Below are 142,500 nucleotides of genomic sequence, written 5' to 3'. Positions count from 1 at the left end.
TAACCCTTCATCTTTACTGTAACAACCACCTGTGGACACAGACTAACCCTTCATCTTTACTGTAACAACCACCTGTGGACACAGACTAAGCCTTCATCTTTACTGTAACAACCACCTGTGGACACAGACTAACCCTTCATCTTTACTGTAACAACCACCTGTGGACACAGACTAACCCTTCATCTTTACTGTAACAACCACCTGTGGACACAGACTAAGCCTTCATCTTTACTGTAACAACCACCTGTGGACACAGACTAACCCTTCATCTTTACTGTAACAACCACCTGTGGACACAGACTAACCCTTCATCTTTACTGTAACAACCACCTGTGGACACAGACTAAGCCTTCATCTTTACTGTAACAACCACCTGTGGACACAGACTAACCCTTCATCTTTACTGTAACAACCACTCTTTCAAGGAAACTCAACTGCATCTCTTCACTACAAGCTTTTATTTTCAAACTCTGATTGTAAAGCACAGTTAAATATTCACACCCCGGTTTGATTTGGAGTTATGATGTGTTTCTATTAGCAGGCGATAGCACAAAAACAACTTATCTGCCAGTAGTAGTAGTGGTAGTAGTAGTAGTAGAAGTAATAATAACAAGTATTATTATTATGACACAGTTAGATTTAGAGTTATGATGCGTTTCCTTTAGCTGGCGATAGCACAAAAACAACGTATCTGCCAGTAGTAGTAGTAATAGTAACAGTACTAGTAGTAGTAGTGATAGTAGTAGTAGTAGTAGTGGTACTAGTACTAGTGGTAGTATTAGTACTAGTAGTAGTAACAGTACTAGTAGTAGTAACAGTAGTAGTAGTAGTAGTAGTAGTAGTAGTAATAGTAGTGGTAGTAGTAGAAGTAGTATTATTATTAGTAGTATTAGTAGTAGTAGTACTATTAGTAGTAGTAGTATTAGTAATAGTGGTAGTCGTAGTATTATTAGCAGTAGTAATAATAATAATAACAATCATTACTATGACATAACGAAATGACAACATTCTGATTTTATTTACATTTATCCATTGTGTTGTTTTTCAAATAAAAACATTGTTGAACACATTTCAAATTATAATTGGTATTATTATGGTATTTCATTTATTATTATTCTTGAAATGATTAAGAGTATTAGTTTTTTACATTGTGTCAAAGTCTTAAAAGTCATAAAAATATCATCATTAGGACAAAATATTTCATGTTTAATAACCTTTTTTTAATTCTGTGTTTTATATTCTTTTACCCTGTCCTACCATATTTATCACATTCATGTTTTACACGTACAAACAAACTGTACAATATATTTAGAAATGTGGTAAACCCTGCAATGACAAATATATATTTTCCTACTTGTTATTATTAGGACTACAAAAACACACACAATTATGCATGAAGGAAAATTATTTCATATTATTATCATTATTAAATGTAATGTCATTATTTTGTACAAAAAATCCTTATCACAAAAAATAAATAATAAATAAAAACATTTAAATAGATGTAATACTGTAATATAAATTATAAATGTAATTAAAAAAAAAACTGAAATTGTTTTTCTTTTGTTCTGCTCATTTTAGCTATAAAATATCCAAATTCTCTTTACCTCTGGACTGATATGAAAGCCTCTAATAATGGAAGCAATACAACATCAAATGATGAAAACGTGGACACACCCGACTAAAGTTGAGGATCTTGGAGACGGACTCGGAGATAAACAACATTTTTGCCCGGTCACAACTCACAACTAACAGGAAACCGTCTGCAACCTGGAAGATGAATGAAGACGTAATCACATTGGAGGATGAGGTTCTTTCAAGAAGGTGAGGACCCTACCCTGAGCAAAAGGTGCCTGAGGTCCTCATGAGCCAGGATGGAAGGCTTCCGGCCAGCGTCTGCAAAGGTGCTGCCTGACCCGGCTGGAAACACCATTTTTAGAGAAACCCCCGAAGTGAGAAGACCGAAGTAAAAAGTCTACCTTTAAGCGCTTTCAGGTGTTGCACAGCTTTGCGCAGCACGGTCAGTTTGTCCAGTTTTGGTGCCATGGGCTGACACGTGGGGATCATGGCGGACAACTCCTTGATGAGGTTGTTCATCTTATCTCGACGCCGCTTCTCAATCTGCCGGTGAGGCTGCCTGCAAGTGCATTTAGTTATGATCTACATTCATACCTAACCTCTTGGACTGCGCTCAACTCAACAGAAAGTACAACGTATGAAATCAGAACATCAGATATCCTTGTTAAAGGGGAACGGTCCTTTTGGGGGGGAATTTGGCCTTCCATCCATCCATTTTCTACGGCTTATTCCCTTCGGGGTCGCGGGGGGCGCTGGAGCCTATCTCAGCTACAATCGACCGGAAGGCGGGGTACACCCTGGACAAGTCGCCACCTCATCGCAGGGAAATTGGCCTATAATTCACAATTTTTAAAGATACAAAAACATGTTTTTTTGATGCATTCTAACTCCTAAATAAAAGTCTGCTTAGAATAGAGGCAATGGGAGCCATGACATTATTGGGTCTATTTCCACCATAAAACCAGTGCCAACAATCCTCCATTTGCTGACCTGAATATTAAAACTATTTGCCATATTCTTATTTATACACGCTAACGCTAAGGACCTACATTTAGCAACACATTGGTCAAAGAGAGTTAACTTTTCTATGCTCCTGTATTGACATCATCAGCTGCTGAGCTGCTTTCTCGCCTTGGAGCTTGTGAAAGTTTATTGTAGATTCACCTGGATAGTAGAATGATGTGGACATAAATTAAGAAGTTGGCACACTTGGACAGCCATCTTAGAAAAAGACCAGAAAACATGCATCCCCTTTTTTCTTCACAAGGATTGGGATTATTTCTTCATCTAAACGGGAATATATCACCATCATTACAGCCTTCATCGCATTGAGAGCAGACATTGTACAGTAAGTTATGTTTTATTATGTTTGTTGGCTCGCATGAAGTCTGCATTGAGATTTAATCAGTGATGTTGTTGAAGGGAAAAGTAAACCTTGTGATCCATCCATCCATTTTCTACCGCTTATTCCCTTTGGGGTCGCGGGGGGCGCTGGAGCCTATCTCAGCTACAATCGGGTGATGCTACATGAAATTCATGTGTCCCCGTATGATTACTGATGCCTTCCTGTGACCTTCAGAGCCATGTCTCTAGTTGCAACCACCTCCAGAGCTATGTCTCTAATTGCAACCACCTCCAGAGCTATGTCTCTAGTTGCAACCACCTCCTGAACTATGTCTCTAGTTGCAACCACCTCCAGAGCTATGTCTCTAGTTGCAACCACCTCCAGAGCTATGTCTCTAGTTGCAACCACCTCCAGAACTATGTCTCTAGTTGCAACCACCTCCAGGGCTATGTCTCTAGTTGCAACCACCTCCAGAGCTATGTCTCTAGTTGCAACCACCTCCAGAGCCATGTCTCTAGTTGCAACCACCTCCAGAGCCATGTCTCTAGTTGCAAACACCTCCAGAGCTATGTCTCTAGTTGCAACCATCTCCAGAGCCATGTCTCTAGTTGCAAACACCTCCAGAGCTATGTCTCTAGTTGCAACCATCTCCAGAGCCATGTCTCTAGTTGCAACCACCTCCAGAGCTATGTCTCTAGTTGCAACCACCTCCAGAGCTATGTCTCTAGTTGCAACCATCTCCAGAGCCATGTCACAAGTTCCAACCATATCTAGAGCTATGTCTCTAGTTGCAACCACCTCCAGAGCTATGTCTCAAGTTGCAACCACCTCCACAGCTATGTCTCTAGTTGCAACCACCTCCGGAGCCATGTCTCTATTTACAACCACCTCCAGAGCTATGTCTCTAGTTGCAACCACCTCCAGAGCTATGTTTCTAGTTGCAACCACCTCCAGAGCTATGTCTCTAGTTGCAACCACCTCCAGAGCTATGTTTCTAGTTGCAACCACCTCCAGAGCTATGTCTCAAGTTGCAACCACCTTTCAGAGCTATGTCTCTAGTTGCAACCACCTCCAGAGCTATGTCTCAAGTTGCAACCACCGTTCAGAGCTATGTCTCTAGTTGCAACCACATCTAGAGCCATGTCTCTAGTTGCAACCATCTCCAGAGCTATGTCTCTAGTTTGAACCACCTCCAGAGCTATGTCTCAAGTTGCAACCACCTCCAGAGTTATGTCTCTAGTTGCAACCACCTCCTGAGCCATGTCTCTATTTACAACCACCTCCAGAGCCATGCCTCTAGTTGCAACCACCTCCAGAGCTATGTCTCTAGTTACAACCACCTCCAGAGCCATGTCTCTAGTTGCAACCACCTCTAGAGCCATGTCTCTAGTTGCAACCACCTCCAGAACTATGTCTCTAGTTGCAACCACCTCCAGAGCTATGTCTCTAGTTGCAACCACCTCCAGAGCTATGTCTCTAGTTGCAACCACCTCCAGAGCCATGTCTCTAGTTGCAACCACCTCCAGAGCCATGTCTCTAGTTGCAAACACCTCCAGAGCTATGTCTCTAGTTGCAACCATCTCCAGAGCCATGTCTCTAGTTGCAAACACCTCCAGAGCTATGTCTCTAGTTGCAACCATCTCCAGAGCCATGTCTCTAGTTGCAAACACCTCCAGAGCTATGTCTCTAGTTGCAACCACCTCCAGAGCAATGTCTCTAGTTGCAACCACCTCCAGAGCTATGTCTCTAGTTGCAACCATCTCCAGAGCCATGTCACAAGTTCCAACCATATCTAGAGCTATGTCTCTAGTTGCAACCACCTCCAGAGCTATGTCTCAAGTTGCAACCACCTCCAGAGCTATGTCTCTAGTTGCAACCACCTCCGGAGCCATGTCTCTATTTACAACCACCTCCAGAGCCATGCCTCTAGTTGCAACCACCTCCAGAGCCATGTCTCTAGTTGCAACCACCTCCAGAGCTATGTCTCTAGTTGCAACCACCTCCAGAGCTATGTTTCTAGTTGCAACCACCTCCAGAGCTATGTCTCTAGTTGCAACCACCTCCAGAGCTATGTTTCTAGTTGCAACCACCTCCAGAGCTATGTCTCAAGTTGCAACCACCTTTCAGAGCTATGTCTCTAGTTGCAACCACCTCCAGAGCTATGTCTCAAGTTGCAACCACATCTAGAGCCATGTCTCTAGTTGCAACCATCTCCAGAGCTATGTCTCTAGTTTGAACCACCTCCAGAGCTATGTCTCAAGTTGCAACCACCTCCAGAGTTATGTCTCTAGTTGCAACCACCTCCTGAGCCATGTCTCTATTTACAACCACCTCCAGAGCCATGCCTCTAGTTGCAACCACCTCCAGAGCTATGTCTCTAGTTACAACCACCTCCAGAGCCATGTCTCTAGTTGCAACCACCTCTAGAGCCATGTCTCTAGTTGCAACCACCTCCAGAGCCATGTCTGTAGTTGCAACCACCTCCAGAGCTATGTCTCTAGTTGCAACCACCTCCAGAGCCATGTCTCTAGTTGCAACCACCTCCAGAGCTATGTCTCTAGTTGCAACCACCTCCAGAGCTATGTCTCTAGTTGCAACCACATCTAGAGCCATGTCTCTAGTTGCAACCACCTCCAGAGCTATGTCTCTAGTTGCAACCACCTCCAGAGCTATGTCTCTAGTTGCAACCACATCTAGAGCCATGTCTCTAGTTGCAACCACCTCCAGAGCCATGTCTCTAGTTGCAAACACCTCCAGAGCTATGTCTCTAGTTGCAACCACCTCCAGAGCCATGTCTCCAGTTGCAACCACCTCCAGAGCTATGTCTCTAGTTGCAACCACCTCCAGAGCTATGTCTCCAGTTGCAACCACCTCCAGAGCTATGTCTCTAGTTGCAACCACCTCCAGAGCCATGTCTGTAGTTGCAACCACCTCCAAAGCTATGTCTCTTGTTGCAACAACATCTAGAGCAATGTCTCTAGATGCAACCACCTCCAGAGCTATGTCTCTAGTTGCAACCACCTCCAGAGCTATGTCTCTAGTTGCAACCACCTCCAGAGCTATGTCTCAAGTTGCAACCACCTTTCACAGCTATGTCTCTAGTTGCAACCACCTCCAGAGCTATGTCTCAAGTTGCAACCACCTTTCACAGCTATGTCTCTAGTTGCAACCACCTCCAGAGCTATGTCTCTAGTTGCAACCACCTCCAGAGCCATGTCTCTAGTTGCAACCACCTCCAGAGCCATGTCTCTAGTTGCAACCACCTCCTGAGCCATGTCTCTAGTTACAACCACCTCCAGAGCCATGTCTCTAGTTGCAACCACCTCCAGAGCCACGTCTCTAGTTGCAACCACCTCCAGAGCTATGTCTCAAGTTTCAACCACCTCCAGAGCTATGTCTCTAGTTGCAACCACCTGCAGAGCCATGTCTCTAGTTACAAACACCTCCAGAGCCATGTCTCTAGTTGCAACCACATCTACAGCAATGTCTCTAGTTGCAACTACCTCCAGAGCTACTGTATGTCTCTAGTTGCAACCACCTCCAGAGCTATGTCTCTAGTTCCAACCATATCTAGAGCTATGTCTCTAGTTGCAACCACCTCCAGAGCTATGTCTCTAAATGCAACCACCTCCAGAGCTATGTCTCTTGTTGCAATGACATCTAGAGCTACGTATGTCTCTAGTTGCAACCACATCTAGAGCTATATCTCTAGTTGTAACCACCTCCAAAGCTGTATTTAGTTGAAACCACATCTAGAGCCACGTCTCTAGTTGTAACCACCTCCAAAGCTGTATTTAGTTGAAACCACCTCCAGAGCCACGTCTTTAGTTGCAACTGCCTCCAGAGCTGTCTATAGTTGCAACGACATCTAGAGCTATGTCTCTAGTTGCAACCAAATCTAGAACCATGTCTCTAGTTGCAACCACCTCCAGCACTATGTCTCTAGTTGCAACCACCTACAGATCTATGTGTCTAGTTGCAACTACCTGCATAACTGTGTCTCTAGTTGAAACCAACTCCAGATATATGTTTCTAGTTCAACCACCACCTCCAGAGCTATGTCTCTAGTTGCAACCACCTACAGATCTATGTGTCTAGTTGCAACTACCTGCATAACTGTGTCTCTAGTTGAAACCAACTCCAGATATATGTTTCTAGTTCAACCACCACCTCCAGAGCTATGTCTCTAGTTGCAGACACCCCTTCAGCTGTCTGTCTTTAGCAACAACCATCTCTAGATCTATGTGTCTAGTTGCAGCCATCCCTAGAGCTATGACTTTAGCTGCAAACACCTCCAAATCTATATGTCTAGTTGCAGCCACCTCCATAACTATGTCTGTAGTTGAAACCAACTCCAAATCTATGTCTCTAGTTGCAAATACCTCTCAAACTTTGTCTCTGCAACCCCTTCTAGTTCCTGTCTCGGCTCCAGAGCAGTCCAATGTCCACCAGCAGCAGCAACGCATTACTTATGGCCACCCAAATCCAATCCTTACTTGGCCAAGCACACAGGACGGTCTCAACGTCTCTGTTGGGCGTCCCAGCCTTCCCCCGAGGGATTCCCACAACGCTGCTGATCTTGCCTGCCTGTTCGTACCCTGATGGGTCTTTGCCACCCCGGCCATTCTTCTGATTTATTCTTTTGTTGCTGGTTGGATGAGCCACAGTGTCTATTGGACATGAGGACTCCCTCTATCCACTGTGTGTAGCTTTGGAAAGTTTAGATGATTTCTTGGTTTTGGACCTGGGGATGTCTGGAATCCGTTACCTGATCCTTGTGTCTTTTCTAATCATCTTTCTCCTTCATTATAACTAGTTTGATTTCAACTGTATCTCATCTAGGGTTCATATTTGAACTGATACAGTACTAATTCTTGGTACCTGGGAATGCCGGTAGTCTACAGTACCCAATTTGTGATACTTTTGTGTGTGTTAACAAATAATAATTGTTTTTGATGATGAAATATTTTTTTCCTACAACGTTTAAAAACGAGCTGATTATGATAACTGTTGTCTTGTTGTTATATTGTGTGTTTTTGTTGTTCCCCAGAAAGTGTTAATACTGTAAGTGTTGTACTTATTATTATAATTATGCACCAGCTGTTTTGTTGTATCTTAGTTATAGTTTTTTTTAACCAATTTGGAGGAGTTGAAATTGCCATGAGAAATTGCTAATGCTAATGAAAAGCATGTCAACAGCAAAGCCAATGTATATTGGCATCAAGGTAGCACATTTTTTGGAAAAGTGGAGCGTTACTTTACTTATGTTGGAGCGTTTCTTTGAGTCCATTTTTCTGTTGGCATTGAAAATTGAAACATTACCTACAGGTCGTTTGGCTATGTGCGCTCTCAGTGCTGCTGGAGTGTTTGCCTACTGGGCATGACATCATATGCAACCCTAGTACCATAACATGGCATGTGAATCAGTTCCCGGAAGGAATCACAGGATTCGGTTGTTGCCAAAAATAGTACCAGATTTGGTACCCATTCCTGATTTAATCTAGAACTTTTCACAATCAGAACACACATTTGATATTGTATGTTTTACTTGTGTGACTTACAGCAGGGATTCTCAAACTGTGCTACGTGTACCAGTAGTGGTACGCAGGCTCCCTCTAGTGGTATGCCCAAGAAGGACTTCAATATTCAAAGACAATGTTACTGTTCAAACTGTGTGTAATGTTACGGCCGGCAAAAATAGCTAATATACTTGTTAAATAAAACTTGTTTTTAATGAATACTTAGGCTTAGTACGCTACTGTACTATAATGTTGTCATTATGGTGGTACTTAATGAATACTTAGGTCTACTACACTACTGTATTTAATGTTGTCATCATGGTGGTACTTAATGAATACTTAGGTCTACTACACTACTGTATTTAATGTTGTCATCATGGTGGTACTTAATGAATACTTAGGTCTACTACACTACTGTATTTAATGTTGTCATCATGGTGGTACTTAATGAATACTTAGGTCTACTACACTACTGTATTTAATGTTGTCATCATGGTGGTACTTAATGAATACTTAGGTCTACTACACTACTGTATTTAATGTTGTCATCATGGTGGTAGTTTGAACCACCGACTAACCATATGTGCTGTGTCAGCATTTCTATGATTTGCTGTGGTACATGACTCAACAAGTGCCATCTTACACACACACACACACACACACACACACACACACACACACACACACACACACACACACACACACACACACACACACACACACACACACACACACACACACACACACACACACACACACACGTTCAAATACCTGAAGCATTGCATTTTGGCCTGTTGGTCCTGTCCTTCAGACCTGCAAATGTAAAGAAGTGTATGTTTACAAATGTAAAGTGTATGTTTACAAATGTTTACAAATGTAAAGTGTATGTTTACAAATGTAAAGTGTATGTTTACAAATGTAAAGAAGTGTATGTTTACAAATGTAAAGTGTATGTTTACAAATGTAAAGTGTATGTTTACAAATGTAAAGTGTATGTTTACAAATGTAAAGTGTATGTTTACAGATGTAAAGTGTATGTTTACAAATGTAAAGAAGTGTATGTTTACAAATGTAAAGTGTATGTTTACAAATGTAAAGTGTATGTTTACAAATGTAAAGTGTATGTTTACAGATGTAAAGTGTATGTTTACAAATGTAAAGAAGTGTATGTTTACAAATGTAAAGTGTATGTTTACAAATGTAAAGTGTATGTTTACAAATGTAAAGTGTATGTTTACAAATGTAAAGTGTATGTTTACAAATGTAAAGTGTATGTTTACAAATGTAAAGAAGTGTATGTTTACAAATGTAAAGTAGTGTATGTTTACAAATGTAAAGTGTATGTTTACAAATGTAAAGTGTATGTTTACAAATGTAAAGAAGTGTATGTTTACAAATGTAAAGTGTATGTTTACAAATGTAAAGTGTATGTTTACAGATGTAAAGTGTATGTTTACAGATGTAAAGTGTATGTTTACAGATGTAAAGTGTATGTTTACAAATGTAAAGTGTATGTTTACAAATGTAAAGTGTATGTTTACAGATGTAAAGTGTATGTTTACAAATGTAAAGTGTATGTTTACAAATGTAAAGTGTATGTTTACAGATGTAAAGAAGTGTATGTTTACAAATGTAAAGAAGTGTATGTTTACAAATGTAAAGTGTATGTTTACAAATGTAAAGTGTATGTTTACAAATGTAAAGTGTATGTTTACAAATGTAAAGAAGTGTATGTTTACAAATGTAAAGTGTATGTTTACAAATGTAAAGTGTATGTTTACAGATGTAAAGTGTATGTTTACAAATGTAAAGAAGTGTATGTTTACAAATGTAAAGTGTATGTTTACAAATGTAAAGTGTATGTTTACAAATGTAAAGTGTATGTTTACAGATGTAAAGTGTATGTTTACAAATGTAAAGTGTATGTTTACAAATGTAAAGTGTATGTTTACAGATGTAAAGAAGTGTATGTTTACAAATGTAAAGAAGTGTATGTTTACAAATGTAAACTGTATGTTTACAGATGTAAAGTGTATGTTTACAAATGTAAAGTGTATGTTTACAAATGTAAAGTGTATGTTTACAAATGTAAAGAAGTGTATGTTTACAAATGTAAAGAAGTGTATGTTTACAAATGTAAAGTGTATGTTTACAAATGTAAAGAAGTGTATGTTTACAAATGTAAAGTGTATGTTTACAAATGTAAAGAAGTGTATGTTTACAAATGTAAAGTGTATGTTTACAAATGTAAAGTGTATGTTTACAGATGTAAAGTGTATGTTTACAGATGTAAAGTGTATGTTTACAAATGTAAAGAAGTGTATGTTTACAAATGTAAAGTGTATGTTTACAAATGTAAAGTGTATGTTTACAGATGTAAAGTGTATGTTTACAAATGTAAAGTGTATGTTTACAAATGTAAAGTGTATGTTTACAGATGTAAAGTGTATGTTTACAAATGTAAAGTGTATGTTTACAAATGTAAAGTGTATGTTTACAAATGTAAAGAAGTGAATGTTTACAAATGTAAAGTGTATGTTTACAAATGTAAAGAAGTGTATGTTTACAAATGTAAAGTGTATGTTTACAGATGTAAAGTGTATGTTTACAGATGTAAAGTGTATGTTTACAGATGTAAAGTGTATGTTTACAAATGTAAAGTGTATGTTTACAAATGTAAAGTGTATGTTTACAGATGTAAAGTGTATGTTTACAGATGTAAAGTCAATCAATCAATCAATGTTTATTTATATAGCCCTAAATCACAAGTGTCTCAAAGGGCTGTACAAGCCACAACGACATCCTCGGTACAGAGCCCACATACGGGCAAGGAAAAACTCACCCCAGTGGGACGTCGGTGAATGACTATGAGAAACCTTGGAGAGGACCGCATATGTGGGTAACCCCCCCCCTCTAGGGGAGACCGAAAGCAACGGATGTCGAGTGGGTCTGACATAACATTGTGAAAGTCCAGTCCACAGTGGATCCAACACATCAGCGGGAGTCCAGTCCACAGCGGGGCCAACAGGAAACCATCCCGAGCGGAGACGGGTCAGCAGCGCAGAGATGTCCCCAACCGATGCACAGGCTAGTGGTCCACCCGGGGTCCCGGCTCTGGACAGCCAGCACTTCATCCATGGCCACCGGACCTATGCGACTCCCCCTCGCAAGGGACAGGGGAGAAGAGGAGAGAAGAAAAGAAACGGCAGATCAACTGGTCTAAAAAAGGGGGGGTCTATTTAAAGGCTAGATTATACAAATGAGTTTTAAGATGGGACTTAAATGCTTCTACTGAGGTAGCATCTCTAACTGTTACCGGGAGGGCATTCCAGAGTACTGGAGCCCGAATAGAAAACGCTCTATAGCCCGCAGACTTTTTTTTGGCTCTGGGAATCACTAATAAGCCGGAGTTCTTTGAACGCAGATTTCTTGTCGGGACATATGGTACAATACAATCGGCGAGATAGGCTGGAGCTAAACCGTGTAATATTTTATACGTAAGTAGTAAAACCTTAAAGTCGCATCTTAAGTGCACAGGAAGCCAGTGCAAGTGAGCCAGTATAGGCGTAATATGATCAAACTTTCTTGTTTTTGTCAAAAGCCTTGCAGCCGCATTTTGTACCAACTGTAATCTTTTAATGCTAGACATAGGGAGGCCCGAAAATAATACGTTACAGTAATCGAGACGAGACGTAACGAACGCATGAATAATGATCTCAGCGTCGCTAGTGGACAAGATGGAACGAATTTTAGCGATATTACGGAGATGAAAGAAGGCTGTTTTAGTAACACTCTTAATGTGTGACTCAAACGAGAGAGTTGGGTCGAAGATAATACCCAGATTCTTTACCGAGTCTCCTTGTTTAATTGTTTGGTTGTCAAATGTTAAGGTGGTATTATTAAATAGATGTTGGTGTCTAGCAGGACCGATAATCAGCATTTCCGTTTTCTTAGCGTTGAGTTGCAAAAAGTTAGCGGACATCCATTGTTTAATTTCATTAAGACACGCCTCCAGCTGACTACAGTCCGGCGTGTTGGTCAGCTTTAGGGGCATGTAGAGTTGAGTGTCATCAGCATAACAGTGAAAGCTAACACCGTATTTGCGTATGATGTCACCTAGCGGCAGCATGTAAATACTAAAGAGTGCAGGGCCAAGAACCGAACCCTGGGGAACTCCGCACGTTACCTTGACATAGTCCGAGGTCACATTGTTATGGGAGACGCACTGCATCCTGTCAGTAAGATAAGAGTTAAACCAAGACAAGGCTAAGTCTGACATACCAATACGTGTTTTGATACGCTCTAATAAAATATTATGATCGACGGTATCGAAAGCGGCGCTAAGATCAAGAAGCAGCAACATAGATGACGCATCAGAATCCATCGTTAGCAATAGATCATTAGTCATTTTTGCGAGGGCTGTCTCCGTAGAGTGATTTGCCCTGAAACCGGATTGAAAAGGTTCACAGAGATTGTTAGTCACTAAGTGTTCATTTAGCTGCTGTGCAACAGTTTTTTCGAGAATTTTGGAAATAAACGGAAGGTGGGAGACCGGTCGGTAGTTTACCATGAGGTCAGGATCGAGGTTAGGTCTTTTGAGCAGAGGATGAATAACCGCTTTTTTGAATGCTAGGGGAACAGTGCCAGAGGAAAGTGATAAGTTTATAATATTTAACACTGATGGACCTAATAATACAAACAGTTCCTTGATAAGTTTCCCAGGAAGTGGGTCAAGTAAACATGTTGTTTGTTTTATCCCACTTACACGCTGTAATAATTCCTCTAATGTTATTTCATCAAAAATAGAGAGACTATTTTGGAGGGCAGTGTCCGTCGTATATACAGTCGTATTTGTGTTAATAGAACCCAGTTGTAGCTGGGATGCGTTGTCTTTAATCTCCTTTCTAATGAGTTCAATTTTCTTATTAAAGAAATTCATAAAATCATCTGCCGAGTGGGTGGAGCTACTGGGAGGAGTCCCTTGTTGGGTTAGCGATGCTACTGTACTAAACAGAAATTTAGGATCGTTTTTGTTGAGGCGGATGAGATTTGAGTAGTATTTAGCTTTAGCTAAGGTAAGCATGCGTTTATAAGTTATTAAACTATCACTCCATGCTTGATGGAAAACCTCAAGTTTAGTCGCGCGCCATTTGCGTTCCAGTTTTCTACATGATAATTTATGAGCTCTAATTTCTTCTGTAAACCATGGGGTGCGCCTTTTAGGGGCCCTTTTTTGCTTTAGCGGTGCTATACTATCAATAATTTCGCGCAAGGCATCGTCAAAGTTGTTAGTGAGTTTATCAATAGAGCCGACATAATTTGGGAATGGTGCTATTACCGAAGGCAGTAGGTCAGCAAGAGTCATCGTTGTGGCAGCATTAATGTTGCGGCCGCTATAGCAGTTATTATTATTATTAGCTTGTTGACAAAGAGTCAAAACTTCAAATTTTATAAGGTAATGATCGGACATTACTTTAGTATATGGAAGTATCATAACTTTGGAGGTGGTGACACCCCTGACAAGCACTAGATCTATTGTATTACCGTTGCGATGCGTGGGTTCATGTATTATTTGTGTAAGACCACAGCTATCAATTATGGTTTGGAGCGCCACGCACTGAGGGTCCGATGGGGTATTCATATGGATATTAAAGTCCCCCATTATGATTATATTGTCGGCGTGCGTCACTAGATCAGCAACGAACTCTGAGAATTCACTGATAAAGTCCGAATAGGGCCCAGGGGGGCGGTAGATAACAGCCAGGTCGAGAGGTAGCGGTGTGACGGACCTCATAGTAAGCACCTCAAACGATTTATATTTATTATTTAGGTTAGGGGTAAGGTTGAAATTTTCATTGTATATTAGTGCGACACCCCCTCCCCTTTTAAGAGGGCGGGCAACATGCGCATTCGTATAGTTAGGAGGAGATGCCTCATTGAGCGCAAAAAATTCGTCCGGTTTGAGCCAGGTTTCGCTAAGACCAATGACGTTAAGATTGTTGTCTCTAATGACCTCATTAACCAATAACGCCTTGGGAGACAATGATCTTATGTTTAAAAAGCCCATATTATAGGTATTGGGCTGTTTTGACGAGTTTTTGTTAAGATTATCCGTAGTGGCAATATTAACAATGTTGCGTTTATTATGCGTAGTGCACTTTAAATAGTTACGACCATATCTAGGAATTGATATGACGGGAATTTTCCGATTGTTTGCTTGGTGCTGCAATAGACTGGACATATCATAATTTGCCACCTCAGTAGAATGCATGTCCACCTCTGACACAGACACAACAGAAAAAACATTATGTGAATTGTGTATTATTCTAAGAGAATTGCTATGCGTACATGGATTATCCAGCCTGGCGCTGGCTAGTTCTAGCTTAACTGACTCCTCACCCGGACTAACAGACATTGTAATTGCCTGTGACCGGGCTTGCTCTAGTGTAGTCAGTCAAGTGAGACTTAAATAGTAGTCTATGTTTCTAGACAGGATGATGGCGCCTTCCTGGTTAGGGTGAAGGCCGTCTCTCATCAGCAAGCCTGGTTTGCCCCAGAAAGAGGGCCAGTTATCAATAAACGTTAGTCCCTGCGTCCTACAGTAGCTAGCCAACCACTTGTTAAGCGAGACTAATCTGCTATATCTCTCATCATTGCCTCTCGCAGGCAGGGGGCCAGAGACAATTACTCGATGCCTGGACATCTTTCTGGCGAGATCACAAGTCCTGGCTATGTTTCTCTTTGTAATCTCTGACTGTCTCATTCTAGTGTCATTGGAGCCAACGTGTACAACTATATTCGCATAATTAGTGGTGCGATTAGCCTGTCGTACGTGTTTACTAGGCCTGTTGCGAGTTAGCTCCCTAAGATTAGCTTCAATGTCAGGTGCTCTGGCCCCGGGGATACACTTTATTGTGGCTGGTTTGCTAAGCTTTATGTTTCGGGTGATGGAGTCCCCTATAACTAAGGTGTGGTGCCCGGTAGACTGGGGTGTAGGACTAGCTAAAGAGCTAAATCTATTATGCGTCTCAACCGGTACACCGTAGCTTGTAGGCCGCTTAGGACTGCTACAAGCTGGGCTAGTTAGCTCGCTACAGCTAACGCTAGCAGATGTGTCCGCAACATCTAAAGTTACGACATTACTCTGCTCTAACTGGCGGACACGGCCCTCTAGCAGAGCCAACCTCTCCGTGAGTATGGTGCAAGACGCACAGGAAGCCATTACTCACAGTGTTTTCTGTCACCGAGTGAAGTTCCTGCTGTCCTCAGGGAAGTGGTCGCGGTCTGTAGGAGTAGCTTCTTACTGACCGGCGCTGCCTTTCTCCGCGCTAGCTTAGCAGCTGGCTAGCTGAGGAAAGGGTGGTGGGCATGAAAAAGTGTATGTTTACAAATGTAAAGTGTATGTTTACAAATGTAAAGTGTATGTTTACAGATGTAAAGAAGTGTATGTTTACAAATGTAAAGTGTATGTTTACAAATGTAAAGAAGTGTATGTTTACAAATGTAAAGTGTATGTTTACAAATGTAAAGAAGTGTATGTTTACAAATGTAAAGTGTATGTTTACAGATGTAAAGTGTATGTTTACAGATGTAAAGTGTATGTTTACAAATGTAAAGTGTATGTTTACAGATGTAAAGTGTATGTTTACAGATGTAAAGTGTATGTTTACAGACTAAAAATATTCCAAAGCTGACCTGGAGAGAGTGCCATCCATATCCGAGTGGAGAGCGTGGCTGCAGGGTCACACACATCTGATGTCAAGTAGGTAGAGTTCATGCAGCAACTAAAAGGGCGGAGCTTACTGTAGGCCGGCGTCTGATCTCTGGTCCAAATCACCTTTGCGCTTCCTTGGCAGCTCGGCGGCCGCTTGGTCGGGTCCTTCCTCCTCCGCCGTGCCACCTGACAAAAACAAAATGGCCAACCTTGTGTCAGTGTGGCCAAATAACACAGCCTGAATAAATACCAAGTAGGAGGAAGTGGATCCATTTCAAAACAATGAGATGAAAGTGGAGGGGAGGATTGTCAAAATAAAAGCACTAATCCAGCCACTAAATGCAACAGCAAATAAAAGACAGTTTAGTAGAAAAGTGCTAATGTACAAAAGGTTATTGAGGAAAAGTAATAATAATGACAACATTGATGAGCAGCTGGATGGGAAATTCTACTTTGTGGGTCACTTTAGGAAGCAGTATAAGCATAGGGTGTTCACGGAGTTATTATCTCTCTTACAATCGGTTATTATACTCCATTTTGTTTTGAATGATCCACATCAATAATATTGTATGGTTAATGTGTTGCACCTATAATGCAAATAAATAAGGTAAATATTACATTTGAAATAAAACACAATATTTGAAGTAAACAAAATAATCAAAATAGAAAATGTTTTGTGCATAAGATGAACATGTTTGGAATGATCAGTGTTCTTTGGAACATGATTGACTCCTTCTGGAAGGAGTTATAGTCCACTTCTTTTATTTCATATATAATCATGTTTTTTTTATTTGCAAATATATTTGATTGGATTTTACAGTTGAAATGCCATTTGACAATCATACTTTGCTCACTCAGACCCTTCATGCAAGCACACTTGAGGAGAGAAGTGCACTTGGACTTTAACAAGTCAAGCTTTAAAGCAGTGCTTCTCAAATGGGGGTACGTGCACCCCTGGGGGTACTTGAAGGTATGCCAAGTGGTACGTGCACCCCTGGGGGTACTTGAAGGTATGCCAAGTGGTACATGCACCCCTGGGGGTACTCGAAGGTATGCCAAGTGGTACGTGCACCCCTGGGGGTACTTGAAGGTATGCCAAGTGGTACGTGCACCCCTGGGGGTACTTGAAGGTATGCCAAGGGGTACATGCACCCCTGGGGGTACTTGAAGGTATGCCAAGGGGTACATGCACCCCTGGGGGTACTTGAAGGTATGCCAAGTGGTACGTGCACCCCTGGGGGTACTTGAAGGTATGCCAAGGGGTACATGCACCCCTGGGGGTACTTGAAGGTATGCCAAGGGGTACATGCACCCCTGGGGGTACTTGAAGGTATGCCAAGTGGTACATGCACCCCTGGGGGTACTCGAAGGTATGCCAAGTGGTACATGCACCCCTGGGGGTACTTGAAGGTATGCCAAGGGGTACATGCACCCCTGGGGGTACTTGAAGGTATGCCAAGGGGTACATGCACCCCTGGGGGTACTTGAAGGTATGCCAAGTGGTACGTGCACCCCTGGGGGTACTTGAAGGTATGCCAAGGGGTACATGCACCCCTGGGGGTACTTGAAGGTATGCCAAGTGGTACGTGCACCCCTGGGGGTACTTGAAGGTATGCCAAGGGGTACGTGCACCCCTGGGGGTACTTGAAGGTATGCCAATGGGTACGTGACATTTTTTTAAAATATTCTAAAAATAGCAACAATTCAAAAATCCTTTATATATTTATTGAATAATACTTCAACAAAATAAATGTTTAGAATTAAAAGCCTACTGAAATGAATTGTTTTATTTAAACGGGGATAGCAGACCCCCCCCCCCCCCCCCTCCCCCGCGCTGATGTGCGCTCCTGCTCTGAGAGACGAGAACGAGCCCGTAGTACGGAAGTGTGAATGGCGGCAACTTGTCTGACTCCCCTATGACATTGTTACCTGCTTACATTGTTACCTGCTTACATTGTTACCTGCTTACATTGTTACCTGCTTACATGGTTACCTGCTTAGATTGTTGCCTGCTTACATGGTTACCTGCTTACATTGTTACCTGCTTACATTGTTACCTGCTTACATGGTTACCTGCTTACATTGTTACCTGCTTACATGGTTACCTGCTTACATGGTTACCTGCTTACATTGTTACCTGCTTACATGGTTACCTGCTTACATTGTTACCTGCTTACATTGTTACCTGCTTACATGGTTACCTGCTTACATTGTTACCTGCTTACATGGTTACCTGCTTACATGGTTACCTGCTTACATGGTTACCTGCTTACATTGTTACCTGCTTACATGGTTACCTGCTTACATTGTTACCTGCTTACATGGTTACCTGCTTACATGGTTACCTGCTTACATGGTTACCTGCTTACATTGTTACCTGCTTACATTGTTACCTGCTTACATTGTTACCTGCTTAGATTGTTGCCTGCTTAGATTGTTGCCTGCTTACATGGTTACCTGCTTACATGGTTACCTGCTTACATTGTTACCTGCTTACATGGTTACCTGCTTACATTGTTACCTGCTTACATGGTTACCTGCTTACATGGTTACCTGCTTACATGGTTACCTGCTTACATTGTTACCTGCTTAGTTGCGGAACTCCATCTATAACTTTTAGCAGCTTAAGTCGACAAGGTGTCCAGCACATCGGCTGCTAAAAGTAACACATTTATTGGGTTAGCCGCTTGTAAAAGTACCAAAATAAAAGTTGCACTTGTAAAAATACCAAAATAAAAGTTACACTCGTGACAAAAGAAGCCACTTTTCCGCATTCAAGTGAAACAAGTTAACACTTCCTGTTTTACTCGGCGTGAAAGTGTCAGAAATGATGAAAAAGTGGTTGCTAATGCTAATTGGGCTAAGGCGTGTAGCTTACCTGCGCGGCGCTCTGATGTCCCTAAAGAGCCGCCGTCCCACATGACGTCTGATGTCCCTAAAGAGCCGCCGTCCGACATGACGTCTGATGTCCCTAATGAGCCGCCGTCCCACATGACGTCTGAATGAGCGGGATGCCGGCGCATGTGGAGGAGTGAGGGACTAAAGGAGAGGAGAGGAGACAAGTGGAGGACTAAAGGAGAGGAGACAAGTGGAGGACTAAAGGAGAGGAGAGGAGACAAGTGGAGGACTAAAGGAGAGGAGACAAGTGGAGGACTAAAGGAGAGGAGACAAGTGGAGGACTAAAGGAGAGGAGACAAGTGGAGGACTAAAGGAGAGGAGACAAGTGGAGGACTAAAGGAGAGGAGACAAGTGGAGGACTAAAGGAGAGGAGACAAGTGGAGGACTAAAGGAGAGGAGACAAGTGGAGGACTAAAGGAGAGGAGACAAGTGGAGGACTAAAGGAGAGGAGAGGAGACAAGTGGAGGACTAAAGGAGAGGAGACAAGTGGAGGACTAAAGGAGAGGAGACAAGTGGAGGACTAAAGGAGAGGAGACAAGTGGAGGACTAAAGGAGAGGAGACAAGTGGAGGACTAAAGGAGAGGAGACAAGTGGAGGACTAAAGGAGAGGAGACAAGTGGAGGACTAAAGGAGAGGAGACAAGTGGAGGACTAAAGGAGAGGAGACAAGTGGAGGACTAAAGGAGAGGAGACAAGTGGAGGACTAAAGGAGAGGAGACAAGTGGAGGACTAAAGGAGAGGAGACAAGTGGAGGACTAAAGGAGAGGAGAGGAGACAAGTGGAGGACTAAAGGAGAGGAGACAAGTGGAGGACTAAAGGAGAGGAGACAAGTGGAGGACTAAAGGAGAGGAGACAAGTGGAGGACTAAAGGAGAGGAGACAAGTGGAGGACTAAAGAGAGGAGACAAGTGGAGGACTAAAGGAGAGGAGACAAGTGGAGGACTAAAGGAGAGGAGACAAGTGGAGGACTAAAGGAGAGGAGACAAGTGGAGGACTAAAGGAGAGGAGACAAGTGGAGGACTAAAGGAGAGGAGACAAGTGGAGGACTAAAGGAGAGGAGACAAGTGGAGGACTAAAGGAGAGGAGACAAGTGGAGGACTAAAGGAGAGGAAGAGAGCCGCCAAGTTGTCTAATTGACTTCATTTCCCCCCGGATATAGTTTTTTTTAGAGAGGAGGCGGAGGGCCAGAAACGTGAGCGTCCTTTAGGAAACATGTCGTCTCCTTTAGGAAACATGTCGTCTCCTCCTCCCGCTTTTAGTCTTTCATTCATGCCCGCCTGATGACGTCACTCCGCTGATTTATTCCCTGCGTGGAATTCGCCAGCACTTTCACGTGACGTCCCGTTAACGTTATTCCAATTTCCCTTGAACGCCGCATGAGTCCACGTCTTCTGATTTTAAACCACATTGTCACATTCACTAAATAAATACTTATTACTAATACATACATTGTCACATTCACTAAATAAATACTTATTACTAATACATACATTGTCACATTCACTAAATAAATACTTATTACTAATACATACATTGTCACATTCACTAAATAAATACTTATTACTAATACATACATTGTCACATTCACTAAATAAATACTTATTACTAATACATACATTGTCACATTCACTAAATAAATACTTATTACTAATACATACATTGTCACATTCACTAAATAAATACTCATTACTAATACATACATTGTCACATTCACTAAATAAATACTTATTACTAATACATACATTGTCACATTCACTAAATAAATACTCATTACTAATACATACATTGTCACATTCACTAAATAAATACTTATTACTAATACATACATTTCACATTCACTAAATAAATACTCATTACTAATACATACATTGTCACATTCACTAAATAAATACTTATTACTAATACATACATTGTCACATTCACTAAATAAATACTTATTACTAATACATACATTGTCACATTCACTAAATAAATACTCATTACTAATACATACATTGTCACATTCACTAAATAAATACTTATTACTAATACATACATTGTCACATTCACTAAATAAATACTCATTACTAATACATACATTGTCACATTCACTAAATAAATACTTATTACTAATACATACATTGTCACATTCACTAAATAAATACTCATTACTAATACATACAATTGTCACATTCACTAAATAAATACTTATTACTAATACATACATTGTCACATTCACTAAATAAATACTCATTACTAATACATACATTGTCACATTCACTAAATAAATACTTATTACTAATACATACATTGTCACATTCACTAAATAAATACTCATTACTAATACATACATTGTCACATTCACTAAATAAATACTTATTACTAATACATACATTGTCACATTCACTAAATAAATACTTATTACTAATACATACATTGTCACATTCACTAAATAAATACTTATTACTAATACATACATTGTCACATTCACTAAATAAATACTTATTACTAATACATACATTGTCACATTCACTAAATAAATACTTATTACTAATACATACATTGTCACATTCACTAAATAAATACTTATTACTAATACATACATTGTCACATTCACTAAATAAATACTTCATTACTAATACATACATTGTCACATTCACTAAATAAATACTTATTACTAATACATACATTGTCACATTCACTAAATAAATACTCATTACTAATACATACATTGTCACATTCACTAAATAAATACTTATTACTAATACATACATTGTCACATTCACTAAATAAATACTCATTACTAATACATACATTGTCACATTCACTAAATAAATACTTATTACTAATACATACATTGTCACATTCACTAAATAAATACTCATTACTAATACATACATTGTCACATTCACTAAATAAATACTTATTACTAATACATACATTGTCACATTCACTAAATAAATACTCTATTACTAATACATACATTGTCACATTCACTAAATAAATACTCATTACTAATACATACATTGTCACATTCACTAAATAAATACTTATTACTAATACATACATTGTCACATTCACTAAATAAATACTCATTACTAATACATACATTGTCACATTCACTAAATAAATACTTATTACTAATACATACATTGTCACATTCACTAAATAAATACTCATTACTAATACATACATTGTCACATTCACTAAATAAATACTTATTACTAATACATACATTGTCACATTCACTAAATAAATACTTATTACTAATACATACATTGTCACATTCACTAAATAAATACTTATTACTAATACATACATTGTCACATTCACTAAATAAATACTTATTACTAATACATACATTGTCACATTCACTAAATAAATACTTATTACTAATACATACATTGTCACATTCACTAAATAAATACTTATTACTAATACATACATTGTCACATTCACTAAATAAATACTTATTACTAATACATACATTGTCACATTCACTAAATAAATACTTATTACTAATACATACATTGTCACATTCACTAAATAAATACTTATTACTAATACATACATTGTCACATTCACTAAATTAAATACTTATTACTAATACATACATTGTCACATTCACTAAATAAATACTTATTACTAATACATACATTGTCACATTCACGTAAATAAATACTTATTACTAATACATACATTGTTCAAATTCACGTAAATAAATACTTTATTTACTATGACATACATTGTCACAATAAATACTTATTACTAATACATACATTGTCACATTCACTAAATAAATACTCATTACTAATACATACATTGTCACATTCACTAAATAAATACTTATTACTAATACATACATTGTCACATTCACTAAATAAATACTTAATTACTAATACATACATTGTCACATTCACTAAATAAATACTTATTACTAATACATACATTGTCACATTCACTAAATAAATACTCATTACTAATACATACATTGTCACATTCACTAAATAAATACTTATTACTAATACATACATTGTCACATTCACTAAATAAATACTTATTACTAATACATACATTGTCACATTCACTAAATAAATACTCATTACTAATACATACATTGTCACATTCACTAAATAAATACTCATTACTAATACATACATTGTCACATTCACTAAATAAATACTTATTATAATACATACATTGTCACATTCACTAAATAAATACTTATTACTAATACATACATTGTCACATTCACTAAATAAATACTTATTACTAATACATACATTGTCACATTCACTAAATCAATACTTATTACTAATACATACATTGTCACATTCACTAAATAAATACTTATTACTATACATACATTGTCACATTCACTAAATAAATACTTATTACTAATACATACATTGTCACATTCACTAAATAAATACTTATTACTAATACATACATTGTCACATTCACTAAATAAATACTTATTACTAATACATACATTGTCACATTCACTAAATAAATACTTATTACTAATACATACATTGTCACATTCACTAAATAAATACTTATTACTAATACATACATTGTCACATTCACTAAATAAATACTTATTACTAATACATACATTGTCACATTCACTAAATAAATACTTATTACTAATACATACATTGTCACATTCACTAAATAAATACTTATTACTAATACATACATTGTCACATTCACTAAATAAATACTTATTACTAATACATACATTGTCACATTCACTAAATAAATACTTATTACTAATACATACATTGTCACATTCACTAAATAAATACTTATTACTAATACATACATTGTCACATCACTAAATAAATACTTATTACTAATACATACATTGTCACATTCACTAAATAAATACTTATTACTAATACATACATTGTCACATTCACTAAATAAATACCTTATTACTAATACATACATTGTCACATTCACTAAATAAATTACTTATTACTAATACATACATTGTCACATTCACTAAATAAATACTTATTACTATACATACATTGTCACATTCACTAAATAAATACTCATTACTAATACATACATTGTCACATTCACTAAATAAATACTCATTCTAATACATACATTGTCACTAAAAAATACTTATTACTAATACATACATGGTCATCACTAAATAAATACTTATTACTAATACATACATTGTCTTAGGCATTACAACAAATACATGTTTTAATGAAGATAGATGAATACAAATACATGTTTTAATGAAGATAGATGAATACAAATATATGTTTTAATGAAGATATGTTAATGAAGATGGATGAATACAAATATATGTTTTAATGAAGATGGATGAATACAAATATGTTTTAATGAAGATATGTTTTAATGAAGATAGATGAATACAAATATATGTTTTAATGACCTAATAAGGTCGCAGTGTTTACGTGTCTTCGGAGAGTGCAATAGACGATGAGGTGATGTCTCACTCTGTCATGTAAACGCTGGAGTTGAAATCCTAAATAGAGTCAGTGACATTTCCCCTCACGATTGTGTCATGTGAGTTAAAGACAAATGTTGCTTCTTACTGCGACCATGAGCAGAGTGTAGAACACCTTTATAGTGACGGGGTAGAGGGGTGACAGGGTGTAAACACCTTTATGGTGACGGGGTAGAGGGGTGACAGGGTGTAAACATCTTTATAGTGACGGGGTAGAGGGGTGACAGGGTGTAAACATCTTTATAGTGACGGGGGTAGAGGGGTGAGAGTGTAAACACCTTTATAGTGACGGGGTAGAGGGGTGACAGGGTGTAAACATCGTTATAGTGACGGGGGTAGAGGGGTGACAGGGTGTAAACACCTTTATAGTGACGGGGTAGAGGGGTGACAGGGTGTAAACATCTTTATAGTGACGGGGTAGAGGGGTGAGAGTGTAAACACCTTTATGGTGACGGGGTAGAGGGGTGACAGGGTGTAGTAACATCGTTATAGTGACGGGTAGAGGGGTGACAGGGTGTAAACACCTTTATAGTGACGGGGTAGAGGGGGACAGGGTGTAAACATCTTTATAGTGACGGGGTAGAGGGGTGAGAGTGTAAACACCTTTATAGTGACGGGGTAGAGGGGTGACAGGGTGTAAACATCGTTATAGTGACGGGGTAGAGGGGTGACAGGGTGTAAACACCTTTATAGTGACGGGGTAGAGGGGTGACAGGGTGTAAACATCTTTATAGTGACGGGGTAGAGGGGTGAGAGTGTAAACACCTTTATGGTGACGGGGTAGAGGGGTGACAGGGTGTAAACATCGTTATAGTGACGGGGTAGAGGGGTGACAGGGTGTAAACACCTTTATAGTGACGGGGTAGAGGGGTGACAGGGTGTAAACATCTTTATAGTGACGGGGTAGAGGGGTGAGAGTGTAAACACCTTTATGGTGACGGGGTAGAGGGGTGACAGGGTGTAAACATCGTTATAGTGACGGGGTAGAGGGGTGACAGGGTGTAAACACCTTTATAGTGACGGGGTAGAGGGGTGACAGGGTGTAAACATCTTTATAGTGACGGGGTAGAGGGGTGAGAGTGTAAACACCTTTATGGTGACGGGGTAGAGGGGTGACAGGGTGTAAACATCGTTATGGTGACGGGGTAGAGGGGTGACAGGGTGTAAACATCTTTATAGTGACGGGGTAGAGGGGTGACAGGGTGTAAACATCTTTATAGTGACGGGGTAGAGGGGTGAGAGTGTAAACACCTTTATGGTGACGGGGTAGAGGGGTGACAGGGTGTAAACATCTTTATAGTGACGGGGTAGAGGGGTGACAGGGTGTAAACATCGTTATAGTGACGGGGTAGAGGGGTGACAGGGTGTAAACACCTTTATAGTGACGGGGTAGAGGGGTGACAGGGTGTAAACACCTTTATAGTGACGGGGTAGAGGGGTGAGAGTGTAAACACCTTTATGGTGACGGGGTAGAGGGGTGACAGGGTGTAAACATCGTTATAGTGACGGGGTAGAGGGGTGACAGGGTGTAAACATCGTTATAGTGACGGGGTAGAGGGGTGACAGGGTGTAAACATCGTTATAGTGACGGGGTAGAGGGGTGACAGGGTGTAAACATCGTTATAGTGACGGGGTAGAGGGGTGACAGGGTGTAAACATCGTTATAGTGACGGGGTAGAGGGGTGACAGGGTGTAAACATCGTTATAGTGACGGGGTAGAGGGGTGACAGGGTGTAAACATCGTTATAGTGACGGGGTAGAGGGGTGACAGGGTGTAAACATCGTTATAGTGACGGGGTAGAGGGGTGACAGGGTGTAAACATCGTTATAGTGACGGGGTAGAGGGGTGACAGGGTGTAAACATCGTTATAGTGACGGGGTAGAGGGGTGACAGGGTGTAAACATCGTTATAGTGACGGGGTAGAGGGGTGACAGGGTGTAAACATCGTTATAGTGACGGGGTAGAGGGGTGACAGGGTGTAAACACCTTTATAGTGACGGGGTAGAGGGGTGACAGGGTGTAAACATTGTTATAGTGACGGGGTAGAGGGGTGACAGGGTGTAAACATCGTTATAGTGACGGGGTAGAGGGGTGACAGGGTGTAAACATCGTTATAGTGACGGGGTAGAGGGGTGACAGGGTGTAAACATCGTTATAGTGACGGGGTAGAGGGGTGACAGGGTGTAAACACCTTTATAGTGACGGGGTAGAGGGGTGACAGGGTGTAAACACCTTTATAGTGACGGGGTAGAGGGCAGATCAAAGTGAGTCGTCTTCGCTCCATTAGATGATCTCGCGCCGTCACCTACTAGTGTCATTTGAGATCGTTGCACGAGACTTTACATAAACGCGAGAGCTGCACGTGCCAGCCAGGAGCGTGTTGACCTATATTATACAACTGTGAGGTCACGTGACCTATATATTATACAACTGTGAGGTCACGTGACCTATATATTATACAACTGTGAGGTCACGTGACCACTAACCCACTTCAAAGCCCGCTCCAGAAAGTTACCTACATTAAACCATCATATATATATATATATATATATATATATATATATATATATATATATATATATATATATATATATATATATATATATATATATATATATATATATAATGAAGTTTGGGGTAAATAGTTGTGAGTCAGAGCTGCACACCAATATTGTACTAACACTCACATCACACTCCTTTGTGCCATTCTTTGATTCTGACTAGTGACGTCATCCAAACCCCCGTCAGAATCACTTAACCCATTTATTTATGCTGCACAAAACTATGTTATAGTTTTTAGGTTATTAACGTTTTATAGTTTGTATGGTATGAACATGTTATTGTCATAACTATTTTGTCTAACTATTATAGTTTGTATGGTATGAACATGTTATTGTCATAACTATTTTGTCTAACTATTATAGTTTGTATGGTATGAACATGTTATTGTCATAACTATTATAGTTTGTATGGTATGAACATGTTATTGTCATAACTATTTTGTCTAACTATTATAGTTTGTATGGTATGAACATGTTATTGTCATAACTATTTTGTCTAACTATTATAGTTTGTATGGTATGAACATGTTATTGTCATAACTATTTTGTCTAACTATTATAGTTTGTATGGTATGAACATGTTATTGTCATAACTATTTTGTCTAACTATTATAGTTTGTATGGTATGAACATGTTATTGTCATAACTATTTTGTCTAACTATTATAGTTTGTATGGTATGAACATGTTATTGTCATAACTATTTTGTCTAACTATTATAGTTTGTATGGTATGAACATGTTATTGTCATAACTATTTTGTCTAACTATTATAGTTTGTATGGTATGAACATGTTATTGTCATAACTATTTTGTCTAACTATTATAGTTTGTATGGTATGAACATGTTATTGTCATAACTATTTTGTCTAACTATTATAGTTTGTATGGTATGAACATGTTATTGTCATAACTATTTTGTCTAACTATTATAGTTTGTATGGTATGAACATGTTATTGTCATAACTATTTTGTCTAACTATTATAGTTTGTATGGTATGAACATGTTATTGTCATAACTATTTTGTCTAACTATTATAGTTTGTATGGTATGAACATGTTATTGTCATAACTATTTTGTCTAACTATTATAGTTTGTATGGTATGAACATGTTATTGTCATAACTATTTTGTCTAACTATTATAGTTTGTATGGTATGAACATGTTATTGTCATAACTATTTTGTCTAACTATTATAGTTTGTATGGTATGAACATGTTATTGTCATAACTATTTTGTCTAACTATTATAGTTTGTATGGTATGAACATGTTATTGTCATAACGCCCCCAACTCTTCCCCAAACTTGTCACAAACGTTTGTGATGATTATTTTTGTGGTTGTAGTTTTTATTGTTATGTGGCTGGTTATGAATAATAACAGGTTAATAACATAAAAACTATAATAGACAAAAACAAAGAAAGGTGACAAGTTTGGGGAAGGTGGGGGGGGGGGGGGGGGGGGGGGGGGTTAATGACATCATTAGAACATTTATTTTACTGTAACGCCACAAATTACATTTTTACACACCACTTAAAATGATGTAGCGAGCCACAAGAAACAAAGCAGCGGACCATGAAAAATGATGTAGCGAGCCACATGAAATGATGTAGCGAGCCACATAAAATGATGTAGCGAGCCACATAAAATGATGTAGCGAGCCACATAAAATGATGTAGCGAGCCACATGAAATGATGTAGCGAGCCACATGAAATGATGTAGCGAGCCACATGAAATGATGTAGCGAGCCACATAAAAATGATGTAGCGAGCCACATAAAATGATGTAGCGAGCCACAAAATGATGTAGCGAGCCACATAAAATGATGTAGCGAACCACAAAATGATATAGCGAGCCACATAAAATGATGTAGCGAGCCACATAAAAATGATGCGGCGAGCCACATAAAATTGATGCGGCGAGCCACATAAAAATAAAGCGGCGGGCCACCTAAAAAGGTACCACAGGACACATAAGAAGATACCACAGGACACATAAAAAGGTACCACAGGACAGATAAGAAGGTACCACGGGACACATAAGGTACCACAGGACACATAAAAAGGTACCACAGGACAGATAAGAAGGTACCACGAGACACATAAGGTACCACGACACATAAAAAGGTACCACGGGACACATAAGGTACCATGGGAAACATAAAAAGGTACCACGGGACACATAACAAGGTACCACGGGACACATAAGGTAACATGGGAAACATAAAAAAAGTACCACAGGACAGATAAGAAGGTACCATGAGACACATAAAAAGGTACCACGGGACACATAAGGTACCATGGGAAACATAAAAAGGTACCACGGGACACATAAGGTACCATGGGAAACATAAAAAGGTACCACGGGACACATAAGAGGGTACCACGGGACACGTAAAAAGGTACCACGGAACACATAAAAAGGTACCACGGGACACATAAAAAGGTACCACAGGACACATAAAAAGGTACCACAGGACACATAAGGTACCACGGGACACATAAGGTACCATGGGAAACATAAAAAGGTACCACGGGACACATAAGGTACCATGGGACACGTAAAAAGGTACCACGGAACACATAAAAAGGTACCACGGGACACATAAAAAGGTACCACAGGACACATAAAAAGGTACCACAGGACACATAAGAAGGTACCACGGGACACATAAGGTACCATGGGAAACATAAAAAGGTACCACGGGACACATAAGAAGGTACCATGGGACACGTAAAAAGGTACCACGGAACACATAAAAAGGTACCACGGGACACATAAAAAGGTACCACAGGACACATAAGGTACCACAGGACACATAAGGTACCATGGGAAACATAAAAAGGTACCACGGGACACATAAGAAGGTACCGTGGGACACGTAAAAAGGTACCACGGAACACATAAAAAGGTACCACGGGAAACAAAAAGGTGCCACGGGAAACAAAAAGGTACCACGGGCGGGACACGTAAAAAGGTACCACGGGAAACACTGCATCCCACGCTTTGCATTGGACTTGGTGATGTATGGCTTAGATGCAGCTGCTCGGCCATGGAAAGCCATTCCATAAAGCTCTCTGCGTGCTGTACGTGGGCTAATTGGAAGGTGACAAGAAGTTTGGAGCTGTGTAGCAAGTGACTGTTGCAGAAAGTCTTTGCACTATGCTGACCTCTCTGTCACTTTACCTGGCCTACCACTTTGCACTATGCTGACCTCTCTGTCACTTTACCTGGCCTACCACTTTGCACTATGCTGACCTCTCTGTCACTTTACCTGGCCTACCACTTTGCACTATGCTGACCTCTCTGTCACTTTACCTGGCCTACCACTTTGCACTATGCTGACCTCTCTGTCACTTTACCTGGCCTACCACTTTGCACTATGCTGACCTCTCTGGCACTTTACCTGGCCTACCACTTTGCACTATGCTGACCTCTCTGTCACTTTACCTGGCCTACCACTTTGCACTATGCTGACCTCTCTGTCACTTTACCTGGCCTACCACTTTGCACTATGCTGACCTCTCTGTCACTTTACCTGGCCTACCACTTTGCACTATGCTGACCTCTCTGTCACTTTACCTAGCCTACCACTTTGCACTATGCTGACCTCTCTGTCACTTTACCTGGCCTACCACTTTGCACTATGCTGACCTCTCTGTCACTTTACCTGGCCTACCACTTTGCACTATGCTGACCTCTCTGTCACTTTACCTGGCCTACCACTTTGCACTATGCTGACCTCTCTGTCACTTTACCTGGCCTACCACTTTGCACTATGCTGACCTCTCTGTCACTTTACCTGGCCTACCACTTTGCACTATGCTGACCTCTCTGTCACTTTACCTGGCCTACCACTTTGCACTATGCTGACCTCTCTGTCACTTTACCTGGCCTACCACTTGGTGGCTGACTTGCTGTTGTTCCCAAACTCTTCACTTTTCTTAGAATAAAGTTGACTTTGGAATATTTAGGAGCGAGGACATTTCAGGACTGGATTTGTTGCACAGGTGGCATCCTGTGACAGTTCCACGCTGGAAATCACTGAGAGCGGCCCATTCTTTCACACATGTTTGTAGAAACAGTCTCCATGCCTAAGTGCTGGATTTGATACACCTGGGATTAGTGATTAGTGATTGTCATCATTTGGATGGCTGGACAAATACTTTTGGCAACATAGTGTATGTTGCCATTCAAGCATTGTTATCATGGACGCCCCTGCTTATTTCGTGTTACATCAACGTGGCTTCATAGTAAAAGAGTGCGGGTACTAGACTGGCCTGCCTGTAGTCCAGACATTGAAAATGTGTGGCGTCTAAAATATGAGAAGGGAGACTGTTGAACAACTTAAGCTGTACATCAAGCAAGAATGGGAAAGAATTCCACTTCAAAAATGTGTCTCCTCACTTCCCAAACCAAACTGAGTGTTGTTCAAAGGAAAGGCCATGTAACACAGTGGTGAACATGCCCTTTTTTGACATGTGTTGCTGCCATTACATTCTAACTTCATGATTATTTGCAGAAATAAGAAAGTTGAACATGAAATATCTTGTCTTTGCAGTCTATTCAATTGAATGGAAGTTGAAAAGGATTTGTTGTATTCTCTTTTTATTTACCATTTACACAACTTCACTGCTTGTGTACTTTGTACAAGATGTAGTATTTATGTACTTTGTACAAGATGTAGTATTTATGTACTTTGTACAAGATGTAGTATTTGTGTACTTTGTACAAGATGTAGTATGTATGTACTTTGTACAAGATGTAGTATTTATGTACTTTGTACAAGATGTAGTATTTATGTACTTTGTACAAGATGTAGTATGTATGTACTTTGTACAAGATGTAGTATGTATGTACTTTGTACAAGATGTAGTATGTATGTACTTTGTACAAGATGTAGTATTTATGTACTTTGTACAAGATGTAGTATTTATGTACTTTGTACAAGATGTAGTATGTATGTACTTTGTACAAGATGTAGTATTTATGTACTTTGTACAAGATGTAGTATTTGTGTACTTTGTACAAGATGTAGTATTTCCCTGAGTGTAGTGTCATAGTTTCAGCGGTGTATTCCAGATATACATGTGTGTAAACATGTGTATTGTAGTATGTACAAGACCTGTCATGTGAGCTGTCAGAGGTCCACCTGAGGGTCCAGGTGTCAGAGGTCCACCTGAGGGTCCTGCTGTCAGAGGTCCACCTGAGGATCCTGCTGTCAGAGGTCCACCTGAGGATCCTGGTGTCAGAGGTCCACCTGAGGGTCCTGGTGTCAGAGGTCCACCTGAGGATCCTGCTGTCAGAGGTCCACCTGAGGATCCTGGTGTCAGAGGTCCACCTGAGGGTCCTGCTGTCAGAGGTCCACCTGAGGGTCCTGCTGTCAGAGGTCCACCTGAGGGTCCTGCTGTCAGAGGTCCACCTGAGGGTCCTGCTGTCAGAGGTCCACCTGAGGATCCTGGTGTCAGAGGTCCACCTGAGGGTCCTGGTGTCAGAGGTCCACCTGAGGGTCCAGGTGTCAGAGGTCCACCTGAGGATCCAGGTGTCAGAGGTCCACCTGAGGGTCCTGGTGTCAGAGGTCCACCTGAGGGTCCAGGTGTCAGAGGTCCACCTGAGGATCCAGGTGTCAGAGGTCCACCTGAGGGTCCTGGTGTCAGAGGTCCACCTGAGGGTCCAGGTGTCAGAGGTCCACCTGAGGGTCCTGCTGTCAGAGGTCCACCTGAGGGTCCTGCTGTCAGAGGTCCACCTGAGGGTCCTGCTGTCAGAGGTCCACCTGAGGATCCAGGTGTCAGAGGTCCACCTGAGGGTCCAGGTGTCAGAGGTCCACCTGAGGATCCTGGTGTCAGAGGTCCACCTGAGGGTCCTGCTGTCAGAGGTCCACCTGAGGATCCTGGTGTCAGAGGTCCACCTGAGGGTCCTGGTGTCAGAGGTCCACCTGAGGGTCCAGGTGTCAGAGGTCCACCTGAGGATCCAGGTGTCAGAGGTCCACCTGAGGGTCCTGGTGTCAGAGGTCCACCTGAGGGTCCTGCTGTCAGAGGTCCACCTGAGGGTCCTGCTGTCAGAGGTCCACCTGAGGGTCCAGGTGTCAGAGGTCCACCTGAGGGTCCTGCTGTCAGAGGTCCACCTGAGGGTCCTGCTGTCAGAGGTCCACCTGAGGATCCAGGTGTCAGAGGTCCACCTGAGGGTCCAGGTGTCAGAGGTCCACCTGAGGATCCTGGTGTCAGAGGTCCACCTGAGGGTCCTGCTGTCAGAGGTCCACCTGAGGATCCTGGTGTCAGAGGTCCACCTGAGGGTCCTGGTGTCAGAGGTCCACCTGAGGGTCCAGGTGTCAGAGGTCCACCTGAGGATCCAGGTGTCAGAGGTCCACCTGAGGGTCCTGGTGTCAGAGGTCCACCTGAGGGTCCTGCTGTCAGAGGTCCACCTGAGGGTCCTGCTGTCAGAGGTCCACCTGAGGGTCCAGGTGTCAGAGGTCCACCTGAGGATCCAGGTGTCAGAGGTCCACCTGAGGGTCCTGCTGTCAGAGGTCCTGTAGTGGATTGTCCGAAGCTTAAGCAGGCAACAAAAGTAGTTTAGTACAACAAATTTATTTACCCATGATCAGAAGTGCAGGTTGAATTGAGTTGGTCGTGCAGACAAACCACAAGTTACTCCGGAGCCAACAAGACACACACAAGCCAAAATCACTCCCGAGTTTTGGTCTTCTGCCATTCATTTATATGTCTGTTGTGCGTCATCGTTCCTTATCAAATGCGTCAATGTCTTGTTTTGCTTTTCCTATCTGTTCCATAACAACTCCAATTCTGTAGACAGGTTGGCACGACTCAATATTCACTTTTGTCCCACAACTGGTCCATTCAATGGCACAAAATACAAGAGTATTGAAAATGAGCGGACATTCTTAAAAGACAAGAAATATAGGTCAAAAGGTCAGAAATTCTACTACATACCCGCCTTCCAGGGTCTTAAGACCCTGGACCAAAACAATTTCTGATATAGACCACTAACTTAAATCTCTACCGCAGATAGAGGCAAAAACCTCAATGTTTTTATACGAGGCAAAAATTCCGTCTATGACCCTCCTTCAGAGCGATCGCTGTTACCAGCCTGCAGTAAAACCATCTCACAGAACACAATTAGTGGCCTACCCTTTGATTTAGTAAAGGAAAAACAAATACTTTGATCATGAACATCATTGAACATAAATAGATGAATGTATATAGACTTATGACTGTAAGACATTTTCAAAAATATTTTTCCCGGCATTTGCAATGAATGTAGTTACCAATATTGTTAATTATCAATTGATTTTGAACACACAACTGAATTTCGTATGAGTCCATGTTCGATTAGTGCTCGTATAGATGGCTCGGTGGTGCCTCAGGCTGGTGGCCTGCCGACACCTCGTTGGGCTTTTGGCTGCCTTGGTGAAGAAAGAGATCCACTCAAACAGTCTGTCTCTCTTTGGGGTGTGGTTCAGTCCATTGGGCAGACTGTTCAGTGGCATGTGCGTGCTGGCCGAAATTGGGGAAAACTCAGGTAGAGTTGGAGCTGTGGGGGCTTTGGGGAAGGCTGGGGCAAAGTATGGGGCGTTGGGGCTTTGGTCCAGGCCCTCGGCTTGCTTCAGGCCTCCTCGCTGCTTCGGCACTCCCAACACTTCTTTCCACAGCTGCTGGAGTCCCGGTGGACACATTGGCTGGCAACCTTAGTTGTTCTCGTCATCGCTGGCAAGGTGCCGTCTCTCCTCTCGGTTCCTTCCAGTCAGGTATCGGGTGTTGGTCCTGGATCGGCTTTGACCGTGCCCCTCTTAGCGAGTGCAAGGGAATCTGGAGTGGCTGCTTTCATCCTCAAATCTGCACAGAGGAACTGGCACACAAATTCTACATTTTGCAAACTTACCATTTTGGTCTCATGGTCTTTCCACCTTCCTAGGAAGCTGCTGGTCCTGAGAAGTGCTGATCTTGTGACTGAAGATGATAACCTGTTTTCTTAAAGTAGTTGTTTGACCTAATCTTTTTGGGGAAACCATGTCGGGATATTAGATCATTCACAAAACATTTAATTACTGAATTGGCACCCTCCTTTGAGGTTGGGGTTGCTTTCGCCAACCACTGCAAAATGTCAATCTAAATCATTACGTTCCTTTATCCTTGTACCGGATTGATCATATCGATTAAATAAAACCTCAACACGCTCAAACTTGACCCAATCCAAACTCACCTCCCCCCTCTGTCCCTCTCACAGGGACAGTGTTAGTCGTAGTAATAGTAATAGTAGTAGTAGTATTAGTAGTTTCAGAAACATCCAAGAAAAAGAAAAGGCAGCTGATAGTCAAGTGCAGCAAGAACAGAGGCGGAGGACAGGTCATGTTTGAGGTCACTGTTCGCTTTTGCAATAGTACTTTGATATTTTACAACACCTAGTGAATTATTGTGGCCTCAATAATTCACTAAATAGTTGTATTTAATTTAGTCTATCTATGATGGGACAATGCACAGAAACATTAAGTTCAGAAACAGATATGTTCTGTACTAGATTATATCTAAATAGCTACTTTCCATCTGTAGTCCCTGGCTACCTAAATTAAGGGGATCCACAAATCAAGCAATAAAATTATGACACTAATTAATCATAATAAATATATACATTCATAATAATCAATAATTAATCAAAAATAATCATACTGTAGCATGTAATCAGATTAAGAGAAATCCTAAAATGCCCCTTCATGGACACATACTTACCATACAATACAACCACACCTTATTGACATCATCACACAAAGACCATACATGCTCTTGTTCACATCTGTCATCATTCATAACAACAACCAAGATTTTAACAGCCATACCTCACAATTTACAACAAAAATGCTCTCATGGATAAATATAATACTCATTAAATTGATGTGTCAACATAATGCCCCTCTTAGTGACCGTGTGAGCAGCCTTGATTACTCCAAAGCCACTTTTTAATTTCAAATTTTCTATTCCTTTTGTTATAACGTGGAGAAGGCTAATTGGTCTGTACATGTTCTGGTCTTCTTTATTTCCTGCTTTATGGATTTAATTATAGTAGCAGTTTCTCGACGTGGTAGGGAAAGTGTTTTCCGTTATTGATTTATTTATCAATCGTTGTTATACGAGCAATAATACAATCCTTATATGTTTTTAGGAAGATAGTGTCCAACCCATATATATATCTCTAGATCGTGAGTCTGATAATGCAGTGAAGATTTTGTTTAACTTTGTTTCATTTGTTACTTCTAAAATGAGTCCATCCTGAATAAATGACAATTATTTGCACTGATTTTGAGGGATTTTTATTCAGGGTTTGTACAGACTGGATGAAATGTTCATCAAAATTACCACTTATGTCCAGACTGTCTGCGACAGTAGCGCCATTGATATTTAATGTTATAGTGTTGTTTCTTGTTTGCTCTCTTTCCGTAAGTTTGTATCTGGTTTTCCATAACTTTCTAATGTTCCCTTTTGCAACTTTGATTAATTCTAAATGAAAGTCAGCCTTAGACTTCCGCATAAACATTGTAACTTTGTTCCTCCAAACTTTTAAAATCATACGATCTGTATTTAGACCTGTTATAATTGCTCTTATGAGAGCTGAGTCCTGATGTCTTTATTAGAATCCAAATTGTTTTATTAATCCAATGGTATTTTTATTTTAGCACTCTTCTTTCTGGTTTTGTATTTGTGTATTTACAGATGTTCTCTTTGATTGTTGTCATCCAATTGTAATTCTAGTAGGGCTGCTTATCATTTGTATCATGTAGAAGCCGTTTATAATATCCTTAAGTTTCTTTCTACGTGTTTTATTTAACCAGTCCAGATTAACGTCCTCCATGACGTTACTTCTGTCATACTATGCTGTTTGAGGATGTCTGAAAATGAATCAAGAAAAATGTCTTTAGCTGTGGTCGGTCGGTATACTACAATTACCTTGAAATACATTTCTGAATTTTAATTTCAACATACTCAAATTGATCTACTTTTAATGTTTTCCCTTTCATAAATCATAATTCCTCCCCCCTTTGTCACTCGATCTGTCTTTTCTGTAATCTTGTACCCCGGGACATTAATTTGAACGAAAGGTGTTGTGGGTTTTAACCATGTCTCTGATAGACAAGGTAATCCGGATTAGAGTCTGACAGTAACTGCAGTATTTGTTCAGTATGTTTCCTGTGGTAGAAAGTTTAATAATGCGGACACGTTTGTCCTGTTCGTGACGCCAATTTGTGTAGTGGATTGTCCGAAGCTTAAGCAGGCAACAAAAGTAGTTTAGTACAACAAATTTATTTACCCATGATCAGAAGTGCAGGTTGAATTGAGTTGGTCGTGCAGACAAACCACAAGTTACTCCGGAGCCAACAAGACACACACAAGCCAAAATCACCCCCGAGTTCCGGTCTTCTGCCATTCATTTATATGTCTGTTGTGCGTCATCGTTCCTTATCAAATGCGTCAATGTCTTGTTTTGCTTTTCCTATCTGTTCCATAACAACTCCAATTCTGTAGACAGGTTGGCACGACTCAATATTCACTTTTGTCCCACAACTGGTCCATTCAATGGCACAAAATACAAGAGTATTGAAAATGAGCGGACATTCTTAAAAGACAAGAAATATAGGTCAAAAGGTCAGAAATTCTACTACAGTCCACCTGAGGATCCTGCTGTCAGAGGTCCACCTGAGGGTCCTGCTGTCAGAGGTCCACCTGAGGGTCCTGGTGTCAGAGGTCCACCTGAGGATCCTGCTGTCAGAGGTCCACCTGAGGATCCTGGTGTCAGAGGTCCACCTGAGGGTCCTGGTGTCAGAGGTCCACCTGAGGGTCCTGCTGTCAGAGGTCCACCTGAGGGTCCTGGTGTCAGAGGTCCACCTGAGGATCCTGCTGTCAGAGGTCCACCTGAGGATCCTGCTGTCAGAGGTCCACCTGAGGGTCCTGCTGTCAGAGGTCCACCTGAGGGTCCTGGTGTCAGAGGTCCACCTGAGGATCCTGCTGTCAGAGGTCCACCTGAGGATCCTGGTGTCAGAGGTCCACCTGAGGGTCCTGGTGTCAGAGGTCCACCTGAGGGTCCTGCTGTCAGAGGTCCACCTGAGGATCCTGCTGTCAGAGGTCCACCTGAGGATCCTGCTGTCAGAGGTCCACCTGAGGATCCTGCTGTCAGAGGTCCACCTGAGGGTCCTGGTGTCAGAGGTCCACCTGAGGGTCCTGGTGTCAGAGGTCCACCTGAGGATCCTGCTGTCAGAGGTCCACCTGAGGATCCTGCTGTCAGAGGTCCACCTGAGGGTCCTGGTGTCAGAGGTCCACCTGAGGATCCTGCTGTCAGAGGTCCACCTGAGGGTCCTGCTGTCAGAGGTCCACCTGAGGGTCCTGGTGTCAGAGGTCCACCTGAGGATCCTGCTGTCAGAGGTCCACCTGAGGGTCCTGCTGTCAGAGGTCCACCTGAGGGTCCTGGTGTCAGAGGTCCACCTGAGGATCCTGCTGTCAGAGGTCCACCTGAGGATCCTGGTGTCAGAGGTCCACCTGAGGGTCCTGGTGTCAGAGGTCCACCTGAGGGTCCTGCTGTCAGAGGTCCACCTGAGGGTCCTGGTGTCAGAGGTCCACCTGAGGATCCTGCTGTCAGAGGTCCACCTGAGGATCCTGCTGTCAGAGGTCCACCTGAGGGTCCTGCTGTCAGAGGTCCACCTGAGGGTCCTGGTGTCAGAGGTCCACCTGAGGATCCTGCTGTCAGAGGTCCACCTGAGGATCCTGGTGTCAGAGGTCCACCTGAGGGTCCTGGTGTCAGAGGTCCACCTGAGGGTCCTGCTGTCAGAGGTCCACCTGAGGATCCTGCTGTCAGAGGTCCACCTGAGGATCCTGCTGTCAGAGGTCCACCTGAGGATCCTGCTGTCAGAGGTCCACCTGAGGGTCCTGGTGTCAGAGGTCCACCTGAGGGTCCTGGTGTCAGAGGTCCACCTGAGGATCCTGCTGTCAGAGGTCCACCTGAGGATCCTGCTGTCAGAGGTCCACCTGAGGGTCCTGGTGTCAGAGGTCCACCTGAGGATCCTGCTGTCAGAGGTCCACCTGAGGGTCCTGCTGTCAGAGGTCCACCTGAGGGTCCTGGTGTCAGAGGTCCACCTGAGGATCCTGCTGTCAGAGGTCCACCTGAGGGTCCTGGTGTCAGAGGTCCACCTGAGGGTCCTGGTGTCAGAGGTCCACCTGAGGGTCCTGCTGTCAGAGGTCCACCTGAGGGTCCTGGTGTCAGAGGTCCACCTGAGGGTCCTGGTGTCAGAGGTCCACCTGAGGATCCTGCTGTCAGAGGTCCACCTGAGGGTCCTGGTGTCAGAGGTCCACCTGAGGGTCCTGGTGTCAGAGGTCCACCTGAGGATCCTGCTGTCAGAGGTCCACCTGAGGGTCCTGCTGTCAGAGGTCCACCTGAGGGATCTGGTGTCAGAGGTCCACCTGAGGGTCCTGGTGTCAGAGGTCCACCTGAGGGTCCTGGTGTCAGAGGTCCACCTGAGGATCCAGGTGTCAGAGGTCCACCTGAGGATCCTGGTGTCAGAGGTCCACCTGAGGGTCCTGGTGTCAGAGGTCCACCTGAGGATCCTGGTGTCAGAGGTCCACCTGAGGGTCCTGGTGTCAGAGGTCCACCTGAGGATCCTGGTGTCAGAGGTCCACCTGAGGGTCCTGCTGTCAGAGGTCCACCTGAGGGTCCTGCTGTCAGAGGTCCACCTGAGGGTCCTGCTGTCAGAGGTCCACCTGAGGGTCCTGCTGTCAGAGGTCCACCTGAGGGTCCTGGTGTCAGAGGTCCACCTGAGGGTCCTGGTGTCAGAGGTCCACCTGAGGATCCTGCTGTCAGAGGTCCACCTGAGGGTCCTGGTGTCAGAGGTCCACCTGAGGGTCCTGGTGTCAGAGGTCCACCTGAGGGTCCTGGTGTCAGAGGTCCACCTGAGGGTCCTGGTGTCAGAGGTCCACCTGAGGATCCTGGTGTCAGAGGTCCACCTGAGGGTCCTGGTGTCAGAGGTCCACCTGAGGGTCCTGCTGTCAGAGGTCCACCTGAGGGTCCTGGTGTCAGAGGTCCACCTGAGGGTCCTGCTGTCAGAGGTCCACCTGAGGGTCCTGGTGTCAGAGGTCCACCTGAGGGTCCTGCTGTCAGAGGTCCACCTGAGGGTCCTGGTGTCAGAGGTCCACCTGAGGGTCCTGGTGTCAGAGGTCCACCTGAGGGTCCTGCTGTCAGAGGTCCACCTGAGGGTCCTGGTGTCAGAGGTCCACCTGAGGGTCCTGCTGTCAGAGGTCCACCTGAGGGTCCTGGTGTCAGAGGTCCACCTGAGGGTCCTGGTGTCAGAGGTCCACCTGAGGGTCCTGGTGTCAGAGGTCCACCTGAGGATCCTGGTGTCAGAGGTCCACCTGAGGGTCCTGGTGCACCAGACCTCCCAGTTCTTGGAGCTGCTGCTGCTGAGCTACATCCAGCTGGTCCATGCGCTGACGCAACAGAAGCATCTCCTCTTCCTCCTGCACACACACCACTCCTCGTTTTAGCAACCATGCTGCTCTTCCACCTGCTACTCACCACTATGTCTATGTCCCTCACCACACTCACCACTATGTCTATGTCACTCACCACTATGTCTATGTCACTCACCACTATGTCTATGTCACTCACCACACTCACCACTATGTCTATGTCCCTCACCACACTCACCACTATGTCTATGTCACTCACCACTCACCACAATGTCTATGTCACTCACCACTATGTCTATGTCCCTCACCACACTCACCACTATGTCTATGTCCCTCACCACACTCACCACTATGTCCATGTCCCTCACCACACTTACCACTATGTCTATGTCACTCACCACTATGTCTATGTCCCTCACCACACTCACCACTATGTCTATGTCCCTCACCACACTCACCACTATGTCTATGTCACTCACCACTCACCACAATGTCTATGTCACTCACCACTATGTCTATGTCACTCACCACTATGTCTATGTCCCTCACCACACTCACCACTATGTCTATGTCACTCACCACACTCACCACTATGTCTATGTCACTCACCACACTCACCACTATGTCTATGTCACTCACCACACTCACCACTATGTCTATGTCACTCACCACACTCACCACTGTCTATGTCCCTCACCACACTCACCACTATGTCTATGTCACTCACCACTATGTCTATGTCCCTCACCACACTCACCACTATGTCTATGTCCCTCACCACACTCACCACTATGTCTATGTCACTCACCACTCACCACAATGTCTATGTCACTCACCACTATGTCTATGTCACTCACCACACTCACCACTATGTCTATGTCCCTCACCACACTCACCACTATGTCTATGTCACTCACCACTCACCACAATGTCTATGTCACTCACCACTATGTCTATGTCACTCACCACAATGTCTATGTCACTCACCACTATGTCTATGTCCCTCACCACACTCACCACTATGTCTATGTCCCTCACCACACTCACCACTATGTCCATGTCCCTCACCACACTTACCACTATGTCTATGTCACTCACCACACTCACCACTATGTCTATGTCACTCACCACTCACCACTATGTCTATGTCACTCACCACTCACCACAATGTCTATGTCACTCACCACTATGTCTATGTCCCTCACCACACTCACCACTATGTCCATGTCCCTCACCACACTTACCACTATGTCCATGTCACTCACCACACTTACCACTATGTCTATGTCACTCACCACACTTACCACTATGTCTATGTCCCTCACCACACTCACCACTATGTCTATGTCCCTCACCACACTCACCACTATGTCTATGTCCCTCACCACACTCACCACTATGTCTATGTCCCTCACCACATTTAGCAACCATGCTGCTCTTCCACCTGCTACTCACCACTATGTCTATGTCCCTCACCACATTTAGCAACCATGCTGCTCTTCCACCTGCTACTCACCACTATGTCTATGTCCCTCACCACATTTAGCAACCATGCTGCTCTTCCACCTGCTACTCACCACTATGTCTATGTCCCTCACCACACTCACCACTATGTCTATGTCCCTCACCACACTCACCACTATGTCTATGTCCCTCACCACACTCACCACTATGTCTATGTCCCTCACCACACTCACCACTATGTCTATGTCCCTCACCACATTTAGCAACCACGCTGCTCTTCCACCTGCTACTCACCACTATGTCTACAGGTATGTCCCTCACCACAAAGGGCTTTTGCGTGGAGGTCAGAAGGGCGGGGCCAAAGGTGAAGGAACTGTGGTCGCCCAGCAGGAGGCGCCGGAACTCGTCGTGTCTTCTCTGAAGTTCCCGTAACCTCCTGCGCATCTGAGCATGCTCCTCCCACTGAAGAGGACGTCTGCAGGAACAACTATTAATACTATCTGTACACTTATCAATACTACATGTACTATCTGTACACTTATCAATACTACATGTACTACCTGTACACTTATCAATACTACATGTACTATCTGTACACTTATCAATACTACATGTACTATCTGTACACTTATCAATACTACATGTACTATCTGTACACTTATCAATACTACATGTACTACCTGTACACTTATCAATACTACATGTACTATCTGTACACTTATCAATACTACATTTACTATCTGTACACTTATCAATACTACATGTACTATCTGTACACTTATCAATACTACATGTACTATCTGTACACTTATCAATACTACATTTACTATCTGTACACTTATCAATACTACATGTACTACCTGTACACTTATCAATACTACATGTACTATCTGTACACTTATCAATACTACATTTACTATCTGTACACTTATCAATACTACATGTACTATCTGTACACTTATCAATACTACATGTACTATCTGTACACTTATCAATACTAAATGTACTATCTGTACACTTATCAATACTAAATGTACTATCTGTGCACTTATCAATACTACATGTACTACCTGTACACTTATCAATACTACATGTACTACCTGTACACTTATCAATACTACATGTACTATCTGTACACTTATCAATACTACATGTACTACCTGTACACTTATCAATACTACATGTACTACCTGTACACTTATCAATACTACATGTACTACCTGTACACTTATCAATACTACATGTACTATCTGTACACTTATCAATACTACATGTACTATCTGTACACTTATCAATACTACATGTATTATCTGTACACTTATCAATACTACATGTACTACCTGTACACTTATCAATACTACATGTACTATCTGTACACTTATCAATACTACATGTACTATCTGTACACTTATCAATACTACATGTACTACCTGTACACTTATCAATACTACATGTACTACCTGTACACTTATCAATACTACATGTACTATCTGTACACTTATCAATACTACATTTACTATCTGTACACTTATCAATACTACATGTACTATCTGTACACTTATCAATACTACATGTACTATCTGTACACTTATCAATACTAAATGTACTATCTGTACACTTATCAATACTAAATGTACTATCTGTGCACTTATCAATACTACATGTACTACCTGTACACTTATCAATACTACATGTACTACCTGTACACTTATCAATACTACATGTACTATCTGTACACTTATCAATACTACATGTACTACCTGTACACTTATCAATACTACATGTACTACCTGTACACTTATCAATACTACATGTACTACCTGTACACTTATCAATACTACATGTACTATCTGTACACTTATCAATACTACATGTACTATCTGTACACTTATCAATACTACATGTATTATCTGTACACTTATCAATACTACATGTACTACCTGTACACTTATCAATACTACATGTACTATCTGTACACTTATCAATACTACATGTACTATCTGTACACTTATCAATACTACATGTACTACCTGTACACTTATCAATACTACATGTACTATCTGTACACTTATCAATACTACATGTACTATCTGTACACTTATCAATACTACATGTACTATCTGTACACTTATCAATACTAAATGTACTATCTGTACACTTATCAATACTACATGTACTATCTGTACACTTATCAATACTACATGTACTATCTGTACACTTATCAATACTACATGTACTATCTGTGTACTTATCAATACTACTTGTACTATCTGTACACTTATCAATACTACATGTACTATCTGTGCACTTATCAATACTACATGTACTATCTGTGCACTTATCAATACTACATGTACTATCTGTGCACTTATCAATACTACATGTACTACCTGTACACTTATCAATACTACATGTACTATCTGTACACTTATCAATAGTACATGTACTATCTGTACACTTATCAATACTACATGTACTACCTGTACACTTATCAATACTACATGTACTATATGTACAATTATCAATACTACACACAGGAAGTAGTACTATCTGTACACTTATCAATACTATGTGTACTACACACAGGAAGTAGTACTATTTGTGCACTTATCAATATGTGTACTACACACAGGAAGTAGTACTATATGTGCACTTATTAATACTACGTGTACTAGACACAGGAAGTAGTACTATTTGTGCACTCATCAATACTATGTGTACTACACACAGGAAGTAGTATTATCTGTGCACTTATTAATACTATGTGTACTACACACAGGAAGTAGGACTATCTATGCACTTATCAAGACTACGTGTACTACACAGAGGAAGTAGTACTATGTGTACAATGAAGTAATACATACTACATAGAGGAAGTAGTACTATGTGTACAATGAAGTAATACACAGAGGAAGTAGTACTATGTGTACAATTAAGTAATAGATACTACATAGAGGAAGTAGTACTATGTGTACAATGAAGTAATACATACTACATAGAGGAAGTAGTACTATGTGTACAATGAAGTAATACACAGAGGAAGTAGTACTATGTGTACAATGAAGTAATAGATACTACACAGAGGAAGTAGTACTATGTGTACAATGAAGTAATACACAGGAAGTAGTACTACGTGTACAATGAAGTAATACACAGAGGAAGTAGTACTAATGAAGTAATACACAGAGGAAGTAGTACTAATGAAGTAATACATGGAAGAAGTAGTACTAATGAAGTAATACACAGAGGAAGTAGTACTATGTGTACAATGAAGTAATACACAGAGGAAGTAGTACTACGTGTACAATGAAGTAATACACAGAGGAAGTAGTACTAATGAAGTAATACACAGAGGAAGTAGTACTAATGAAGTAATACACGGAAGAAGTAGTACTAATGAAGTAATACACAGAGGAAGTAGTACTAATGAAGTAATACACAGAGGAAGTAGTACTAATGAAGTAATACACGGAAGAAGTAGTACTAATGAAGTAATACACAGAGGAAGTAGTACTAATGAAGTAATACACAGAAGAAGTAGTACTAATGAAGTAATACACAGAAGAAGTAGTACTAATGAAGTAATACTCAGAGGAAGTAGTACTAATGAAGTAATACACAGAGGAAGTAGTACTAATGAAGTAATACACAGAAGAAGTAGTACTAATGAAGTAATACACAGAAGAAGTAGTACTAATGAAGTAATACACAGAGGAAGTAGTACTAATGAAGTAATACACAGAGGAAGTAGTACTAATGAAGTAATACACAGAAGAAGTAGTACTAATGAAGTAATACACAGAAGAAGTAGTACTAATGAAGTAATACACAGAAGAAGTAGTACTAATGAAGTAATACACAGAAGAAGTAGTACTAATGAAGTAATACTCAGAGGAAGTAGTACTAATGAAGTAATACACAGAGGAAGTAGTACTAATGAAGTAATACACAGAAGAAGTAGTACTAATGAAGTAATACACAGAAGAAGTAGTACTAATGAAGTAATACACAGAGGAAGTAGTACTAATGAAGTAATACACAGAAGAAGTAGTACTAATGAAGTAATACACAGAAGAAGTAGTACTAATGAAGTAATACACAGAAGAAGTAGTACTAATGAAGTAATACACAGAGGAAGTAGTACTAATGAAGTAATACACAGAGGAAGTAGTACTAATGAAGTAATACACAGAAGAAGTAGTACTAATGAAGTAATACACAGAGGAAGTAGTACTAATGAAGTAATACACAGAGGAAGTAGTACTAATGAAGTAATACACAGAAGAAGTAGTACTAATGAAGTAATACACAGAAGAAGTAGTACTAATGAAGTAATACACAGAGGAAGTAGTACTAATGAAGTAATACACAGAGGAAGTAGTACTAATGAAGTAATACACAGAAGAAGTAGTACTAATGAAGTAATACACAGAGGAAGTAGTACTAATGAAGTAATACTGACTTGTTGGCAGCAGCAGCTTCCAGTTTGATTTGTTCCATTTGTGCTTCTAGCAGCTGGATTGTATTCTGTAGACTCTTCTCTTTCTTCTCTCTCTGACTTCTCCTCTGCACACACACATCATGATTCTTATATTTACACTTCATGATTCTTAGCTTTACACATCATGATTCTTATATTTACACTTCATGATTCTTAGCTTTACACTTCATGCTTCTTATGTTTACACTTCAGCTTCTTATCTTTACACTTCAGCTTCTTATGTTTACACTTCAGCTACTTATGTTTACACTTCAGCTTCTTATGTTTACACTTCAGCTACTTATCTTTACACTTCAGCTTCTTATCTTTACACTTCAGCTTCTTATGTTTACACTTCAGCTTCTTATGTTTACACTTCAGCTACTTATGTTTACACTTCAGCTTCTTATGTTTACACTTCAGCTTCTTATGTTTACACTTCAGCTTCTTATGTTTACACTTCAGCTTCTTATGTTTACACTTCAGCTTCTTATGTTTACACTTCAGATTCTTAGCTTTACACTTCAGCTACTTATGTTTACACTTCAGCTTCTTATGTTTACACTTCAGCTTCTTATGTTTACACTTCAGCTACTTATGTTTACACTTCAGCTTCTTATGTTTACACTTCAGCTTCTTATGTTTACACTTCAGCTACTTATGTTTACACTTCAGCTTCTTATGTTTACACTTCAGCTTCTTATGTTTACACTTCAGCATCGTTCCCAAACATTGTCTTGTCTGCCACATTTAGGTCAGAGAGGATTGTCATCTTGTTTGAAAGAAGTGTCCTGTTAGTGTCTGTGGAGCGTGTAGTTCCAACTACGTACACTAGATGGCATTATCACTCTCTCATATTTCCTTGTGGGTAAGAAGAAAAAAAGAGCTAAATGATCAGTATGTAATAGGAAAAAGGTAAAATTGTAATAATTAATAAGAATGATTAATTATGTATGTAATGTGTAATGTAATATGTAATGTAAGAATGAAATAATTCAATAGTCACCTATAAAACAAAGATTTGTCTTTAAATATATATAATTATTTATATCAATACGGCCCCACATACTTTGACTATTCAGTGTGGCCCTTGGTGGAAAAAGTTTAGACACCCATGATATTAGACCTTCTCAAAATGAAATATAAAGCTCAGTTAAGTCAGTTAGTTGAAAAATACAAATATTAACATACTTAATATAATGAATTATTATATAATATAATTATATAATTATTATAATTAATAACATTAATGTAAATGAAATTAATTAAAAATGACAGCAACAATAATAAACAATTACCTGAACATTAATATTTATTTACGGGCAGAATGTTTGATACACTAAGTTACACAATTGTATTATTCTATTCTTACATGGGGAAAAACAGTTAAAATGTAAGCAAAAAATCGGAATGTAATGGAAAGAAAGCTGAAATATTCTAACAATTAATAATAATGTACTTTGTCACCTATAATACAAAGCTGACACAATATTTTGTCTTTAAATATATCTGTTTTTAGCATTTCTTTACTACTGCAAATTCCGGACTATAATGCACTACTTTTTCCTACACTTTGATCTCTGCTGCTTATAAAACGGTGTGGCTAATTTATGGATTTTTCTTCGCTGGCAAATAGTTTAAAAAAAAACAATCAAATACACTAATATGGTGTGTTATTGGTTGTGCTATGGCGCCATCTTTTGGACCAGTTTGCTCACTGCAGCCCTTCTGTTTAGACTGAACTTTGAACCTGAAGTACAAGTGTCGTTGCACATTTTAGAAATCTATAGCATTTCTACTGGTATGGATTCTTCATTCATCACTCCGTTAGTAGGTTTTACAATACAACAGCGTGGCGAAGTTGGTAGAGTGGCTGTGCCAGCAATCGGAGTGTTGCTGGTTACTGGGGTTCAATTCCCACCTTCTACCTTCCTAGTCACGTCCGTTGTGTCCTTGGGCAAGACACTTCACCCTTTGCCTCTGATGGCTGCTGGTTAGCGCCTTGCATGGCAGCTCCCGCCATCAGTGTGTGAATGTGTGTGTGTGAATGTGTGTATGAATGTGTGTGTGAATGTGTGTGTGTGTGTGTGTGTGAATGTGTGTGTGAATGGGTGTGTGAATGTGTGTGTGAATGTGTGTGTGAATGTGTGTGTGAATGTGTGTGTGAATGTGTGTGTGAATGTGGGAATAGTGTCAAAGCGCTTTGAGTACCTTGAAGGTAGAAAAGCGCTATACAAGTATAACCCATTTATCATTTATTATAACTAAAACAATTCTTTCTTACTAAATTGTGCCATGTGTGATGTCTGTATATTTGTACGTGCTATTGTAATGTAATCAAACCAGCGTCGTTAGCATGAGCTAATATGCTAACAGGTTTAAAGAGTGTTTGTGTTAGTACTGTTAACTTACAACAACATTCTTTTTGTATAGTTTCACTTCCATAAATCCCACAGTAAATTCACCAAAACGTCAGCGTGGAGTTATTGAGTCTGTTTAGCTGATTGAGAGCTAGCTTGCGTAGCTAGTGGGTCCATGACCCTGACTTCTGTTTTGTTGGATCAGCCGTTTTACTGCCGTGTTACAGACACCGTTTGGAAACAATTAAGGTATTTAAATAAACGTTTACAAAATCTTTCTGTGTAAATAACTCATTTTGCATTTCTGCGGTGCGGCTAATATATGGAAACAATTGTTTTCCTTCAAAAATGGAGTGGGTGTGCTCTATCGACTGGAAAATATGGGAAATAAAAAATATCAAAATGGCCTCCACATACTTTGACTTTTTAGTTTGTGGCCCTTTGTTGAAAAAGTTTGGACCGCTGACCTTTATATACCATATGAATGATCCAAATATTCCAAATAAAAGGTTGTACAACGTAGAAGTATTTCTATGAGAAAAGACAGGTTGTAATGTAAGAAAGTACCTTCTTCTGAGCGACAGCTGCCTTGTGCAACTTTTCTTTCAGCTGAGAGTACTTCTCTTCTAGCTTGGCCTGGCGCTCCTGCAGCTTGTGTTTGTCCTCCAACCACTCCATGTGACTCTCCTCCACCCGCCTGCAGGAGCCACAATCATGCAATCATCACACTACTCCATGTGACTCTCCTCCACCCGCCTGCAGGAGCCACAATCATGCAATCATCACACTACTCCATGTGACTCTCCTCCACCCGCCTGCAGGAGCCACAATCATGCAATCATCACACTACTCCATGTGACTCTCCTCCACCCGCCTGCAGGAGCCACAATCATGTAATCATCACACTACTCCATGTGACTCTCCTCCACCCGCCTGCAGGAGCCACAATCATGCAATCATCACACTACTCCATGTGACTCTCCTCCACCCGCCTGCAGGAGCCACAATCATGTAATCATCACACTACTCCATGTGACTCTCCTCCACCCGCCTGCAGGAGCCACAATCATGTAATCATCACACTACTCCATGTGACTCTCCTCCACCCGCCTGCAGGAGCCACAATCATGCAATCATCACACTACTCCATGTGACTCTCCTCCACCCCCCTGCAGGAGCCACAATCATGCAATCATCACACTACTCCATGTGACTCTCCTCCACCCGCCTGCAGGAGCCACAATCATGCAATCATCACACTACTCCATGTGACTCTCCTCCACCCGCCTGCAGGAGCCACAATCATGCAATCATCACACTACTCCATGTGACTCTCCTCCACCCGCCTGCAGGAGCCACAATCATGCAATCATCACACTACTCCATGTGACTCTCCTCCACCCGCCTGCAGGAGCCACAATCATGCAATCATCACACTACTCCATGTGACTCTCCTCCACCCGCCTGCAGGAGCCACAATCATGCAATCATCACACTACTCCATGTGACTCTCCTCCACCCGCCTGCAGGAGCCACAATCATGCAATCATCACACTACTCCATGTGACTCTCCTCCACCCGCCTGCAGGAGCCACAATCATGCAATCATCACACTACTCCATGTGACTCTCCTCCACCCGCCTGCAGGAGCCACAATCATGCAATCATCACACTACTCCATGTGACTCTCCTCCACCCGCCTGCAGGAGCCACAATCATGCAATCATCACACTACTCCATGTGACTCTCCTCCACCCGCCTGCAGGAGCCATAATCATGCAATCATCACACTACTCCATGTGACTCTCCTCCACCCGCCTGCAGGAGCCACAATCATGTAATCATCACACTACTCCATGTGACTCTCCTCCACCCGCCTGCAGGAGCCACAATCATGTAATCATCACACTACTCCATGTGACTCTCCTCCACCCGCCTGCAGGAGCCACAATCATGCAATCATCACACTACTCCATGTGACTCTCCTCCACCCGCCTGCAGGAGCCACAATCATGCAATCATCACACTACTCCATGTGACTCTCCTCCACCCGCCTGCAGGAGCCACAATCATGCAATCATCACACTACTCCATGTGACTCTCCTCCACCCGCCTGCAGGAGCCACAATCATGCAATCATCACACTACTCCATGTGACTCTCCTCCACCCGCCTGCAGGAGCCACAATCATGTAATCATCACACTACTCCATGTGACTCTCCTCCACCCGCCTGCAGGAGCCACAATCATGCAATCATCACACTACTCCATGTGACTCTCCTCCACCCGCCTGCAGGAGCCACAATCATGCAATCATCACACTACTCCATGTGACTCTCATCCACCCGCCTGCAGGAGCCACAATCATGCAATCATCACACTACTCCATGTGACTCTCCTCCACCCGCCTGCAGGAGCCACAATCATGCAATCATCACACTACTCCATGTGACTCTCCTCCACCCGCCTGCAGGAGCCACAATCATGTAATCATCACACTAACAATATTTCTATTCCTAGCAACCTCTCAGCCTCGTGTTGGCTCCTCTCCGCTTGAGCTCGGACGTTCCTCAGCTCCTCCCTCATGTTGTCCAGTTTGGCCCTCAGGTGCTGGTTTGCTTCCATCAGCTCAGCTTCAGAGCGCGACAAAGTTCCAAGTTCCCCGCAGAGTTCCTGCTGTTTCTAATAAACACACACAGTGGTTATGTTCTTTATATGAAGTATGGACAGCACATATTCATCAATGGAAGTGGGCTTGATGGTGTATGCAGTCAACAGCCAGGCAATGAAGGAGACTACGCATTCAAAACATGTAAATAAATGATGAAAGGACTGGACAACAAAGTATGAATGTTGTGCTGGACCTTTTATAATAACAAAAAGAAGGGACATCAATCCCCAACCAAACTTGTGTTTCTTCATACTGTTAACTGGCTGCAGTAAGAATAATGTGACAACTAATGTGTTTACTTCTTGACCACACTAGAGTCTGATCATTCTGTGTGACAACTAATGTGTTTACTTCTTGACCACACTAGAGTCTGATCATTCTGTGTGACAACTAATGTGTTTACTTCTTGACCACACTAGAGTCTGATCATTCTGTGTGACAACTAATGTGTTTACTTCTTGACCACACTAGAGTCTGATCATTCTGTGTGACAACTAATGTGTTTACTTCTTGACCACACTAGAGTCTGATCATTCTGTGTGACAACTAATGTGTTTACTTCTTGACCACACTAGAGTCTGATCATTCTGTGTGACAACTAATGTGTTTACTTCTTGACCACACTAGAGTCTGATCATTCTGTGTGACAACTAATGTGTTTACTTCTTGACCACACTGGAGTCTGATGATTCTGTGTGACAACTAATGTGTTTACTTCTTGACCACACTAGAGTCTGATCATTCTGTGTGACAACTAATGTGTTTACTTCTTGACCACACTAGAGTCTGATCATTCTGTGTGACAACTAATGTGTTTACTTATTGACCACACTAGAGTCTGATCATTCTGTGTGACAACTAATGTGTTTACTTCTTGACCACACTAGAGTCTGATCATTCTGTGTGACAACTAATGTGTTTACTTCTTGACCACACTAGAGTCTGATCATTCTGTGTGACAACTAATGTGTTTACTTATTGACCACACTAGAGTCTGATCATTCTGTGTGACAACTAATGTGTTTACTTCTTGACCACACTAGAGTCTGATCATTCTGTGTGACAACTAATGTGTTTACTTCTTGACCACACTAGAGTCTGATCATTCTGTGTGACAACTAATGTGTTTACTTCTTGACCACACTGGAGTCTGATGATTCTGTGTGACAACTAATGTGTTTACTTCTTGACCACACTAGAGTCTGATCATTCTGTGTGACAACTAATGTGTTTACTTCTTGACCACACTAGAGTCTGATCATTCTGTGTGACAACTAATGTGTTTACTTCTTGACCACACTGGAGTCTGATCATTCTGTGTGACAACTAATGTGTTTACTTCTTGACCACACTAGAGTCTGATCATTCTGTGTGACAACTAATGTGTTTACTTCTTGACCACACTAGAGTCTGATCATTCTGTGTGACAACTAATGTGTTTACTTCTTGACCACACTAGAGTCTGATCATTCTGTGTGACAACTAATGTGTTTACTTCTTGACCACACTGGAGTCTGATCACTCTGTGTGACAACTAATGTGTTTACTTCTTGACCACACTAGAGTCTGATGATTCTGTGTGACAACTAATGTGTTTACTTCTTGACCACACTAGAGTCTGATGATTCTGTGTGACAACTAATGTGTTTACTTCTTGACCACACTAGAGTCTGATCATTCTGTGTGACAACTAATGTGTTTACTTCTTGACCACACTGGAGTCTAATTCTGTTGGTCTTGAGGACAGTGCAGTGTGACAAGTAGTGTGTTTACTTCTTGACCACACTGGAGTCTGATCATTCTGTGTGACAAGTAGTGTGTTTACTTCTTGACCACACTGGAGTCTGATAATTCTGTTGGTCTTGAGGACAGTGCAGTGTGACAAGTAGTGTGTTTACTTCTTGACCACACTGGAGTCTGCTAACAATCCCATTGGACTTGCAGTGTAAGCGGTCAGCTGCTTTGTTCCACTTTGTCCTGCAGCGTAGTCTTTATGTCTCACCTGCTTCAGGTCCGTCATCAGCGATGTCTGTCTCTCCAGCTCCTGCAGCTGACAGCTTTGCAGCTTGAATCTGCTTCTGACGGACACAAAATGTCTTTATTAAAGGCTGGTGGGGTATTAGCATTTGAAATAAAACCTGTGAGAAACTTTGCATTATTTATTCAGATCACCAACATCACTAACTTGAGTGTCTGCAGTTCTTTGCGCACAGACTCCTCCCCTTTTTGGGCAATGCAAAGATGCTCCTCCCATTCCTCTTTCTGGGCTTGCTCTTTGGTATCCTGCAGCGCCACCTGCTGCTCCAACTCTGCAAGGCGGTGCTCCAACTCCAGCCTAGCCAGAAAAATATGTTTAGTTCAGATTCAAACTTGCATTTTTGTTTGATTTGGTTACTTTTCTTCATGCAAGACGGTGGTTTTGTAGATTTCTTCCTCACGTGCAGACTGCACCTTCCTGACCAACTCCCTCTCTTTTTCCACAACAATCTCCTTATGTCGCTCTAGCGCAGCTTTCAGCACCTCCACGTCCGTCTGCAGACCTGACACACACATGAAGCTGCCACTGCTGCTCACCTGACAACATGACAAGACTCTACCATCAAGTTGCCCCTTCAGGGTGTCTCTCGCCCGCTCCACCTCTCCTTTAGAGCGGGTACACTCCAGTTTGACGCTGGCCACCTCCATCTTATGGGAATGCCTCAGACTTTCAGTCTGAGAGGAAACAAAACATTCTGCTGTTAGATGAGGATCCAGCAGATTGTTTTACTTTGACGACACAGCAGTAATGTCATGTGAAACTTGACGGAATAACAAAAGTTCCCTGGCAATGGAAGCATGAATGGCTTGTAGTACAGGCAGCAACCAGCAGAGGGTGCAGTTCACCAACAGCCTGACTGCTTTACCAAGCCAGCTGACAACATCTTGTGTTGACATATTCTAACACTTTTACCAAGCCAGCTGACAACATCTTGTGTTGACATATTCTAACACTTTTACCAAGCCAGCTGACAACATCTTGTGTTGACATATCCTAACACTTTTACCAAGCCAGCTGACAACATCTTGTGTTGATATATTCTAACACTTTTACCAAGCCAGCTGCCAACATCTTGTGTTGACAGATTCTAACACTTTTACCAAGCCAGCTGCCAACATCTTGTGTTGACATATTCTAACACTTTTACCCAGCCAGCTGACAACATCTTGTGTTGACATATTCTAACACTTTTACCCAGCCAGCTGCCAACATCTTGTGTTGATATATTCTAACACTTTTACCAAGCCAGCTGCCAACATCTTGTGTTGACATATTCTAACACTTTTACCAAGCCAGCTGCCAACATCTTGTGTTGACATATTCTAACACTTTTACCAAGCCAGCTGCCAACATCTTGTGTTGACATATTCTAACACTTTTACCAAGCCAGCTGCCAACATCTTGTGTTGACATATTCTAACACTTTTACCAAGCAAGCTGACAACATCTTGTGTTGACATATTCTAACACTTTTACCAAGCAAGCTGACAACATCTTGTGTTGACATATTCTAACACTTTTACCAAGCAAGCTGACAACATCTTGTGTTGACAGATTCTAACACTTTTACCAAGCAAGCTGCCAACATCTTGTGTTGACATATTCTAACACTTTTACCAAGCCAGCTGACAACATCTTGTGTTGACATATTCTAACACTTTTACCAAGCAAGCTGACAACATCTTGTGTTGACATATTCTAACACTTTTACCAAGCAAGCTGCCAACATCTTGTGTTGACATATTCTAACACTTTTACCAAGCAAGCTGACAACATCTTGTGTTGACATATTCTAACACTTTTACCAAGCAAGCTGACAACATCTTGTGTTGACATATTCTAACACTTTTACCAAGCAAGCTGACAACATCTTGTGTTGACATATTCTAACACTTTTACCAAGCCAGCTGCCAACATCTTGTGTTGACATATTCTAACACTTTTACCAAGCAAGCTGCCAACATCTTGTGTTGACATATTCTAACACTTTTACCAAGCCAGCTGCCAACTAACACTTTGCTGTCAAAATAAACCACATTTGGCCTTTGTTTCATTTGTACTTAGTCATTTAGAAAGGTTTGCCTGTACTTTTAATGAGGTATCTTACCTTTAAAGGGGAACTCAAGATTATTGTCAATTCTTAACATGCACAAGACACATAAGAACTGAAAAGTACATTTTGGGCACAGTCCCACTAAGAGCAGACATACGTTAAAGGGAGACAAGACCAGACTGCCAACAGAGCAGCCATTTTTACGGCGCTCTTTAAAAAAAAAGTGGGAAAAAGGTGATATTGGGAAAGGGGGGAAGAGTAAAAAAATATCAGTCAAAGGCTGGACCGCCGGCAGGGGGTCCAGACTGAGTCCAAGGGAAAAAACCTCATTTGCAATGCACATATACAGAGGGAGGGGGAGTTGGAGCAAACAAGCAGTGGTGAAGGCGTGGTTGGGGGAGGGGAGGTGCGTGCATGTATGCCCAATTGTCTTGGGTGTGATGTTGAAATGTTTTTGTGGACTGGGGCCGATCTGAGTTCGACACCAGGTGTTGTTGAGAGACCGCCCTCACCAGAGGCAAACTACACGTTTTTGCAATTTTGCCTATCTTTCAAAATCCAAATAAAAAACAGGAACACATTTTTCCTTTTTTATGCATTCTAAGTCATAAATAAACACTAGCAATAGTCAGCTCCATCAAGGTTTTTTTTTTATATATGATGTAAGTATAAATATCATGTAGTAACCTTCATAATAACATGTAATATATACATGATGTAAGTATATATGTCATGTAGTAACATTCATAATAACATGTAATATATACATGATGTAAGTATATATGTCATGTAGTAACATTCATAATAACATGTAATATATACATGATGTAAGTATATATGTCATGTAGTAACATTCATAATAACATGTAATATATACATGATGTAAGTATATATGTCATGTAGTAACATTCATAATAACATGTAATATGTACATGATGTAAGTATATATGTCATGTAGTAACATTCATAATAACATGTAATATATACATGATGTAAGTATATATGTCATGTAGTAACATTCATAATAACATGTAATATATACAGGATGTAAGTATATATGTCATGTAGTAACATTCATAATAACATGTAATATATACATGATGTAAGTATATATGTCATGTAGTAACATTCATAATAACATGTAATATATACATGATGAAAGTATATATGTCATGTAGTAACATTCATAATAACATGTCATATATACATGATGTAAGTATATATGTCATGTAGTAACATTCATAATAACATGTAATATATACATGATGTAAGTATATATGTCATGTAGTAACATTCATAATAACATGTAATATATACATGATGTAAGTATATATGTCATGTAGTAACATTCATAATAACATGTAATATATACATGATGTAAGTATATATGTCATGTAGTAACATTCATAATAACATGTAATATATACATGATGTAAGTATATATGTCATGTAGTAACATTCATAATAACATATAATATATACATGATGTAAGTATATATGTCATGTAGTAACATTCATAATAACATGTAATATATACATGATGTAAGTATATATGTCATGTAGTAACATTCATAATAACATGTCATATATACATGATGTAAGTATATATGTCATGTAGTAACATTCATAATAACATGTCATATATACATGATGTAAGTATATATGTCATGTAGTAACATTCATAATAACATGTAATATATACATGATGTAAGTATATATGTCATGTAGTAACATTCATAATAACATGTAATATATACATGATGTAAGTATATATGTCATGTAGTAACATTCATAATAACATGTCATATATACATGATGTAAGTATATATGTCATGTAGTAACATTCATAATAACATGTAATATATACATGATGTAAGTATATATGTCATGTAGTAACATTCATAATAACATGTCATATATACATGATGTAAGTATATATGTCATGTAGTAACATTCATAATAACATGTCATATATACATGATGTAAGTATATATGTCATGTAGTAACATTCATAATAACATGTAATATATACATGATGTAAGTATATATGCAACAACGACGAGACTACTTATCATGGCAGACTTGAGAGACAACAAAGACTACTTTGAGACAAATAACGATCCAGAAACTTCTATTTTTGAGGCTGAATATAAGGAGGATGATCTACAAGTTTTAGAAGCTGTGTGCTAAACATATGCATCTTTAGTCAAACACTAAGCATCATGTAGCAGTATTGCTAAATGCTGAACAAGAACATAATAAACAATCACATACTGTACAATGTCTGCTTTCACTGGGATAAAGACTGATGGGATGTTACATGAAGAATTAATCGCAATACTCACGCATGTAAAAAAAACTAAAAAAAAAAAACGGACTAAGTTTATTTTTTCCCTCTCTGAAGCATAAGCTAGTTAGCTGTCTGTGATTACAGCGCAACTAAAAGTAGTTCCTCACCGTTAGCACTTCTAATAACAAAGTGTTCTTGTCTTACATAAGGATTGTGAATGATGTGACAAAATTCCCTATAGACTTGTAACGCAGGGGTGTGACACGGTGTGAACATGAGATGAATAATGAGGTGTATAACACTATTACACACAAGCTAAGACAACTAAATAGCTCAGCATATACTTTGACTGAGATTGAAAGTACGATATGTGAAAGAGTTGTGAGGCTGTGAGGAGAGTACAAGTGTTTGGGAAGTCAAATACCTGGTTGGTGAGGCAGGTGACTTGTTTCTCAGCTTTGTGACACTGGCGGGTGAGCTGGTTGTGCTGCTCGTTAGCCACTCCCAGCTCGCTCTCCATGCGCTCCAGTCGCAGACGCAAGGACTGCCGCTCCGCCTGTGTGACGCATCACCATGGTTACCAGGTGGCAGGGGAGGCAGGGTGAAGATGTCTCACCTCAAGAGAGTTTAAAGCAGCCTGACATTCTGACAGCTGTCGCTTTTGAAGACGTTGAACATTCTCAGCCTGCTGCTCAGAGTTGCGATGGAGGGCCTGCACCTCCACCACCTCCGCCTGCAGGCCCTTCACACGCAGGGTGAGCTGGCTTTTCTCTCGAAGCAGAACCTCCACTTCTTTCCTCTCCTGCAGTGGCTCCAAATTCTGGTACTGAGCCACCAGGTTCTCCTTGTCCTTCTCCAAATGCGAGATCTATCAAGGAAGAGAAAATAAAAGCTATTATTACCGCGACTACTACTTTTTTCTACGCTATAAACCCTGCAGCTTATAAAGCGATGCAGCTAATTTATGGATTTTTCTTTGCTGACGGCCATAAAGCAGAAAACAAGTCAACACACTGAAAAGGTGTGTTATTGTTTGTGCTATGGCGCCATCTTTTGGAGGAGTTTGCTCGCTCGGTTGGTAGAAGGTTCCAGGTTGTGTCCTTGGCCAAGATACTTTAGCCAGCTGCTCCCAGTGCCACCCACACTGCTTTAAATGGAACTTAGATCGTGGGTTTCACTATGTAAAGTGCTTTAAGTCACTACAGAAAAGAGCTATATAAATAGAATTCACATAAATATAGCTCACTGCAGGTGAAGCACGGCCCTTCTGTTATGACTGAGCTTTCAACAGGAAGTAGAAGTGTCTTCCAGCCGTCAATAGCGTGTCTACTCATATGGATTCTTCATTCATCACTCCAAGCAACATTTGTAACTTTTACAATATAACTACAACAATTCTTACTTACTAAACTGTTCCTAGTGTGCTGTCTGTAAGAGTGTTGTCATGCATATTTGTACCTGCTATCATTATGTAGTGACGCTAGCGTCATTAACATTAGCTAATATGCCAACATGTTTACGAGTGTTAGTTTTATTAACTTGCAATGGCATTCTTTTTATATTGTTTCAGTTTAGTCAAACACTTTGCAACGCGCATATAAATATACATATATATATACATACATATATATATACATACATATATAAATACATATATATGCATATATATATATATATATGCATATATATATATATATATATATATATATATATATATATATATATATATATATATATATATGCGGCTTTTAGCCTGGTGCAGCTAATATGTGAAAAAATACAATTTATTTTTAAATGTAGTGGGTGCGGCTTATATACTGGTGCGCCCTATAGTCCGTAAAGGAGGGTAGTTATGTGATGAACAGCAGGCCGCTCACCTCCGCCTCATAGCGTAGCTTCTGCTCCTCCAGCACACGAGTGCTTTCCTCCTTCTGGTGCTGGAACTGGGCGTTAAGCAGCGTGTATCCATAGCGCAGCTTGTTGAATTCTGTGCGGTACTTCTCTGCCTCCTACACACCAACACAAATCAGCCAGAAGAAAGGTAGACAACATTTGACTGCTGGTGCTGATTAATGAGGCACATCTTCCAGGAAGGACATTTGAAGGATTATATACCAGAGCTCCTTTCACATGATTTGTGCTTGAAACACGACAATTTTAGACGTGACCAAATAAGTGAAGGTAATAATACAATAACAGCCTGATACGCAGTTTAAACATCAATATCTCTTTATCCACAATATCAGGGGGAAGCAAAAGATATTTAGGATAGCTTTTGTTACATTTACAAAAACCTCTGAGTGTAATTTTTCTAATCTGCACTTTAAATCAATGTTTCTTAACCATAAGGTGTTCCAATTGGGCGTCGACAAATATCTCTTCCTCAGCCGTGTCTGTATGTGCCGCAGCAATTCTCTACTGCTCGCTAGTGTTACATATCCAAGTGTACAAATATGGGGAAATAACGACAAAAGTACACTTCATTCATTAATGGTGTTACAAACCCCGTTTCCATATGAGTTGGGAAATTGTGTTAGATGTAAATATAAACGGAATACAATGATTTGCAAATCCTTTTCAAGCCATATTCAGTTGAATATGCTACAAAGACAACATATTTCATGTTCAAACTCATAAACATTTTTTTTTTTGCAAATAATCATTAACTTTAGAATTTGATGGCAGCAACACGTGACAAAGAAGTTGGGAAAGGTGGCAATAAATACTGATAAAGTTGAGGAATGCTCATCAAACACTTATTTGGAACATCCCACAGGTGTGCAGGCTAATTGGGAACAGGTGGGTGCCATGATTGGCTATAAAAACAGCTTCCCAAAAAATGCTCAGTCTTTCACAAGAAAAGATGGGGCGAGGTACACCACTTTGTCAACAACTGCGTGAGCAAATAGTCAAACAGTTTAAGAACAACCTCTCTCAAAGTGCAATTGCAAGAAATGTAGGGATTTCAACATCTACGCTCCATAATATCATCAAAAGGTTCAGAGAATGTGGAGAAATCACTGCACGTAAGCAGCATGGCCGGAAACCAACATTGAATGAGCGTGACCTTCCATCCCTCAGACGGCACTGTATCAAAAACCGACATCAATCTCTAAAGGATATCACCACATGGGCTCAGGAACACTTCAGAAAACCACTGTCACTAAATACAGTTGGTCGCTACATCTGTAAGTGCAAGTTAAAGCTCTACTATACAAAGCGAAAGCCATTTATCAACAACACCCAGAAACGCCGCCAGCTTCTCTGGGCCCGAGATCATCTAAGATGGACTCATGCAAAGTGGAAAAGTGTTCTGTGGTCTGACGAGTCCACATTTCAAATTGTTTTTGGAAATATTCAACATCGTGTCATCCGGACCAAAGGGGAAGTGAACCATCCAGACTGTTCTAGGTGCAAAGTGTAAAAGGCAGCATGTGTGATGGTATGGGGGTGTATTAGTGGTCAAGACATGGGTAACTTACACATCTGTGAAGGCACCATTAATACTGAAAGGTACATACAGCTTTTGGAACAACAAATGCTGCCATCTAAGCGCTGTCTTTTTCATGGACGCCCCTGCTTATTTCAGCAAGACAATGCCAAGCCACGTGTTACATCAACGTGGCTTCATAGTAAAAGAGTGCGGGTACTTTCCTGGCCCGCCTGCAGTCCAGACCTGTCTCCCATGGAAAATGTGTGGCGCATTATGAAGCCTAAAATAGGACAGCGGAGACCCCGGACTGTTGAACCACTGAAGCTCTACATAAAACAAGAATGGGAAAGAATTCCACTTTTAAAGCTTCAACAATTAGTTTCCTCAGTTCTCAAACCTTTACTGAGTGTTGTTAAAAGGAAAGGCCATGTAACACAGTGGTGAACATGCCCTTTCCCAACTACTTTGGCACGTGTTGCAGCCATGAAATTCTAAGTTAATTATTATTTGAAAAAAAAAAAAAAAGTTTATGAGTTTGAACATGAAATATGTTGTCTTTGTAGCATATTCAACTGAATATGGCTTGAAAAGGATTTGCAAATCATTGTATTCTGTTTATATTTACATCTAACACAATTTCCCAACTCATATGGAAACGGGGTTTGTACAAAAAGATCAGTTATAATAATACATCATGTCGGATATAGAGAACATACACTTTATTCATTTAATCAAAAATAGTGAAATTCCAGGACATAGTGAATGTGCAAACAGCTAAAATTATGTACAAAGCAAACTATAACCTGCTAGCCAAGAATATACAACAACTCTTCTCTACTAAAGAGGAGAAATATAACCTTAGAGAAAAATGTAATTGAAAACATATGTACGCACGTACAACACTTAAGACCTTCAGTATGTGGAATTAAATGATGGAATGGATTAATAAACAATGCACTAATATGATCCACTTCAAGAAGTGTTTACAAAGTACAAAGAAGAAGAACCATGATAATAAACATTCTAAATGTATTTCATCCATCCATTCATTTTCTAGATAATCTTACTCATCTCACTATATGAAATATAACTTACTTATTTATTTGTATTGTGATTACTTATGGAATATATTGTGAATACATTGAGAACAGGAAGTGAACACAAGTTTAATGTTGCATGCATGCACGTGTGATGTATCATGTTGTATGCATGCATGTGTGATGTATCATGTTGTATGCATGCATGCATGTGTGATGTATCATGTTGTATGCATGCATGTGTGATGTATCATGTTGTATGCATGCACGTGTGATGTATCATGTTGTATGCATGCATGTGTGATGTATCATGTTGTATGCATGCATGTGTGATGTATCATGTTGTATGCATGCATGCATGTGTGATGTATCATGTTGTATGCATGCATGTGTGATGTATCATGTTGTATGCATGCACGTGTGATGTATCATGTTGTATACATGCATGTGTGATGTATCATGTTGTATGCATGCATGTGTGATGTATCATGTTGTATGCATGCATGTGTGATGTATCATGTTGTATGCATGCATGTGTGATGTATCATGTTGTATGCATGCATGCACGTGTGATGTATCATGTTGTATGCATGCATGTGTGATGTATCATGTTGTATGCATGCATGTGTGATGTATCATGTTGTATGCATGCATGTGTGATGTATCATGTTGTATGCATGCATGTGTGATGTATCATGTTGTATGCATGCATGTGTGATGTATCATGTTGTATGCATGCATGTGTGATGTATCATGTTGTATGCATGCATGTGTGATGTATCATGTTGTATGCATGCATGTGTGATGTATCATGTTGTATACATGCATGTGTGATGTATCATGTTGTATGCATGCATGTGTGATGTATCATGTTGTATGCATGCATGTGTGATGTATCATGTTGTATGCATGCATGTGTGATGTATCATGTTGTATGCATGCATGTGTGATGCATCATGTTGTATGCATGCATGTGTGATGTATCATGTTGTATGCATGCATGTGTGATGTATCATGTTGTATGCATGCATGTGTGATGTATCATGTTGTATACATGCATGTGTGATGTATCATGTTGTATGCATGCATGTGTGATGTATCATGTTGTATGCATGCATGTGATGTATCATGTTGTATACATGCATGTATGATGTATCATGTTGTATGCATGCATGTGTGATGTATCATGTTGTATGCATGCATGTGTGATGTATCATGTTGTATGCATGCATGTGTGATGTATCATGTTGTATACATGCATGTGTGATGTATCATGTTGTATGCATGCATGTGTGATGTATCATGTTGTATGCATGCATGTGTGATGTATCATGTTGTATGCATGCATGTGTGATATATCATGTTGTATGCATGCATGTGTGATGTATCATATTGTATGCATGCATGTGTGATGTATCATGTTGTATGCATGCATGCACGTGTGATGTATCATGTTGTATGCATGCATGTGTGATGTATCATGTTGTATGCATGCATGTGTGATGTATCATGTTGTAGGCATGCATGTGTGATGTATCATGTTGTATGCATGCATGTGTGATGTATCATGTTGTATGCATGCATGTGTGATGTATCATGTTGTATGCATGCATGTGTGATACATCATGTTGTATGCATGCATGTGTGATGCATAATGTTGTATGCATGCATGTGTGATGTATCATGTTGTATGCATGCATGTGTGATGTATCATGTTGTATGCATGCATGTGTGATGTATCATGTTGTATGCATGCATGTGTGATGTATCATGTTGTATGCATGCATGTGTGATACATCATGTTGTATGCATGCATGTGTGATGCATAATGTTGTATGCATGCATGTGTGATGTATCATGTTGTATGCATGCATGTGTGATGTATCATGTTGTATGCATGCATGTGTGATGTATCATGTTGTATGCATGCATGTGTGATGTATCATGTTGTATGCATGCATGTGTGATGTATCATGTTGTATGCATGCATGTGTGATGTATCATGTTGTATGCATGCATGTGTGATGTATCATGTTGTATGCATGCATGCATGCATGTGTGATGTATCATGTTGTATGCATGCACGTGTGATGTATCATGTTGTATGCATGCATGTGTGATGTATCATGTTGTATGCATGCATGTGTGATGTATCATGTTGTATGCATGCATGTGTGATGTATCATGTTGTATGCATGCATGTGTGATGTATCATGTTGTATGCATGCATGTGTGATGTATCATGTTGTATGCATGCATGTGTGATGTATCATGTTGTATGCATGCACGTGTGATGTATCATGTTGTATGCATGCATGCATGTGTGATGTATCATGTTGTATGCATGCATGTTCCAAATAAACTCAAACTCAACTCCCCTTTCCCACCACATGTGGCAGTAATGTAATATCAAACAACTTAAGTCATAATGATGATTAAGCGCAAAACGTATGACTAAAGTGGTGAAGTTGTATTTTCTTTTCTCCTAATCAGCCTGACCTAAGCCTAAGGTTATTGTGTTGAATAATAATCTTTGTGATGAACACATGATGAACAAGGTTGGTTAGATGTAAGGATTGAACATGATCTCAATCAGATGACTAATTGAGTGGACAAGTGAAGAACCCCTGATGTTAAATGACGTTCCTCACATTCATTGTAGCAAAGAAAAAAACCAATGACCTCTTCCAGTTTGGAGAAGCGTTCTCGGACAGGATCCTCCAACTCCTGCTGCACCTGAGCTCTGAGCAACTCCAGCCGCTGAGGAGTCATCACCTGGTGGACACGCTCAGTCAGTACTGCTGAACAAATGATTTCTGCTATCATTCTTTACTTGACCTGCAGTCGGAGCTCCTCCAGCTCCCTGTTTTGCTCCAGAACTTCTCCTGTCCTCTCCACCAGCTGCAGCTGGAGCTTCTCTTGCTGAGCCTGCAAGTACTCAACTTCCCCCTGGACCTGCATCAACTCCTCCTGCAAGCTGGACAAGGATGTTTGGAGTCACTACAGATGGGATTGATGGCTCTTTGAACGCAGCCCGATCTCGAAGAACCAACAGACTGGCTCGTAGGAGATTCATCTCAAAGTCAAGCCCAATTGGAAAGTCATTGAAGGCTAGATCATTGATGAGCCTTTTGTAAGGCTGCAGCTAACGATTATTTTTCTATCGATTAATCTATAGATTATTTTTTTTCGATTAATCGGTTAATCTATAGATTATTTTTTCCGATTAATCTATAGATATTTTTTTTAAAATTCAAAATGAAGATGAAAAAATAAATGTAGGCCCGTTTTTTTAAAAGGCATGGCTTTTATTTACAAAAAAAAAGAAGTATGGCCACTCAGTCAACATTGACAACAACATGACTAAATATTCTGTAACAATGTAAACATTTAAAACTTTTAACATTTAACAAAATTAAAAGTAGCTTATTTGCTTTTTAATGTGCAAATATAAAAGTCAACATCCAGTGCAAATCTTAATATTCTGCAATAGTATAAGCATTTCAAAAGTAAAAGTATTGCTTATTTTGCTTTAAAATTTGCAAAAATAAAGATAAACATCCAATACAAAAAAGTGCAAAACGAAATATTCTGTAACAACAGTGTAAACATTTCAACAAAAGTGAAAGTATTGCTTATTTGCTAAAATGTGCAAAAATAAAGATAAACATCCAATACAAAAAAGTGCAAAACGAAATATTCTGTAACAACAGTGTAAACATTTCAACAAAAGTGAAAGTATTGCTTATTTGCTAAAATGTGCAAAAATAAAGATAAACATCCAATACAAAAAAGTGCCAATCTAAATATTCTGGAGCACTGTAAACATTAAGTATTGCTTTTAAAATGTGCAAAATAAACATCCAGTCCAACACAGTACACAATAACCAATTCTACTCATTCCAGTGAGTGACTAACAGTTGTAATGAAAAAAGGTTAGCATGTCTACATGCTCTGCTTCTTTTCTTGTTTACAATATTCCCAGCAGCTGAAAATAGGCGCTCAGAAGGGGTCGATGTGGCTGGAACTGAGAGGTAATTAGCCTTCACCTCAAGCCAGGACTGCGAGTGAGCTGAGCTGCAGTTGAAGTTTCTAGAAGGTCAACGGGCTCATAGTGATGTTACTAGTAGTTGACTGGGAGGTGTTTATTATCATTTGGGGAGAGTCTGCTGCCTGATGCTCACCTGCTAAACACCTATCTGCTCCACGCTGAAGCGCTGACTACATGCGCTCTGAATACGCACTGCTGATTGGCTGACAATGCTTTGTGTGTACCAATCAGATGGTTGTGTGGGTGGGACAATGCTGCGTGTGTACCAATCAGATGGTTGTGTGGGTGGGACAATGCTGCGTGTGTACCAATCAGATGGCTGTGTGGGTGGGACAATGCTGCGTGTGTACCAATCAGATGGTTGTGTGGGTGGGACAATGCTGCGTGTGTACCAATCAGATGGTTGTATGGGTGGGACAATGCTGCGTGTGTACCAATCAGATGGTTGTATGGGTGGGACAATGCTGCGTGTGTACCAAACAGATGGTTGTGTGGGTGGGACAATGCTGCGTGTGTACCAAACAGATGGTTGTGTGGGTGGGACAATGCTGCGTGTGTACCAATCAGATGGTTGTGTGGGTGGGACAATGATGCGTGTGTACCAATCAGATGGTTGTGTGGGTGGGACAATGATGCGTGTGTACCAATCAGATGGTTGTGTGGGTGGGACAATGCTGCGTGCTGAGACAGAGGCAGACGGAGCAAAGCAGCTTGTTAACACTTTAGCTTTACCTTAGAAACTCGTTCGGTACACCCCCGTACCGAAACGGTTCAATACAAAACACGTACCGTTACACCCCTAGCAGATACAAATGACACATTCATGTTTTTGTGTAATGATGACAACGTATGCTCGCGCGGACGATTGACTAGTTGATGGTTTTCTTTTCAAATGTTGGTTCATAGCCGTTGTGCTGCTATGATAGGCCATTTCCGCTCGACACAAGTGTGCATACAACAACATTATTAGGCCGTTTATTGAAATACTCCCACACTTTTGACCACTTTTGGCATGCTTTTCCCCCCTCGCTCGCACCGCTCGCATCGTCTTCTTTGATCGTCTGCTTTGCGCTTCGCCATGACGGTAGTGTGACGTAAATATGCGACGTGTCGACGCACAAAAACGGCGTCGACGTATTTACGTAACCGATGACGTCGACTACGTCGACGCGTCCTTTCAGCCTTAGCCTTTTGTATTGCTGCGGCGTGTTGGGGACATTCAGAAGTGTCTGTTGCTTCATGTCAATACTGCACCTTTTATTATATACATCATTATTGTGGCTTACTTCTTTGAGTAAAGAACATTTTTACATGTATTTCTGGACAGTACGTGTCAAAACTTCAAAGAAAAAAAAGTTACTTCTTTCCAGAAGTAACCCGTTTTTTTCAAGGACACAGTCACAGGTAGAAGTCATGAGAATGTAAACTTATATATGTACACACACAATTGCTGGGAATTATTCTGAAATATCAATCATTTGGTTTACACCAATAGCCAAAAAAAATGTGAATATGGTTCCAAAGTCAATTCAAGTGTGAAACTAATGTGATATAAACATTATTTCATATATCTTTGACCATCATGGCTTAAACTTTTTGAACACCCAACATTTTCATAAAGTGTAAGCCATGATGGTCAAAATGATATGAAAGGAGTTGTGTGTTTTGAGTCCGTCATATATTAGTTTTACTTTGTACATTTCATTGCTGGAAGAAACTAACTTTTGTACAACATTCACATTGTATGTTTGAATTGTAAACATTCCATGGGGTGGTGGCATATCCCATGTGCATTGACTAAGAGATCTATAACAAAAACTTTGTGGTTCACAAGTATCATTGCTTTTGGACCATAGGGCGCACCGGATTATTAGGCGCACTGCCGATGAGCGGGTCTATTCAGGTCTATTTTCATACAAAAGGCAGACGGCGCATTAAACATTAATCATATTCTGATTATTTTCTACATGTAAAAGACTTCCTAGTGGTCCAAATGTTGCATAGATGATGTTTACACACCATCTTCAAGACGCTTTCTGACCAAGACCTCTTCAGTGGGCGGTCTTTTTTACGTGCCTCCACTTCAACACTGTCTTCTCCCGACCATCTTTGTTGCAGCGCTTCCATTGCGAGTCTACTGAGGGATTAAGCCAGAACTGTACATTACTTGATATTACAACTGGCAACAATGAAGAATGAATGCCCCACACCAAGAAGAGAGAGAAAAAGAAGCTTATTGACTACGGTACGAACTACAATGGCAGACGCACGCAAATTTTCAGGATTTTTGCAGATCCCAATAAGTAAGAAAAGTTGGTTTTGCATAATAGGTCGAAACAAAACACCTGATAATCTCTCCTGCCATTTTGGGGACCTTTTACACACCATAATAATACCGAATTTTGAAGCACAGTACGTCTGACTATGGTAGCCGCAATGCTCCGACAATCCATCAAGCGATGCGGTTTCGTAGCTTACCGAAAGTGGTACTAAAACATTTTGACAGATTTCTAAACACAGTGTGTAATGTTCTACATTCTCAATGAAACATCAACGTTTCGGACTTGCTAGCGTCATTTATAGAACATGCGTCAACCAGCCGTGCACACGTATCTCTTATGTGTGACTGCCATCTACTGGTCACACATGTACCAAATAAAATTGTTTCGAGGTCGCTAAGCACAACCAGAATTACTCCGTACATTAGGCGTACTGGGTTATAAGGCCCACTGTCCATTTTTGAGGAAATTAAAGGATTTTAAGTGCTTCATATAGTCCGAATATAGCCCTCTCCCCAGCCACTTTGCCCAACTCTTCCCGGGGGATCCTGAGGCGTTCCCAGGCCAGCCGGGAGACACAGTCTTCCAAACGTGTTCTGGGTCTTCCCCGTGGCCTCCTACCGGTCGGACGTGCCCTAAACACCTCCCTAGGGAGGCGTTCGGGTGGCATCCTGACCAAATGCCCGAACCACCTCATCTGGCTCCTCTCCATGTGGCTTTACTTTGAGCTCCCCCCGGATGGCAGAGCTTCTCACCCTATCTCTAAGGGAGAGCCCCGCCACCCGGCGGAGGAAACTCATTTGGGCCGCTTGTACCCGTGATCTTGTCCTTTCGGTCATAACCCAAAGCTCCTGACCATAGGTGAGGATGGGAACGTAGATCGACCGGTAAATTGAGAGCTTTGCCTTCCGGCTCAGCTCCTTCTTCACCACAACGGATCGATACAGCGTCCGCATTACTGAAGACGCCGCACCGATCCGCCTGTCGATCTCACCATCCACTCTTCCCTCACACGTGAACAAGACTCCGAGGTACTTGAACTCCTCCACTTGGGGCAGGGTCTCCTCCCCAACCTGGAGATGGCACTCCACCCTTTTCCGGGCGAGAACCATGGACTCGGACTTGGAGGTGCTGATTCTCGTTCCAGTCGCTTCACACTCGGCTGCGAACCGATCCAGTGAGAGCTGAAGATCCTGGCCAGATGAAGCCATCAGGACCACATCATCTGCAGAAAGCAGAGACCTAATCCTGCAGCCACCAAACCGGATCCCCTCAACACCTTGACTGCGCCTAGAAATTCTGTCTATAAAAGTTCTGAACAGAATGGGTGACAAAGGGCAGCCTTGGCGGAGTCCAACCCTCACTGGAAACGTGTCCGACTTACTGCCGGCAATGCGGACCAAGCTCTGACACTGATCGTACAGGGAGCGGACCTCCACAATCAGACAGTCCAATACCCCATACTCTCTGAGCACTCTCCACAGGACTTCCCGAGGGACACGGTCGAATGCCTTCTCCAAGTCCACAAAGCACATGTAGACTGGTTGGGCAAACTCCCATGCACCCTCAAGGACCCTGCCCAGAGTATAGAGCTGGTCCACAGTTCCACCACCAGGACGAAAACCACACTGTTCCTCCTGAATCCGAGGTTTCACTATCCGGCGTAGCCTCCTCTCCAGTACACCTGAATAGACCTTACCGGGAAGGCTGAGGAGTGTGATCCCACGATAGTTGGAACACAACCTCCGGTTCCCCTTCTTAAAGAGAAGGGGAACCATTGTCAGGTTGTGTAAATGTTAAATAAAAAGAGAATACAACAAATCCTTTTCAACTTATATTCAATTGAATAGACTGCAAAGACAAGATATTTCATGTTCACACTGAGAAACTTTGTTCTTTTTTGCAATTAGCTCATTTGGAATTTGATGCCTGCAACATGTTTCAAAAAAGCTGGCACAAGTGGCAAAAAAGAGTGAGAAAGTTGAGGAATGCTCATCAAAGACTTATTTGGAACATCCCACAGGTGAACAGGATAATTGGGAACAGGTGGGTGCCATGATTGGGTATAAAAGCAGCTTCCATGAAATGCTCAGTCATTCACAAACAAGGACGGGGCGAGGGTCACCACTTTGTCAACAAATGCCTGAGCAAATTGTTGAAGAACAACATTTCTCAAGCAGCTATTGCAAGGAATTGAAGTCCGTAATATCATCAAAAGGTTGAGAGAATGTGGAGAAATCACTGCAGGTAAGCCATGATATTACACACCTTGGATCCCTCAGGCAGTAGTGCATCAGAAAGCCACATCAGTGTGTCAAGGATATCACCACATGGGCTCAGGAACACTTCAGAAACCCACTGTCAGTAACTAGTCGGTCGCTACATCTGTAAGTGCAAGTTAAAACTCTCCTATGCAAAGCCAAAGCCATTTATCAACAACACCCACAAACGCTTCGCTGGGCCCGAGCTCATCTAAGATGGACTGATGCAAAGTGGAAAAGTGTTCTGTGGTCTGACGAGTCCACATTTCAAATTGTTTTTGGAAACTGTGGCTGTTGTGTTCTCTGGGACCAAAGAGGAAAAGAAGCATGGGGACTGTTCTAGGGTGAAAGTGTAGAAGGCAGATGGTATGGGGGTGTATTAGTGGTCAAGACATGTTCTAGGTGCAAAGTGTAAAAGGCAGCATGTGTGATGGTATGGGGGTGTATTAGTGGTCAAGACATGTTCTAGGGTGAAAGTGTAAGAGGCAGCATGTGTGATGGTATGGGGGTGTATTAGTGGTCAAGACATGTTCTAGGGTGAAAGTGTAAGAGGCAGCATGTGTGATGGTATGGGGGTGTATTAGTGGTCAAGACATGTTCTAGGGTGAAAGTGTAGAAGGCAGCATGTGTGATGGTATGGGGGTGTATTAGTGGTCAAGACATGTTCTAGGGTGAAAGTGTAGAAGGCAGCATGTGTGATGGTATGGGGGTGTATTAGTGGTCAAGACATGTTCTAGGGTGAAAGTGTAAGAGGCAGCATGTGTGATGGTATGGGGGTGTATTAGTGGTCAAGACATGTTCTAGGGTGAAAGTGTAGAAGGCAGCATGTGTGATGGTATGGGGGTGTATTAGTGGTCAAGACATGTTCTAGGGTGAAAGTGTAGAAGGCAGCATGTGTGATGGTATGGGGGTGTATTAGTGGTCAAGACATGTTCTAGGGTGAAAGTGTAGAAGGCAGCATGTGTGATGGTATGGGGGTGTATTAGTGGTCAAGACATGTTCTAGGGTGAAAGTGTAAGAGGCAGCATGTGTGATGGTATGGGGGTGTATTAGTGGTCAAGACATGTTCTAGGGTGAAAGTGTAAGAGGCAGCATGTGTGATGGTATGGGGGTGTATTAGTGGTCAAGACATGTTCTAGGGTGAAAGTGTAAGAGGCAGCATGTGTGATGGTATGGGGGTGTATTAGTGGTCAAGACATGTTCTAGGGTGAAAGTGTAGAAGGCAGCATGTGTGATGGTATGGGGGTGTATTAGTGGTCAAGACATGTTCTAGGGTGAAAGTGTAGAAGGCAGCATGTGTGATGGTATGGGGGTGTATTAGTGGTCAAGACATGTTCTAGGGTGAAAGTGTAAGAGGCAGCATGTGTGATGGTATGGGGGTGTATTAGTGGTCAAGACATGTTCTAGGGTGAAAGTGTAGAAGGCAGCATGTGTGATGGTATGGGGGTGTATTAGTGGTCAAGACATGTTCTAGGGTGAAAGTGTAGAAGGCAGCATGTGTGATGGTATGGGGGTGTATTAGTGGTCAAGACATGTTCTAGGGTGAAAGTGTAGAAGGCAGCATGTGTGATGGTATGGGGGTGTATTAGTGGTCAAGACATGTTCTAGGGTGAAAGTGTAAGAGGCAGCATGTGTGATGGTATGGGGGTGTATTAGTGGTCAAGACATGTTCTAGGGTGAAAGTGTAAGAGGCAGCATGTGTGATGGTATGGGGGTGTATTAGTGGTCAAGACATGTTCTAGGGTGAAAGTGTAGAAGGCAGCATGTGTGATGGTATGGGGGTGTATTAGTGGTCAAGACATGTTCTAGGGTGAAAGTGTAGAAGGCAGCATGTGTGATGGTATGGGGGTGTATTAGTGGTCAAGACATGTTCTAGGGTGAAAGTGTAGAAGGCAGCATGTGTGATGGTATGGGGGTGTATTAGTGGTCAAGACATGTTCTAGGGTGAAAGTGTAAGAGGCAGCATGTGTGATGGTATGGGGGTGTATTAGTGGTCAAGACATGTTCTAGGGTGAAAGTGTAGAAGGCAGCATGTGTGATGGTATGGGGGTGTATTAGTGGTCAAGACATGTTCTAGGGTGAAAGTGTAGAAGGCAGCATGTGTGATGGTATGGGGGTGTATTAGTGGTCAAGACATGTTCTAGGGTGAAAGTGTAGAAGGCAGCATGTGTGATGGTATGGGGGTGTATTAGTGGTCAAGACATGTTCTAGGGTGAAAGTGTAAGAGGCAGCATGTGTGATGGTATGGGGGTGTATTAGTGGTCAAGACATGTTCTAGGGTGAAAGTGTAAGAGGCAGCATGTGTGATGGTATGGGGGTGTATTAGTGGTCAAGACATGTTCTAGGGTGAAAGTGTAAGAGGCAGCATGTGTGATGGTATGGGGGTGTATTAGTGGTCAAGACATGTTCTAGGGTGAAAGTGTAAGAGGCAGCATGTGTGATGGTATGGGGGTGTATTAGTGGTCAAGACATGGGTAACTTACACATCTGTGAAGGCACCATTAATGCTGAAAGGTACATACAGCTTTTGGAGCAACATATGTTGTTATCATGGACGCCCCTGCTTATTTCAGCAAGACGATGCCAAGCCAGGTGTTACAACAGCGTGGCTTCATAGTAAAAGAGTGTGGGTACTAGACTGGCCTGCCTGTAGTCCAGACATTGAAAATGTGTACAGGCTAAAATATGAGAAGGGAGACTGTTGAACAACTTAAGCTGTACATCAAGCAAGAATGGGAAAGAATTCCACTTCAAAAATGTGTCTCCTCACTTCCCAAACCAAAACTGAGTGTTGTTCAAAGGAAAGGCCATGTAACACACTGGTAAAAATGCCTTTTTTGCAATGTGTTGCTGCCATTACATTCTAAGTTCATGATTATTTGCAGAAAGAACAAAGTTTCTCAGAGTGAACATGAAATATCTTGTCTTTGCGGTCTATTCAATTGAATATAAGTTGAAACGGATTTGTTGTATTCTCTTTTTATTTACCATTTACACAACTTCACTGCTTTTGTACTCTACCTGGTGTTTACACCTGAACTACTTTACCACATGCAGGGGCATTTGTTATTAAAATGTCTGGCAAACAATAGCTCTCCTTTACCTGACACTACTATAATAGTACCTGTATACCACTATAATAGTACCTGTATACCACTATAATAGTACCTGTATACCACTATAATAGTACCTGCTGTGTTCAGCCTTGAGTGTTTCGTAGTTGCGCCGATGCAGTTCACACTTGGTCCTCTCATCAATGAGCATCTTCTGAAGCTCCATCTCCGTCCCGCCTGACAATCCCAGCAGTCCCAGCTCCAGGTTTGCCCCGAGGGGAGAAGACTGCGGGAAGGTGGAGGAAGTCATTTCACCTTTCTGAGAGAAGCCAAGAGAGGATGACGTTAACCTCGGTGAAGCCAGCCAGAAGCAGCCAGAGATTGTCACCACAACCTCACTAATAATACAACGGACCCTCCAGTCCACTTAGTGTCATGTTTGAAGAGGGCCTGCCTTTGTTGTCAGTCTCCATGGTAGCTATAAGAGTCAAGCTATTATTTGTTACAATCACAGCCTCTTGGCTGTCAGGACCAGCTTGTTAATCAGCCTCAAGTGATTAGTCAGCTCCCTTCCTGGGCTGCAAGGTCTGTTGTGGATACGTGGACATGAAGGAAGTGATTACAGCCACCCTAACATTACATCATGCTCCTCCATCCTAAGTCTGTTGTGGATATGTGGACATGAAGGAAGTGATTACAGCCACCCTAACATTTCACCATGCTCCTCCATCCTAAGTCTGTTGTGGATATGTGGACATGAAGGAAGTGATTACAGCCACCCTAACATTACATCATGCTCCTCCATCCTAAGTCTGTTGTGGATATGTGGACATGAAGGAAGTGATTACAGCCACCCTAACATTACATCATGCTCCTCCATCCTAAGTCTGTTGTGGATATGTGGACATGAAGGAAGTGATTACAGCCACCCTAACATTACATCATGCTCCTCCATCCTAAGTCTGTTGTGGATACGTGGACATGAAGGAGGTGATTACAGCCACCCTAACATTACATCATGCTCCTCCATCCTAAGTCTGTTGTGGACACGTGGACATGAAGGAAGTGATTACAGCCACCCTAACATTACATCATGCTCTGTTGGAAGTTGCATTGTAGAATAAGAGCATGTGTGTTGCAGACTTTAGGATCAGTGATTGTGTATGTGAGTATTGGCTGCTGTCACACAATCTGAGTAGCGCTGTCATCAGAGTTCAACTGCCTTGTTTTCATCAGCACTACAACAATATCCACATTCATAAATCCAACCAGTATTGGCGCCACAAAGCTCTGACAACATTTGGAAAGTTTACACTCCCTTGAAGAACATTTAAGGTGATTAAAATGTCCAATGCAATCCCTATTATAATATAAGTTATACCATTCCAAATCTCATTGAAATTGATGGATTCCCACAAGATGTATTTGACCCTCCGATTGCCTCGTTGCTTGTGATGTCATTCACAAGTCTCGTCCGAGCAGCCATGTTTACTGACATTTTCCCTCAGGTCCAACGCTAATGTCATTCATTTCATCAATTACAAATAAAGCCGTAACTGCCAAACCTTTTTTTCTGTTTCTTTGTTAAGCAACTTTTCCCATGATACCATATTTTTTATATGGGCTTAATATCAAGAAAGTTATGATTTAACAAAAAGGTCACACCTAAAATCTTGAATGTAACTAAACAACAATGTATTTAATGCATGAATGTAACTAAACAACAATGTATTTAATGCATGAATGTAACTAAACAACAATGTATTCAATGCATGAATGTAACTAAACAACAATGTATTCAATGCATGAATGTAACTAAACAACAATGTATTTAATGCATGAATGTAACTAAACAACAATGTATTCAATGCATGAATGTAACTAAACAACAATGTATTTAATGCATGAATGTAACTAAACAACAATGTATTTAATGCATGAATGTAACTAAACAACAATGTATTCAATGCATGAATGTAACTAAACAACAATGTATTTAATGCATGAATGTAACTAAACAACAATGTATTCAATGCATGAATGTAACTAAACAACAATGTATTTAATGCATGAATGTAACTAAACAACAATGTATTCAATGCATGACTGTAACTAAACAACAATGTATTTAATGCATGAATGTAACTAAACAACAATGTATTCAATGCATGAATGTAACTAAACAACAATGTATTTAATGCATGAATGTAACTAAACAACAATGTATTTAATGCATGAATGTAACTAAACAACAATGTATTCAATGCATGAATGTAACTAAACAACAATGTATTCAATGCATGAATGTAACTAAACAACAATGTATTCAATGCATGAATGTAACTAAACAACAATGTATTCAATGCATGAATGTAACTAAACAACTATGTATTTAATGCATGAATGTAACTAAACAACAATGTATTCAATGCATGAATGTAACTAAACAACAATGTATTCAATGCATGAATGTAACTAAACAACTATGTATTTAATGCATGAATGTAACTAAACAACCATGTATTCAATGCATGAATGTAACTAAACAACAATGTATTTAATGCATGAATGTAACTAAACAACAATGTATTCAATGCATGAATGTAACTAAACAACTATGTATTTAATGCATGAATGTAACTAAACAACAATGTATTCAATGCATGAATGTAACTAAACAACAATGTATTTAATGCATGAATGTAACTAAACAACAATGTATTCAATGCATGAATGTAACTAAACAACAATGTATTTAATGCATGAATGTAACTAAACAACAATGTATTCAATGCATGAATGTAACTAAACAACTATGTATTTAATGCCTGAATGTAACTAAACAACAATGTATTCAATGCATGAATGTAACTAAACAACAATGTATTTAATGCATGAATGTAACTAAACAACAATGTATTTAATGCATGAATGTAACTAAACAACAATGTATTCAATGCATGAATGTAACTAAACAACAATGTATTTAATGCATGAATGTAACTAAACAACTATGTATTTAATGCATGAATGTAACTAAACAACAATGTATTTAATGCATGAATGTAACTAAACAACAATGTATTCAATGCATGAATGTAACTAAACAACAATGTATTCAATGCATGAATGTAACTAAACAACAATGTATTCAATGCATGAATGTAACTGCTCCAGCGGTAGAAAATGGATGGATGATGTAACTTAAGAACTGTGTGCACAATTCAAATATGGCGCGCTTGCTCCCGCTACTCGAGTGTAGTATTTGAGATACTTTCAGCAATTGCCAGTATCGACAAAGTAGTTGTATCGGACATTTGCCTTTTAACAGCAACAATACACAAGTTTTAACAGCAACAATACACAAGTTTTAACAGCAACAATACACAAGTTTTAACAGCAACAATACACAAGTTTTAACAGCAACAATACACAAGTTTTAACAGCAACAATACACAAGTTTTAACAGCAACAATACACAAGTTTTAACAGCAACAATACACAAGTTTTAACAGCAACAATACACGATTACAGAGTTTAGCATGCTAGTCCCCACGTACTGCTCTACTTCTACTTTTTCTTGTAGTTGTAGTTGCAGTGCTAGTTGTAGGCAGTGCTATACACATTGTGTGTAAATCCTAATGATGACTTACTGTGTTCTAGTTCCACACATCCTTGTCCTTGTGTGTGTGTGTGTGTGTGTGTGTGTGCGAGTGTTGCCTACACGCTTGCTGGCTGGGAGCTTCAGTCCGCTACTAGCTAGCTAGCACATTCTACTACAAACTGACGCATCATGGGAACTACAAACTGAGGCATCATGGGAACTACAAACTGAGGCATCATGGGAACTACAAACTGAGGCATCATGGGAACTACAAACTGAGGCATCATGGTAACTACAAACTGAGGCATCATGGGAACTACAAACTGAGGCATCATGGTAACTACAAACTGAGGCATTGTCACGCCAATTTTCTTCCCATCACAAAAACCTTCCTAACCCCCATTTACTTCCGGGGTCATTTTCGCTTACGTCATTTCCTCTCACGTCATTGCCAGCGATCGATAAATCAAAATCTCCTGAAAATGGTGGTGTCACTGGATGATATTCGTCTTTATCTGTCCCAGGGGACTTATGTCAAACACCAGCAGGCTTCGCAACATTTCAAGCGGAGTGTTAGGGCCGCTGCTGCGGACTTCTGTCTTCGTGGTAACGTGCAAAAAATATTAATTAATATATAATAATGTTAAATGTCTGTACTACTTTAAATCAACATTATTGTTGAAACCATTTCACTAATATTAATTAATATATAATACTGTTAAATGTCTTTACTTTAAATCAACATTATTGTTGAAACATTTCAGTAATATTAATTAATATATAATGTTAAATGTCTGTACTTTAAATCAACATTATTGTTGATAATTCAGACGTTTTGTTAACGCTGTATTATAAAAAAGAGTCAAACGAAGTGCTATCGATCGCTGTCAATGACGTAAGAGGAACTGACGTAAACGGAAATGACCCGGAAGTAAATGGGGGCTAGGAAGGTTTTTGTGATGGGAAGAACATTGGCGTGACAGCATCATGGGAACTACAAACTGAGGCATCATGGGAACTACAAACTGAGGCATCATGGGAACTACAAACTGAGGCATCATGGGAAATGGGAAATGTTTCTTCGTTGAAGATAAAAGACTAGCGCCACCTCTCGCTTCTTGTAAGTATTGGCAAGAAGTATATATACTGTAAGTGTACATGACTTCCTTCAACACATTCAGCATGGACTGTATTTCATGTTTATTCTATCAGCATGGACTGTATTTCATGTTTATTCTATCAGCATGGACTGTATTTGATGAGGATTGTTTCTTCTATTGAGTCATTGTTACTAACTTGGGGGCCATCAGCATGGGGGGATGTTTTCCTGCTCCCGAGGCTCCACACATCCCAGTTCTTCCAGCTGCTGCTGCTGGACTTTTTCCAGCGTGTCCACCCTCTGACGTAATAAATCCAGTTCTTTCTGTTCCTCCTCATCTTCCTGAACACACACACACACACACACACACACACACACACACACACACACACACACACAATGAACAACTATTGTATTATTATAGCAGTGCAGAGGCCAACACATGATTGTATGTGGCGTCATTGCATTGTCATGTAGTGCAGGAAACTTCATATCTTTCAAACTTCATCTAGCATCCATCCATCCATCCATTTTCTACCTAACATTGTTTAAATATCGGCTGTAAAAGCAAGTTAACTAACAAATTGTGCACTGCAAAAATTATTCTGGCGGTTAAAAAAAACAGGTAGCTCAGTCGCCAAAATTCTACCGTAAATAGAACAAAACTTTTATATCGTTTTTCTATTGACAGTAAACATTGTGGTATCGTTTTTCTATTGACAGTAAACATTGTGGTATCGTTTTTCTATTGACAGTAAACATTGTGGTATCGTTTTTCTATTGACAGTAAACATTGTGGTATCGTTTTTCTATTGACAGTAAACATTGTGGTATCGTTTTTCCATTGACAGTAAACATTGTGGTATCGTTTTTCCATTGACAGTAAACATTGTGGTATCGTTTTTCTATTGACAGTAAACATTGTGGTATCGTTTTTCCATTGACAGTAAACACTGGTATTGTTTTTCCATGTCCCGTTTATAACACGCTGTAAAAAAATGTAAAAAAATCATACATTTTAAGGTAAAATTTGGGCAACTGAGCGGTCAGTTTTTTTCCCCTGTAAAATCTACAGATTTTTTTTACAGTGTATGTAAAAACATGATTAATGAAAAACAATTCCTAGTAAAAGTCCTTAAATATCGGCTTGACTTATGATTCAACATTTTGATAAATAATATACATTTGAAAAAATACAGCATGCTATCATAATATTGTGCACTGTAAAAATGATTTTTACGGTAAAAAACTGCCAACATTTTACCATCATTAAAAACAAAACTGTCATATCCTTTTTCCATGTAACAATAACTATTTTACAGTAAAAACTGTGTTACTGTTTTTCCTTTTTCCCTTTACAGTTATATGCTGTAAAAAAACAACAACATTGTACATTTACACTAACATTTTGGCAACAGAGCGGTGAGATTTTTTTAACTGTAAAATCTTTTTCCCAATGCATGTAAAAGACATTGTTGTTTCTATACTGTTCACCCTCATGTGGCCCCAATGAACTCATGTGGCCCCAAGGAACTCATGTGGCCCCAATGAACTCATGTGGCCCCAATGAACTCATGCGGCCCCAAAGAACTCATGTGGCCCCAATGCACTCATGTGGCCGGCCCCCAAGGAACTCATGTGATCCCAATGAACTCATGTGGCCCCAATGAACTCATGTGGCCCCAATGAACTCATGTGGCCCCAATGCACTCATGTGGCCGGCCCCCAAGGAACTCATGTGACCCCAATGAACTCATGTGGCCCCAATGAACTCATGCGACCCCAATGAACTCATGTGGCCCCAATGAACTCATGCGACCCCAATGAACTCATGTGGCCCCAATGAACTCATGTGGCCCCAAGGAACTCATGTGGCCCCAATGAACTGATGTGGCCCCAATGAACTCATGCGGCCCCAAAGAACTCATGTGGCCCCAATGCACTCATGTGGCCGGCCCCCAAGGAACTCATGTGATCCCAATGAACTCATGTGGCCCCAATGAACTCATGTGGCCCCAATGAACTCATGTGGCCCCAATGCACTCATGCGGCCGGCCCCCAAGGAACTCATGTGGCCCCAATGAACTCATGTGGCCCCAATGAACTCATGCGACCCCAATGAACTCATGTGGCCCCAATGAACTCATGCGACCCCAATGAACTCATGTGGCCCCAATGAACTCATGTGGCCCCAATGAACTCATGCGGAGTGGTAGAAGATCCAGTTGGCAGTGCCTACTTGTTTGTTGGGTAACATTCTGTCAGGCCCGGGGAAAAAGGTGGGCCGGTACGTGGAGATGATCTGGGCAGGACCGCCACTGAAAAAGTCATGGTTGGTCATCAGCAGGCGGCGAAACTCGCTGTGCTTTTGTTGATAGTCGTGCAACTTCCTGTGGCAGGAATAAGATGATGACAAATAGTGAATTATGAACTTGGATTAATCATGATTCATCACTGGATCACATTACTTTTAAGGAGAATGTCAAAATGTCATACAGGAACATTTTTGGAATGTGTTTCTTGAATGCAGGTCGTTTTTTTCATAAGTCCCATCGGAGTGACTTTTGAAGTGGAATTTGCACTGAAGTAATCAATTAACTGGTCACAAGCTTTCAGGAGCACTGAAGTAATCAATTAACTGATCACAACAAGCATAGGGTCAAAACAACATCTGCATGATTGATGCAATATTTCTCATCTTGTCTTTTCTTCCACCCTTTGGGAAGAAGAATATTCCGGGCCCTCACGACTATAAATAGAATATTCCGGGCCCTCACAACTATAAATAGAATATTCCGGGCCCTCACGACTATAAATAGTATCATTTGTCTATAAAAGTGTTGTAAGTACACCTCTGCAAAACATTGTATCATTAACATTACAGAAAACTAAAGAAATGAACTCACAACAAGGAATAACTTGATTATTATTATTTTTGAGTCCGTAACAAAAAAGATTTGAAGTGTCTGAAATTCAAAAAAATATATATTAGTGCTGTCAAATGATTCCTCGTTTAGTCACATTAATCACTTTTTTTTAACTTGGATTAATGCTGATTAATCACAGATTATTACTCGCTTGCATTGTTCAAATTAATTTACAAAAGAGCCCAATTTTGTACAAACAGTCAGTATTATCAGCACTTTATATTTGTACACACTGTCAGTATTATCAGCAGTTTATATTTGTACACACTGTCAGTATTATCAGCACTTTATATTTGTACACACTGTCAGTATTATCAGCAGTTTATATTTGTACACACTGTCAGTATTATCAGCACTTTATATTTGTACACACTGTCAGTATTATCAGCAGTTTATATTTGTACACACTGTCAGTATTATCAGCACTTTATATTTGTACACACTGTCAGTATTATCAGCAGTTTATATTTGTACACACTGTCAGTATTATCAGCACTTTATATTTGTACACACTGTCAGTATTATCAGCACTTTATATTTGTACACACTGTCAGTATTATCAGCACTTTATATTTGTACACACTGTCAGTATTATCAGCACTTTATATTTGTACACACTGTCAGTATTATCAGCAGTTTATATTTGTACACACTGTCAGTATTATCAGCAGTTTATATTTGTACACACTGTCAGTATTATCAGCACTTTATATTTGTACACACTGTCAGTATTATCAGCAGTTTATATTTGTACACACTGTCAGTATTATCAGCAGTTTATATTTGTACACACTGTCAGTATTATCAGCAGTTTATATTTGTACACACTGTCAGTATTATCAGCACTTTATATTTGTACACACTGTCAGTATTATCAGCAGTTTATATTTGTACAAACAGTCAGTATTATCAGCAGTTTATATTTGTACACACTGTCAGTATTATCAGCAGTTTATATTTGTACACATTGTCAGTATTATCAGCAGTTTATATTTGTACACACTGTCAGTATTATCAGCACTTTATATTTGTACACACTGTCAGTATTATCAGCACTTTATATTTGTACACACTGTCAGTATTATCAGCAGTTTATATTTGTACACACTGTCAGTATTATCAGCAGTTTATATTTGTACACACTGTCAGTATTATCAGCACTTTATATTTGTACACACTGTCAGTATTATCAGCAGTTTATATTTGTACACACTGTCAGTATTATCAGCACTTTATATTTGTACACACTGTCAGTATTATCAGCAGTTTATATTTGTACACACTGTCAGTATTATCAGCAGTTTATATTTGTACACACTGTCAGTATTATCAGCACTTTATATTTGTACACACTGTCAGTATTATCAGCAGTTTATATTTGTACACACTGTCAGTATTATCAGCAGTTTATATTTGTACACACTGTCAGTATTATCAGCACTTTATATTTGTACACACTGTCAGTATTATCAGCAGTTTATATTTGTACACACTGTCAGTATTATCAGCACTTTATATTTGTACACACTGTCAGTATTATCAGCAGTTTATATTTGTACACACTGTCAGTATTATCAGCACTTTATATTTGTACACACTGTCAGTATTATCAGCAGTTTATATTTGTACACACTGTCAGTATTATCAGCAGTTTATATTTGTACACACTGTCAGTATTATCAGCACTTTATATTTGTACACACTGTCAGTATTATCAGCAGTTTATATTTGTACACACTGTCAGTATTATCAGCAGTTTATATTTGTACACACTGTCAGTATTATCAGCAGTTTATATTTGTACACACTGTCAGTATTATCAGCACTTTATATTTGTACACACTGTCAGTATTATCAGCAGTTTATATTTGTACACACTGTCAGTATTATCAGCACTTTATATTTGTACACACTGTCAGTATTATCAGCAGTTTATATTTGTACACACTGTCAGTATTATCAGCAGTTTATATTTGTACACACTGTCAGTATTATCAGCACTTTATATTTGTACACACTGTCAGTATTATCAGCAGTTTATATTTGTACACACTGTCAGTATTATCAGCAGTTTATATTTGTACACACTGTCAGTATTATCAGCAGTTTATATTTGTACACACTGTCAGTATTATCAGCAGTTTATATTTGTACACACTGTCAGTATTATCAGCACTTTATATTTGTACACACTGTCAGTATTATCAGCAGTTTATATTTGTACACACTGTCAGTATTATCAGCAGTTTATATTTGTACACACTGTCAGTATTATCAGCAGTTTATTCGTGCTTTCTCTGTCAGGAACCCGCAAATATTGGGAAAAGGAAAACATTGCTTTGGTCTGCTTTTTACAACTTCATGGCATTTGTCTCTGGATGTATTACAACTTCATGTCTCTGGGTGTATTACAACTTCATGTCTCTGGGTGTATTACAACTTCATGTCTCTGGGTGTATTACAACTTCATGTCTCTGGGTGTATTACAACTTCATGTCTCTGGGTGTATTACAACTTCATGTCTCTGGGTGTATTACAACTTCATGTCTCTGGGTGTATTACAACTTCATGTCTCTGGGTGTATTACAACTTCATGTCTCTGGGTGTATTACAACTTCATGTCTCTGGGTGTATTACAACTTCATGTCTCTGGATGTATTACAACTTCATGTCTCTGGATGTATTACAACTTCATGTCTCTGGGTGTACTACAACTTCATGTCTCTGGGTGTACTACAACTTCATGTCTCTGGGTGTATTACAACTTCATGTCTCTGGGTGTATTAAAACTTCATGTCTCTGGGTGTATTACAACTTCATGTCTCTGGGTGTATTACAACTTTATGTCTCTGGGTGTATTACAACTTCATGTCTCTGGGTGTATTAAAACTTCATGTCTCTGGATGTATTACAACTTCATGTCTCTGGGTGTATTACAACTTCATGTCTCTGGGTGTATTACAACTTCATGTCTCTGGGTGTATTACAACTTCATGTCTCTGGGTGTATTACAACTTCATGTCTCTGGGTGTATTACAACTTCATGTCTCTGGGTGTATTACAACTTCATTTCGCTGTGTGTATTACAACTTCATGTCTCTGGGTGTATTACAACTTCATGTCTCTGGGTGTATTACAACTTCATGTCTCTGGGTGTATTACAACTTCATGTCTCTAGGTGTATGACAACTTCATGTCGCTGTGTGTATTACAACTTCATGTCTCTGGGTGTATTACAACTTCATGTCTCTGGGTGTATTACAACTTCATGTCTCTGGGTGTATTACAACTTCATGTCTCTAGGTGTATTACAACGTCATGTCTCTGGGTGTATTACAACTTCATGTCTCTGGGTGTATTACAACTTCATGTCTCTGGGTGTATTACAACTTCATGTCTCTGGGTGTACTACAACTTCATGTCTCTGGGTGTACTACAACTTCATGTCTCTGGGTGTATCACAACTTCATGTCTCTGGATGTATTACAACTTCATGTCTCTGGGTGTATTACAACTTCATGTCTCTGGGTGTATTACAACTTCATGTCTCTGGGTGTATTACAACTTCATGTCTCTGGGTGTATTACAACTTCATGTCTCTGGGTGTATTACAACTTCATGTCTCTGGATGTATTACAACTTCATGTCTCTGGGTGTATTACAACTTCATGTCTCTGGGTGTATTACAACTTCATGTCTCTGGGTGTATTACAACTTCATGTCTCTGGGTGTATTACAACTTCATGTTTCTGGGTGTATTACAACTTCATGTCTCTGGGTGTATTACAACTTCATGTCTCTGGGTGTATTACAACTTCATGTCGCTGTGTGTATTACAACTTCATGTCTCTGGGTGTATGACAACTTCATGTCTCTGGGTGTATTACAACTTCATGTCTCTAGGTGTATGACAACTTCATGTCTCTGGGTGTATTACAACTTCATGTCTCTGGGTGTATTACAACTTCATGTCTCTAGGTGTATGACAACTTCATGTCGCTGTGTGTATTACAACTTCATGTCTCTGGGTGTATTACAACTTCATGTCTCTGGGTGTATTACAACTTCATGTCTCTGGGTGTATTACAACTTCATGTCTCTGGATGTATTACAATTTCATGTCTCTGGGTGTATTACAACTTCATGTCTCTGGGTGTATTACAACTTCATGTCTCTGGGTGTATTACAACTTCATGTCGCTGTGTGTATTACAACTTCATGTCTCTGGGTGTACTACAACTTCATGTCTCTGGGTGTATTACAACTTCATGTCTCTGGGTGTATTACAACTTCATGTCTCTGGGTGTATTACAACGTCATGTCTCTGGATGTATTACAACTTCATGTCTCTGGGTGTATTACAACTTCATGTCTCTGGGTGTACTACAACTTCATGTCTCTGGGTGTACTACAACTTCATGTCTCTGGGTGTATCACAACTTCATGTCTCTGGGTGTATTACAACTTCATGTCTCTGGGTGTATTACAACTTCATGTCTCTGGGTGTATTACAACTTCATGTCTCTGGATGTATTACAACTTCATGTCTCTGGGTGTATTACAACTTCATGTCTCTGGGTGTATTACAACTTCATGTCTCTGGGTGTATTACAACTTCATGTCTCTGGGTGTATTACAACTTCATGTCTCTGGGTGTACTACAACTTCATGTCTCTGGGTGTACTACAACTTCATGTCTCTGGGTGTACTACAACTTCATGTCTCTGGGTGTATCACAACTTCATGTCTCTGGGTGTATTACAACTTCATGTCTCTGGGTGTATTACAACTTCATGTCTCTGGGTGTATTACAACTTCATGTCTCTGGATGTATTACAACTTCATGTCTCTGGGTGTATTACAACTTCATGTCTCTGGGTGTATTACAACTTCATGTCTCTGGGTGTATTACAACTTCATGTCTCTGGGTGTATTACAACTTCATGTCTCTGGGTGTATTACAACTTCATGTCTCTGGGTGTATTACAACTTCATGTCTCTGGGTGTATTACAACTTCATGTCTCTGGGTGTATTACAACTTCATGTCTCTGGGTGTATTACAACTTCATGTCTCTGGGTGTATTACAACTTCATGTCTCTGGGTGTATTACAACTTCATGTCTCTGGGTGTATTACAACTTCATGTCTCTGGATGTATTACAACTTCATGTCTCTGGATGTATTACAACTTCATGTCTCTGGGTGTACTACAACTTCATGTCTCTGGGTGTACTACAACTTCATGTCTCTGGGTGTATCACAACTTCATGTCTCTGGATGTATCACAACTTCATGTCTCTGGGTGTATTACAACTTCATGTCTCGCTGTGTGTATTACAACTTCATGTCTCTGGGTGTATTACAACGTCATGTCTCTGGGTGTATTACAACTTCATGTCTCTGGGTGTATTACAACTTCATGTCTCTGGGTGTATTACAACTTCATGTCTCTGGGTGTATTACAACTTCATGTCTCTGGGTGTACTACAACTTCATGTCCCTGGGTGTATTACAACTTCATGTCTCTGGATGTATTACAACTTCATGTCTCTGGGTGTACTACAACTTCATGTCTCTGGGTGTACTACAACTTCATGTCTCTGGGTGTATCACAACTTCATGTCTCTGGATGTATCACAACTTCATGTCTCTGGGTGTATTACAACTTCATGTCTCGCTGTGTGTATTACAACTTCATGTCTCTGGGTGTATTACAACGTCATGTCTCTGGGTGTATTACAACTTCATGTCTCTGGGTGTATTACAACTTCATGTCTCTGGGTGTATTACAACTTCATGTCTCTGGGTGTATTACAACTTCATGTCTCTGGGTGTACTACAACTTCATGTCCCTGGGTGTATTACAACTTCATGTCTCTGGGTGTACTACAACTTCATGTCTCTGGGTGTATTACAACTTCATGTCTCTGTGTGTATTACAACTTCATGTCTCTGGGTGTATTACAACTTAATGTCTCTGGGTGTATTACAACTTCATGTCTCTGTGTGTATTACAACTTCATGTCTCTGGGTGTATTACAACTTCATGTCTCTGGGTGTACTACAACTTCATGACATTACAGAGTATGAGCTTGCTCTTCTTTAGGAAAAGATAAGAAGTCTCCTATTGTTGTCAGAAATGTTAGCATCATGTTGATGTGAGTTGAGTCAGGTGACATAAACGCTAACCTCCGAGTGTTGTGTAGCGGCCACACTAGTGGCACCTGTTTTTCTGAGGGAAACAAAATCCAGGACAAAAAGGAACAATGTGGTAATGACTGACAAAACCTGGATTTGCTGTTAAATACGGCAAGTATGAATCCATTTTATTTTGGGAGAAATTCTTTGAATACTAAGTCATTAAATGACATGAATTTATGAATTGTATTTGAAATGAAAATGTGACATGGAAGGATTGATAATAAAAAATCAGACTTACTTATTGGCTGAAGTACTTTCCTGCGTCAGTTCATCTACTTGTGCACTCAGTTCAAAGATGGTGTTCTGCAGACCCGTCTCTTTCTTCTCCACCTGGACTCTTCGCTACGCAGGAGACAACACTGATAGTGAGTCAAAGAAACATACGAGCATCATGTGGTTCCTTACAACACTGACCATGAGTCAAAGAAACATACGAGCATCATGTGGTTCCTTACAACAACACTGACAGTGAGTCAAAGAAACATACGAGCATCATGTGGTTCCTTACAACGAGCATCATGTGGTTCCTTACAACACTGACCATGAGTCAAAGAAACATACGAGCATCATGTGGTTCCTTACAACAACACTGACAGTGAGTCAAAGAAACATACGAGCATCATGTGGTTCCTTACAACAACACTGACAGTGAGTCAAAGAAACATACGAGCATCATGTGGTTCCTTACAACAACACTGACAGTGAGTCAAAGAAACATACGAGCATTATGTGGTTCCTTACAACAACACTGACAGTGAGTCAAAGAAACATACGAGCATCATGTGGTTCCTTACAACAACACTGACAGTGAGTCAAAGAAACATACGAGCATCATGTGGTTCCTTACAACAACACTGACAGTGAGTCAAAGAAACATACGAGCATCATGTGGTTCCTTACAACAACACTGACAGTGAGTCAAAGAAACATACGAGCATCATGTGGTTCCTTACAACAACACTGACAGTGAGTCAAAGAAACATACGAGCATCATGTGGTTCCTTACAACGAGCATCATGTGGTTCCTTACAACACTGACCATGAGTCAAAGAAACATACGAGCATCATGTGGTTCCTTACAACAACACTGACAGTGAGTCAAAGAAACATACGAGCATCATGTGGTTCCTTACAACAACACTGACAGTGAGTCAAAGAAACATACGAGCATCATGTGGTTCCTTACAACAACACTGACAGTGAGTCAAAGAAACATACGAGCATCATGTGGTTCCTTACAACGAGCATCATGTGGTTCCTTACAACAACACTGACAGTGAGTCAAAGAAACATACGAGCATCATGTGGTTCCTTACAACGAGCATCATGTGGTTCCTTACAACGAGCATCATGTGGTTCCTTACAACAACACTGACAGTGAGTCAAAGAAACATACGAGCATCATGTGGTTCCTTACAACGAGCATCATGTGGTTCCTTACAACGAGCATCATGTGGTTCCTTACAACAACACTGACAGTGAGTCAAAGAAACATACGAGCATCATGTGGTTCCTTACAACGAGCATCATGTGGTTCCTTACAACAACACTGACAGTGAGTCAAAGAAACATACGAGCATAATTGGTTCCCTACCTTCTTTTCGGCTGCTGCCAACTTCAGGACTTTGTCTTTGAGCTGAGAGATGCTCTCCTCCAGCTTGGCCTCTCGTGCCCGACTGTCCTCCACCATCCTGGAGGCGGAGCAAGTAGAGAAAAGCCTAATGGACTTTTTAGAATAAAAGATGGTTGGTACCTCTCTCCCTCTCGACGGATGTTCTCCTCTTTTATCTCCTCCAGTTTTTCCTTCAGACGTTGGTTTGCTTGCAGCAGCTCCGCTTCAGACTTGGACAAGGTCCCCAGGTGGGCACACAGTTCTTGGTTTTTCTGTGGCAGACATAGACACGTTGCTGCACAACTAGAGAGGACGGGCTGGTGGGGGGTCCTCACCTGCTGTAGGTGCACTGCCTCTGCTCTCTGTCTCTCCAGCTCCTCCAGCTGAGAGCTCTGCTGCTTGAATCGCAGTCTGACCATCATCACGTTCATTGCGACATGTTTCATGCATGGAAAGTGTGGTTGACAAGAAAAGGAACTGACTTCATCAATCATCACGTTCATTGCAACATGTTTGGTACTTGAACTTGATGCATGGAAAGTGTGGTTGACAAGAAAAGGAACTGACTTCATCAATCATCACGTTCATTGCGACATGTTTCATGCATGGAAAGTGTGGTTGACAAGAAAAGGAACTGACTTCATCAATCATCACGTTCATTGCAACATGTTTCATGCATGGAAAGTGTGGTTGTCAAGAAAAGGAACTGACTTCATCAATCATCACGTTCATTGCAACATGTTTGGTACTTGAACTTGATGCATGGAAAGTGTGGTTGTCAAGAAAAGGAACTGACTTCATCAATCATCACGTTCATTGCAACATGTTTGGTACTTGAACTTGATGCATGGAAAGTGTGGTTGTCAAGAAAAGGAACTGACTTCATCAATCATCACGTTCATTGCAACATGTTTGGTACTTGAACTTGATGCATGGAAAGTGTGGTTGACAAGAAAAGGAACTGACTTCAGGGAGAGGATCTCTTTGCGTGCAGACTCTTCACTTTTCTGGACAATCCACAGTTGCTTCTCCCATTCCTCTTTTTGGGATTGCACTTTGGAGTCGTGCAGGATGATCTGCTGTTTACACTGTGCAAGATGTTGCTCTAACTCCAGCCTACAACACAATTCAAGTGCAGACATTCTTATAGTCATTATGACCTCTGAGATGTTCTTCCACTTCCTCACTTTTCCTCGTGCAAGACGCTTGTCTTGTAGAGTTCCTCGTCACAGACAGCTTTCACCTTCTTCACCATCTCCATTTCTTTCTCCACAAAGAGTGCATTGTTTTTTTCCAGCATGTCCTTCAGCACCTCCACCTCCGTCTGCACACCTGGCAACACACCAGCCTTGAACAACATTGCAGCTCTGGAGGCTGTCAGTAGAAAAAGGTGCGTACTCTCCATCTTGCACTTCAGCGTGTCTCTCTCCCTCTCCACCTCCCCCTTTGAGCGAGTCAGATCCAGTTTGACGCCGTCCACAGCAGTCTTGTGGGAGAGCTTCAGGCTCTCAATCTGACAATTGACAACATGAACAAGCAGGCTCTTACTTACTTAGATGTCCTTTTTATTGTCATTCAAATTTCAACTTTACAGTACAGATAAGAACGACAAGACAACAGCCAGGTGTACATGGACATCATGTCTTACAAGACAACAGCCAGGTGTACATGGACATCATGTCTTACAAGACAACAGCCAGGTGTACATGGACATCATGTCTTACAAGACAACAGCCAGGTGTACATGGACATCATGTCTTACAAGACAACAGCCAGGTGTACATGGACATCATGTCTTACAAGACAACAGCCAGGTGTACATGGACATCATTCATGTCTTACAAGACAACAGCCAGGTGTACATGGACATCATGTCTTACAAGACAACAGCCAGGTGTACATGGACATCATTCATGTCTTACAAGACAACAGCCAGGTGTACATGGACATCATGTCTTACAAGACAACAGCCAGGTGTACATGGACATCATGTCTTACAAGACAACAGCCAGGTGTACATGGACATCATTCATGTCTTACAAGACAACAGCCAGGTGTACATGGACATCATTCATGTCTTACAAGACAACAGCCAGGTGTACATGGACATCATGTCTTACAAGACAACAGCCAGGTGTACATGGACATCATTCATGTCTTACAAGACAACAGCCAGGTGTACATGGACATCATTCATGTCTTACAAGACAACAGCCAGGTGTACATGGACATCATTCATGTCTTACAAGACAACAGCCAGGTGTACATGGACATCATTCATGTCTTACAAGACAACAGCCAGGTGTACATGGACATCATTCATGTCTTACAAGACAACAGCCAGGTGTACATGGACATCATTCATGTCTTACAAGACAACAGCCAGGTGTACATGGACATCATTCATGTCTTACAAGACAACAGCCAGGTGTACATGGACATCATTCATGTCTTACAAGACAACAGCCAGGTGTACATGGACATCATGTCTTACAAGACAACAGCCAGGTGTACATGGACATCATTCATGTCTTACAAGACAACAGCCAGGTGTACATGGACATCATTCATGTCTTACAAGACAACAGCCAGGTGTACATGGACATCATTCATGTCTTACAAGACAACAGCCAGGTGTACATGGACATCATGTCTTACAAGACAACAGCCAGGTGTACATGGACATCATGTCTTACAAGACAACAGCCAGGTGTACATGGACATCATGTCTTACAAGACAACAGCCAGGTGTACATGGACATCATGTCTTACAAGACAACAGCCAGGTGTACATGGACATCATGTCTTACAAGACAACAGCCAGGTGTACATGGACATCATGTCTTACAAGACAACAGCCAGGTGTACATGGACATCATGTCTTACAAGACAACAGCCAGGTGTACATGGACATCATTCATGTCTTACAAGACAACAGCCAGGTGTACATGGACATCATTCATGTCTTACAAGACAACAGCCAGGTGTACATGGACATAATGTCTTACAAGACAACAGCCAGGTGTACATGGACATCATGTCTTACAAGACAACAGCCAGGTGTACATGGACATCATGTCTTACAAGACAACAGCCAGGTGTACATGGACATCATTCATGTCTTACAAGACAACAGCCAGGTGTACATGGACATCATGTCTTACAAGACAACAGCCAGGTGTACATGGACATCATGTCTTACAAGACAACAGCCAGGTGTACATGGACATCATTCATGTCTTACAAGACAACAGCCAGGTGTACATGGACATCATTATAAATAAACATTGATTGATTGATTCATGTCATCTGATCATCCCTGGGATTACAATCTTCCTGCATGTGTACATGGACCCTGAAACAAATGATCCCATTATGACCTGCATATATATATATATATATATATATATATATATATATATATATATATATATATATATATATATATATATATATATATATATATATATATATATATATATATATATATATATATACATTTTTCAGGGGTCCTTCAAATTCTGCTTCGGTCCTCAATTTCTCCCCCTGGTTAATGACGCCATGTTCATTGATCACAATGTCACTTTTCATTTTCACAACAAAGTTGTGTTGTTTTTTTACCTTTTGGCAAGAAATGACATGAATAATTGCTATCTGGCAGTGAATAAATTAAATCCTTCTCCATACAGTGAAACAGTGAATAAGCCTGTGTGTGTGTGAGTGGGTGTGGGTGTGTGTGTGTGTGTGTGTGTGGGTGTGTGTGTGTGTCACTTCATTCCTCCATTGTGTCCTGCTGCCACACATTCTGTGGTCGCTTGCATTCAACAACTTGCCTTTGCACCACACACACTTTTTAAAAAGGAAACTGCACTTTTTGGGGGGGATTTGACCTATCATTAACAATCTTTATATATTAAAGAACATTTGTTTTTCTCTTTTCAATGCATTCTCAATCGAAAATAAACGAGTTAGCTAACAATGGAGCTAATGAAAGTCGCTCTATGGCGCCTATAAAAAACCTCCATCATTGTTTTATATACATGATGTAAGTATATATGTCATGTAGTAACATCCATAATAACATGTAATATATACATGATGTAAGTATATATGTCATGTAGTAACATTCATAATAACATGTCATATATACATGATGTAAGTATATATGTCATGTAGTAACATTCATAATAACATGTAATATATACATGATGTAAGTATATATGTCATGTAGTAACATTCATAATAACATGTCATATATACATGATGTAAGTACATATGTCATGTAGTAACATTCATAATAACATGTAATATATACATGATGTAAGTATATATGTCATGTAGTAACATTCATAATAACATGTCATATATACATGATGTAAGTATATATGTCATGTAGTAACATCCATAATAACATGTAATATATACATGATGTAAGTATATATGTCATGTAGTAACATTCATAATAACATGTAATATATACATGATGTAAGTATATATGTCATGTAGTAACATTCATAATAACATGTCATATATACATGATGTAAGTATATATGTCATGTAGTAACATTCATAATAACATGTAATATATACATGATGTAAGTATATATGTCATGTAGTAACATTCATAATAACATGTAATATATACATGATGTAAGTATATGTCATGTAGTAACATTCATAATAACATGTAATATATACATGATGTAAGTATATATGTCATGTAGTAACATTCATAATAACATGTAATATATACATGATGTAAGTATATATGTCATGTAGTAACATTCATAATAACATGTCATATATACATGATGTAAGTATATATGTCATGTAGTAACATTCATAATAACATGTCATATATACATGATGTAAGTATATATGTCATGTAGTAACATTCATAATAACATGTCATATATACATGATGTAAGTATATATGTCATGTAGTAACATTCATAATAACATGTAATATATACATGATGTAAGTATATATGTCATGTAGTAACATTCATAATAACATGTAATATATACATGATGTAAGTATATATGTCATGTAGTAACATTCATAATAACATGTAATATATACATGATGTAAGTATATATGTCATGTAGTAACATTCATAATAACATGTAATATATACATGATGTAAGTATATATGTCATGTAGTAACATTCATAATAACATGTCATATATACATGATGTAAGTATATATGTCATGTAGTAACATTCATAATAACATGTAATATATACATGATGTAAGTATATATGTCATGTAGTAACATTCATAATAACATGTAATATATACATGATGTAAGTATATATGTCATGTAGTAACATTCATAATAACATGTCATATATACATGATGTAAGTATATATGTCATGTAGTAACATTCATAATAACATGTCATATATACATGATGTAAGTATATATGTCATGTAGTAACATTCATAATAACATGTAATATATACATGATGTAAGTATATATGTCATGTAGTAACATTCATAATAACATGTAATATATACATGATGTAAGTATATATGTCATGTAGTAACATTCATAATAACATGTAATATATACATGATGTAAGTATATATGTCATGTAGTAACATTCATAATAACATGTAATATATACATGATATAAGTATATATGTCATGTAGTAACATTCATAATAACATGTAATATATACATGATGTAAGTATATATGTCATGTAATGACATTCATAATAACATGTAATATATACATGATGTAAGTATATATGTCATGTAATGACATTCATAATAACATGTAATATATACATGATGTAAGTATATATGTCATGTAGTAACATTCATAATAACATGTAATATATACATGATGTAAGTATATATGTCATGTAGTAACCTTCATAATAACATGTCATATATACATGATGTAAGTATATATGTCATGTAGTAACATTCATAATAACATGTCATATATACATGATATAAGTATATATGTCATGTAGTAACATTCATAATAACATGTAATATATACATGATGTAAGTATATATGTCATGTAGTAACATTCATAATAACATGTAATATATACATGATGTAAGTATATATGTCATGTAGTAACATTCATAATAACATGTAATATATACATGATGTAAGTATATATGTCATGTAGTAACATTCATAATAACATGTAATATATACATGATGTAAGTATATATGTCATGTAGTAACATTCATAATAACATGTAATATATACATGTAAGTATATATGTCATGTAGTAACATTCATAATAACATGTCATATATACATGATGTAAGTATATATGTCATGTAGTAACATTCATAATAACATGTAATATATACATGATGTAAGTATATATGTCATGTAGTAACCTTCATAATAACATGTAATATATACATGATGTAAGTATATATGTCATGTAGTAACATTCATAATAACATGTAATATATACATGATGTAAGTATATATGTCATGTAGTAACATTCATAATAACATGTAATATATACATGATGTAAGTATATATGTCATGTAGTAACATTCATAATAACATGTCATATATACATGATGTAGGTATATATGTCATGTAGTAACATTCATAATAACATGTCATATATACATGATGTAAGTATATATGTCATGTAGTAACATTCATAATAACATGTAATATATACATGATATAAGTATATATGTCATGTAGTAACATTCATAATAACATGTAATATATACATGATGTAAGTATATATGTCATGTAGTAACATTCATAATAACATGTAATATATACATGATGTAAGTATATATGTCATGTAGTAACATTCATAATAACATGTCATATATACATGATGTAGGTATATATGTCATGTAGTAACATTCATAGTAACATGTAATATATACATGATGTAAGTATATATGTCATGTAGTAACATTCATAATAACATGTAATATATACATGTAAGTATATATGTCATGTAGTAACATTCATAATAACATGTCATATATACATGATGTAAGTATATATGTCATGTAGTAACATTCATAATAACATGTAATACATACATGATGTAAGTATATATGTCATGTAGTAACCTTCATAATAACATGTAATATATACATGATGTAAGTATATATGTCATGTAGTAACATTCATAATAACATGTAATATATACATGATGTAAGTATATATGTCATGTAGTAACATTCATAATAACATGTAATATATACATGATGTAAGTATATATGTCATGTAGTAACATTCATAATAACATGTAATATATACATGTAAGTATATATGTCATGTAGTAACATTCATAATAACATGTCATATATACATGATGTAGGTATATATGTCATGTAGTAACATTCATAATAACATGTAATATATACACGATGTAAGTATATATGTCATGTAGTAACATTCATAATAACATGTAATATATACATGATGTAAGTATATATGTCATGTAGTAACATTCATAATAACATGTAATATATACATGATGTAAGTATATATGTCATGTAGTAACATTCATAATAACATGTAATATATACATAATGTAAGTATATATGTCATGTAGTAACATTCATAATAACATGTAATATATACATGATGTAAGTATATATGTCATGTAGTAACATTCATAATAACATGTAATATATACATGATGTAAGTATATATGTCATGTAGTAACATTCATAATAACATGTAATATATACATGATGTAAGTATATATGTCATGTAGTAACATTCATAATAACATGTAATATATACATGATGTAAGTATATATGTCATGTAGTAACATTCATAACATGTAATATATACATGTAAGTATATATGTCATGTAGTAACATTCATAATAACATGTAATATATACATAATGTAAGTATATATGTCATGTAGTAACATTCATAATAACATGTAATATATACATGATGTAAGTATATATGTCATGTAGTAACATTCATAATAACATGTAATATATACATGATGTAAGTATATATGTCATGTAGTAACATTCATAATAACATGTAATATATACATGATGTAAGTATATATGTCATGTAGTAACATTCATAATAACATGTAATATATACATGATGTAAGTATATATGTCATGTAGTAACATTCATAACATGTAATATATACATGTAAGTATATATGTCATGTAGTAACATTCATAATAACATGTAATATATACATAATGTAAGTATATATGTCATGTAGTAACATTCATAATAACATGTAATATATACATGATGTAAGTATATATGTCATGTAGTAACATTCATAATAACATGTAATATATACATGATGTAAGTATATATGTCATGTAGTAACATTCATAATAACATGTAATATATACATGATGTAAGTATATATGTCATGTAGTAACATTCATAATAACATGTAATATATACATGATGTAAGTATATATGTCATGTAGTAACATTCATAATAACATGTAATATATACATGATGTAAGTATATATGTCATGTAGTAACATTCATAACATGTAATATATACATGTAAGTATATCATGTATTAATAATAACATGTAATATTTACATATTTTGATCAATAATTTCACAGACGCATCACAACGTTCACTTTTCCTTCAACAACAACAAGACTACTTATCATGGCAGACTTGATGAGAGACAACAAAGACTACTCTAGGACAAATAATGATCCAGAAACTTCTGTTTTTGAGGCTGAATATAAGGAGGATGATCTACAAGTTTTAGAAGCTGTGTGCTAAACATATGCATCTTTAGTCAAACACTAAGGTAGCAGTATTGCTAAGTGCTAAACAAGATATACAAACATAGTAAAACAATCACTTACTGTACAATGTCTCACTGGGATGAAAGACTGATGGGATGTTTATATCTTCCGGTTTGGCTGAAGATTAATCATAATCATGAAGCAAACAAGCATCTTTTGCCATCTTCAGGTCTAAGTTGGATGTCAAAGTGGACCAACTTGTGGGTTTATGTCCACAACCTTCTACTATTTAAGTGTTCAACTTCAGCCTAAACCCTTTCAGTCTGCAACATTTTCCATTTATGAATGTACAAGTGTTGTTTATGTAAAACTGTTTGTTTATTTTGTTGACCAGTGACCGAAGAACAATAATAAACTATCCAGGTGAGAGGCATGATTTATCATCTACAATTAACTTTCAGCAACTCAGAGGCGACGCAGCAGCTCAATATGTCAATATAGCAGCATAAGCTAGTTAGCTCTCTGTGATCACGGCGCTGCTAAAAGTAGTTCCTTGGCGTTAGCGCTTGTAATAACAATGTTGCTATTACTTGTTAATATTGAGGACACTAGAGTATTGTTGTTGCTTCTGGAATGTTTCTTAGAAGGATTTAATGATCTGCATTGTTAGCCACCTCTCACTTGCAAATGTTACTACTTACAATACATCAAAAAACTAAAACATATTCTAGTCCAACATAAGGATTGTGAATGATAAATACAACCCCAAAAAAAGTGCAGTTCCTCTTTAATTGTGATGAGATGGGACTTTTCTGGAAAAAGATGCCAAAGCGGACTTATTTCACAGCGGTGGAGAAGACCCCCTTTCGTTCAGCAGCGCCTCTTCCAACAGCACACACACACACACACACACACACACACACACACACACACACACACACACACACACACACACACACACACACACACACACACACACACACACACACACACACACACACACACACACACGCACACACACACACACACAATAATCAAAGCCTTGTTATGTTTGTGGATGTACAGTTCTTTATTATATTGCGTGCACAAACCTTCACTAAAATATGGACTTTTGTCTAGGCTGGAACCAATTATTCATATTGACTTTGTTTCTTAAGGAGACATTTGCTTCACTATACACACTTTTTGATCCAAGAAGCAATGAAGTTTGTAAATGGAGGTTCCAGGGTACTGATTGTAAGAAGTGTCTTTAACTGACCTGGCATGTGAGGGCGCTAACTTCTCTTTTGGCTTTGTGCAACTGTCCAGTCAGCTGGCTGTGCTGCTCCTGGCTGAGGTTCAGTTCTCCCTCTATGCGCACCACTCGCAGGTCCAAAGACTGGCGCTCCGCCTGCGAGCAGGTTCTATGAGGTTCTTGGCAGCCGTCATGATATGCCAGGTCTTACCTCAAGAGATTTGACCAGAGCCTGAGATTCTGCCAGCTGCCGGTTCTGGGAGAGCTGAATGTTCTCCACCTGCTGGTCAGAGTTGTCCTTCCGGACCTGCAACTCAGCCACCTCCGCCTGCAGACTCTTGACCCACATGGTGAGCTGGGTTTTCTCCTTGAGGACCATCTCCAGCTGTTTCCTGTCCTGCAGAGGGTCAGAATGCTGGTACTGGGCCAACAGGCTCTCCTTCTCCTTCCTCAGCTGAGCGATCTAAGAAGGACCACATGACCCACCCTCCATTAAGTCAATAAAGACCCAGAAGTCCATTAAGTCAATAAAGACCCAGAAGTCCATTAAGTCAATAAAGACCCAGAAGTCCATTAAGTCAATAAAGACCCAGAAGTCCATTAAGTCAATAAAGACCCAGAAGTCCATTAAGTCAATAAAGACCCATAAGTCCATTAAGTCAATAAAGACCCAGAAGTCCATTAAGTCAATAAAGACCTAGAAGTCCATTAAGTCAATAAAGACCCAGAAGTCCATTAAGTCAATAAAGACCCAGAAGTCCATTAAGTCAATAAAGACCTAGAAGTCCATTAAGTCAATAAAGACCCAGAAGTCCATTAAGTCAATAAAGACCCAGAAGTCCATTAAGTCAATAAAGACCCAGAAGTCCATTAAGTCAATAAAGACCCAGAAGTCCATTAAGTCAATAAAGACCCAGAAGTCCATTAAGTCAATAAAGACCCAGAAGTCCATTAAGTCAATAAAGACCTAGAAGTCCATTAAGTCAATAAAGACCCAGAAGTCCATTAAGTCAATAAAGACCCAGAAGTCCATTAAGTCAATAAAGACCCAGAAGTCCATTAAGTCAATAAAGACCCAGAAGTCCATTAAGTCAATAAAGACCTAGAAGTCCATTAAGTCAATAAAGACCCAGAAGTCCATTAAGTCAATAAAGACCCAGAAGTCCATTAAGTCAATAAAGACCCAGAAGTCCATTAAGTCAATAAAGACCCAGAAGTCCATTAAGTGTCAAGATGGTGGCGCCCAGACGGGCTGCGGCTTGCAGACGCTCATGGTAGAAATAGAACAATTTGGCAAAAGTACCGGACAATTCTTTAAATGTCATGGCTGGCTTCCAGCGTGGACACTCTGTGGTCACATACGACCGCCAGACAATTCTGGATGTGGATAGATCGGGCCGTTTTGGACTGAAAGATGCGTGTACGTTGGACCTCCTCGCTAGCATGGGAATACTTCGCCGGCTACATCCAGCGGCCTTTGACGCAGCGGAGTCAAGTACCAGCGGGGACCGTCAAAGGAAGACACGTAAGCGGTGTGATCGGAAGCAGAAGCGGGGATGCCGAGCGGGGCTAACAACAAAGCTAAAGGCTAATCCCCACAGAACGCCGCTTCCTTCCATCCTGCTTTCAAACGTCTGCTCCCTGGAGAACAAACTGGACTACCTGAAGCTGGATTTAAATGCAAGACGCGAGATGAGAGACTGCTGCGCCATATTTCTAACAGAAACGTGGTTGAAACCATCCGTTCCGGACAAGGCAGTTAGCATCGAGGGGCTATGTTTCGGTCGGATAGGAGCAGATCTCTCACTGGTAAATCCCGAGGCGGTGGTGTTTGCATATACGTTAATAATAACTGGTGCAATAATGGGAAGATAGTATCACGTCACTGCTCTCCTGATGTTGAACTATTAACTATAAAATGCAGGCCATTTTATTTACCCCGGGAATTCAGTGCTATGATCTTCACAGCAGTGTACATTCCTCCCAGTGCTAACACCAAAGAAGCTTTGAATGCTTTGTACGGCTCCATCAATGAACTGCAAACTACACATCCAGAGGGACTTTTCATCGTGGCAGAGGATTTTAATCAAGCTAACATGAAAACAGTTTTCCCTCATTTCCATCAATATGTGAATTTTGCAACCAGGGGTGGAAGCAGATTGGACTTGGTGTATAGTAATATTAAGCAGGCGTATAAAGCTGCACCACGCCCCCACCTCGGCTCCTCAGACCATCTATCTGTGATGCTAATTCCTGCATACAAGCCCCTGCTGATCAGGAAGCAAGCTGCAGTGAAGCAGGTGAGGACCTGGCCAGAGGGAGCCATGTCAGCATTACAAGACTGCTTGGAAACCAGACTGGGACATGTTCAAAGCAGCCGCCACCGAAAATCATCACACATGTGGAGGAGTATGCAGAGTCTGTGTCCGCATACATTCAGAAGTGCATGGAGGATGTCAGTGTGATCAAGAACATCCCCACACGGGCCAACGACAAACCCTGGATGAACAGTGAGGTACGTGCAGTGCTGAAGGCTCGGAACAAGGCTTTTAAGTCTGGCGACATGGTGGCATTCAAATCAGCCAGAGCTAACCTGAACCAAGCCATTAGGGTTGCAAAGCGTGCTCACAGTCAGAAAGTGCAGGACTTCTTGGAGAACCCTACAAACACTAGACGAATGTGGCAGGGCATACATGTCATCACGGACTATAAAGCTGCCCCCTGTCCCTGTGACAACAGTATCAGCTTCCTAGATGACCTCAACTACTTTGCAAGGTTTGAGGCACTTAACACCACTCCGGCGAGAAAATCCATCCCTCGCCCTGATGAGCAGCCGCTCAACCTGGATATAGCGGATGTCCGGAAAACCCTGAGGAGAGTGAACCCCCGGAAAGCACCGGGACCTGATGACATTCCGGGCAAGGTGCTTAAGGATGTGCAGACCAGCTGGCTGGGGCTCTCACAGACATCTTCAACATCTCGCTGACCCAGGCTGCGGCACCATCATGTTTTAAGACGGCCACAATCATTCCAGTGCCAAAAAACCCCACAATTCCCTCCCTCCATGATTACCGCCCCGTTGCACTCACCCCCATCATAATGAAGTGCTTGGAGAGGCTGGTAAAGGAATATATTGTCTCCAGACTTCCCCCCACATACCAGTTTGCTTATCGCCCTAACCGCTCCACAGAGGACGCCATCTCCTCTGCACTCCACCTGAGCTTAGAACATCTGGAAGGAAAGGACACACACGTGCGGATGTTGTTCCTGGACTTCAGCTCAGCATTCAACACCATCATCCCGCAGCACTTGGTGAGCAAACCTTGGATTCAGTACCCCCATATGCAACTGGCTGCTAGACTTCCTCACAGACAGACCCCAATCTGTGAGAGTGGGCAACAACACCTCCAGTGCCATCTCGCCGAGCACCGGCTCCCCCCAGGGCTGCGTCCTGAGTCCATGTTGATGACCCATGACTGCTGCGCCAGGTCCACTACTAACCACATTGTGAAGTACACAACAGTAGTGGACCTCATCCGTGACAACAATGACATGGACTACAGGGAGGAGGTGAAACATCTGGTTGACTGGTGCAGAACCAACAACCTGGTCCTGAATGTCGAGAAGACCAAGGAGATCATCGTTGACTTAAGGAAGCACCAGTCCAGCCACGCTCCACTCTTCATCAACGGCACAGCGGTGGAGATAGTAAGCAGCACCAAGTTCCTGGGGGTGCAGATAACTGACAATATAACCTGGTCCCTACACACCGGAGCTCTTGTAAAAAGAGCTCAGTGGGATGAAAAGAGCACAGCTCCCTCCCCCCATTCTCAGCACATTCTACAGAGGCACTATAGAGACCACCTGCATCTCTGTCTGGACTGGAGCCTGCAGGGCCTCAGACTGGAAGTCTCTCCAGAGAGTGGTGAGGACGATGGAAAAGATCATCAGGACTCCTCTTCCTCCTATCCAGGAGATGGCAAAAAGCCGCTGCCTGACCAGGGCTCAGAAAATCTGCAAAGACTCCTCCCACCCCCACCAAGGACTGTTTTCACTGCTGGACTCTAGAAAGAGGTTCCGCAGCCTCCGAAGCAGAACCTCCAGGTTGTGTAATAGCTTCTTCCCTCAGGCCGTAAGACTCTTGAACGCATCATCATTAAATGATCCCCTCAACTCCCCCCAAAATGGATGAACTGGCTGGAATAAAAAAGACAATATAACATACATAAACGTGGACGCATGTGAAAAAAGTGCAATATATTTATCTATCAGGGGCGGCATGGCGTAGTGGGTAGAGCGCCCGTGTCAGAAACCTGAGGGTTGCAGGTTCGCTCCCCACCTCTTGACATCCAAATTGCTGCCATTGTGTTCTTGGGCAGGACACTTCACCCTTGCCCCCGGTGCCGCTCACACTGGTGAATGAATGTTGAACGAATGATAGGTGGTGGTCGGAGGGGCCGTAGGTGAATGAATGATAGGTGGTGGTCGGAGGGGCCGTAGGTGAATGAATGATGAATGAATGATAGGTGGTGGTCGGAGCGGCCGTAGGTGAATGAATGATGAATGAATGACAGGTGGTGGTCGGAGGGGCCGTAGGTGAATGAATGATGAATGAATGACAGGTGGTGGTCGGAGGGGCCGTAGGTGAATGAATGATGAATGAATGATAGGTGGTGGTCGGAGGGGCCGTAGGTGAATGAATGATGAATGAATGACAGGTGGTGGTCGGAGGGGCCGTAGGTGAATGAATGATGAATGAATGACAGGTGGTGGTCGGAGGGGCCGTAGGTGAATGAATGATGAATGAATGACAGGTGGTGGTCGGAGGGGCCGTAGGTGAATGAATGATGAATGAATGACAGGTGGTGGTCGGAGGGGCCGTAGGTGAATGAATGATGAATGAATGATAGGTGGTGGTCGGAGCGGCCGTAGGCGCAAATTGGCAGCCACGCTTCCGTCAGACTACCCCAGGGCAGCTGTGGCTACGAAAGTAGCTTACCACCACCAGGTGTGAATGAATGATGGGTTTTTAACATGTAAAGCAACTTTGGGTACTTAGAAAAGCTCTATATAAATCCCAGTTATTATTATTATTATTATTTATCTGTACAGTAATCTATTTATTTATTTATATATATTTATATATATATTATAAATATATATTTATTTATTTATATATGCACCTTATTGCTTTTTTAATCCTGCACTACCATGAGTTTATGTAACGAAATGTCGTTCTTATCTGTGCTGTAAAGTTCAAATTTGAATGACAATAAAAAGGAAGTCTAAGTCTAAGTCAATAAAGACCTAATAAGTCCATTAAGTCAATAAAGACCAGAAGTCCATTAAAGGCCTACTGAAATTAATTTTTTTAAATTCAAACGGGGATAGCAGATCCATTCTATGTGTCATACTTGATCATTTCGCGATATTGCCATATTTTTGCTGAAAGGATTTAGTAGAGAACATCGACGATAAAGTTCGCAACTTTTGGTCGCTGATAAAAAAGCCTTGCCTGTAGCGGAAGTAGCGTGACGTCACAGGTTGAAAGGCTCCTCACATTTCTCCATTGTTTACACCAGCAGCAAGAGAGATTCGGACCGAGAAAGCGACGATTACCCCATTAATTTGAGCGAGGATGAAAGATTCATGGATGAGGAACGTGAGAGTGAAGGACTAGAATGCAGTGCAGGACGTGTCTTTTTTCGCTCTGGCCGTAACTTAGGTACAAGCTGGCTCATTGGATTCCACACTCTCTCCTTTTTCTATTGTGGATCACGGATTTGTATTTTAAACCACCTGGGATACTATATCCTCTTGAAAATGACAGTCGAGAACGCGAAATGGACATTCACAGTGACTTTTATCTCCACGACAATACATCGACGAAGCTCTTTAGCTACGGAGCTAACGTGATAGCATCGTGCTTAAATGCAGATAGAAACAAAAGAAATAAACCCCTGACTGGAAGGATGGACAGAAGATCAACAATACTATTAAACCATGGACATGTAACTACACGGTTAATACTTTCCAGCCTGGCGAAGCTTAACAATGCTGTTGCTAACGACACCATTGAAGCTATCTTAGCAACGGGACCTCACAGAGCTATGCTAAAAACATTAGCTATCCACCTACGCCAGCCAGCCCTCATCTGCTCATCAACACCCGTGCTCACCTGCGTTCCAGCGATCGACGGAGCGACGAAGGACTTCACCCGATCATCGATGCGGTCTGCGGCTAGCATCAGATAGCGCGTCTGCTATCCAAGTCAAAGTCCTCCTGGTTGTGTTGCTACAGCCAGCCGCTAATACACCGATCCCACCTACAGCTTTCTTCTTTGCAGCCTCCATTGTTCATTAAACAAATTGCTAAAGATTCACCAACACAGATGTCCAGAATACTGTGGAATTATGCGATGAAAACAGAGCTTTTTGTATTGGATACAATGTGTCCCAATACTTCCGCTTCAACCATTGACGTCATGCGCATACGTCATCATACATAGACCTTTTCAACCGGAAGTTTAGCGGAAAATTTAAAATGTCACTTTATAAGTTAACCCGGCCGTATTGGCATGTGTTGCAATGTTAAGATTTCATCATTGATATATAAACTATCAGACTGCGTGGTCGCTAGTAGTGGCTTTCAGCAGGCCTTTAAGTCAATAAAGACCCAGAAGTCCATTAAGTCAATAAAGACCATAAGTCGGGGGTGTCCAAAGCTTGTAGTATTCAGGTTCATGACAATGAATTTAAAATTGAAGTGTAAACAGCACAACATTTTATATATGACCCAATCCAAACCACATTTTCCCACTCATGGCGCAAAACAACCAACACAGAAAGTCAACACACATAAGACAACCTGCTCACTCAACTTTGTGGATGTTATAGACACATTTTAATATGACACCCCTGCAATGCATGATGGGAAAAAAGCTACTTGATATTCCTGATTGATGACAATACTTCCCATGCTCTTGATATTAGTTTTTTGAAAATAGTAGATTGACCCAAGGTAAATAGTTTGGACGTCCCTGGTATGGCTGATAAGTACTCACCTCCACCTCGTAGCGCAGCCGCTGGCGTTCGAGTACGCCAGCATGTTGGTCCTCCTGGTGTTCAAACTGGGTGTTGAGCACAGTGGAGGCGTAACGCAGCCTGTTGAAGTCTGACCTGTACTTCTCGGCCTCCTGCAAACACAACTAAACATCTGTCAAGGTTGAAGTGGCGGGACAAGAAAAAGGCCATTTACTTAATGTCAGGAAATAGAGTACAGCGGAACCTCCCTTTACCACCTTCATTTTTGTGACTTCTGATTGTTTGTGAGGGCACCAAAGGGACTTTGGTGTGTTGGCAGAGCAGCACATACAGAGAACAGTTCATCTTGTTGTTGTTGTTTTGGCTTGTTAATAAAGATATAGATGATCCTGTATCCAACTTGACTTCACTGAAATATTTGCATATTGACTTTGTTTCTTATGGAGAAATGTGCTTCACTATAAGAACTTTTCAATGTACAAACTGCACAAGAACCAATTAAGTTTGTAAATGGAGGTTCCCCTGTATGCATTTAGCTAGGCCCTAAAAGTGTTGTGGTGGCGTTGGAGATCATCCAAAACTGACCTCTTCCAGTTTGTGGAAATGTTCCCTGACCGGCTGGTCCATTTCCTGCTGCATCTGAACTTTCAGCAACTCCACATGTTGAGGAGTCATCACCTGATGTGTGGGACAAGTGTGACATCATCACCTGATGTGTGTGACATCATCACCTGATGTGTGGGACAAGTGTGACATCATCACCTGATGTGTGTGACATCATCACCTGATGTGTGGGACAAGTGTGACATCATCACCTGATGTGTGTGACATCATCACCTGATGTGTGGGACAAGTGTGACATCATCACCGGATGTGTGGGACAAGTGTGACATCATCACCTGATGTGTGGGACAAGTGTGACATCATCACCTGATGTGTGGGACAAGTGTGACATCATCACCTGATGTGTGTGACATCATCACCGGATGTGTGGGACAAGTGTGACATCATCACCGGATGTGTGGGACAAGTGTGACATCATCACCGGATGTGTGGGACAAGTGTGACATCATCACCGGATGTGTGGGACAAGTGTGACATCATCACCGGATGTGTGGGACAAGTGTGACATCAACAATAGTGCTGTGTTTGTTTAGTGTACCACTTGTTTTTGATTGATTGAGACTTTTATTAGTAGATTGCACAGTGAAGTACATATTCCGTACAATTGACCACTAAATGGTAACACCCCAATAAGTTTTTCAACTTGTTTCAGTCGGGGTCCACTTAAATTGAGACTTAAATTGTGGTATGGTCAATAGTGTCTGTTTGTCTAGTGTACCACTTGTGTGTGGTGGTATGGTCAATAGTGTGTGTTTGTGTAGTGTACCACTTGTGTGTGGTGGTATGGTCAATAGTGTGTGTTTGTGTAGTGTACCACTTGTGTGTGGTGGTATGGTCAATAGTGTGTGTTTGTGTAGTGTACCACTTGTGTGTGGTGGTATGGTCAATAGTGTGTTTGTGTAGTGTACCACTTGTGTGTGGTGGTATGGTCAATAGTGTGTGTTTGTGTAGTGTACCACTTGTGTGTGGTGGTATGGTCAATAGTGTGTTTGTGTAGTGTACCACTTGTGTGTGGTGGTATGGTCAATAGTGTGTGTTTGTGTAGTGTACCACTTGTGTGTGGTGGTATGGTCAATAGTGTGTGTTTGTGTAGTGTACCACTTGTGTGTGGTGGTATGGTCAATAGTGTGTTTGTGTAGTGTACCACTTGTGTGTGGTGGTATGGTCAATAGTGTGTGTTTGTGTAGTGTACCACTTGTGTGTGGTGGTATGGTCAATAGTGTGTTTGTGTAGTGTACCACTTGTGTGTGGTGGTATGGTCAATAGTGTGTGTTTGTGTAGTGTACCACTTGTGTGGGGTGGTATGGTCAATAGTGTGTGTTTGTGTAGTGTACCACTTGTGTGTGGTGGTATGGTCAATAGTGTGTTTGTGTAGTGTACCACTTGTGTGTGGTGGTATGGTCAATAGTGTGTTTGTGTAGTGTACCACTTGCAAGTCTATGCAAAGTCTACAATGTTACCATGAGTTGATTAACGTGGACCCCGACTTAAACAAGTTGAAAAACGTATTGGGGTGTTACCATTTAGTGGTCAATTGTATGGAATATGTACTTCACTGTGCAATCTACTAATAAAAGTCTCAATCAATCAATCAATGTGATGGCTTTCATGGCTCTTTGTGGAGCTTAGCTTTTGTTGAAAGATGTAAAGGTGAGCAAAATACTGTCCTCGCTATGTTGATCTTCTTTACCTGCAGTCGCAGCTTCTCCATCTCCCTCATCTTGTCCTGCAGCTCCTCTGAGCACTCACACAACTGCGACTGCAGCTTCTCCTGTTGGCCATGGAGATGCTTCACCTCCTCCTGGAGATGCTTCACCTCCTCCTGCAAGCTGAGAGCAACACATCAAGCTCCCTCTCAGTGTCAGATGAAGAGCAGATGGAGGTGTACCTGGAATGTTCGTGCTTCAGAACATTATAGTTGGACTTATAAGTGTCACACTTCTTCTGCAGGTCAGTGAGCATGTGCTGGAGCTCCATCTCATGCTGAGGCTCCATCTCATGCTGAGGCTCCATCTCAGTGGCAGCTGCAGGCAGCAAGTGTGGAAGCTCGGAGTCCATTTGGTCCTCACGGTAGCAGAAGAATGATAGGAAGTGTGTTGTGTCTATCTGCAGGTTCAAAGCCCCACGATGCTGACGTCACAAAGCCCTGAAGTGTACCGGAAGCCCTGACGTCATAAATGGTGGTGCGTTTTACGCCTTCTCCAGTATGGGAATAATCAAACTTTTCCCCTGTGATGTATTCAAAGTACAAGACGTGGACAAAATACCCCAAATGTAAGAGTGACGATGACAAATTGACTATATAGTTTGAATAATTAGTTCAGCTCACCCCGGCGTTGTGAGGAAAGACAACAAGTGTAGTTACACCATGAAATGATTAACGTGGACCTCGACTTAAACAAGTTGAAAAACTTATTCGGGCGTTACAACCTATTTTTATGGACTTGCCTCTTTGTGATGTTAACTTCCTGTTATAAGCCGTTATACAGTATATGCCTTGAGCTCTTATTTTGAAGGCGCTAAGAGCGGAAGTGGTGACACGTTGCGGAGTTTTTGAAAAGGAAATAAAGTGGTCCTCGTGTAAAACTGGAGCTTCAGTGTTTATTCTGTACTTTTATACAGTATAGGCGACATATATCAACTATATGTACTTTTATACAGTATAGGCGACATATATCAACTATATGTACTTTTATACAGTATAGGCGGCATATATCAACTATATGTACTTTTATACAGTATAGGCGACATATATCAACTATATGTACTTTTATACAGTATAGGCGACATATCAACTATATGTACTTTTATACAGTATAGGCGACATATATCAACTATATGTACTTTTATACAGTATAGGCGACATATATCAACTATATGTACTTTTATACAGTATAGGCGACATATATCAACTATATGTACTTTTATACAGTATAGGCGACATATATCAACTATATGTACTTTTATACAGTATAGGCGACATATATCAACTATATGTACTTTTATACAGTATAGGCGACATATATAAACCCTCGGTTACACAATTTAGTGGTCAATTGTACGGAATATGTATTGTACTGTGCAATCTACTAATAAAAGTTTCAATCAATACTAATAAAAGTTTCAATCAATACTAATAAAAGTTTCAATCAATCAATCAATACTAATAAAAGTTTCAATCAATCAATCAATACTAATAAAAGTTTCAATCAATCAATCAATACTAATAAAAGTTTCAATCAATCAATCAATACTAATAAAAGTTTCAATCAATCAATCAATACTAATAAAAGTTTCAATCAATCAATACATAGCTGTGGCTAAGCGCAAATATGTTCGGCCAACATTAGCACCTTGACGATATTTTGTCAATATTCACTGACTTGGTTCGAGTACATTTTCCAAATCATACGTTTGATTCAGGAATAAGCTAATGTTGGCTACATGCTAACATGTCGTCCGTCACTACAACTAGTCCTAATGTGCTGATAATGAAAGTAAAGTATAATTGTTCCATTCCACGTGGACAATTGACTTCAATTTCAATGGTCTGTGAATGCATTTTGCTGATGAATGAGCAGTGAGCGCCAGAGATGTGAACTTCACGAACGAACCCAGTCTTTTGAACGATTCTTTTTCAATGAACGTTGAGACGTGATTCATGCACATGTAAATGTCGCCCGACTGGCAACTGGATTTAAAAATTAACTTTGATTTTTAACTGTTTTTGTTGGTGTCTATACTGTACTGGTATTGTGACGTGGGGGTGGTTCTCCCGGGATGCAGATGGACAAGTCCGGACACAAGCATCTTGAAGGTAGGATATGATGTATTCCTCATAAATCATAGCACAATACAAAAAACAGGAAACAAACAAAAGGAAAGTGTGCCGATGGCACGAGAGGCTAAGGAACAAACTTAGGAGTGGAGGATTGCACACAGCAAATAACCAAGCCAGACAGTGTGTGGCGAGCAACGTGAATAAGTAGCTCTCTGATTAGTGCCCGGCAGCAGGTGAGTGTGCTGAACACTAATCAGAGGCAGGTGAACCCAATCAGCACCCATGGTAACCAAAACAAACCCAGGGGTGCACAAAACAGGAACTAAGGGAGTCCAAAACTAAACAGAACATGACTAAACAAAACATGATCCAGGTATATACATTTTATTTGTACATCTTATTTGTATCTATTATTAAAATGCTACAAAGTTATGGACAATTCAAATGAGTGACATCATTGTCCAACATGTTGACATGGCACCCAATTATTGCCAATATTTCAGAATAATTCTATTTGTGTAAAAGATTAGTTTCTCATTCCCACATTATCATATAACAGCTACAGTGATTACCTTGCAAAAAAAGGAAGTGTACTAACGAGCAAGGGCTCTTTGAAAAGAACAACTCCACAAGATCCAGCTCCCTTCAAAGGCCATGAATGACATCTTTCATGAGCACTTGCTGTGATTTTCTCACATTCATTGTTAATGTAATAATTAAAGATGTATGGTCCTACGATGATAAATGACAATGTGAACACCAAAGTATTGTAATGGAAAAAGGCATGATTGTAATAACGTAGTACACTATATCGCTGCAAAGGACACTGAAGGTGATATCAAACATTGGCAGGATTAAAATTGCTCCATGCGAACATAAAAATAGCATACAAAACATGTCATGATTGAAACTATTTGAGTTATGTGGTGCATCATTACAAAAATATTGAAATGAAAATATATACAAGGATGATTTAAATAGAAAAATAAATATGTGCATTGCTTGATGTCCATGTCTCCTGTAAGTACAGTAACACTTTCAGCTGCAGCTGTAAGACACACAAGTCCAGCAAACATTGTCAGGCAGGAAGGACTTTGGTCTTTGTTTCTTCACCTTACACTTAGACCATGTCCACACCAACACTGATACTTAGACCATGTCCACACCAACACTGACACTTAGACCATGTCCACACCAACACTGATACTTAGACCATGTCCACACCAACACTGACACTTAGACCATGTCCACACCAACACTGATACTTAGACCATGTCCACACCAACACTGACACTTAGACCATGTCCACACCAACACTGATACTTAGACCATGTCCACACCAACACTGACACTTAGACCATGTCCACACCAACACTGATACTTAGACCATGTCCACACCAACACTGACACTTAGACCATGTCCACACCAACACTGATACTTAGACCATGTCCACACCAACACAGATACTTAGGCCATGTCCACACCAACACAGATACTTAGACCATGTCCACACCAACACAGATACTTAGGCCATGTCCACACCAACACTGACACTTAGGCCATGTCCACACCAACACAGGTACTTAGGCCATGTCCACACCAACACAGATACTTAGACCATGTCCACACCAACACTGATTCTTAGGCCATGTCCACACCAACACAGATACTTAGGCCATGTCCACACCAACACTGATTCTTAGGCCATGTCCACACCAACACAGGTACTTAGGCCATGTCCACACCAACACAGATACTTAGGCCATGTCCACACCAACACTGATTCTTAGGCCATGTCCACACCAACACTGATTCTTAGGCCATGTCCACACCAACACAGATACTTAGGCCATGTCCACACCAACACTGATTCTTAGGCCATGTCCACACCAACACAGGTACTTAGGCCATGTCCACACCAACACAGATACTTAGACCATGTCCACACCAACACTGATTCTTAGGCCATGTCCACACCAACACAGATACTTAGGCCATGTCCACACCAACACTGATTCTTAGGCCATGTCCACACCAACACAGATACTTAGGCCATGTCCACACCAACACAGATACTTAGGCCATGTCCACACCAACACAGATACTTAGGCCATGTCCACACCAACACAGATACTTAGACCATGTCCACACCAACACTGATTCTTAGGCCATGTCCACACCAACACAGATACTTAGGCCATGTCCACACCAACACTGATTCTTAGGCCATGTCCACACCAACACAGATACTTAGGCCATGTCCACACCAACACAGATACTTAGGCCATGTCCACACCAACACAGATACTTAGGCCATGTCCACACCAACACAGATACTTAGGCCATGTCCACACCAACACAGATACTTAGGCCATGTCCACACCAACACAGATACTTAGGCCATGTCCACACCAACACAGATACTTAGGCCATGTCCACACCAACACTGATTCTTAGGCCATGTCCACACCAACACAGATACTTAGGCCATGTCCACACCAACACAGATACTTAGGCCATGTCCACACCAACACAGATACTTAGGCCATGTCCACACCAACACAGATACTTAGACCATGTCCACACCAACACTGATTCTTAGGCCATGTCCACACCAACACAGATACTTAGGCCATGTCCACACCAACACTGATTCTTAGGCCATGTCCACACCAACACAGATACTTAGGCCATGTCCACACCAACACAGATACTTAGGCCATGTCCACACCAACACAGATACTTAGGCCATGTCCACACCAACACTGATTCTTAGGCCATGTCCACACCAACACAGATACTTAGGCCATGTCCACACCAACACAGATACTTAGGCCATGTCCACACCAACACAGATACTTAGGCCATGTCCACACCAACACAGATACTTAGGCCATGTCCACACCAACACAGATACTTAGGCCATGTCCACACCAACACAGATACTTAGGCCATGTCCACACCAACACAGATACTTAGGCCATGTCCACACCAACACAGATACTTAGGCCATGTCCACACCAACACAGATACTTAGGCCTTACTTGCATTTTGCTCGCGCATAAAAAGCGACCAAGCAACAAAAAAGAACATAATGTCGCCTCTTCATTGTAGTGTGTAGTGATGTTAAATACTATATATACTTCATTACACATGTACTATATATTCATTGTAGTGTGTAGTGATGTTAAAGACAATATATACTTCATTACACATGTACTATATATTCCTTGTAGTGTGTAGTGATGTTAAAGACAATATATACTTCATTACACATGTACTACATATTCCTTGTAGTGATGTTAAAGACAATATACACTATATCATTATATCCATGATGAAATGCTTTATAATTCCATGGGAGTTTTGCAGTGGCACACACACGTCCGTGTGCTTTATATAGATACTTAAAGATGCAAAATGGTTTCCTTGGCTCGTTAGTGCGTGCTGATTTGATAAATAATGTAGACTTGACGGCACATGTAATACATGACCATGTTCTAATTCTATGAGTGTTGGCTTTCAGCAGCACATTCACTCTTTAATAATGTTCCCAGGATTGTGTGTAAGTGCAGGCTGGTTTGAAAGATAATGTACATGGTCTAAGGTGTATCAAAATAAACACAATAGGAGGTGTAATGCTGCACCAAGTCAGATATTGTTGCTTTTTTCAGGCTTCTGATTGAACAACATGTGCATGACAGCAGGTGTGTGTGTGTGTGTGTGTGTGTGTGTGTGTGTGTGTGTGTGTGTGTGTGTGTGTGTGTGTGTGTGTGTGTGTGTGTGTGTGTGTGTGTAGACATAGACCATTTTGAAACTACACTTGTGTGGATGGAGATTGTTTTCAGCCCAAATATGTGTTTTATAAAGTGTGGACATGGCCTTAGACAAACTTGAATGATCCACAAGAGAAGTTGTCACCTGTCAGCAGCAAGGCGACCATCAGCACCACAGACATCTGCCTTTGATCCAGCCCGCGCTTTAAAGAGATCTGCCAGGAAGACCAACAGGAAATGGAATTAGGTGGATGGCCAAATAAAGCAGCCTTGCTCCCACCTTGAATCCAGCGGATCTGGGTGGCCGGGCCGTAGCCCTGCTCGTTCTTGGCGGCGATGCGGAAGACGAGAGCCGGGCGGCTGGAGGCGGAGCAGTCCAGATGTGCGTTCTCCAGCTGGTTGGAGCTGAGCGTGCAGGACATCTTGGTACCGCGGTAGATCCGGATGAAGGTCAGTTGGCCGGGACTTTCAGAGCTGGACGAGCGGCTCTTCTTCACCGCCATGTACATTGAATACTCCAGGATGCGGCCTGACGGAGAGGGAGGCGCTTCCCATGTGATGCAGACCACGTCGTTGGCCTGGATGGAAGAACTGCTCCATAACAGAGTTTTGCAACAGCAATGCCAACTCAAGTCAAGGTGTTACCTTGTTGATCTTGACAGCAGAGGGCGCTCCAGGGAAGCCATGTTGGCACGTCTTGAACTCACTGACCTGACTGAAGTCACCTTGGCCCAAGTAGTTGAGGCCCGCCACTCGAAACCTGTAAGTCTGACCTGCAGTCAGCTCCTCCTTCTCTCGCTCTTGGTAGTCCTGAAGCCTCCTCTGAGGGAAGGAGCGCACAGACCATTAATAACATCTTCACTGTGTGGACTATTTTGGCAACATTAATAACCACCATTATCTTTCATTGACATTGCAATCACCAGTATTTATTGTACCACTTCAACGTGGAACATCATTTGAAAGAACAACGGGTATAAATTAGTAACATAATAACAGTAACAAAATAAATATAAATAACAGCAATATAAAATAACAATACAATTCAGTTTTTCTGTTTTAATTAGGTTTTTGTCACCTTTTACACTTATTTTACCGCCACCGAGTGTGTGCTTTTTGTGTTCTTCTTGTTTTCGTGTCTTTGAAGCATGTGGTTGTATGACAGTTTCCCATTTCTTTACACAGTCTTTTGCATTGTCCTTGAACTCTGTGAGATCTTTGAAGCTGCACTGGCTGGGTAGCAGAGGACAGACAAGGCAGTGCTGCATCGTGTGGTCCTCTTCTCCGCATTCGCAGGTGGTTGGGCCGGTTTTGTAGCCCCATCTGGCCATAGCAGCTTTTGATCGCCCCGTTCCTGTTCTCAGGCGGTTTAGTGTCTTCCACTGGACCCATGGTGTTTCTGACCCGGGGGCAGGTCTTCAGAAGGGGGGATTCCCATGTCAATAGGAGGGGGGTCTTCCTAGTCTTTGTGTCCATAGCTGGAGTCTGGTTTCTTCCCGAGATGTTGTTAGGGGCTGGACATTCTCCTTGACTTCAGACATTAAGCTGAGGGTTCACGTCCATGGAGGAGGTGGCGTTCATCACTGGTAGCTTGTGTGAACTCTACTCGGCTGGCAACTTCCCGTCTCACGTCTGCAGGGGCAATGCCAGCGAGGAGATGTAGGTTGTTCAGGTTGGTAGGCTTCAAGCAACCAGTGATCAAGCGGCAGGTGTTCAGTGCTGGGTCTAGTTTCTTGGCATGGGTTGATCTCTTCCAGACAGGACATGCATACTCCGCCGAGGAATAGCACAGGGCCAAAGCAGTACATCTTAGTGTGTGTGCTGTGGCTCCCCATTTGGAATTTGTCAGTTCCCGTGAGATGTTGTTTCTGGAGCTGACTTTCAGTTTGGTGTTTTTAATGTGTTCCTTGAAGGAGAGGGTGCGGTTTAGGGTTACGCCAAGGTAGACAGGGTTGGTACAGTTCTCAAGTGGTGTTCCAGACCATTTGATGTTAAGAGGCCAATTCCTGAGATGGAACGAGCAGACTTGTGTCTTTGCAGGGTTTGCATGTAGATGTTTCGCTAGTAGTAGAGGAGTAGCTCATCTAGGGCTGAGGTGAGGTTTGCTTCTACCGCTTCAAACGTACTCTCTTGAGATGTTACACAGAGGTCGTCAGCGTAGATGAATCGTTCAGTGTTCTGGTCCTTTGGCTGGTCGTTGGTATAGATGTTATACAGTAGTGGAGCCAGCACACTACCTTGAGGTAGGCCGTTCTTCTCTCATCGCCAGCGACTTTGCTTGTTGTTTAAAGTACCGTAACATAGGAGCGCCTGTCTTTCAAGAGGGCTCCAATGAGGTCTGTGAGTTCCAGATCTTTTGTCATCTCCAGGATCTTTTTTACTAGAAACATTATTTTCCCAAACAAATGTTCCTTCTCCTCACAATGACAACATTTCACTTACATTTATGTCAATGTTCCTGATACTCTGCATTTAACAGTGGATTGTGTGGCCAATTCTGTGTCCACGGTTATGTTAGAACGGAAATGCTTTACTTTTTGTGCGGCCCATTAATCGTTATTTGGACTATAATATTTTGATGATCGTGAACAGCCGAAATGCAAATGTGATTAATTGTCCAGCCCTAGTGTGTACACGTGATGATGACTGTGATTATAGTTACCTCTTTTGTAACAGAAGGCCGACTGCTTGGGGTCACCTGGTGGTTCTCAGCAGGCAGATAATAGCAGTGGACCTCTGAAAAGAGGCTTTTAAACACACCTACATCAAACCACAGCGCTTCCTCCGGGCTCTGCAAAAGACTTGTTTTAGACGAAATCTGACACATGAAATCAAAATAAAAGTTCTGGAATACATCTGACCTGGTGTGTCGTCTTCTCAGCCTCATGTTTCTCTGTCAGAACAAAAGCAAACCAGCACTACTCAATCAGTGGCTGTTTGGTGAATTCACATGTATACATGTCTGCTGACCGCACCTGCCTGGGGCTCCACCTGGCTAATGGAGGACTTTGCCAGGTTGCCGTGCTGCTGTGAGCCATCGTGCGATTGTGAAAGAAAAGCCACCATAATGATTCATTTATTGCAGTCATTTTATCTTAAAGGGGAACTGCACTTTTTGGGGGAATTTTGCCAATCATTCACAATCCTTATGTAAGACAAGAACACATGGTTTTTTTTAAAGCATTCTAACTTGTAAATAAAGGCTCGCAAGCCTATGAAGCGCTCTAAAAACATCCAAATACCTCAATCATTGTTTTATATACATGATATAAGTATATATGTCATGTAGTAACATTCATAATAACATGTAATATATACATGATGTAAGTATATATGTCATGTAGTAACATTCATAATAACATGTAATATATACATGATGTAAGTATATATGTCATGTAGTAACATTCATAATAACATGTCATATATACATGATGTAAGTATATATGTCATGTAGTAACATTCATAATAACATGTAATATATACATGATGTAAGTATATATGTCATGTAGTAACATTCATAATAACATGTCATATATACATGATGTAAGTATATATGTCATGTAGTAACATTCATAATAACATGTAATATATACATGATGTAAGTATATATGTCATGTAGTAACATTCATAATAACATGTCCTATATACATGATGTAAGTATATATGTCATGTAGTAACATTCATAATAACATGTCATATATACATGATGTAAGTATATATGTCATGTGGTAACATTCATAATAACATGTAATATATACATGATGTAAGTATATATGTCATGTAGTAACATTCATAATAACATGTAATATATACATGATGTAAGTATATATGTCATGTAGTAACATTCATAATAACATGTAATATATACATGATGTAAGTATATATGTCATGTAGTAACATTCATAATAACATGTAATATATACATGATGTAAGTATATATGTCATGTAGTAACATTCATAATAACATGACATATATACATGATGTAAGTATATATGTCATGTAGTAACATTCATAATATGTAATATTTACATATTTTGCTCATTTTAAACATGCGGCGGAGTATTAATTTCACAGACTCATCACAATGTTCGCTTTTCCCTTTTAACAACAACAACACTACTACTAATCACAACTACTCTGGGACAAATAATGATCCAGAAACTTCTATTTTTGAGCCTGAATATAAGGAGGATGATCTACAAGTTTTAGAAGCTGTGTGCTAAACATATGCATCTTTAGTCAAACACTAAGCATCATGTAGCAGTATTGCTAAATGCTAAACAAGAACATAATAAAACAACCACTTACTGTGCAATGTCTGCTCTCACTGGGACAAAGACTGATGGGATGTTTATATCTTCCCGTTTGGATGACGAATTAATCATAATTCTCACAGAGTAAAAAAAAAAGGATTCACAAACAAGCGTTTTTTGTGTCTTTCTCGCCATCTTTGTCTTTAAGTTGGATGTCAAAGTTGACCAACTTGTGGGTTTATGTCCACAACCTTCTACTATCCAGGTGAGAGGCATGATTTATCATCTACAATTAACTTTCAGCAACTCAGAGGCCTTGCAGCAGCTCAATATGTCAATATAGCAGCATAAGCTAGTTAGCTCTCTGTGATCACAGCGCTGCTTAAAGTAGTTCCTTGGCGTTAGCGCTTATAATAACAATGTTGCTATTACTTGTTAATATTCAGGACACGACATGTAAATGGAGTATTGTTGGCGGGTTTTGGATGTTTTTTTTTAAAGTAATGCTAAATTGTCTGTAGTGCTTTACTATATCTGGAATGTTCAAAGCCCTTTACATTATACATCACATTCACACACTGATGTGGGCGCTAACCCCAAGCCGGCAGGAGCAAGCATGAAGCGTCTTGCCCAAGAACACAATGGCCGTGACTAGAATGGCGGAAGCTGGAATGGAACCGGACACTCTAGCAGTATTCTCTTAGGTGCATTGTCAGCTAGCCCGTGCATGCTGTATGTGAGCAGTTACAAAGCATAGAAAAAGAAAAACATGTGTGTTGTTGTCTGACATAAGGATTGTGAATGATAGACAAAGTTGTATAAATAGAAGTACAGGTAATGAATTCAAGTCAAATACCTGCACTGACGTGTTCTCTTGTTCTTCAGTGTTGCATTCACTTACACTCTGGAAATCTGAGTTACAAGCGTCAACATTTAGCAGGCTGTACATTTGTCTATGTACAAACCCCGTTTTCATATGAGTTGGGAAATTGTGTTAGATGTAAATATAAACGGAATACAATGATTTGCAAATCATTTTCAAGCCATATTCAGTTGAATATGCTACAAAGACAACATATTTCATGTTCAAACTCATAAACATTTATTTTTTGTGCAAATAATCATTAACTTTAGAATTTGATGGCAGCAACACGTGACAAAGAAGTTGGGAAAGGTGGCAATAAATACTGATAAAGTTGAGGAATGCTCATCAAACACTTATTTGGAACATCCCACAGGTGTGCAGGCTAATTGGGAACAGGTGGGTGCCATGATTGGGTATAAAAGTAGATTCCATGAAATGCTCAGTCATTCACAAACAAGGATGGGGCGAGGGTCACCACTTTGTCAACAAATGCCTGAGCAAATTGTTGAACAGTTTAAGAACAACCTTTCTCAAGCAGCTATTGCAAGGAATTGAGGGATTTCACCATCTACGCTCCGTAATATCATCAAAGGGTTCAGAGAATGTGGAGAAATCACTGCACGTAAGCAGCTAAGCCCGTGACCTTCCATCCCTCAGGCTGTACTGCATTAACAAGCCACATCAGTGTGTAAAGGATATCACCACATGGGCTCAGGAACACTTCAGAAACACACTGTCAGTAACTACAGTTGGTCGCTACATCTGTATGTGCAAGTTAAAACTCTCCTATGCAAGGCGAAAACCGTTTATCAACAACACCCAGAAACGCCGTCGGCTTCGCTGGGCCTGAGCTCATCTAAGATGGACTGATACAAAGTGGAAAAGTGTTCTGTGGTCTGACGAGTCCACATTTCAAATTGTTTTTGGAAACTGTGGACGTCGTGTCCTCCGGACCAAAGAGGAAAAGAACCATCCGGATTGTTCTAGGCGCAAAGTGTAAAAGGCAGCATGTGTGATGGTATGGGGGTGTATTAGTGGCCAAGACATGGGTAACTTACACATCTGTGAAGGCACCATTAATGCTGAAAGGTACATACAGCTTTTGGAGCAACATGTGTTGCCATCCAAGCAACGTTACCATGGACGCCCCTGCTTATTTCAGCAAGACAATGCCAAGCCACGTGTTACATCAACGTGGCTTCATAGTAAAAGAGTGTGGGTACTAGACTGGCCTGCCTGTAGTCCAGACCAATGCTCCCTCTAATGTGTCATGTGTGTGAGCAAACGCACAAACACTCTGAGCATTCAGTGGAATACAGACGTGCACACTGTGGTCATACCAGCAGCACATTTGTCTCAAACCTGACATAACAATTTAAATGTCCTATTATTATAATCAAGTGACTAGTCAATTTCAAGAGATTATTTTCTAATAAATGTGATTTGGCCCACTTAGATATTGTTTTTCTTTTAATCAGCTATGCACTATAGTATTTTATATTTACATCTAACACAATTTCCCAACTCAGGTTTGTATATTTGTCCCCACTTACCTTGACTTTTTCTCTCTCCATCTGCTGCCGACCAATCCAGCTGTTTGGCTGGCGGGTTGACAGGCTGAATCTGGAGGAGGTAGCAGTCTGCTGCAGACACGGGGCGCCACGCCACATGGAGCATGCTGACAGTGGACTTGATGAGCATCACCGCATCCGAGGACGATGGTCTATCTAAAACAAAATCAAAGATATTGCACGTTTAATCCCCTCATTGTACCATTACAGTGGAACCTCCATTTACCACTGCCTCCATTTGCAAACTTGACCAAATATTAGATGGAGCCAAGTATGTCTGTGTGTATGAACGCTTCACTGCTTCATCTTGTGTCCCACTGACAGCCATTTTGTGCTTACTTGTATTGAAGAGAATGAGGAAGCCATCTTATTACCAAATCAACTTTTGATTGCTGCCCACTGCTCCCAAGGGTGATGGGTCAAATGCCGAGGACAAATGTCACCACACCTAGTGTGTGTGTGTGACAATCATTGCTACTTAACTTTAACTTAACTCTTTTCTCTCCCCTTGTGAGCTGCTACTTTTTAACTGTTTATTATTGTCGCAATATGGTTGTTAAAGTTAAGGATTTTTGTCAAATCTGATTGTTTGTGAGGGCACCAGAGGCGTATGTGTGTGTTGGCACAGCAGTGCATACAGCACAGTTGAGCTTGTTGTTGTTGTTTTTAGATCACAGGTGTTCAAACTATTCTAAAAATAACAAAAAAATGTACATTACAAAGTGGGAAAAAAGAGCAAACATTTGAAATGTAACCAGAAAAAAGTTGCAATGTTGACTAATAACACAAACTGTCCATGTAGGTTGTTTTTATATTTTATTATTATTAACTGTCATTGCTCAAAAAATGTGAAGGGACGCTAGTATAGGGGTGATGTGCTCACGCCTGCGGGTCTGTGTTAGCAGACGAGCAGCAGAGTTCTGCACGAGCTGCAGGCCTGGCTAATGCCTACGTACAGGGCATTGCTGTAGTCAAGACCAGTTGATATAAAGGCGTGGATTAATTTCTCAAGATCAGGTCCTGACAGAAACGGTTTCACTTTCGCTATTTGGCGTAATTGATAAAAGCTTTTTTGAACGACGCTGCTGATTTGTTTTTCAAACTTAAAATCTGAGTGGAACTTTACCCCCAGGTTTGTGACACAGTCGCTGAGATACGTGGTCAGAGTGCCGAGGTCCACTTTGGGGGAGGGAGAGCGACTTGGACCGAACAACATAACTTCTGTTTTGTTTTCATTTAGGCACAGGAAACTTCCTGTGGAAAGCCAAGTTTTGATGTCGTGCAGGCAGTCAATAAGATGTTGGACTGTGGTATTTTGTGCCATGGGAAAGTAGATCTGGCAATCATCGGCATAAAAATGAAATGCAATACCGTACTTCCTGAAAACAGAACCAAGGGGGAGAAGATAAAGCGCAAATCAAATTGGGGCAAGGATTGAGCCCTGGGGAACCCCATGTGGTAGAGGAGCTGTGGAAGACATAAAACTGTCTACTTTTACACAAAAACTCCTGTCAGTTAGGTACGACCGGAACCAGTTGAGGGCGGCGCCCTAAATGCCCACACAGTTCTCAAGATGAGTGATTAAGGTGGCGTGGTCGACGGTGTGGAACGCAGCAGACAGATCTAAAAGCACCAGGACAACATATTTACCAGAATCTGTTGACAGGAGGATATCGTTAGAAACTTTTAAAAGCGCTGACTCTGTGCTATGGCGGGCTTTAAAACCGGACTGGAACAACTCAGTGATACCATTATCCTCTAAGAAGGGCAACAACTGACTGTACACAACCTTCTCTAATATTTTGGAAATGTATGGAAGATTAGAGATAGGTCTAAGGTTAGAGAGGAGAGAGGGGTCGAGGCTTGGTTTTTTAAGTAGAGGTCGTACCACTGCATGAACCAATGAAGTTTGTGAATGGAGGTTCACATGATCATATTCTTCTCACCTGTTTCCAGGTACCACAGGTCCTTGCAGCAGACTTGGTAGCCCAAGCTCTTATGGTAACTATCCCGGCCGCTCCAAACGTAAAGCCTGGATCCCACGACAGCGGCGCAGTGGCCGGCCCTGGCTTTGGGTTTCCTCGCATTCTGGTCCTCACTCTGGGCCCTATGGTTCTGCAACTGGGAGCCAACGTCGTCGTATTGTGGGCCCAGGTTCTGCCAGCTCATGGTGTCTGTCAAGTCTTGCTTTAAATTCCTTGTTATGATGGTGGATATCTCAACTACTTACCCAAGTTAAGAAGACTTAAGGCGTTGGTGCAAATCCATTTCATTCCTGCAGCCTTTTGCTTCTCTGACTCTGGAACAGGAACCCAGCCACCAAAAAGAAACATTCTGCAGACAAACCCCCGTCAGAAGTCACTGCATGGGAGTTATGGCGGTTAAAGCCTTACTTGTTTCCGATGACGCTGGCAGAGTGAAGACTTCTGGGTAGTGGCGTGGAACCCCTGGTGTGAGGCCTTGACCACATCATGGTGTCTGAAGAAGGATGGTGTGTCATGAGTTAGTGCATGTGATGGCTTCAACTAGGGCTGGCCAATAAAAATCACCATTATTTTTTTCATATTATTCCATCTCAAATATAATCACATTTTTTTAATAAAGTGGGATTGTCCCGTGCAGGATGATACAGTCTACTGCAGTATCTTGTTTGATGGAGGTAATGCACGCTAATATTTACTTCATGTGTATAATTGTGTTTACGGTACAGGTAACCCACGCTACGTTCCGTACCTCGGCTTTAGGGCCACGGTTTTGCTACTTTTTGGTACATTTTGGGAGGTGAAGACAACTTTTCCCTCTCAAAGTTATTTTTTATTTTGAAAAACTTCATCCTGCAGTAAAAAACTGGTGTAGTGAATACTATAAGACTTGTATTGAAGTGAACATTCACTAAACAAGACTTCTTTGATTACTTGTACACATGGGTGCTTCTCACCAGCAAACAGCAAGCACTCACCCAGATTTTGGAGTTTTTCAAAACTCTAATTCTGTATCTTACATTTAATGAAAATATTTGAAAGTGCAGTTTGAATTTGAGGTACTGTGAAATAATGTGTAGCAACACATAAAACAAGTTTGATGATTATTTCAGGAACAAAACGTTTTTGTGCACAAACTCCAAAATGATTTATACTTACATCATGTATATATTACATGTTATTATGAATGTTACTACATGACGTATATACTTACATCATGTGTATAAAATGGAGGTGTTTGGATGTTTTTAGGGGTTCCATAGACAGAATTGAAGGGCTCCCGGAGGCTCCATTGTAAACTGACTTTTGATCGAATATATTTAATATTTAGAATGCATTAAAAATAAAATCCATCCGTTTTCATGTCTTTCAAAAATGACTGTGAACAATTACATAAAAGTGCAGTTCCCCTTTAAATGTTGTGTTTCAACTTCTGTGTTAGTGTTAGCCACGTCTTTATGTTGTTCTTCCGGGCTGCATTTGCAAGTGTGTAAGGGGGAAGCGGCACAACACTGACTGAACATTAATTACCTGGAGACAAGTGTGTAAGGGGGAAGCGGCACAACACTGACTGAACATTAATTACCTGGAGACAAGTGTGTAAGGGGGAAGCGGCACAACACTGACTGAACATTAATTACCTGGAGACAAGTGTGTAAGGGGGAAGCGGCACAACACTGACTGAACATTAATTACGTAGAGACAAGTGTGTAAAGGGGGAAGCGGCACAACACTGACTGAACATTAATTACCTGGAGACAAGTGTGTAAAGGGGGAAGCGGCACAACACTGACTGAACATTAATTACGTAGAGACAAGTGTGTAAGGGGGAAGCGGCACAACACTGACTGAACATTAATTACCTGGAGACAAGTGTGTAAGGGGGAAGCGGCACAACACTGACTGAACATTAATTACGTAGAGACAAGTGTGTAAGGGGGAAGCGGCACAACACTGACTGAACATTAATTACGTAGAGACAAGTGTGTAAGGGGGAAGCGGCACAACACTGACTGAACATTAATTACCTGGAGACAAGTGTGTAAGGGGGAAGCGGCACAACACTGACTGAACATTAATTACCTGGAGACAAGTGTGTAAGGGGGAAGCGGCACAACACTGACTGAACATTAATTACCTGGAGACAAGTGTGTAAAGGGGGAAGCGGCACAACACTGACTGAACATTAATTACGTAGAGACAAGTGTGTAAGGGGGAAGCGGCACAACACTGACTGAACATTAATTACGTAGAGACAAGTGTGTAAAGGAGGAAGCGGCACAACACTGACTGAACATTAATTACGTAGAGACAAGTGTGTAAGGGGGAAGCGGCACAACACTGACTGAACATTAATTACGTGGAGACAAGTGTGTAAAGGAGGAAGCGGCACAACACTGACTGAACATTAATTACGTAGAGACAAGTGTGTAAGGGGGAAGCGGCACAACACTGACTGAACATTAATTACGTGGAGACAAGCCTGACTTTTGACAGGGACGGTCGCACACATGCACAACGGTCATTAAAGGCAGGATTATACGGAGCACCATTGCTTCCCTACTGCAATATCAGACATTTCCGCATGTTTGATGGAGGTAATTACGCTAACAGCTGGAACTGATCAGGATCATGTAATCGCCCAGCCCTCGTCCTAAAGAATAAACTTACTGAGATCAAGCTGCCAGAGGTCATCCAAGCGGCGCCCTTGCATTCCTCCAAAGATGAAAAGCTTGGGCGAGCCAAGACCAGCGTACGCGACAGCAGTGTGGGACTCCCGCGCTGAAGGACCGCCCCCTTTTGTCTCTGGGATGCTCCAGCCTCTTGCGCCTGATGCCGAATGCAGCTCCAGCTCATACAGGTCATCCATGTACCTTGCACAGCCGAGTAGACCTCATCACATTACTCAACACAACACAACTTCATGAAGTGTGCACAGTACCGTGGGACATTTCCATTGGGGTCCTCGCTAACATTGGAGAGCCCCCCAAACACATAGCACCTGCTACCACTAAGTGTGAAGCTGTGTCCGATACGAGGGCATGGAGGCAAGCCATTTTTGGGCGCTCTGGGCTTCAGCTTCTTCCAAAGCCACCTGTTAGCCTATCAAATTGCAAATGTTAACATAAGTGTTAGGGCTGCATGTTAAATCAACATTGAAGTTTTAGTTAGTGCGATAACAGTAACAAGAGGCTGAGGGTTTTTTTGTCCGGCGTCACCGGAATTTGAGTGGGACAAGTTCGTTAATCAGAATTGTTGAGCCTCGTATTTATTCGTCTCACTCTGTGCATCGTTTTAAGCACCCAAGCGTGTTTATTTACCAGTAGAATCAATTGAATGCAGTGAGCCTTCTTTTCTGCCATGCACAATCTCTGTCTCGGTGGGCGGAGCACAAGACCGCCAACTTTACACACACACAGGAAGCACGGACAGACAGACTTGCAACTCGCTAGTGGGAAGTTCCGCAAAGTTACAAAAATTAGGAGGATAAAAATGATAAGTCAAAATGTCCCGTTGTTGGAATATTTGAGCTTCAAATCGGATGAGCAATATGAGCCCATCAGCACAAGCGAACTGTGACAACAACATTCCACCTATTTTTTCCAACTAGGAAAAATAAAAGCTCTTTATTTAAATGTATTTAAGTTAAATTTTGGCTTACAGAAATGAGAGTCCATTTATATTTTGATTTATTGAGGAAGTTATTCACCTTCCAATGACAGTACAATGGTAAACGATTCTACAGTCATAAGAAATGGGTGTATATCCTTTTAAATAGTTACTTGCATTATTAATATTATAATCGCTTTTTGTTGGTTATTTCTTCAGTTTAGGAGCATGATGTAGACTAAAGTTCTGAGTCTGTCCTCATAAAGACAAATATTATTGAAAGTAAATTGTTGTATATTTTTCTAATGTGTGGCACCTTTAGACCAGAATATGTTGATTGACAGTCTAAAAGTAACATGTCTACCTTCCCTCCTTATTTTCCCAGTTTTATATGTATAAAATATAAAAATGGCAAATAGAATCACATCTGAAATTTTGAAGAGAAAATTCGTAATTAGGTTTTTTTTCCCCCTTAATACGTATGTTACCTGATATTGATAGAAATCCTAGGAAAACATTACCTGAAGTTCATAGAGGTTGTTGGAGTATTTGCCATACTCTATCATGCCACCAAAGACCAGTATGCGAGTGCCCTCACAAACTAAACCATGGGCAGCACAGCCTGGTGGGATGTCTCCCCTCACAGCGGGCAGAAACCACTGCTTGGAGACTGGAGTAGAGCACAAAACAAGCTTGTTCCATTACAGGTTACAATACACAGAAACAAATGAAGATGGTGGGTGCTTTGATATTTTTGATAATGATGCAAAAAACAATTGAATGCCAAGATATCTGAACATAACATTCATTGTGTTAAGATAGTTTCTAGCCTTAAAGTGAGATTTCATGTGCAATACATCACGTTCAAGAACACAACAATGAATGCACCCTCTATTTTGTATCCCATGCAAATACACACATATTGTGGGTTCCAGAAGAAGAGGTACTAGGTATCCCATGCAAATACACACATATTGTGGGTTCCAGAAGAAGAGGTACTAGGTATCCAATGCAAACACACACATATTGTGGGTTCCAGAAGAAGAGGTACTAGGTATCCCATGCAAATACACACATATTGTGGGTTCCAGAAGAAGAGGTACTAGGTATCCCATGCAAATACACACATATTGTGGGTTCCAAAAGAAGAGGTACTAGGTATCCAATGCAAACACACACATATTGTGGGTTCCAGAAGAATAGGTACTAGGTATCCGATGCAAATACACACATATTGTGGGTTCCAGAAGAAGAGGTACTAGGTACCCGATGCAAATACACACATATTGTGGGTTCCAGAAGAAGAGGTACTAGGTATCCGATGCAAACACACACATATTGTGGGTTCCAGAAGAAGAGGTACTAGGTATCCGATGCAGATACACACATATTGTGGGTTTTCAGAAGAAGAGGTACTAGGTACCCGATGCAAATACACACATATTGTGGGTTCCAGAAGAAGAGGTACTAGGTACCCGATGCAAATACACACATATTGTGGGTTCCAGAAGAAGAGGTACTAGGTATCCGATGCAAATACACACATATTGTGGGTTCCAGAAGAAGAGGTAGTAGGTATCCGATGCAAATACACACATGTTGTGGGTTCCAGAAGAAGAGGTACTATGTATCCAATGCAAACACACACATATTGTGGGTTCCAGAAGAAGAGGTACTAGGTATCCGATGCAGATACACACATATTGTGGGTTTTCAGAAGAAGAGGTACTAGGTACCCGATGCAAATACACACATATTGTGGGTTCCAGAAGAAGAGGTACTAGGTACCCGATGCAAATACACACATATTGTGGGTTCCAGAAGAAGAGGTACTAGGTATCCGATGCAAATACACACATATTGTGGGTTCCAGAAGAAGAGGTAGTAGGTATCCGATACAAATACACACATGTTGTGGGTTCCAGAAGAAGAGGTACTAGGTATCCGATGCAAATACACACATGTTGTGGGTTCCAGAAGAAGAGGTACTAGGTATCCCATGCAAATACACACATATTGTGGGTTCCAGAAGAAGAGGTACTAGGTATCCGATGCAAATACACACATATTGTGGGTTCTAGAAGAAGAGTTACTAGGTATCCGATGCAAATAAACACATATTGTGGGTTCCAGAAGAAGAGGTACTAGGTATCCCATGCAAATAAACACATATTGTGGGTTCCAGAAGAAGAGGTACTAGGTATCCAATGCAAATGCACACATATTGTGGGTTCCAGAAGAAGAGGTACTAGGAACAAACCGATGCCAAGTTAACTTCCCACCAAGACTGTAGACAGCTCAGTCCTCTTTCCAGTGCTGGTATGGCAACTATTTGTACTTCTTTTTTTTGCATAGAATCAATTGTTCATCTTCAATTCTAGTCACTTTGCTTTAGAATGAAATCATCCCAATACTTGACAGTTGAAATGAGGGCTAGAGGTGACACATTAGTGTGATGAAATAATAATGACTGATAAATCAAAATTTGGATTTCAGTTTTGTTCTTTCACATCAATGACTTAAATGTCGATGAAGTTGTATAAAGTGGTATTCACTATTCTCAAATACAAATCAAATGTAACAAACGGTACTTTTGTTTAGTGACTATTTGGCTAAGTGCTAATGCTAAAAACATTAGCCATGCTAATGTTAGCATACCAGTGTTATAAACATGCAGGTCCTCCGCTATCCCTTCGTTTCCACCTCCGAACACTACAATCAGCTCCCGAATGGCCACGGCCCTGTGGCCGTGTCTCGAAGGCGGTATTACTCCTGTTATTGTATGGACTTTTCTCCATTGCGGTTCTTCGCTGGACATTTCACTCAAACAAGAGAAGCGCAAATTTGGCGCTGTTGACGTTTTTAAAAATGGGCGTGGCCAATGAGGCGACCGGAAGTTCAACCAAAGATCTTGAAATGATAAAAAGGTGTCCGGCCGTGTGTATTCTGGTCATTTAATTTTTGTTTCATAAATGGAAATTGAAAAACAAAAACGATTGGGTTATTTGGATTTCATTAAAAAAAAAAAAAAAAAAAAACAAGGCGTTTTTATTTGTCTGGTGTCAAAGAGCAAGTACATTGTCTAAAAAAACGGTTTTATTTTGATTGTATAAATCATATCACAAAAAATGTAAACCCCAGTAAACAGAAATGAAAAACCAAATCAAAACGGGTGTTCTTTCGTGTGTTGACACCGGAAATGTTTATTTTCAAAGTAAAAGCGGGCATTCTGTGCCCGTGTGACTGTCTTAAATGTATTTGGAGCCCTATACAAAATGTATCTTGAACATGGAACAACGAGGACTGACACCTACGCACATATCACACTAAAGTGGAGGCAAAATAATTCAATCACACAGTATTTTTCCTTACAGACCAGCCCGCGGTACAGTTTAAAGTACAACTTCCGGTTTTGGTGACACAATATAAACAAAACATCAGTTTTAGTCTGTTTTTCTGTTTCTGTTGATGTGTGTGAAGAATGTCTTAAATAATTTCTGAGTCGGGCTCCAAGTACATTACAGCCAGAGTCACAGGCACACGGGTACCGTATTAATTATGCCCGCTTTTACTTTGAAAATAAAAAAATATATTCGTTTTGGTCTGTTTTTCTGTTTCTGTCTAATGGGGATTTTAATGCTCGTAGTATAAAATACAAAATGAAAATCAAACCGTTTTTACAGTCATTGCTCTTTGACACCAACATATTTTGCATTTTAAAATTCAATTGAATCAAACAATCGTCCTTGTTTTTTAATTTCCATTTATAAAAATAAAATTCAGCGACCAAAACATGCACTGATCAGCGTCTCACTCGTTTAATTATCTGTGTAAAAAAGTTGCTCCAAATTTGACAGACTTTGCGTGGCCAAAGGGTACAAACATACATTTTCTGTTTGTTTACTTATGGTCCCTCCTCACTAACTTTCATGTGATGAGTCTGCTCTATTGTTTCTTTAACTATGGAGTTCAATTACTGTCAAAACTCCACAAAAGCAAAAGAAAAATGTTTCTACTCAAGCCAAACAATTCGCAAGTAAAAACGTGGCGAAGTTGGTAGAGTGGCTGTGCCAGCAATCGGAGTGTTGCTGGTTACTGGGGTTCAATTCCCACCTTCTACCTTCCTAGTCACGTCCGTTGTGTCCTTGGGCAAGACACTTCACCCTTTGCCTCTGATGGCTGCTGGTTAGTGCCTTGCATGGCAGCTCCCGCCATCAGTGTGTGAATGTGTGTGTGAATGTGTGTGTGAATGGGTAAATGTGGAAATAGTGTCAAAGCGCTTTGAGTACCTTGAAGGTAGAAAAGCGCTATACAAGTATAACCCATTTATTTATTTTAAAAAAAAAGTTTTTTCCCCTGCAATTAAAGAAAATATTTGCAAGTATGAAAACAATTTCCTGCAAATAAAAAAACAATTTGCAAGTATAAAAACAATTTTCTGCAAGTAAAAGAGGATTCGTAAGCATAAAAATGTTCTTAAATAAAAAAACATCGATTGGCAATTATAAAAAGTTTTTTAGTTAACCCACACACTTGCACTCTGAGCACCTGTAGTTCGCACTCTACAACAACAGGTGGTGCTGCTGAGTCCATTTAAAGGACTACTAGCGAGTTTGTTTCCCTTCTCTTCTGTGAAAGAAGCAGGGTGGACACTTTCTTGATTATTTTTTTGGCGGATGGCACCATGCACCAAAGTACCTCTGACAGCCTTAAATGGTAGCAGCAGCACAAGGTGTCGCTGTGGAGCGCTAATTACAGCTGCGCTAATTACAACTGCTCTAATTACAGCTGCTCTGAGTGTATGTGTGCAGATCTTTCTTTTTATAGCAGAAAATTGGTTTTATACATGCGAATCATTTTCTTTACTGGCAGAAAATAGTTTTCATACTTGTGAATCTATTTTTACTTGCAGAAAATACTTTTTACGCATGCAAATCATTTTATTTACTTGCAGAAAATTGTTTTTATAATTGCAAATGTTTTTTTGCTTGCAGAAAAATGTTTTAGTACTTTGGTTTTTTTTTTACTTAAAAATCGATTTTTTTTACTTACAGATTTTTTTTTAACTTGCAGAAATGTCTTTTTATAGGTGCAAATGTTCTTTTCTAATTTCCGAATTGTTGTAATACTTGGAAATCGATGTTTTATCGAAAAAAATTGTTTTCATTTTCTTTCTTGTTTCATATCATTTCATTCTTGTGAATCTTTTATTTTTTTGCTTGCAGAAAAAAATGGTATACTTGTAAATCGTTTTTTTACTTGCAGAATTTTGCCAATAATTTTTTTATATGAAGATTTTTTTTTTTCTACTTTGGAATCAATTTTTGGTTTGAAGAAAATAGTTTATTTGACTTGCAAATCATTGGGCGTGAGTAAAAACATTTTTAATTTGTTTGTGAGTTTGTTTGTTACCATGAATTGATTAACGTGGACCCCGACTTAAACAAGTTGAAAAACTTATTGGGGTGTTACCATTTAGTGGTCAATTGTACGGAATATGTACTATACTGTGCAATCTACTAATACAAGTCTCAATCAATTAATCAATCAATCAATCAATGTGGAGTTTTGGCTGTAATTTTACTCCATATTTGACTTTTTATAAAAGTAAATCAATACGATTTTTTACAAACTTTTCAAGGACGGTGCTTGTTTCTCCAAGTCATAAGGCTGAATGTGTAACAGGAACCCGGCCCGTGAGCAGGAAGCCTACGCAACTGCGCATGTGTGTGTGCGTGTGTGCGTTTCCACCCACGGGAATATGCATAGACATCTGTCTATCTGTGTTGGCCCTGCGATGAGGTGGCGACTTGTCCAGGATGTACCCCGCCTTCCGCCCGATTGTAGCTGAGATAGGCTCCAGCGCCCCCCGCGACCCCGAAGGGAATAAGCGGTAGAAAATGGATGGATGGATCTTCTAAGGGTACGCAGCATGGAGCACTACTGCCTACTGGCGCTGACGAGACGCGGGGCCGCCATCTTGGAGTGGTGATCCGCTCCACTCAGTGCAATTCATTTGGCAGGAGCAATGAACTGTCAGCACATTTAATTCATTTTACCTCACTGAATACCACTCATTTTCACACACTTTTTTGGATAAAAGCGTCTGGCAAATACTTCAACATAAACATATATAAACACCTGAAAGTCTTTATATCAGCTAAAACCACCAATCTGTTTCACTGGATTCAGAATAAAACCAAATTCTGTCTTACCCAACAATGTCAGTATTTGAATATTGTTACTTGAAGACTTATTCCTGGTTACAATTATACTGTTAAGAAATTATTGTCTTATATTTTGCCTAAAATGAGAATGCATCATAATCAGTGGCGACTGGTGAATTTTGTTTTAGGTGGGGCTGAAAGTTTGTAAAGGGGGGGTCATCCTCCCCCAGAAGATTTTTTTGTGATTTTCACATACAAATTAAGCATTCTGGTGCATTCTGACTAAATAATGAAGACAAAATAGAACCTTTCATAGGTTTGCAGAGAACTATATACCATATGCATACACTCTTTTCACAAAATACAACCAATAGTACGTTAATGTTAAATCTTACTTGTGAAAAGTAATCCCCCGATTCCTATTTTCAACAGTCCGCTCATTTGAGCAGGAAAACGCTGAACACCAACTTTGTTTTCTACCTGTCAACTGTCAGTTTAGCATCTTTGTTTTCTACCTGTCAACTGTCAGTTTAGCATCTTTGTTTTCTACCTGTCAACTGTCAGTTTAGTATCTTTGTTTTCTACCTGTCAACTGTCAGTTTAGCATCTTTGTTTTCTACCTGTCAACTGTCAGTTTAGCATCTTTGTTTTCTACCTGTCAACTGTCAGTTTAGCATCTTTGTTTTCTACCTGTCAACTGTCAGTTTAGCATCTTTGTTTTCTACCTGTCAACTGTCAGTTTAGCATCTTTGTTTTCTACCTGTCAACTGTCAGTTTAGTATCTTTGTTTTCTACCTGTCAACTGTCAGTTTAGCATCTTTGTTTTCTACCTGTCAACTGTCAGTTTAGCATCTTTGTTTTCTACCTGTCAACTGTCAGTTTAGTATCTTTGTTTTCTACCTGTCAACTGTCAGTTTAGCATCTTTGTTTTCTACCTGTCAACTGTCAGTTTAGCATCTTTGTTTTCTACCTGTCAACTGTCAGTTTAGCATCTTTGTTTTCTACCTGTCAACTGTCAGTTTAGCATCTTTGTTTTCTACCTGTCAACTGTCAGTTTAGCATCTTTGTTTTCTACCTGTCAACTGTCAGTTTAGCATCTTTGTTTTCTACCTGTCAACTGTCAGTTTAGCATCTTTGTTTTCTACCTGTCAACTGTCACTTTAGCATCTTTGTTTTCTACCTGTCAACTGTCAGTTTAGCATCTTTGTTTTCTACCTGTCAACTGTCAGTTTAGCATCTTTGTTTTCTACCTGTCAACTGTCAGTTTAGCATATTTGTTTTCTACCTGTCAACTGTCAGTTTAGCATCTTTGTTTTCTACCTGTCAACTGTCACTTTAGCATCTTTGTTTTCTACCTGTCAACTGTCAGTTTAGCATCTTTGTTTTCTACCTGTCAACTGTCAGTTTAGCATCTTTGTTTTGTACCTGTCAACTGTCAGTTTAGCATCTTTGTTTCTACCTGTCAACTGTCAGTTTAGCATCTTTGTTTTCTACCTGTCAACTGTCAGTTTAGCATCTTTGTTTTCTACCTGTCAACTGTCAGTTTAGCATCTTTGTTTACTACCTGTCAACTGTCAGTTTAGCATCTTTGTTTACTACCTGTCAACTGTCAGTTTCGGCTTGCTCGCCGGCTCCTCATCACCACTTCAAGATGGCGGCCCAATTTCTCGCTATGATCACTCCTCCCTCCTTCGTCCTGACCGGAAGTGATCTGCTTTTGATCGCCCTCAAAAGCCCAGCACTTCCGGGTCCTTGACGACAGCTTCCTATATTTGTAAACAATCATGCGCTCTTTGAAAAGTCCAAATGTTTCATCCATATTCAGTAGTCCTTTTAATTGTCCCAATATATTTTATATTGTTTTTATATTTATTTATTTTTTGTTTTTATTCAGTCATTGGTAAGGATAATATTTGAATATTGTTTTTTAATATTGTTGTGCAGCACTTTGGAAACATTTTTGTTGTTTAAATGTGCTATATAAATCAAGTGGATTGATTATTGCCAAAGAGTACTGAAAGACCTGATCGGTTAACGCGTGCTCAAAGACAACGTCACTTCCGATCAAACTGTTTTGTTACGTTAGTGCACGCCGTCACTGTTACTATGGTTTTCATTTTGCTAATATTTAGTTTACAATGCCATGTAAAAGATTCCATACTAAACAATCGTTATTTGACAATACATACTTTGGTTGGAAACCGTACAGATCTGTACAGAAACCCGAACCATGTGCTCAGCAGCCATAAATGGCAAAGAAATCAAAATTGTTTACTGCTTTATTTACATCAAATACCTTAATTCACAATACTGGCTGTTGAAGATGATAACGTGATTGCGCCTTTACTTGTTATAATGTACGCTTTTATTTTTGGAGCGCTGTGCACTAGGAAGTGACGTTTCACTGTGGCGCCAATGTGTGTGCGCGTGTGTGATAATGATATGGCCGATCGTTGTAGTTGTTTTTTAAATCTACGTTTCGTTGTTGCAGATTGCCATGACTGAATGTTCCTGAAGGCAACACGCATACTACATCCGTCTTTTCTCGATAATGACATGGACGTCTGCCATTACTGAGTGTTCCTGAAGGCAACACGCTGTCTTGTCTCGACAATGACATGGTAGTCTGCCATTACCGAGTGTTCCTGAAGGCAACACGCTGTCTTGTCTCGACAATGACATGGACGTCTGCCATTACTGAGTGTTCCTGAAGGCAACACGCTGTCTTGTCTCGACAATGACATGGTAGTCTGCCATTACCGAGTGTTCCTGAAGGCAACACGCTGTCTTGTCTCGACAATGACATGGACGTCTGCCATTACTGAGTGTTCCTGAAGGCAACACGCTGTCTTGTCTCGACAATGACATGGTAGTCTACCATTACCGAGTGTTCCTGAAGGCAACACGCGGTCTTGTCTCGACAATGACATGGTAGTCTGCCATTACCGAGTGTCCCTGAAGGCAACACGCTGTCTTGTCTCGACAATGACATGGTAGTCTACCATTACCGAGTGTTCCTGAAGGCAACACGCTGTCTTGTCTCGACAATGACATGGTAGTCTGCCATTACCGAGTGTTCCTGAAGGCAACACGCTGTCTTGTCTCGACAATGACATGGTAGTCTGCCATTACCGAGTGTTCCTGAAGGCAACTGTATCATGAATTAATTTAAGTGGACCTCGACTTAAACAAGTGTAAAAACTTATTGGGGTGTTAGCATTTAGTGGTCACTTGTACGGAATATGTACTTCACTGTGCAACCTACTAATAAAAGTCTCAATCAATCAATCAAACACGCTGTCTTGTCTCGATCATGACATGGCAGTCTGCCATTACCGAGTGCTCCTGAAGGCAACACGCTGTCAGATGTTTAACACTGACAAGTAGAAAGTATACTTTTTGTCAGGCCGCAGATGTAGATTTCAGTTTAAAAAAAAATCAACATTTATATAAACAATGATGCAATAGCAATGACAGAAGAGTGAAAACGGTAAACATTGTGTCAACAATACTGCTCACCTCTATTTCATTTGTATATTCTTGCTCTCTTTAAGTAAGCTATTCTTTTTAGAGAAGAAATAATATCAATGTGCAATCTACTAATAAAAGTTTCAATCAATCAATCAATCAATCAATCACCTTCCTGTTTTCATTTGTTCGTTTGGTTTTTAGGCAGCACACAACCACTGCGCCCTCTGCTGGTGACACTTCATACAGCAGCTAGACACTCCAAGATGGCCTCTTGTGTTGTGGAAAGCCAAATAAAGAGCAGCTTTTTATCTTCATCTCTTCTACATGACCTTTTTTTGTCTGACGTCTTTGCTGTCCAGCATCCATCATGACAAGCCCCGCCCACCTACACATCTCTTCCAGGTAAAATACCTTTTACTATAAATATATTTTTGTATTTGATGTAATATATTTTGATATACATATATACTTCAAAAAGTCCACCTAGACATGAATGTGGAAACTTCTTCTCCTCTTCCCCACAGTCTGTGAGATAGTCCGTGATTACAAGTATCTCGGCACAATTTTAGACAATAAATTGACCTTTGATGCCAACACTGAGCGTATTTGCAAGAAGGCCAATCAGAGGCTGTTATTCTTGAGGAGACTGAGGGGCTTTCAGGTTGATAGGACACTGATGACGATGTTCTATTCATCTTGTATCGAGTCTCTTTTAACTTATTCTATCACTTCCTGGTTTGGTAACCTCAGTGTGGTCAATAAAAAGAGACTAGGTGGTGTAATCAAGGTGTGCCAAAAGACCATAGGCACTACCTTGAACCCCCTGAAGCAGATCTATCAGAGTCATCCAGAAGGTAAAGGTCATTGTGGTCAACCCTCAGCACCCTCTCTTGTCACAGTTGACACTCTTGCCCTCAGGATGCAGGTACACTTCTACTAATAGAAAGGCCCAAAACAACAGATACATAAGATCCTTTGTTCCCTCAGCTGTTGACTTAATAAATGAGCTTCTTAAACAAGCTTAGCTGCTATGCAGTCACTTTAGTGGGAAGCCACGTGGGATGATTAGTTTTTATTGTATTACAAATGTTTTTAGTTTTTAGCTCAATGCCTTCAAGGCCTACTGAAAGCCACTACTAGCGAGCACGCAGTCTGATAGTTTATATATCAATGATGACATCTTAACATTGCAACACTTGCCAATACGGCCGGGTTAGATTAGTAAAGTGACATTTTAAATTTCCCGCGAAATATCCTGCTGAAAACGTCTCGGTATGATGACGTTTGCGCGTGACGTCACGGATTGTAGCGGACATATTGGGACAGCATTGTGGCCAACTATTAAGTCGTCTCTTTTCATGGCAAAATTCCACAGTATTCTGGACATCTGTGTTGGTGAATCTTTTGCAATTTGTTCAATGAACAATGGAGACAGCAAAGAAGAAAGTTGTAGGTGGGAAGCGGTGTATTAGCGGCTTGCTGCAGCAACACAACCAGGAGGACTTTGAGTTGGATAGCAGACACGCTACCGTGAGTACGCAGCTTTGGCTTCCAAACATTTGATCGCTTGCCCGTACGTGCGTGCCGCTATGTGCATGTCACGTACGTAACTTTGGGTAAATATATGTGCTGTATGAACTTTACGGAGGTGAACGGTACTTTGGGCTGTGGGATTGAGTGTGTTGTGCGGGTGTTTGAGTTGTATTGGTGGGTTATATGGACGGGGGGGGGAGGTGTTTGTTATGTGTCATATTAAATATAAGCCTGCTTGTGTTGTGGCTAATAGAGTATATATATGTCTTGTGTTTATTTACTGTTGTAGTCATTCCCAGCTGAATATCAGGTCCCACCCGCCTCTCACAGCATCTTCCCTATCTGAATCGCTTCCACTGCCCTCTAATCCTTCACTCTCACTTTCCTCATCCACAAATCTTTCATCCTCACTCAAATTAATCGGGAAATCGTCGCTTTCTCGGTCCGAATCGCTCTCGCTGCTGGTGGCCATGATTGTAAACAATGTGCAGATGTGAGGCGCTCCACAAGCTGTGACATCACGCTACTTTCAACCTGTGACGTCACGCTACTTCCGCTACAGGCAAGACTTTTTGGTGAACATGCCCTTTCACAACTACTTTGTCACGTGTTGCAGCCATGAAATTCTAAGTTAATTATTATTTGCAAAAAAAAAAAAAGTTTATGAGTTTGAACATGAAATATGTTGTCTTTGTAGCATATTCAACTGAATATGGCTTGAAAAGGATTTGCAAATCATTGTATTCCGTTTATATTTACATCTAACACCATTTCCCAACTCATATGGAAACAGGGTTTGTACTTGTAATCAACAGACAGATGTGAAGTTGATCTAAGTGTTGAAAGTCAAAACAAATGGGACTTATTTTCAACACTTTTATGGCCCTTTTGGATCCCCAATCATTTTAGTGGGATTACAAATTGGTCCTAAAAAATAATCCTAAATAAAAATCAATGTTATGAATAATTGACTTGACATGAAATCTGTTATTCTCCTTCACATTGAAACATGACTGACACCTCCTGCTGGGTGGAGAAGAACCCCAAAGTCCAAACAATCTTAACAAGAAATCCTGGTGAGAGCCTCCAGCCCCCAAAGTCCAAACAATGTCTTTATTGTGAAGTTTGGACAGCTCACCTTCATATTGAAGGAAACATTCCTTTGTCAAATAGTCCACATGGAGCCTAAATATTAGGAAGAGCATGTTAGAAGGAAGGAGAAGAAGAAGAAGAAGAAGAAGGAGACGACACTGCAAACACTTTCTTTACTTCCAATGGTTAGGACAAATAAATAATTCCAGTAGAAAGTCACACACCAACTCAGTGTTCCCAAAACAAACGCACACACACACACACACACACACACGCACGCACACACGCACGCACGCACACACGCACGCACGCACGCACACACGCACACACACACACACACACACACACACACACACACACACACACACGCGCACAGACACACGCGCACAGACACACGCGCACACACACACACACACACACACACACACACACACACACACACACACACACACACACACACACACACACACACACACACACACACACACACACACACGCGCGCACACACAAGTGTGTAAGTGTTTTCCACTGCTAAATAAGAAAGCATGCAGGTAGTTAAGATGGAGTCTCAACACTTAGTTGTGAAGAAGTGATTTCTTTGTAGAAAAGCGGTACTCAGTGTAAAGTAGTAGTCATTACATCATTACATCATTACATCATTACATCATGACATCATTCTGTGCTACTGGAGTCTCTCTCTGCCTCGCTACACAAACGCAACGCTGCAGCTTCATTTGTGTCTTTATTGCTTTTTTCCACACTCAATTGATGGAACGCAATGTTTTGTGTTTGTGTAGAAAGAAAATATGTGCATAAAAATGCAGTCTTTTTTAAAAATTCAGTGTGAAAAAATTCAACGTGAAACAATTCATGCTGCTTTTAAAGCAAGGATGTCACGTGACTTCAAAGTTGACACCTCATTGGCTGCTTCTGGGACAGCAGGGCTTGTAAATTCTCTGAAATGGGTTTGGACTTTTGAAGCAGCCAATTTTTCTGCACTGATTTTTTTACACTGAATTTTAAAACACTGAAATTTTAAACATCACATTTTTAAATACTAAGATATTATACACTGAATTTTAAAACGTTTTTTTAAAACATTTAATACAAAAAATGTGTACACTGAATTTTAAAACACTGAATTAGAAATGTTTTTAAAAATAAATATATATATACACACACATATGTTTACACACTGAATTAAAAGTGATTTTTACACACTAAATTTTAAAATACAAAATGTTCATAGACTAAATTTTAAAACACTACTTTTTAAAAACTTTTTTATGTACTGAATTTAAAAAAAACATTTTTAAAACACTGAATTTTAAAACACTTTTTTTTAAAACGGTTTTTATACACTGAATTTTAGAACACTAAATTTGAAATATATTTTTACACGCTGAATTTTAAAATACAAACTTTTCATACATTGAATTTTAAAACTGCTTTTTAAAACCATTTTTACACACTGAACTAAGAAAAAAAATATTTTGATATACTGACTTTAAAAAAACTTGTATTTTACACACTCAATTCAAAAGAAAAAATTGATGTGCAAACACTTCATTTTAAAACACTTCATTTTTTTTAAAACAATTTTTAAACGCAAATTTTATACACTCAACTCTAGAACACGGACTTTTTAAAGACGCATTTTGCCAACAATTTGTTTTTGCAATGAATTTGTCAGCTTCATCTGACGTAAAAAAAAAAAATTAGTTGACAAAATCCAAAGCAAAAATTGTGTGACATAAAAGTAGACTCTTTCATCATAAAGACACAAATGAAGACCGAAATGTAGAATGTAAGTCAAACATCAGGCCAGGTGGACAAGCCCCGCTCCTCCCCTTCAAGCCAGGCCACACAACACACCTTTAATACTGTCAGGTACACACAAAGTGCAAGTTAACACCACAGCAACTTTCTAGTCAAATATTTACATCACTTCCTTTTGCTTTCTGCCTCCTTTTCCTGCCAGCCTCACAAAAACATCCTGGCTTTTGCTCGCCAGACTGTGCCGGAGCGAGGAGTATTAGGGCCACACTTATAACACCTCTATTATAGAAATACATCATAGATGTACCAAACAAAAGGAGTATTAGGGCCACACTTATAACACCTCTATTATAGAAATACATCATAGATGTACCAAACAAAAGGAGTATTAGGGCCACACTTATAACACCTCTATTACTAGAAATACATCATAGATGTACCAAACAAAAGGAGTATTAGGGCCACACTTATAACACCTCTATTATAGAAATACATCATAGATGTACCAAACAAAAGGAGTATTAGGGCCACACTAATAACACCTCTATTATAGAAATACATCATAGATGTATCAAACAAAGTCCAAATGATAGAGAGTTAAGTCCACAATTAGCAGGTAAAAAGTTGCAATATTCTGGGGAAAAAGTTCAATTTTTTTCGGGAGTAAAGTTGCAATAATATTAGAAAAAGTTGGAACGTTATCAAAATTAGTTAACAATAATTTCATTGGAGAGAAAAATATTTTTTTATAAAACTAAAATAAGTTGTAAAAAGTAGAATTCTCTGTGGAAAAAAGTCATCATTTTAGGGAAATAAAGTCATAATAGTATGAGGAAAGATAAGTCAAATATTACAGCAATAAGGTCACAATATTACCAGGAATAAGTCACATTATTATTAAGAAAAAACTTGGAATATTTTGTCTGTATGGTAGAAAATAAATCCTACTATTACAGGGAGAACGATGTCATTTTTAAAGACATGGACCTTTTTTTTTTACATGAGAATAAAACAGCAATATTGAGATGAAAAAAAACCTAATTTGATAACAAAACAATTTAGTATTATAAAAAAATGGGAGTCACAATATTACAAAAAATAATTCTAATGTAAAAAAAACAAAGTCTTAATAGATTGAGAAAAATGTAGCAAAAAGTCACAACAGTTTGATGAAAAAAGCTGCAATATTATGAGAAAAATAGCAATATTATCATTTAAAGTGTGAAAGAAGTCCTAATAGTACGAGAAAAGATGTGTAGTATAGTACAAGAATAAAGTCATCACTTTACCAGGAAATAGTTATATTTTTATTTTAAAAAATGTTGGAATAAAAACTAAATAAATAAGTAAACTGTCATTTTTAGAGTAATTGTGCAATAAAGATGTTTAAAAAGAGAATACAAACGTAATAAAAACAATTCAAATGTCATTAAAAACATTGAAAATTGTATGAGAGTGAAGTCACAACATTACAAGAAAAGATGTCAAATGTGTGGAATGTGACGTCTTATTATTGTGAGGAGGAGAATAAAG

The 142,500-nt window shown here is 40.3% G+C and overlaps 4 protein-coding genes across 9 annotated transcripts in view; all 4 read right to left on the bottom strand.

Moving 5' to 3' along the window:
* Positions 1–19,157, bottom strand: part of LOC133661321 (uncharacterized) — a 27,732-nt gene extending 8,575 nt beyond the window's left edge. The window contains exons 1-7 of the mRNA XM_062064446.1: positions 19,035–19,157; positions 16,246–16,342; positions 16,138–16,176; positions 9,214–9,255; positions 1,980–2,137; positions 1,838–1,920; positions 1,678–1,770 (exon numbers count right to left, since the gene is read on the bottom strand). Coding sequence (XP_061920430.1) covers positions 1,678–1,770; positions 1,838–1,920; positions 1,980–2,137; positions 9,214–9,255; positions 16,138–16,176; positions 16,246–16,342; positions 19,035–19,149 — 627 coding nt within the window. The 5' untranslated portion in view covers positions 19,150–19,157. The remainder of the gene's footprint in view (positions 1–1,677; positions 1,771–1,837; positions 1,921–1,979; positions 2,138–9,213; positions 9,256–16,137; positions 16,177–16,245; positions 16,343–19,034) is intronic.
* A 21,125-nt stretch (positions 19,158–40,282) lies between these two features.
* Positions 40,283–88,190, bottom strand: LOC133662541 (centrosomal protein of 83 kDa-like). 6 transcript variants are annotated; one of them, XM_062066647.1, is made up of 18 exons: positions 88,087–88,190; positions 80,959–81,109; positions 78,917–79,061; positions 74,154–74,335; positions 65,211–65,349; positions 65,055–65,147; positions 59,780–59,911; positions 58,519–58,770; positions 58,327–58,458; positions 54,119–54,233; positions 53,917–54,061; positions 53,707–53,856; positions 53,524–53,599; positions 51,375–51,532; positions 49,418–49,547; positions 46,473–46,576; positions 42,305–42,485; positions 40,285–40,594 (listed from the first exon to the last, which is right to left on the bottom strand). In XM_062066647.1, exons 2-18 carry the CDS (start codon positions 81,048–81,050, stop codon positions 40,478–40,480), a joined length of 2,343 nt encoding a protein of 780 aa, XP_061922631.1. In that variant the 5' UTR covers positions 81,051–81,109; positions 88,087–88,190; the 3' UTR covers positions 40,285–40,477. The 6 variants fall into 6 exon arrangements, with proteins under 6 accessions (XP_061922629.1, XP_061922630.1, XP_061922631.1 ...); XM_062066645.1 differs by having other exon boundaries at positions 40,283–40,594; positions 53,917–54,233; XM_062066646.1 differs by having other exon boundaries at positions 40,283–40,594; positions 42,332–42,485; positions 53,917–54,233.
* A 10,438-nt stretch (positions 88,191–98,628) lies between these two features.
* On the bottom strand, positions 98,629–109,652 carry LOC133662544 (centrosomal protein of 83 kDa-like). The gene is made up of 8 exons (XM_062066653.1): positions 109,416–109,652; positions 108,975–109,315; positions 108,777–108,915; positions 107,048–107,140; positions 106,483–106,614; positions 99,631–99,882; positions 99,444–99,575; positions 98,629–99,067 (listed from the first exon to the last, which is right to left on the bottom strand). The coding sequence occupies exons 2-8, from the start codon at positions 109,142–109,144 to the stop codon at positions 99,056–99,058; spliced, it is 930 nt and encodes a 309-aa protein (XP_061922637.1). The 5' UTR covers positions 109,145–109,315; positions 109,416–109,652; the 3' UTR covers positions 98,629–99,055.
* Positions 109,653–111,060: 1,408 nt separating this feature from the next.
* hcfc2 (host cell factor C2) lies at positions 111,061–129,774 on the bottom strand. Its single transcript, XM_062066652.1, has 16 exons — positions 129,584–129,774; positions 127,447–127,595; positions 126,258–126,418; positions 125,987–126,189; positions 123,728–123,812; positions 123,565–123,668; positions 123,281–123,508; positions 121,317–121,490; positions 119,755–119,810; positions 117,620–117,671; positions 117,506–117,537; positions 117,307–117,435; positions 115,290–115,466; positions 114,925–115,222; positions 114,790–114,859; positions 111,061–111,915 (listed from the first exon to the last, which is right to left on the bottom strand). Exons 1-16 carry the CDS (start codon positions 129,741–129,743, stop codon positions 111,906–111,908), a joined length of 2,088 nt encoding a protein of 695 aa, XP_061922636.1. The 5' UTR covers positions 129,744–129,774; the 3' UTR covers positions 111,061–111,905.
* Between the last annotated feature and the right edge of the window lie 12,726 nt (positions 129,775–142,500).

Source organism: Entelurus aequoreus, linkage group LG12 (assembly GCF_033978785.1).
Source record: "Entelurus aequoreus isolate RoL-2023_Sb linkage group LG12, RoL_Eaeq_v1.1, whole genome shotgun sequence".
In the NCBI taxonomy this organism is placed as follows: domain Eukaryota; kingdom Metazoa; phylum Chordata; class Actinopteri; order Syngnathiformes; family Syngnathidae; genus Entelurus; species Entelurus aequoreus.
This window is presented reverse-complemented; position numbering and strand designations above follow the sequence as displayed.

What these genes read in the sequence shown, in the direction of transcription:
- LOC133662541 (XM_062066645.1), bottom strand. Translation starts at nt 81,050, where the DNA reads ATGACTTTTTCAGTGGCGGTCCTGCCCAGATCATCTCCACGTACCGGC. An exon ending in GAATGTTACCCAACAAACAA is followed by an intron (nt 79,062 to 80,958) that starts GTAGGCACTGCC and finishes GTGTGTGTTCAG; the next exon opens with GAAGATGAGGAGGAACAGAA. An exon ending in CCCATGCTGATGGCCCCCAA is followed by an intron (nt 74,336 to 78,916) that starts GTTAGTAACAAT and finishes GGCTTCTCTCAG; the next exon opens with AAAGGTGAAATGACTTCCTC.
- LOC133662544 (XM_062066653.1), bottom strand. Translation starts at nt 109,144, where the DNA reads ATGGACTCCGAGCTTCCACACTTGCTGCCTGCAGCTGCCACTGAGATG. An exon ending in CTGAAGCACGAACATTCCAG is followed by an intron (nt 108,916 to 108,974) that starts GTACACCTCCAT and finishes TGTTGCTCTCAG; the next exon opens with CTTGCAGGAGGAGGTGAAGC. An exon ending in CTCTGGTCAAATCTCTTGAG is followed by an intron (nt 99,576 to 99,630) that starts GTAAGACCTGGC and finishes ACCTGCTCGCAG; the next exon opens with GCGGAGCGCCAGTCTTTGGA.
- hcfc2 (XM_062066652.1), bottom strand. Translation starts at nt 129,743, where the DNA reads ATGTCCAGCGAAGAACCGCAATGGAGAAAAGTCCATACAATAACAGGA. An exon ending in CCTGCATGTTTATAACACTG is followed by an intron (nt 127,596 to 129,583) that starts GTATGCTAACAT and finishes GCTCTACTCCAG; the next exon opens with TCTCCAAGCAGTGGTTTCTG. An exon ending in GCCAGCGTCATCGGAAACAA is followed by an intron (nt 123,669 to 123,727) that starts GTAAGGCTTTAA and finishes GTTTGTCTGCAG; the next exon opens with AATGTTTCTTTTTGGTGGCT.